Here is a 117,109-nt window from a genome sequence, read left to right as displayed (position 1 = left end):
GAATATGACGTAATTATACCTTCACTCCAACTGCAGGGAGAGTATAGCTACGCTGGCTATCGTAATCATTCCATCATCACTATACCTTAACACCTATTGCTGGGTAAAAAAACTTATATAATACATTCCTGCAGTAATTCGTCAGCTATTCGTGACGTTTTCGTTTGTGTTTTTGTTTCGAAAAAATATATAGCCTATATATTAATAATATCTTCGCATTTTAACAGCAACATTAACCACAGTATATGGCATATGAATAGCTGCAAAGCGAAATACACCGTCCTTAATATCATTCAGTGAAAACACAAGCAGCACCGCACAGGGCATCGCATAGCCTCAGCTATTTCGACGCGAGAAGCAAGTCTCCTGTGTGAGATGTGTTGTGGAGAATTATTTACTCGTCTGTGTAGATTACGGACGTGTGAATGGCGTTCGTTTGCAGTTGTGCACAGGATGTGCGAAAAAATCGGATGCCGTAGCAGTGGTAGTGGTGAACAAAGGATCTCATCAACACACAAGATAGAAGAGTGTTTCATTGGGAAATGTATTATTTATTTGTTACTTTATGAAGCTCTTTGAAGCCACAGCGCAAAACAGAAAAAGCTCACCTTGCATTTTTCGTCTGCATTATGCGTGTATTGTTCATTATGAGCACTCATTATTTTTGCCGTGATTTCCTGACCGACTCAAAATGTTACTGTGTCAACGTTTGCGATTACAATTGCCTGAAAAATGCACACATCACGTAAAAGACATGGATTTATCAATTATCTATGCTTTTTTAATGGCCGTTTCGTACTGATCTTTTTTCTCCCTGGTAACAACTAGTGACCGGCCAATAGTTTTCTTACAGTCCAAAAAGCAATACGTTGTTGGTGTCTACTCCAAGACTATGTTTTTTTCCAACACTAGTGAAGCTATGCGCAGCATCAATAAAACAGCACTGAGATGATGCTCCTCCGCTGTATTGAAAAAGTGTTCCAGAAGAGTGAGATTATCATCCTCTGTCTCCACAAGGCCGTGGTTCTTTGCTATCAGAGCTCTGATTCTGAATTTTTTTATTGTATTTTCTTATCATTATCTGCCCGTCGAAGCCATCGTTTAATGTAACAGAAAATCAATATCGTCCTTCTCATGCTGAGGATATTTTTTTCCATATACGCTTTTTTCTCTGACAACCAAAAACATTCGTTTGCATCTTTCTCTAAAATGTATATATGTTTATTCAATATTTCTGCGGTAGAATAAACAGTCTTCCGTGCAAATAAAACGGTTATGTTTTCTTTTAAGCTGCCATGTTTGCCTCTACAAGTTTGGCAACGTTCCACAGTAAGGGACCGTCTTTGAAGTGTCAAAGTGAATACATGTGCAAATTCCTTGTGAGAATGACGTGCGGGGTTTATCCTGACGAAAAACGTAATATTACGAAACATACGCGTAACTAAAACTCGTTCTGTTTAAGTTGTGTTTTGCAGAAATCGGCCGTAATGATAAATAAAGAATAAAGAAAATGAAAAGCAATTAAGCGGACCATTTTATTGAGTGGCTAATTGGAGTCGGGAACTTGAAGCAGGGGAGATCAAACTAACAGACTTGACAGAAGGGATCAGTCGCGCAATTATGTGCCATTGGCAAGGTGCTGTGTTGCAACGGCTTAGGGAAGTAATTAACTGAAGTTTACAATACAAAATGCTGAGGCCCATACTAAGCGAAATAATTGGCTCACTTAAATCAACTGGAAGCCTTTTCCCAAATGGCACGAAATGTTACATCATAACAACAGCATTCCTTGGATTTAGAGAAGGTGTTTGTTGAGTGACAGTGGATGCCCCATTCTTCAGGTGGTGTCTGGAAGATGTGGCTTCAAAGCATCAAGATGTTTAGTGGCAGATTAAATTATTCCATTCAGTGTTTATTGATTTATTTTATTTCATTTTAATTTTTTGGGAGAGGGGTCCAGTTTCAGTTACAATATAAATTTATGATACAGTTTTAACCACCACCACTACCTGCACACATGCAGAAAAATACACCAAACACAATCACCATGTTCATCTTCCAGAATGGCTGGCCCATTGCTCTAACTGTGCTTCTACAACGTCAAACGGTGGCTTCTTCACCTCCAGCTTCAGCCCCACCATGTCCATAGGCCCCCCTGTGGTAGCACTCTCGCTGCTTATCATTCATTTCCTTGCCTGTGTTATATTTTTCTCAGGATGCAGCTGCAGTTTCTCAGTATTAATTAGTGCTTCACTGCAGCCACTCATGTTCCTCCTTAAGACATGCAGTGCTTTCTGTTCTTTGACTCCCAAGAGGCAAAGGTCAGGGTAGGAAGAGCCTATTCAGGTGCTCAATGAAAGAGCTCTCAGTAAACACACAGAGCACTGTGTGTGTCGATGTGTGTGTATAAATTTATACATACATTTATGTTTTACTGACGTAGGTCCTCAATAACCCCTGTGATTTTCTCTCTGCAGTTAGCTAAAAAGCAATGGGAGATGACTCACTCCAGAAAAGTGCATGTCGCTAAGTTGACAGCAGAACTTTGTCATGGCATTTGATCTGTTGAGACGACAGATCAATTCTGTTGCCAGCCCTATTTATATGTTACCCTTTCAACATATCTGTATGAGCAGTATTGATATGCAGACAATGGCCTTCATAGTCAATCAATGCAACCTGACCTGATCAATGCACAGTTTATGGAACTCTATGGGAGGCAACAAAACGTGAGCAGTCACTGGCATTTTGACCATGGGTCAATGACAAATGTAAATGCAACAATATTCCATTTGAAGCTTTAACTCCTTCAGGATATAATTTTAATATATTTTAAATCATACCAGGGAGGCTGGGCTAATTCCAAGCAAACCCACATGATTAATATGTTGTTGCAAGATTATGTTTGTATGTTCATATGTTTGTTCTTCCTCAAAATTTTAATTTAGAGATATATAAGTCTTTTTAGTTTGTCTATTTAAAGGCAAATACAAAGAAACAAGCAACACAAGTGAAAGAAAGCAGAAACAACATATTCAGTAAATCTAGATGTAAAAAAGTATGCCACATTTGTGGTTCATAAGAGGGCACTTTCAACATGGAGTAAATATGAGGTGGAAGAGGTACAGTAGCCAGACCATGTGTTGACTGTGAGTGCTGTGCTTTTTTCAACAACGGAGAAGTGTCATTGATATAAAAACAGACAGAACATACAGCTATGATTCCCTAAGAGAAAGAAACTAATACCTGTCAACTGTAGCTATGGAGTCACAGCTGCATAATATGTGATAGTAGCTTTGCATAATGTTGAAATATGGAAATAGGATGTTGAAGCCAAGTAAAGGAACAGCAAGTCACAAAACATTCTGCATTTCGAATACTCAGATTTAAACAATGGTTCATGACGTGTAATCATTGTGGTTTCCATGGTGCGCCCATGTTTCTTGCCAAAAAACAAATCGATCGGCTGGCCAACGAATCAAGCAAGTACAGGTGCCCCAATGAGCTTCAACATCAAAGAAACAATTGTGTCACATTAGAAACAACACTTGAATGATTTTTTTAAAAATCAAAACGAATCTACATTAGGGCAGCGCTTGTTGTCTGGTTCAGAAAAGCACTCCACCTGACATTAACATAATGAGCCTACCCCGAGCCGCTCTAAATCCTGGCCACAGCTCTCCATTTTCCAGCTGACTACACAAGCTTTAATTGAAGTTTAAGTTGGAGGAAATCAGTTCAGTCAGGGGAAAGAGTCAATCAACCTGTCAAACAGCATGCAGATGAAGCATTGTACTGTACAGTGCAAACTGCTAATTATGGTGACCCAGCCACTGTAGGCATATAAGGGATCACCAGATCACCAGTTCTTTCCTTGGCTCAGTTTCACGTGGTTTGCCACCTCAGTTACCCTGGGGTTTATGCCAGGGTGTAACACTACTGTGGGATTCAAAGGTTATAATGTCTATGTACTTGAATGGTCACATTTATTTTTTGTAGCAGCCATCAGGTTGTATCAGCCGTCAGCCATAAATACTCATGGCTTGGATGAGGAGACCTTGAAAGAAAGTTGCTGAAAGATGACTCTCACCTAGCAAGAGACTCTCTAATGAGCTCCTCTTTTTCAAATAATAAATTGACAACCGAACCTTCACTAATTACATCCCATGACAAAATAAATGAAGTCCAGCACCTCATATTTTTAATATAGTCAAATCCAATATTGATCCAGTGTTGTCACAATGTCAATTTAGAGGATGTTTCAGTGCTGTATACAAGTCAAATCATATTGTAGAGTCCAACGCAATAGGGAGCACAGATGTTGACTTGTCTGGGGTAGCTAAACTGAGATTACTGACAGCCAGCTCCTAGGAAATGAAGATCTTTGTGCTACAGAACAGAATAGCAACGAGGATGCGGAATGTCAAGGTAAGTCTGGACAAGATTTTTATGCGATGTAACAGGTATATAAATGGATCTGTTCACATACAATCTAATGACTATTTGTTTCATTGGAATGCTATTTTGACTTCTTTCCTGCACAGAACCTTGAAAAGGTATAAACTACAGCCTGCAATTACTGTCCACCTGACCATTTCTTTGTGCCAAACTGTCAGTCTGGATCCTTCTAATAACATAACTGAAACCTGTCATATGGGAAACTATAGAATATAGAGAAAATAAGTGCAACTTATAACTTTCTGAGATATTGACTAATGTATAATACAAATACCTTCACAATGCATGCTTCTCAACAGGAGCAGTTCCACTAAGAAGTCAAAGAAGGCAAGATGATATCTGCTGGCTAGCCACCGTAATAAGGAACAGGAGCATTTTGGAGCTATCTGAGTTTAGTATGTCATTGATCTTTATAATAGCTGCATTATTCAAGATCACATGAATCAAACACTAAGAGGCACCATAAAGCCTGAAGAGGGTCTCCTTTGAATGATGTAGAATCTAGACAACAGGCTGTATGCACAGGAGGTTGATGTTGAAAACTGTCCTTTTTGATGCTGAAGCACACAAGTTGAAAAGGTTACGCTGATAATACATGACTATTGTACTGTGACAGTATGTGCTTTCCGATCCCCTGTACAGCTTATTCCAGCTCAAAAATGTCACCTTTTGTTTTTGTCTCCTTGTCCTTCTCTGACTCTCAGTGACATCCTCAAAATCTGATAAAATCTAGCACATAACAGATAACTATAATCTAGGATAATTTGGTTGGGGGGGGTAGTTAAAGTATAAATACATCAACAAATGAGTTAACAAATGAAGCCTGACCACTTATTTTACACACACACACACACACACACACACACACACACACACACACACACACACACACACACAACAGATAAGGACTTTAACACTGCTGGAGTAAAAACTTCAAACAACAATAGTTTTAGGCCTTACTGTCATTGACAACCCTGCGCCAAACTAAAATAGATGTATCATCCCACTATATATTATGTTTCACAGCAAAATGACAGGCTATAAAATGTGTTTTGTACGTGATGGCGGAGTTGTACTTACTGCTAATGCTGCTGTAACTTTGTTATTCTGTTACTGCCCAACTTCAGGGAGGGTCTGCTGGAGTCCCTTACACATTAAGGAATTCAGGGGGCATCCGAGTTTTAAAGCCATATGTCATGCCCCAGATGTTCATTTGTTTTCACACATCTGAACGGAAAGTGCATTGATCATCAGTGACACCAACAGAGGCCCGGTAATGAGATTTTCGAGCCGAGTAAACCAAGCGCACTCGCAAACTGCGGATCCGTAGCAGCTTGTTGGAAAATAAGACCCGCTCTCCTATAATGGCCTTCCCAAGGCAGCCATTAGTCTGATTGCAATTAAAATGAACCATTATGAGAGGGTCATGCAGATGAAAATTTCCCCTCCTTTTGTCATACGGTAAGTCATTGAATTGTCCTCTGGCTTCTCAGCACAGTCATTGTGAAGCAGATATGGTATGATTCACCACCTTGGGGAGGTTGTTTCTCAGTTCAGTAATAGTCCATTGTAGACTGGCTGTTGTTGTCAAACACCGAGGCGCATGCATGAAGGGAAAGTGACACCACGGCCGTAATGCTTCTAATCGAATTAATGGAGGAAAAAGAATTGCAAGTGAGTTGAACATTCATTTTTTCATCATTTACCAAAAAATGGGTTCGAACAATGGTGAGTTTCAATAAAGCATGAGACATACTGAACATGCTCAACTTTAAGCCAATGGATGTGCTATGTGACCTAAATTGTCTTCAAGAAGAAAGCAGCAAGCCAAGCCATAGATTCTGGCACAAATGTTTTCAAGTCAGTTTGCACATTTGAGATGTACGGAGACTGTTGATAAATGACAGCCAGCAGACCACCAGCATATGCCACCGTTTGAAAATATGTCATTTACTGAGAGGTTGAGAGGAAGGGAGTGTTAAATGAATGGGAATGAAGGATGACAAGATGAGCCATCTTTTTCCCCCAGTCTTTCCACTGTTCAATATTATCTGATCCGGAACAAATTAAAATGTGATTTCGGCTTTTGTGCATTTACAGAATTGAATTTGATTAGAGCTTATTATGTTGCCACCAAAGCAGGGAAGCACACAGGAGACATATCTGAGTATCCCATCCAATCAGTGCTGTTTCAACAATCAACCGTGCCACTTGTTTAATGATCAAACTTACAGAAGCTGTCAAGTGGCTTTAGTTTTTTTAACTAAGCCAGCATGTTGTGGAGGCAACGACAATAATTGTTTCTGTGCTGAAACTTTTTTTTGTGTGTAAAGTGATTCTGTATACAGTTAAAGTATAGCCTAGGAAATCCTAGAGTGGAGTGACAAAATATACTATGAATCTATGAATCATAATATGAATGCAGCTTCCACTGTTGCACTGCTGTTATGCCCTTTAGCATAGCACCATATATATAAATATATATTTGTGTGTGTCTATATATATATATATATATATATATATATATCTAATGTACACACACATCTGAAATATACTGCCCTGTTTGAGACTGGAATAACCCAGATAAAGTATATGAATAAAATATTTGACTGTAATCAGTCATTTTCCTCCTCTACAGCTGAATGGATTGTTCTCCTCATTAAGGCCTGATGGGGACTTTTAGAGGGTATATTGGTTGCATCAATTATACCCCAGTGCTGTGAGTCTTACCGCTAGCACTTACATCTTGGGGGGAGGGAGGGACACTCTGAGGTGTTTAATCCTGATCTCCGGTCGACTCGCACTCTCACAAACCAAATTCACCTTACAGCCTGCGCTTTCCCAGAGGATAAGATGAGTTCATGAGAACCGAGGAAATAAAATATGCGCCAATATTTTTTAAAATTCATGGCACTGTAATGCGCAGATCTATCATTTCATTCCCATGAATTATAGATACCATGGTGACGGGGTGCCCCGTTTCCGTCTACCGCCTCCCGCGCGGCGCGTGAGGTCTTGTTCGCGGTCTTCACGCGGGTGACTAATCACAATGGCGCCTGCTGAAATAATGTCCACAAATCTCGCACATCGCTCGAGGTTAATTGGCAGCTCAACTATAAAGACGAACGGGCCATTTCTCATCAGGATTGAATATTAGAGATTCTGAAAACACTCTAAAGCCCTTCAAGATGAAAGGGCTTGATCAAGTTGTTTCCAGGCTCAGGCCTCCAAGATTGAATTGCGGAAAGGGTCTTTGTTCTCATGTTGAACAATGTTGTATAACCGTGGTCTGAGCAGATCATAACACCTCACTCGAACCATTCAAGCACCTTAATAAAAAAAACATGAGACAGGAAAATAATATGGAGAATGTTCAAATTCAGCACTCAGTAAGGACATTTTCTCAGTTCTGTTAAGGAAAGAAAATGTAGATAGGAATTATCTCATAAACATTAATACCCTAATTATATTTTTGCTATATATTTTGTAATATCTGCAATTTAAAAATACCTGCATATAATCACACATGGGAACATGATGAGGAACTGATTTATTTTCTATGATATGTAGCATTGGTATATGCTGTAAAGAGAAGGGCGCGTTGCTCACATTTTTGACTTTACAGTTTCACATTGATTAAGATAGTTACACGGCCTAGTTATGCTGTCCAGGTGTACCTCCACCCTATGTTTATTGGTCAGCGCTTCACCTTTATGGAAGTGTATGACATTCTTATCTCATACAGGGGGCAGAGAGCCCTGTTGTGATTATGCTGGGCATGGAGAGGCGACCCCGCTGGAGCTCTGGAGTGGCCACGATGCCCTCAGACCTTATTAACGTTCCCAGGGGGGCCCTGGAAGCCGGGGCCAACTGCGGTCACTCATCTCTCCTAGCACAGAAAAGGCTTTTTTTGGCACTGCGCAGCGATGTGGGTGCATGGTAAAAACCAGAGAGCACTGAAGCCTCAAGCCTCAGTTATTTTCCATCCCGGATAATGAGACCCCAGGGAAATGTTCTTGGACTGGTTATAAAGAAATACACAGGTAAAAGTATGAAGTACAGAAAAAAGAAGAGCTAAAATAATTCATACATATACAATTAAATTGTAGAGGAAATTTCAGACAGCTGCATTTAAATATATGGCTGATGGAGCTCATTACTCTGACGTACGTGTTCTCCATAAATGTGGCTACATTTAAATAATAACATGTATTAGATGATGGAATTGAAAACGCACAGCGCTCGGCTCCTGTCTGTTCAAACGTGGGCTGCTTGTAAAGGTCACACAGTTTGAAGACGGGGACACTTTCCCCATTATATTGAACTGTTTCCATTAAATGCTACTTACTTAAATAGACAACTTGTGCCTCCTGTAACATTAAGTGCTGAGAAACCGATTCAGACTGCTTGGCAGCACCATTCACTTGTTTTTCCAAGAATCTGACATCGTCCTAAAAGGAAAGCTTTATTGTAATCTTTTCATCAAATCTTAATTTAATGTAGATGCGCAGAAATCGGGATCAAATCATTATGAAAAATGAGGTAAATATGGTAAAACTGATAAAAATCTGTGATAATTACATTGGGAACAAGGAAATTACATTAATGACATTAGTTGTTTATAGGCCCGAATGTTCCCTCCTGTACTATAACAAACCCATTCTACTATATAAACGGATAAACAGATTTAAACTATACAGGCTGGCTCCAACAGCTCACATGTATTTTCCATGTGTAGAGCTGGATGGGATTCTGTGCATTTGAGTTTAGGTGCTTGGCTCAGAGCAACAACAACTCACCCGGGAATGGAAACAGCAACTTTCAAGCTATAACCTCAGGTCCTTAACAGCTACACCACATTACAGTGCTGTTGCCTGGTCTGTATGGATGTATACCCCCGGTGATACCTATCTACAGAACCAACTAAACTGGGTCCCACACTGACAGCAGGGGCGTCCTCTCCAGTGATCCCTGTAGTACTCAGTCAGTCGTCACTCTGCTTGACAGGACATGACATCACCAGGTAAACGCTCTTGGGCCCAGGGGAGCGAGGGGTGAAGCAGCTGGGGCTGCTGTGGAAAGCAGGTTATCATCGCTGATCGACACCCCCACCCTTACTAGAGAATACTGTGCAGACACTAAATCTTCTATGAGACCACCAGCTACTGCAGTTTTGGTGATAGCGATCACGATCATACAGTTATGTTCAAAGAACACTCTGACATTTTCATAAAAAGATAGCCTGACAAAGTAAATATGCTATCAGGAATGTAGTATTAACTTACAAATGGATTGAAATGTGATGGTTGTTTGTGTAACTGCGGTTTTATGCATTGTTCTCATCTCTGTTGTTAATCACACACTCTGTTTTTTTCACGACTGATTGAAACAGAAATTTGGTTCATGGCTGCCATCTCCTGTGTGGGAGGTCGGTCCGAAAGGAGATCATGACAGTTGGTGGGAAATCGTTTGAAAGAGCTCCTCTCCAAGGTAGCTGTTTCTTTTACCTCTAAGCATTTTCCTCGAGGGATTATTTGTGAGCTGTTTCCAAGCCACTTCAGACTGGAACATCCCATAAAATCAGGGGTGTGTCAGCTCTGTCTCCCAAAGTGAGGGCTTGAGGGATCAGAGGATAACTTTGGCACCCAGCCCAGTGTTGTGGAAGGTGCAAGTCTGTGGAGGCAGGGTCAAATATTGCCTTGTCACTTTATTTATCCAGGGCTGTTACTTCAGCCCGTGGCTGGTTCTTATCCAGGTAAGTCCAGAAATTTAATTACCTCTATACTTCATACGTGTCATCTGGACAAATGTGACTCACACAAAGATATGCTTAAAGATTTTAATGTATTTTGTCTGACATTGTATAATCTTCATCAATCATCGGCCTTGCAAAGTAACAAAGGGAAGGGAAGCCGCACTACCACAGTTCCGGTCAGCTTCAGCTGGGCACCAGCCAGACGCTGTGAAATTCATTTAGTGCCTAAGTTGTCCTGTCTGATCTGAATTCTAATAATGTGTCAGAGAGGTACGTCTTTTGAATATATGGGCCCCGGCCAGTCCCGATTGCTTTTCATGCTGCATTAGCTTATTAGAGCCTCTTAACAAAAAGGGGGAGAGGGAAGAAAATGGAGCAGGAAATTCGGCTGAAGGACGGCGAACCGAGCAAAGAGCACAAGGTGAAGAGAGACGGTTTAAGCGGCGGTTTATGCGGTGTGGATTTGTGCTCCTTTATCGCCACCGCCGCGGAGATGATGGAGCTGATCTCTGGGAGCGCCGAGTGAGCCTCATCTGGCGCTGTCCAGAAAGTTAGCACGAGTTATAACCCAATTTCTCCAGCCAGGTTGCTGTAATTATCCCTCTACTTCTCCCCAGAGTAGCGCTACTCGAGGCTCAGGCCACCGGACCGCAGCTCGCAATTGCATTAGTTAAAGTGGGGTCATAACATTAAACCTTTTTTAACACCGGCCCGTAAACCAGTCAATGAATCAACAGCGTCATTCTTTACTGTGTCTTAACCCCGCGTGTAAACGGCGGAATACTGTCAGCGCCGATGGAAATGGAATTTGTTTGTGTGAGAAAAAGGTCTCACCAGTGTGTAACTAAGTGGCGGAGCTTTCCTGTTGGAATCGATCGCAGTAAAATGTTGTTTTTGCTTGGTTTACAGTGCTGTGGGTTTAAACATGCACAATATGGTCTATAGAGAGGGAGATGATCATTTCAAAGACTCAGACCGGCGCAGGCTTCCTGCTTCCTGCTGTGACCGCTGAGGCCCATGGTGGGAAGTGTAATCTACTTTCTCTGACTCACATGCGACACGCAGCGAGGAGGTGCGGCTAACACATTTCCTCATTTCAATTTCATTTCTGTTGTTCTCGGCTTTTGCATTCTCGCAGCAGGGACACAGGCTTTGGAGAGCAGAGACAGCCACTCAGCCACTGTCCATGGCAAATGCAGCAGGTTTTCATTCTCTGGGTGTTAACAATCCCATCCTTCCACAGTCCGTCCCTCTCACAGAAGCCCGGAATGGCACGATTGCCAGTCAGATATATCCCCCCTGTACTTCCAGCTTCCCCATCTCTGCTGGTTAGTCCATGGCTCCTGATAGCTGTAGGACAGCTCTTTATCGTGAAATGTCTTGTCTCTCAACGTGTGGACATGAGAGACTCAAACTCTGGTTAATTAAAATTAATTAATTTAAAAAGCATTCTACCTTAGCCTTTCTGATGATTTGAAATTCTTTCTCCCAGTTGTGGGCACCTTTTTTACCCGCATCTACTGCACACTCCTTTAGACTAGCTAGCAAATGAAGATCCCTCATGTCACTGTGGTGTGGTCTGAATTATGGTACTTTAAAGCTATCACACCCATACTATCAATCATTTACTCCAGAGTGGCCTGCAGGCTCCATTTTCTTATCTCTGTTCTTCTTTTCACAGGTCTCTTTCTGCTGGATGCTGCCAAGACCCAGCATCCACTTCAGCGTTGCTTTCCTCCCAGATCCAGGTAAGGCTCCCTGCTCAGCACGGAGGCTGTGGGCTTGCCTGGATTATGCGCTCACTTTTCTCCACCTGGGCTTCTAACACCTGATATGACTGTGTTCATCTCCTGCAGCTCAGTTTCTCTTGTTAGTTCAGTTCAATTACCGACCACACAGAAAGCCAATTTTTTCATTTTATCAGGATTGACATGAAATGTTTGACTTTTTTCCTCACTAATATTTGAGGATTTTCTTGTATAAAGCATTCCTTTATCAAGTGTGTTGCATCAAATCTGATTTTGTCAATAAATACATTTTGAGTGATTGATATTGTAGGTTATCATACTGCGCATGGTTTGCACATGGCTGTCAAAGCTCTCTCTCACCACCTGTACAGCACTGAGCAGCAGTATCACAGAGCAGATCTTCTCAGAGAGAGAGAAAAATTACAGCTCAGATGGAGGTGGGTGAAAAGAGATTGATGATGACTTGTGCCATAGCAATGAAATCATTTGACACTTCACAGAGCAGGTCACCATTAAAGACATCTTTAAGTGTGTTTTTGGAAAACAGACAAGCCCAGGGGAAGAACCTAGCAAACAAGCCAAAAAGCATATCAATCTGTAACGTCTTGTAAGTAACGTCTTCTTGGCTTCTTGGTTTTTGTTAGGTGCATCCAACCAAACAGTTACTCTGGGTTCAATTTGGAAGACTTTTTAGACAACACTTCAAAATCATTTCAAGCTCTAATTGGAAAGATAAGATGAGGCATTAAAATGAGGGAAAATAATGTTTTTTTTATAATGAAACACACTCAGGAGCCCGCTAATCTCCACTGACTGGCAGAGACGAGTTGATTTTTGGGCCACGTGACAGTGACATTATTACCTGATGAGCAGGGAGGGGAGGGGGGCCATGGAGCACCAGTGTGGCTGAGTGACAGCTCCTTTTGGGGACAGGTGGTGAACGCCGCAGGCCCGGCGGCAGCACCACACGCTGTCCTCGGTGCCAGGCTCCGCCATGTGTCATCTCAGACACAGCGCTGTCAGAGCCCAGGGTCCTCCGACAGAGCACGATGCCAATGCCCATGGCAGAGGGGCATCCACGGGCCCCCCTCCTCCCCGAATTTTCACCCCAGGCATTGAGCTGTGAAAAGCCGGAGCAACTTCTCAGCCCAGCACTGTAAGCCCTATTAACATTTCCTAATGCGATTCTAAATCAAGACCATCATGAAATGCTTCTCATGCACTTAATACATTCCAGTCAAATGAATAATTTATTGGTTTAGGAAATGCCCTTATCAAGGGTAGCTTTCAATTTACATGTTTCCCATTTTAAGCACCCCGCAGAAGGGTACAATAGCAGCTTCACCCAGGACTCAAACTGGCAACCTTCTGGTTACAAGACAAAACCCCCAACACCTATTGCCATACTGCTGCTTATAACACCCCAACCTCCCAAACTCAAAGCAGTCGCACTGTTGTCCTCTTCTTCAGTTTCAGATGGTTTGTATATTTTTTCAAGGATATGTAAAGGCAGAATCGCATTTAGATTCCGTGGAGGGATATGTTTCTTTTCAATAGGATGAGGGCATGAGATTACTGCGGTAACACTTTTTGAAGTGACTGGGAGAATGATTGAAACACACAGCGGCCACATTCGCGAGGACACGGTAGAGAGCCTCGAGCCCACTAGCGATCATCGGCAGACAAGGCCCGTGGGACGGAACAGGTAACTCGTCCGCACATCCTTCACAGGTGACGGCCCTGGGGAACGGACAGAGAGAGCACCGCGCACCAGATAACGGGCGCACTGAAGAGAATCTTAAAGAGGTCTCGCCTTCCCCAGGAGCGTCTGAAACCCAGCTTATTGACTGCATCGACTCGCGCAGACACGAGATAAAGCGTGATCAATTATTTACACAACTGCCAGACGGCTTGTGTGTACAGCGCGCACGTGACGCACCACTGAGCGGTTTTCAGCAGAACGTTATGACAGCGATTGCATGTAGCGTCGGCGGCGAGGGGCGGCTTTTACACGGTACCATAAAGCGTCGGCGCTCTCCGGAGCCGCAGAGATTGATGGCTGACATTATAGAGTCTCGCATTAAGGATCACCCAGACCTGGTTTGTTCAGAGCAGGGCAACACACGGTGCAGATTGCGAGAGCGTACTGCCGAATCACCCTGGGGGATTCTTGCCGCACCTGCCCATGCGCCGCGATCTGCTGAGCGGCTTTAATGGTGTTTTTCAGCTCTGCTGATGGGCCATATTAATAAACCCCACAGGCCCTTTCCTGGCCGCCAGGCTCCGCGTCATCAAATGAATTAAAGTGAGCAATATCCCCCCCCATAGAGAGAGGCTGCGTGTGTGTCACTGTATTCAAGAGCCCTGAAAATGAACAGTACATTTCCCACACTGCTGTGATTCAGACACTCACAGCCACAAGCACAATCGTTTCGATATGCACTCATCTGAATTGCTAAACGTACAGTGCAGGCAAAGCACACAGTAGTGTCATACTGCATGCAGGTGGTGAGAGGGTAGTAGGTTGGTTAAAGATCCACAGGTGCAACCAGGGGATTGCGGGTTTGAATCCTGCAATAAGCGAGTGACACCTTGGCCTGCATAAGTGAGCACCTTGCTTTAAATAAATGGACAAAGTGCAAAATGTGATCTGCCAGATGAAGTTGTGTGACTGTTTGTGCCCACCAATGGCTGTCTAATACAGGTTCAATGAGAAGCGGATGTTGCTTCGTGTGTGCTGAAATTCAACATAGGGTGATGTATCTAAAATTCAGCTACAGGACATTGAGTTGATGGCTTTCACAGAGGCTGTAAAAAATCTTTAAGACTTAACGACCTCCCTGCATATTCATGCAAAGTGCAGGAAGGACCATTTGGAAATGCATTGCCGTGGTACTGACACCATTAAGAAGCAATATTGTCCCACTTGCCATTACCTAATACATTAAAAGTGAATGGATCTCATAAAATTGTGAATAGATGCCGCAGCCTTTCACCACCTGGTAATTATGTTTAAGGTGATGTCAGAACATGCTTCAGCATCTTAGGGCCTGTTCCCATCTTAGGGCCTGTTCTCTGTCAGTCAACCCACCTCTTACAAATGACCGTCTTTGCTCCAAAATAAGACGGCTCACTTCTGATCAACATGAGACCAGATCAGACAGATTTGTTTCTAACCTGGGAGGGAAAGAAGAAGTTATTATTTCTTTAGTTACTTAGTTGATACTTTGCACATTACATAAGTATAATGCATAAAAATCTATGTCAATTCACACCGGAACTTCAGCACTCATGATTCATTCCAAGAATCAATCTTTACTTGCATGACTTCAAAGTAACGTAAGTCACATCAAAGTCCACGTAACTAGACATCCATCGCATCCAAGTTCGTCCTCCCCTAAGAGTATTCACACATAAACACACAGATCCTGTAACCTCAGTTATACCCGCTGTCTTTCTTGTGATTAACACGCTCTGTTTTCACAGACACCTCATTGCTAGTGACAAGCTGGAACAATGTCCTACTTTTGTCTCTGTGTGTAATCTGTCTTCTTTTCTTTTTTTTTCTTTTTTTTTTTGCTGTTGTTGTTGTCGTTGCCGTTCTTTTGTCCCTTTGTCATGCCGAACATGAATTAGGCTGTGTTTGGATTGGGATTAGCTGTTCCTGGAGCAGGTTCAACCCACAGGCCTCACCGCAGAGAGAACCCTAATCAACCGGCTATGGCTGCAGCCTCTGCACAAACAGGCCTTTTTTTCATTTTTATGTTGAGGCTTGTTTTCCCCCTAGATAGCCCCCTGCCTTCGACCTGGGGCCCCCTGGACGCGCCTGAGTCTCAGAGAATCATCCTTCGCCTTGACACGTCTCTGATAAGCCAAGACAAGCGAGGCGCTCTGGTGCCGCCTGATACACCCTCCGAAGGCGCCAAATCCTTTAAGATGGCTGGGTATTAGCCATTGAAGGATGGCTCCTTTTGTCGAAGACGAATCCACCGGGGCGAGAGGTGGGCTGTTCATTCGAGCCAGGTAGTGTCTCAGCTTGGGGAGGGAAATGACAGGCTGCTGTCACCCGGGCCATCGCCCACTTATCGAGCGAATACTGAACACTGGCCTGTCAGGCAGCTTGGTGGCTGGAGCTGCTGGCATTCAAAGGCCTCCCCACACATCCATAATCAGAGGCAAATTAAAACAGCACATCGGATAATTCAGTGATGTCTGCTGGTCAAGGAACATACTATTTATTTAACATTCCTTGTGTTATGTTATAAAGATGAAGTGGTGTGTTTAAAATAGGTCATTCTGCTTATTGGAAGCGATTTTAAGAAGTGGCATCAACTGCATATACAAATTTTGCACATGTAGAAAGTGTACTTGTGTAATCCATTATAAACATAAAATGTATTTGGATGATGATCTGAAATGTTTGAAGAATAGCAATTAAAACATACAATTTAGCAGGGCTACCGGTTTAAAAGGCAGACAAACTCTTATACATCTTATTAGCTGCAGAGGTACAGCTGAGGTTATGGCAACACAAAGCATAAAATGCATTACCGCTCAAACATCAGATATTGAAGTCTCATCTTCTTCAGAGGGGAGGAGAGTCTACAAGCCATTGATAACATTAGCGATTACACCCAGAAATGTCAGCGCTGCCACTGGAACTAATAAGCCTCATAAATCAGGAGGAACCATGCAACCACTCCATAAATTCTGTTTTACTTTGAAAACACACTGATTAAAATTCAAAGTACGCAGCACAAAAAGACTGCATAGCTGGTAATGGAAATGTGCAGAGACAAATTAAACCTGTCTAAACACCAGTGTAGCTTTTCAAACATTATTACCTGCGTTCGGAAAAACAAGACATTTTCAGGTGTGCAACTGATCCGAAATCACCCTGTGATACTGAAACAAATGTAAAAGATTTCGGGCGTTGTTACGACATTATATCGGTTCCTCTTGAGTCGTGTTGCAATTAGCTGGGCCTCATCTTGAGGTAGCAGCAGTTCGAATTTTACTTTGCAAGGATTCTCCCCAAGCATTCCGCTCAGCTGACAGCTCCTCAAATCTCTGTGCAGTTGAACAAGGAGACACTCAGCAGAATCCCTGCCCAAAGTGTTGATTTATCACTGCTGAAACACACACGTTTGTTGGCTCCATTTATATGCGCCAGAGATGTTGTCCTTGTGAACTCAAAGGCCACCCAGAGTAATTCTCTAGAACAGGAAGTTAATCTTACTGGTATCATCTAACTTTCATATCTGCTTATAGAGTGAAATTAGATTTTTTTTTTCCTCTCTGGGAAAAGTCAATATGTTTTTGGGAAAAAAAAAATGTTTAGTCAATGAACACACCTAGAAAATACTGAGTAAATGATCTTTAAATGCTTAGTACAACCATAGTTTTTATTTTTAAGGGTAGGTACATGGAAAGTGTGGTAATTTCTGTGTTCAGATATTGACCGTTATGCTCTGTCCCAATACCCTTCTATGGAAAAATTACTGTAAGCACCTTACTTGACCACAGAATGAAATCTGTTCTTACTGTGAATAAACCATGCCTTTGGGGGTAGGTCAAGGATCCACATGATGAGGTGTTGGTCACACAGCACAGAAGAAGCACTGAGCCTGAAGAATTTGGCTGAAAAACTGAACACATAAATGGCCAAAGGGTGACATAATCATGGGTTGCTAGTGCTTTGCTTTTCTTCTGTCGTTAGCAGTATCATTAAGTACATATGGCAGTAAAAAAAGTGTTGAATAGCACATATTCAGCCTCTGTCATCACGCTGTGCAAATCACTGTTGATGGGGCATCTATTCTTGGAGACATTCGTGCTTTGCTGTTGTTGGTGGTTCCAGAGAAAATATAACAATCTGAAGGACATTACTCAGCTGCATTTTAACGATGCTGTGCTTTATGTATTACTAAAACGTATATGGGGTGAGTATGTTTGCGTTTTTCAGGTAACCATACCTCAGAGCAGGTTTTGAACCATATACCAGAAACTAGAAGCTGCATCATTCATGATGACCACTAGATGGCGGAGGTATGGGTTTGATTGGTCGGGACAAATCACACTCGTTGGAATCCAGGTGTACTCGCGTACGGAAAACCAACAATGAACAGTGCGTTGCTTGTGACTTTAGTGTTACTGTCAAATTGCATCAAGCTGCAACAGCGCGGCTGAACAATGAGAGTAAGGGCCAGTTTTGAAATATTTCTAATAGATTTATGTTATTTTTCTTGAACAAGCGTATACGCCAAGTATTTCATATTGGAGGACAGTGTACCATACAAAGCAAAAAATGAATACTACAGTATAAGGCCTCTTTTTCCACTCAAGCGATTCAACCATCATTCTAACAAGGGGTATTCATATTACTTAGAAAGTGAGCTCGTCAGGTTTTCCAATTCCTTCGTGGGAGCACACTTTCTGGCTAATGAGCGTGCACCTCATATCTCTACTTAATCGCGACTATCATTTATCATCTGGAGGGAGAGATCGCTTTGATTGCGTCCAATAGTTTTTTAAGTGCTATTGGGAATGCATGATTAATCATTTTGCACGTACGGCTGTCATGACGGACGGCGCGTTACATTTCAATTTAGCGTAATTTGGAAAACAGACAAACAAACCGTTAACCTCTCCGCCTTCTCGTCAGATGTGTTTCCGAAACGGCGCCAGTCCCCAGAGAGCAGGTTTACATTATTCAGTGACAGCTGATGAGGAGACCAAGAGTTAATTAGATGGGAAAAGGAACACTGTAATAGTCTATTGCACTGGCACGTTCATTCAGTGCTTGGTCTCTCAGCTACACTCACGATTAATCAGACTGTCAATTGCTTTTCTTTTTTTTTTGGGGGGGGGGGGGGGGGTGATCATAACTAAGTCATGCAGCTCATAACGAAATGATTTACACTTCTTGTTTCCCCTCAAGAAGCCGTGAAGAATCCATACAGGAAGTATTACAGACATTTGTGACAAAAGTGTTTAAACATGTAAACACATTCATATTTCAAATGCCCCTAGCCCTGTAATTAGGTCCATTGGAAAGCTCTTGCGGATGTCTCTCCACGAGTTCTGGGCGAGGCAGCAGGGTCGCTAGGGGCCATCTTGGGTGTGAAGCACAGAATGACAAGTGTGGGGTGTTTGAATCAACAACAAACAGGAAATAACAACCATTTCTCCAGAACCGTTGGAGTCTGGGGCAGAATGGCAATGAGACGCAAACAGGATGTTGGGCCATTTCTTTCACACAGTTCATTTAGAGATTAAAGACCATTACACGAGAAGATTAGACAAAGGAGAAAGAGACTGCTTTTAACCTGGCACCTTCGGTTAATTGCCCAACAGTTCAGTTCTCCCTCAGTTAATTTAGGAACAGTTCTTTCCGCAAAACGTCTCAGTCACGTTAAGAGATACCTGCACTGTATTGCACTACTTGTTAGCTTTGCTGACCCCCTTTATCTGGAGGGATTTGCAGAGTGTACATTTAACAGTAATGCTGCAGGATATTTACTCAACCAATTCAGACTGTGCACCCTGCTCAAGGGGAAAACAACAGTGCTCCTACCAGTTCCCTAACCAGTACACCCCCTCCTGCCCACACATGCCTATATTACATCATTATACTTTCCTAGAAAACAGGAACGATAAGAAGAAATAATACAGGACAGCATTACACATCATACATCAGCTGATCCTGGTTTGATGTCACAACAGTCAACAAAACAATACTGTCAACTCAGTTTCTCATTTTTAATGTCAACATTGGTAATGTACATTTTCTCAGAAATAAATGGTCTATCTTACAAGTTATTAACATGTAGGCTTACATCTAATTGGAGCTTGAAATTATTTTTATGTTTTTGTGGAAAATGTCAGCTCTCTAAATTAATTTCTTTTCTGCTGCTGTTACATGCTTTCTATTACCTGATCCATATGTAATGACATGATGTTCTCTGGCTAATGAGATCAAGGGGAATAATATAACAGAGTACTTTATTTTTCCATTAAACATCACATAAAATAGAAATAGATCACAGAGTCCTATAAATACATAAAACTGCTACATTTTCATTTCTTTTAATCTAAAAAATATGTAGCCTACTTCCAGTTACTATTTGAAAATTTCTGGAAAAAGCCTGTTTACTTTAATTGATTTCTGTTTATTGTCAGACACATTTAAGCAGTTTATTTAACTTGGCAGACATGGAATTTGACAGACTCAACAAAGATATGATTAGCAGGCTCTCTGGTATAGTTAAGCCAATAGCACTGATTACACTTGACCCTCCAAATACGGCTTTGACCTCATTTGACACCCCCCCCCCACCACCACCACCAACCCCCAGTACTAAGGAGAGGGACAGATGCAGAGAAAAGATGACCACAAGATGGCTTTTTTAAGATAGAAAAGTAAATAGACAGAGCAAGGGATTGTCGGAAAACTCATTTCCCAAACCCTTCTTTGTATGACCAAACATGCCTCCCAAACTCACTGCCAGGTTAGGAGCTCTTTTCAAAGCAACAATCGTGTGAGCACAACACAAAACCCCGGCGCAGTAGAACATGGAGTGAATTGAGGCGTCATGAAATATTGACTTCGACTTTTGACCTACCATTCAAAATTAATAACTTCCTCCATCTTCCAGCCTGATAACACTGACAAGGTCATTAGAATGTGCTACATATATATTTTCATAGCAGCACGCGCTGAAAATAAATTCAAGCTGCAACAAATTATACTGTGCCATTACTTCGGAATGTTTGAATCTTACGGCCAGGAAATCGCTAATTTAATTCGGGGGGCTATCTATTATTTGAGTGACACCTTCGGAGAAATGCAATAGAACTCCAGGCACATCACATTAAGCCTCCCACGCTGAATGTTTAGACGGTCACAGCTCAGCGATTTTCCATCTTAAACCACGGGCCAGAATTGGAACGCTGTAATTATTGGGTTTGTGATTGGTGAAATTAAATTTGCCAGGTGGCAATCTGCGAGCGTGCCCAGGTGGCCCTGCCCTCTTGTTTTTGCCCCCCCGGCTCAGAAACAAAGCCTTCTGCTCCACTCATCCCCAGAGTGGGGATGTGTTAATCGCTGTAAAGAGAAACAATGACACAATGCTTGCAGACCTGCCCGGTCATAACTGTGTGCTAAGTGAGCAGACAGATACTAATGGGAGGGCCAATGGGGGGTCCACCAGTGGACTGGCCTGCGAGGTTATAGAAGGTCGATCTGCAGAAAATAAGCGGTTGTCTGTTTAACTGCACGGGCGTCTGTCCTTGACAAGGGCATACGCCAAACTGTTGAAAAATTGTGCTGCAGTCAGCATTGGTCCTGTAAAACAGAGCAGAACAATTAAAAGTACTGCCTGCTGACATTATTTTATAAATGCTTATGACCTGCCAATCTGTAATGTTTTTCCCACAACCTATAACGCCCAGAGAATGTGTTCACCATCTTATCAACCCTTGAGTTTGTTCAGTTTGTGCAGCTAAGACAGGCCCTTTAGACAGAAGGTCTTCTGCAGAACACATTTTCCTCCATGCAGGCAGAAATAAAGTCCATTGGTCCATATGAGGTGCAATTCATGATCCAGTCTTTTTCCAGGAGGAGTGAGCCTGGTAAACCGGGAGTTTGCGTCAAACCCCGTCCCCCCACCCCATAATGTGTTTTCCAGACTGACAGGACCCTCTGCCTTTAAGCTCCCCCTGTGCTGACCGAAATGCCATGCAAACCCCCAGGTCCCTCACCTTCCAACACAACCAAAGATTGAGGGCTGGTGACAGCTTTAGGGAGCAGAGATGGGAGTTTGCGTGTGTGTATATGTGTGTTTGTGTGTGTGTGTGTGTGTGTGTGTGTATGTGTGTGTGTGTGTATATGTGTGTTTGTGTGTGTGTGTGTTAATTTGTAAGGGCTATCAGTTACCACATCTTGTCTGGAGAGTCCCACTCATGTCTGCTCTCTGAGTGGAACAAGAACAAACACCATATGAGATAATGACCAAGGGTTGATGCAGAATCTAATCTGAGAGGAAGTATTGAGATGTCTTTGGAGCAGAGGTGCGTCTGAGTAGGTGAGAGATGGCGCATCCATCCAGCGCTGCTCCCGCTACCAGACAGACTGGCCGGCGAGCACATACAGTCCCTCCCGTTCACTGCTGTGTCTAGGAGTTGACCCAGCGAGTCACAGTCCTTTCGGAGTGATGACGACAACGGCACTTCACAGCGCCGGCAGGCTCCTGCCGTGATACGACTGGAGGGGTCTGCCGACGCGGCAGCAACAAAAGGGCTGGATCAAAGAGCTTAGCTATCTGAGGAATTTCTTATCAGTCCCCGCGCACCATCTGGGGATGTACAACTTTCTGCCTGTTTAATCAGGTGCCATTGATACAGTCGCAGACAAGTCTTAGGGCTTTCACACTTGTCATTTGCTCTGTATTTTGAAAGCGGGGTTGCGCAAATGCAAGGACGCCTAATACAGTTTCCCTTTATTGTAATGACCTCCCATGATGCAAATCTGCCATAAACATGGTGAGATTTATTGACATCATACTGTATAAGCCTTCTTTTAACACCCCATTATGCAGCGGCGAACATTATTTAAAAAAAATGCAATTTAATAACAAGCAATCGCTATTCCAGCGCTGCATTCAGAGGCAGTGTAATGCGTACATACTTGTTTATGAGATTTATAGCTGCTGGCTCTGTATTAAGCCTATGCTAAAACTAACTGTTGTGCATCAGGACCGCAGATATTGTTACCCAGATGGCCATTTTACAGAGCAGCCAAGTAAAGGATGATCAGTACTATTCAAAACAATACTTGCCTTCAACGAAATGGTACAGTAAGTCAGTAAGTTCAGAAATAATTGTTGTTTAGAGTCCAATCATTTTATTAGACACTAAGGCATTTTTGAAGGGATGGCTGTATTTGAGAAGAGGCAGATACTTACATCTCTACTTACAGCCAGAAGGCTTCCTAAATATGGAGCTAAACAGTATCATTGTAACAGAGCGGCAATAAGGAAGCACTGCATGTGACACGCAATGCCTACTTTCTAAAATAAATCCCAGCTTCCCCTCGACCTTGAGCCTGCAGACACAAAGTTAACAGGACTTCCAGTTGCTTGGTACTTACAGACAAGCAGACGCTTGGCAAGATCACTGTGCTCCTTTGCTGAAAGGTCCATCATGCTAATGCCCCGGCTGCCCAATGGTCATACTGATGTAAGATCAGTTCTACCACTGGTGCCCATTGCATTTTCTTCCGGTGGAGAAAGCTGTTCCTAATCAGAGGCCATTGCCTCTCTGGTTATCTGGGAGATAACTCCCCCGCCCCACCCCCCCGCCCTGAAACCACCCCTGTATGTGGGAGCTGGAAAGCTTCATCACTTGCCCTTTCAGATCCTGTCATTGCTGAAGATTACTGGTTCTGACTCCAGATTGATCTGAAGATTACACCCAGGGAGCAGGGGGTATGCGCCGTTGAATCAATCTGGAAAACTTCTACTGACATGGCCGCACAGATGAATGTAGGAATGGGTAAGGATAGAGCATGAGGTATGGAGAGCCTGAAAGAAGCTTCCCTCAGTGTTACACCGAATCTTCTGTTAATTACCCACGCAATACGCAACACACCCGTGAGTGGTTCTCTACTTAATCTTCTGCCTGATTGCCTGGCTGAGGAGGCACTTGTGCATCGCTGTGCTCACCAAACCTGTCAGCATGTCTGCTTTTTCACCATTTATTGGGCATAATCATAATATTTACTTACATTTAACAATATAAACTATTCACTCATCATGTGTCACACCAATTTGACTTGTTGTTCATGAAACTGAGAACTGTACCACATTACTTTCACCATGTAGTCCAAGAAAACAAATAATACACCTTGCTGAAGGCAGTTGTTTTGCTAGACTCTTGGTCCCTTGTCTGAATAAATGTAAACTGGAGTGAAACAGAAAGCATGCAACTTTCCTCATTTTTCTTTATTATGACTTAACTGGCCAGTCAGCACCTCATTAACACTGGGTGTGTTTCATCCCTTTCTTTCATTTAACACGTCCACATGAAAAAGGAATCAGAGGTTTTCAGCTGCCATATTCACACAGCCAGAGTATCCCTCTCCCTGCAGGCAGGACCTCACTTACCCAGACACTCGGAGCCAGAGGCAGAAATGGGCAAATATGCTCTGGACCTGTCAAGAGAGACACAAGGCACCCCTGCAAGGACCCCCTTCCCAGCATCCCCCAGCTGTACCTGTCACCCTTCCATAATGAACAGCCTGACCTCTAGGTCATGGAGATCTGAGCTTGCTGCCCTGTGCTGTGCCAGCAGTCTGAGCTGGCTCTGAGCTTGCCTCTCCTCCCTGTGTGACACATTGTCCTGGGATCAAGTTTTTCAGATACTGCAGCTACACCCCTTTAACACACACAAACTGAGAAACAGCCTTGCATGTCTGAAGTCTTGTCTTTTCTCACTTGGGGTCTGAAGAACTACGATTAACTGCACTGGCCTACTTAGTGGCAGAGGTGAACCATGGAACGTGGTTAGTTTTTGCCTTGGTTTCATGGCTCCATGTCCGTGGCTGCAATTCCTTACCCATTCCCAGTATAGACACTTAGAGGCTCCTGGAATCCGCTCCAGTGTCTCCATTCTGCTGAACGGAGCCGGTGCAATCCGCAGCGGGTCGGGTCATCAGCGGTGGCCTTCAGCCCAGTGTCACGCCTCAGGTGCCCCCCTGGAGAACATTAATCTTTCAGCTGTGGCAGGGGTCACTTCCTCCGTGCCCTTTTGGGTACATCGGCTTCCTCTTGGCTGCTGTCCTGTCGCTCCCTGTGGTGTAGTCAGCGAAGATCTCGGCAGGAGGAAGTCACTACGAATGAGGTGAAAGAGAACAGATATTGAGTGCTAGAGAAAGTCTTCGTTTTAACATAGCAGTTCGAAGGCAGCTACTGTACGAAGGTAAAAATGTAAACATGCTGGGTGGGTTCTCTTTGTGTGTCCTTAGTGTGTGTGTGTGTATGCATGTACGTGTGTGTGTGTGTGTGTGTGTATGCATGTACGTGTGTGTGTGTGTGTGTGTGTATACATATTAAGAACTGAGGGAGAAACAGGAAAGAGTGAGAGATGAGGAGAAAGAGAGAGAAGATGAGACAAAGAAGATGATGCAGCAAAAAGAGAAGGAGTTCTTCAGTACCAGACTGGACACAGCGGGAGGAGTTGCTGGAGATTAGGGGGAGCATTAATAAAGAGACAAAGCAGAACAGCTGGGGTCCTCCATGATGGGGAGGCTAATTGAGGCAGACAGTCATTTCCAGGGTGCTAAGCACAACTGAGTTCCTGTTGTCACTGAATGTCCCAAGCTGAGCAGAGCCGTGCAGATAAGGAACATGACAGGACCAGCTAGTGTTCCCCACCCACCTCTGGCCCATTCATTTTCCTTTAATCAACTGAGACTCAGAAATACACAGTCAATAATCCTTGCAGCACTCCCTTAAGCACCCACAATACCCTCCTGTCACCTGAGGACAACACTACAGGCCAACTATGTACAGTATATTGGTGCTATATTGACAGTTATTCATTGGGTCAATACAATCATATCTCTGGCTAAGCAGAAGGGTGGTGTGGTGTAAAGAGTAGGGCTTGTAGTTCAATTGTCAGGTGTGGCACTGTTCTTGTACCATCAAGTACGGAACTGAATTGCTTTAATGGTTATAGATGTATAATTGGATGATATGTAAATTGCTCTGGAAAGGACACTGTTGACGTAAATTTATAATTTTGCTCTTTGGAAAGAGTGTTTACTAAATGTCTAACCTATTATTAGTGGTGAAGAAATAAACGTGACCAACATATAAATGATTTTAATCACGAAGCAGTAAACACACGTATGTTCTGAGTTCTGAAAGTGTGTTTAGAGAAAAAGCAACGCGTCCGTCGCCACATAAACCGCAGCCGTGCGCAGCACCTGTTTCATTCAACAGGGACTGGAATACTCGGACCCCGTTCCACCTGTTTGTTTTCCTCCACTCTGGCTAATTGTATGTGGCTCCGGGGGCCTGGTTTTGAGAACGCTTTACTGCCAGCTGTCTCCTTGCAGTCTCTGATTGACTGACCGCGCGAAAAGTGACGGGCAAATGCGGTGTTTATCCACATACTTGCCAAAACCCACAAGCCGCAGTCGGGTCTGTGTATGTAATCGTAATTAACCGCCGCCAAATGTGAGCCAGATTATTAAGTGGGGTTGGACTCTCCGCTTACACACATGGTCAGAGTTTGGACGCCAGACCCCCATCACCCAGCACTTCGCTTTCTTCATTTTTTTCTGCCTCTGCCCAACATTTGTATTTCCCAGAAAAAAAAACTAAAACACACCATGGCGATATTTTCATAAGGGGCCATGGTCGACATCTTGGTAAATGGGTTGTATGAGTAATCACCTGAAAGTCTGACAGTGATATAAGACATGCCCAACAATAACTTCAGGATCATGTGGCAAATTACATAACAGGCCCCGTTCCTCTTGATCACCGCTCTGGGTATGAACCTCTGCAATTTCACATACTATTTCAATTAAGGTTACGTATGGACTCGTTTTTTCCTCAACGCCCGCTGAAAACCGCAGAAGATTAACTAGTATATTACCTCATTTGTCAGAAAAAGCGAAGTAACGGCAGGAGCCGATTCAAAAGACCATGGATCTTATTAAGCGTCACCTCCTTATCCGGAATGCACTGACAGAGCTTTTTTTTTAATTTTGGGAATATCGTGTTCTAAATTCAGCCGATGATTACTTTTAGCCCAGGATATATTTCACCAGACAGCTTGACTAACGTTAGTATGCACCAGAAAAAAAATGAAGCAAATCTCCTCGAAAAATAATAACGTGATAAAAGAATACCGACTGAAATGCTGCATGTGAAAAAAATGAGTTTAATCAGTTCGTTGGGTATGTTTGATTTGGAAATAATGGCGTTACGTAACAGGAGTTAGTCACATCAGACTGCTTAACAGAATGTAACTGCAAATGGGAAGTCACTAGTGCAGCTGTCCAGCCTGAAATAGCGCAGCAATCGCTCCGAAATCCATCAAGCGCCGAATGATGTATGAAGCCCAGGGAAGTAATGAAAATACTTGTGCTATAGTGCATGAAATGTAAATTGTTCATTGTCATAAGATTTTGAGATAGTTCCCACAGTTCTGAGCGGCAGTAGCTATATTGTAATGTGAGTTCCCGATATCATCTCGTGTGCTTATTGAACTTTGAAAACGGTCTCATACGAAAGGCTCAGACCGATGTTTTAAACTTTCGACATTCTCTAATAAAACACTTCAGAATTGGCAACAGCACACAAAACCAAAAGTAACAGGTTACCCCTTAGCATGGCGTCATGGTCATTGAACATTTACTAACACAGAGGTACGGCTCTGTATGTTGTTGTGACAGACTGTTTATGATCCGCAGCCTTCCGAAATTTAAAGCTCTCAACCGAGAACAACATCACAGTACAGCGGCAAACGCACTGCTGACTGCCTGCCTGAGCCTGAATTACCGCTGCTGCAGCACGTGGGAGCCCTCGCAGGATTCAAAGGTTCAAAAGTAAAAACAGACAAGTCCTTTAAGGCAGAAATGAAACAGATCCATCCTACTGAGAGAAAGAGCGAGACAGACAGAGAGAAGGACCCTTTTGAAGATGATGTCTAAAATGTCTTTCTGAAAAATCAGGTCAGCTACTTTTCACAAAGGCAATCCATACTCTGAAAACATCTGACAGGTTTTTGAAGAGAGAGAAAGGCGCTGTGAGGTTTGGTGTGCAGTGTGGATGCAATGTGAAAGGTAAAGCAATCACAGTACACCCAGTCGCACCTTTTCTCTTACCCAACTTCACTTTATCACTGTTACTTAATCACTTATTGTCCCCTTATCCAGGGCACCTTATATAGCCCTCATTGCATTGGGCTATAATAGCAGACTGTGAAGGAGGAGCCTCCACCTGTCCCTGCAAAACTGAGATGTTAAGCAATATGTGGTAACTGTGGTAATTTAAATGTTTGTGAATGTTTACATGGGATGCCTTGTCTAAATTATTCATTCCAATGTATCAACAGTAGATCTGTATACCATCAATTGCATTTCAAATCAGGTTAATTGTGATTGCCATAGTCTGAGTAATTGTGTGCCTAATTGTCTAATTGTTTTAAACCATTGATTAATAAGCTTCACCTGCCCAATCAAAGGCTTATTAAATACAGGTGTGTGTAGCTGCCTAGAGGGATATCATTTGAGTTGTTTGGCTGTGGCAGTACTTTGGCTGCTTTTGTTCTGTCTTGAGTTCTGGTCTGAAGAACTTTTTGTTGTAAAATTTTACTCCCTCTGGTTTTATGAGGGAAGCATTGGTCAGATTTGTTACATGGATGTTTGATGAAGCAATGCTTTGCACCTTGCTGACAGCAGTATGTGAGTGTTGCCTTGAATGTGCTGCACACCCTTAAGAGTTCCAAGCCTCCTTCCCCTGCCGCTTCATATTTTAAATCTCTTACCCTCTCCTCTACAGAGCCATCGGTTCTGCCCTTTTTCCCAGCCCTGTTCTGGCCACCTTCCAGTGGCTTCCACACCTCTCAGGAACATCTTGTTCCCAGAGTCCAGTCGGCTCTGCGTGAGACTTGATGGCTGAAGCTGATCTTTAGAAGCTGGCTGACTCTGGGCTTGGTCTGAAACTTGCTCCCTCAGTTCCCATTTCCTGCCTAGAGTTTGTGAAAATGAAATTGTTCAATAACCTGTGAAATGTGGGCACACGGTGAGCTCAGCAACAGCTGACTGGAACAATATTTATGGTGTGCCACTCAATAGAAAATTTGAGACTGTGGTTCATATCAAACTGTACAACAATGTGGTAAATGACTTTTTAAGCCACACAAGTACTGGGAGCTTGTACAGGACACAAATAGAAACCTGGGGGAAAGTTTGACACGTCACAACACAAGTCTTTGTTTGAAAGCCTGAATTCTATTCCTTGTTATTCATCCCCTGTTTGGATGGGTACAAATTGTGCTTAGTACATGGCATTCATTAAAGTGTGGGTATTATTAATTAGATAGCAATCCATTAAATGTGTCAAGCTCTTTGTGGACAAATTAAACTAAATGAGCATAGAAATAATTGTACAGTGACTTTCTTGTTCCAAATGTCAGTCTTCTCATTTCAATGCTGTTTGCTTACAGAATGACTTACTATTATGATTATTTGGAACAATATGTCCTCTGTGATTTATATTGCTTGTATGGCCTTTGTTGGAAAATGGAGATCTGGGATGTAAATTAGCCTTGATAATAATTCATTTCAAGATGTCCCCCACAGCCTATTCACAGCTGTTCCTCTAACAAAACACCTACCCAAAGGTCTCATGGCTTATCAGAAGTCGTTTCGCCAGGCAGGAGACTCTGCTAACAGGAACTGTATATGAAGATCACCTTCAGCTAAATGGGAAGAAAAGCTCATTACTACATTTACCTTGGATGACATCAACAAATGCATTCTAGACCAGACAGTGTTGATGCAACAGCCGTCGGAGGAGTGGAGCAGCTTCAACCAGAAGGTGTCTCTGTGTTCTTTGGTAATGAGGCCCATTCAACTCTGCTTGTATCGACCACCCTGCAAGTGGTCATCCTTTACAGCTGCAAGAGGATGCTTTTGTTCCAGTACGGGGAGCAGCAATTATAAACAGGAGATGGCTCAGCTGTGAAGTGGAGCTACTCATTAACTAACCTGAACTGTTTGAGAGAGACATACCTTTGTGCTGTGAACAGTCCACATGTTTAATAGTATGTACCAACAGGAAAAGAGATTATCTGATAAAATGTAAAATTTAGGGAATGTTTTTCACATCACAATTTACTGTTTATGTTACAAAATCTATAGAATGACACTTTCTCATCTCATGGTAGGCAATTTTGCAAAGTATATTGAGATTACAAAATATATGCAACATGTAACAACTGTAAATATGAAAGTGGAGGTTAAAGTCATAACTTACATAGAGTGCTATATTACATGTGCTATATAGCTTGACATGTCTAACAATGCACTCAAACTGTTTTGTATTTAATTTTTTTTGGCATATTTTCACCTGGGATTATTATATATTGGTTCCGTTACGGCACTATCACATTTTGGAGAAATATGTTTCCCATTCACAGTTGGAGACAATTCCTTAAACCACTGAAAGACAAAATCGCTTTTCCTTCCAGACATTTGTGGCCACCTCAGCCGACCGCAAAGAATGATGAACCCTGACAGGCTGAAATTCATCATGAGAGATTTCCCCACACGGCTCATCAAAAAAAAAAAATGCGTTAGCTAAAGCGCGTCAGGGCACTCGGCGCGGCCGGACGTCTCTCCCGTCGGAGGACGCGGTCACGGCGTGACGGGCTGCCGAGGAGCGCGGTGACCTTTACACCTGTCCTCGCACATCACCTTGGAGCCGGTACACGGGGAACAGGAGTTTTTCTAGCGCAGACAGCCGGCCCAGATGGCGATTCGTCATCCCTCAGTCTGTGATCCACTCTACATATTTGAATTTATTCATGACAAAGCGCTAAAGGTACTATGTAAATGAGCTGGCAGTGGGTAACGCGTCTGAGCATTCTTTGTTTTAATCTTAATGGAGCTATGACACGATTTTCAACATCAAATCCATCTTTTTTAATGATACCCGTAAAAAAGCTGCTGCTTTTTTATGTGGAGGTTGAAGCTATTCAAGCAATCCATTTTACAAGCACAATTTTTCAGTTTTTAAATTCCCTCCTTGTGTGCTTCCATTCTTCCATTTACTCTGCAACTCCACTGTAACGTCACTCACTGTGTTATACCTTGCCAGGTTGAGCAGGGACTGGGTGAAGTCAACAGTGGTCAGCTTAGTTACAACGGATCAAAGTCTTGAGCCTGGATCAAAGTCTACACCTTGACCAGAAAATTAATGAAGGGGCGCAGAGTGCAGACATGTGAAAGGGATTTCACAGGGTAACATTTTACTTACCTTATCCAGGTGAAAAATCGAAAGGCCTGTGTCGTTTTGCCTGTCCCATCCTCATTTTGATGCCACTCCTTGTGCCACAGAACATATTGCTTCAATGAATCCCAAAATACACCAATGAACAAATTCTTCCCATGTATAAAATGGTAACAAGGTACATTAAATGTGCTTCTCCAAAAAGAGACCCACAACACAGGAACTGTCAAATCCATATCCAGAAAGATGGGTAATTTCTACCATGTAAAATATTCACTTACATTTATTTCATATTGTCAAAAAATAAAAAAAGAATCAAGTTACAGTAGACTTGAAAACATATATTTTTTCCTATGAACAAAAATCGTATTCATATGTTCTTTGTTTTCTTTTACCTATCTGGGACTATGAGTATTAAATTGTACAGACAGTACTAATCTATAAGTCAATTGCAATCTGAAATAAAATAAACAAAAAAATACTTACACAGTATTCTGAGGACTGAAACAATTAAAACTAACATAATGGTTATATCCCTGTATAACAACACACATTTCATTTATTTTTAGCTGTAATGTTTTGAAAACTACCTTATGTTTAATCAAAGAAGCACCATAAAATACATAGTGGCAGTTTTTTGTACCAAATCTGTGCAACTAAAGACTTACAGTACAGGATTATTAAAGAATATTGGCATTACATCAGTAAAATGAAGCAAATGGCAACAATTACTCATAAAGGAGGCTACATTTCAGTATTAAATAATCATTATATCGATGGAACAACCATGATAAGAACCATAGTACAACAGACAGAAAGAACAGTAACATAAACACTAACATAGACCGAGACAGCTGTATTCCACAGTAGTGAATTTTGTCTAGCACCAATCCAGCTCCAGGACACCTGGCCGGGGCTCCTCTATGCATGCAGAAAACGATGGTCTCGCGACGCATTAATACGCAATCCCGCTACATTCGAAGTTCACATTTTCCTATGGTGTTTTTTTTTTTTCTGAGCTGTCGTTCCAGCGCTAAAGGGCACCTGACGCGGGCCCTCGTTCACGTGCTTGCCCGTGGGGACCCTGCTGCTGGAGAATCTGAATCCCTCACGTCCTGTCGAATGGCGGGGAGGAGACACATCGGCCCGTTTTCTTCAGCGGGGGCCAGCGCACAACTGACTCACTCTTAGCTGACACCAGGCAACACAACAGTAAATATAGGCACGGTGGGTTCAATCAGATTGGCTGATCCTGGCTCCTTCTGAATCCGAGCTGTGTGTGCATTCCTGCCTTTCTGTTCACCCTACTGACTGTGGGCTCTGTAATTGGCCGCTAACGCCTTTGAAGACTGCTTTCCTTCCCTCTAAGGACCAGAGAATTACTTTGTTGCAGGATACTGTATAGTGCAATAAAGTTGACATGTTTCATTGCAGTACTGGGAACAGGCAAGTTGGCTGATCATGCACAGCTTTAAGCAGTTATCGGAACACAAGATTCTCCAGCAGCATGGATTCTGGTAATTACTCACTCTTCTTAAATAATGAATGGAAAAAATGGCAATTATTCGCTTTAGCCCCTTTTGGGAACTCAGCTCTTAAGATCACATCCTTAGGCATTATCATTCAATACCAACGAAATATCTGATTGCACTTTCCTTTTCTCCTCAGGGCAAAGGCGTAACAATATGGTTAAAATGCAGTAACATTATTAATGTTTACTTGCAGTTACCTGAACATTTATGTTGATCCTTAGAATGAATAGGAAAGTCGCACTTACAGTTAAAGATGTTTCAGCTCTGGAAAGTAGAGCACTGCCAACATGTTGGCTAGCACAGGTTGTGTCAGACTGGAAACTTGTGTGATTCCCTCATATGCACAGATTGCTTAAGTACCTAGGCAGCCTTGAGGATATACTCAAGGCAGACGTTCAACAACGATAACACCACTACCAATACTACAGCTATTACTACAACCATTATTACTATAACAAATGGTTCCTACAAAGTTAACTTTAGACACTTAAGGGCTTTTTTCGGGTTGGAAGCCCTGTCATTTTTTACTGCATGTAAACGTTAAATGTTAAAACTGTGATAATCACTGATGCTCGCTGACATCGTATAAGGAACAGCTTAAAAGTGAATGGCTTTGGTTTGAACAGGGTCTTGCCCTGAAGACTGCAATGTGGAGTGCACTACATCTGGTTGCTGGAAGTGGAAGGAGATACCGTTCACGATAAGGGGTAAGAGATGTCAATGCTGGTGATTCGACAGCTCCTGTAATAACTGGCTCCTGTGTGACCTGGTTACAGCCATATAATGTGTCACACCTCTTTACTCTCTGCCCAGTTACCTTTTAGCCTGTGACTAAGCTGATGCTTTCTCTGACTGTTTGTTAGAGGGTTATCAATTGTCCGGGTGTCCCGAGAGACTGCAGAATTATCCAACAATGGCTCTTTGCATGTTTAAATAATAAACAACAATTACAACAGCTATAACAATAATAATATAAACTGTTGACCAGGGGACTGGAAGGAAATCCTTCCCTGTCATCCCATTTTGAGTTACTGGCCAGCCAGTGGCTTGTGAAACACAGGGCCTGCTGAATGAAATGATGCAATTAAACAACCTCCTCCCTGACAAGGGGCTCCTTGAGATGACCTTTTCAAGGCAAGGAAGTGACTCGCTTTGGTTTTACAGCAAAAACAAATCAAAACTAAATTCAAGTCATTACAAAAAAAAAAAAATGGTTAGCTTTGGAGTCAACTTGCACTTTTGTGTCTAGTGTTTCAGATCTTCTCAAAAATTTTCTTAGTTTTCTTCTATTTAATTTAAATCGCTTTGCTTTATGACATAATACTTTTATAATAATATTAATAATAAAATAATATTAATAATAAAAACAACAGAAAACAAACAATAACAAAAAACAGGTGGCAAATCACAAGAGTCATTAACTCTTTCGTGGCATTTTGCTTGCATAAAAGTCTCTGCACGTCTGGCAGCAGGGCTGGTACCATCTCATGTCCTGGCATAGGTTCTTCTCCCTGATGACCCGGCAGTACACGGTCCACTTGTCCCCCGTGCACTTGTATGTCAGAGCAGCTGGGGAGGTGCAAAAAACGCACATCAGCGCCCGCGAAATGCAGCGTTACACCAATGTCACACGTCATTCACCTCTCAGGGCAAATGAAATGAGCGCAGCCCGTCATTCTCTTTACAATGAAACGCACAGTCAGCACAGACGACTTGCGCTGTAAGTATGTTATGTAATTAGCACTGCGTTATGCTGTTTGGTCGTTATGTAATGGAAAGGAATCAAAGTGCACATCAGGTTTCCATTAAAACATTCAGCAACGAATTTAAAGCGTGGTTAGTGTTACTTGTAATTTTAGTTTCTCTGTGAGCATTTTGCCATGCATGTAATCTAGAGGGAAATCTACTTTGCAGCTTTGATTCAATAGCTACCCTCAAAACAAAATGGGAGGTTCGCATCCAAACTCCACAAAAAAAGTAGACTTTGAGGGGAAGGTAACACAATGCATTCATAGATGTCTGCTGAATTCTTACCAAGTCTGGGAGATGTGATGGTGTTGACGTTGACTTTTTCATTGCACGCCCCCTGGTGGCACTGTCTGTAGGCTGGAGGTTTTAACACCACTGGGCAATCATTGCCATGGCGCCCCGTCACTCTGTGCATGCACTGGACTACCCTGGACTGCAGACCCCTCCCACAGGACGACGAGCACTGAAACAATTCAACAGGCAATATGTCAACGCCTTTACCAATATGTTGCTAACGGCCACCACAAGACAATCAGGAAATTAGGCTCTGATGGGCTTTGATATAATTCTGATATATTACCCTCAATAATTTCTGTTTTAATGAGCAATTACTGTCACAACAACGTCTTTATAACACTGTGGTCTTCTTTTCCCCCGTGGGCATTAATGTCTGTATGATCCTGTGGTGAAACCTGGCTCAGATGGAATGAGAGTTACACTGAGACTGCAGTGAGGCGAGGGACACCAAATGAGCTAAAATGCTTAAATAAGGGAAAAATGCTTACAGGCAAACTGTACATATATTGACTCAGAATCGACCTTTCTACAGAGCAAGGTAAGCTGTTTAGGTATTAGAGCCCACACACAGCAATTAACTATCTAATCTCCTAAACAAAATCTAAATCTCTTCACAGAGAGTACTCGAAAGTGCTAATTGCTTAGCAACCATGACTATGAAAATTTGTTTTACTACTAGCGTTCCAGGGTGCATTCTATACATTAGAGACCATACCTTTAGCAATTTTGAAGGTATGGAGCACAATAGCAAATGAGATCTGTCTGGTAATGTAAATGTATACAAATCAAGCATGTACCTTGTTTAATTTCTTTGATAAATGATAAACCTGTCAAATTTTTCATCACTATGGTACACGACAGCTTACATTTTGTTTCCATATTATTCAACACTAGATTGACTCCCTCTAATTACTGGTGTCTCCATAGTCAACACATTCCCATCACAATCATGCATCGTACTGAGAAGATTAATCAATATGGGCAAAAAATATGGAATTATTGCAACCTCCATGTTTCAGTATAAATTATTTAGATGGGTCTTTATGATCAAATGAGAGGGAGCACTTTCCCATGCTGTTTGCCAAAATATGTCCTTATCGGTCTTCCTTTTCTTTGTAGTCCTGGCCACTTTTACCCTGTTGCTCCTTGTAGTTTTCCATTGTGTGTCATGTTTCTGTGATGTATGGACCCGGCTGCATTCAACAGCTCACGCTTGTTTTCCCCACTCTGAAGGCCTGCTTAAATGTGAAAAACTATAAAGTGATTAGTGGCTGTGTCGGCACCACTTTTTCTTTGGTCTGCTGTTTTACTGTCATCTTAAGAGAAGGTCAGCATCAATCACTCGTGAAATCGATGAGGGCCCCGCCCGAGCGTGAATCGCCGGCCGCCATTTAGAAGCATAGGAAATGCATTTCATGAATGCTGCAGGAGACGCGCTTTACACACACACTCGTCCTGTTTTGCACAACACGACCCGGGCCTCCATGTCTATCTATCACGCCCATCGAGGCTGCCCGCATGATCCATGGCAGTCCAACTTCCCCTTGTAAATCTCACTTCATCAGCAAAAGCAACTGGAGGAAGAGATGTGCATCGGTCTGCCACTTGTAAGGGCACACAGAGGGAAGGAAAAAAAACATATTTGCAAAGCCGCTGATGAATCTCTTCCTTTGTGCACGTCCATACCCATAAATCTGGGCGAGAGTGCTGCTTGTTAATGCTGTTTTTTGTCAGATGTTGATTATTCCTGACAACCGGCAGCTCCTTTAGATCCCATTGCTTCACAACTATTAAAGCCTGCAGCCATCCATCATTGTGTCCATGGGCTCCATAAAAAAGGTACCTGAACATAGTGGATGAAAGCTAGCTTCCAGCTGAAGAAGGCTATGTCACTTCCCTGAACAAATCTGGTTCTCTTAACAAAAGGTTAAGTCTACATTAATCCTTAAAAAATATTATGCTTAGCAGATGCCCTTACCCAGGGCAACTTGATTAGTGTTGCTTTTTATGTTATATATGTTATAAATATGTTATGCATAATTATTACATATGTTATATGTTACCCATTTGTACAGCTGGTCATGTGATGAAGCAACATGCACAAACTTTGCTCAAGGGAGCAACAGCAGACACGCCACATGGGATTTCAACCTGCAACCTTTGGGGGGTACAAGTCCAGCTCATTAACCGCTACGCCACAGTGCTGTCATCTGATTGCCACAAGCAGGCCAGTGCAAACAATGCTATGAGTATTCAAAACAGTCTGGGAGAGGATCCCACTGAAAACATGCCCTCGAGCCTCAATGGCTTCCTTAATGCCGTGAGATGTAATAATACAATGCACTGTCGCTGATGAATGTAGTTTCCGTATCTAATTGTTGCCCTCTGTGTTTATGGATTATTTACAATGCCCAACGTGAGCAAGCATTTACTTGAATCAATTTCCATTTTTAGTCCGAGGGGGCTATAATCTCACTCCTGGTCTCTTCACTTGACATTTCTTTGAGTTTTTACTGCCCAACTGTTTTGGGTGACTCAGCCAGGGAAGAGGTGGCTTTGTCTCATTATTATCATTCACAGATCGCAAAGTAATTAAATGACTGAGGCACAAGCTACTCCTCCATATATTAATGAGCATGGTGGTCGTGGGGAGGAGATCGAGAAGATCCAGCAGGCACAATCAGACACTCACTATCCTGGTGACTATGGCTGGTGACACTCACGAATCGCGTGAATGCAGACATAAAAATGACGACGACAAAAAAAAAAAAAGCCTTGAATAATGCATTTCATTATTTTACCATCTGCGAGACAAGCTGATGGTAAAAATGTCATAGGAATACAATTAAGATTCATCTGTTAAAGGTATAATCCCCCCGTCTGAGGCGGCAGTTGTCTGCCAGTTGGAAGCTTATGAATATTTCTTTAATGGCCACCACAATAATTTGAAGTGAATCTGCTTATCGGGATGATGTTTTAATAGATTCTAATAAACTCATAAGTTGATATTGTGGGCACAGATTCAATAAGAGTGTCATCTTGCCTCAGTGGTGTAGTTACCAAGACTGTGGAAGTGAAATGAGAGGACCTTAATAATGTTAAAAATAAATTAACAAATATTCCCTGACCTTAGATGGAGGGCAATAAATGGCTTGTACCAGAAATGAAAATATACCAAACAATGCAACTGGAACAGACAGCTGGGGCTTCCTGGCATTTATAGGTGTCATTGCTGAGGTTCCCTAGAAGGAATGGACACAGTAAATCTCTCTGAGTCCTAATAAGTACAGAAAGACCTGGTTTTCAACGCTGTGAAGCTTGACTTACAACAGGCCGCAAAGGTGCAACAAGAGGCGAACACTGAAACTTCACTGACCCCTCTGGCAGATCCCGGCGCACACGGTCAGAGGCGAGGAGCATTAATTTTTCAGAACAAATAAAAAGTTCTGCGGAGAGGCCGAGGCTCCACACTCCTGCTGAGGCACATGCATTATTAAAGCCTCATGACAACAGGCGCTGGGCGCTCCGGCTAGCATGGAAAAGCTTTCTTTGAGAATATCCGATCAAAGCTTTTATTCCCCCCACTCCGTCGACGTAATAATGGGAAAAGATCACCTGGAAAGGTCAGCCATGGCGGTGTATGACTGAATAGGCCTTTAAGTCTCTTTTAGATGTTCACATCAAGAACTGCGGTGCTTGGACATGATTGTGTACTCTGTAGGTAACTCTAGGTACATGAAAGCTGTCTGACCAAATGCAATCAAACTGAAGCTTCCTCTGAGGCTTGGAATGGACAACATGAAACAGGCCTATAACAATTCATGGCATGCTGGCTTATCCATGTGTGTCCCTCAAACTGCAGACTGTGACACTCTGACTCTGGAACTGTAGGCTCAGGCCTTACAGGACATTCGAGCTAGTGTCCCTGCCTTTACATCATTGATTGGCTCAGAGGTTGAATTACACAGCAGCCATTTACACATCTGGACACTTGCTGAAGCAATCTGAGTTAAGTGTCTGGCTCAAGGGACAACAGCATTGCCTCCCTAGAAACTGAATTGCAAACCTTTAGGCAACCAACCTGTTCCTTACCACTGTGCTGCACTGCTGCCTTTATTGATACCCAAGTTTCTTTTACTTCCAGTCTCATTCCAATAAATGTATGCCAGTTTAGATCTTTCAAACAAGTGGACAATGATGGCATTCAGAAGCAGCCCACATTCAAAGGTTGGCTGCAGAAATGACTCAGTGAGATCCGTTTCACAGTTTAATTGCCGACAACACTGCTCAGCGTCAATGGCGGAACAACGGCCTCCCTGCCATTGAGTTTCTTTCTGCCATAGTGGCTATCTGCAGTTTGCAGGCCGGGCGTGCGAGGCGGCGCCATTCTCACCAGCTAATCTAGTTAAAAGACGAGTCCCAGAGCGGTAATCTCCTATAATCCCTTCATCAGAGCGTGCTGCAGAGAATCATTAGCGCGGTTTCGGCCACTGCAGGAAGCGGGCCATCAGACGGCACGCTTTTATATCGCCCAGTTTCGGATTCAGACGCAGGTCCCACCGAGGGGGCACCGTCTAAAGACAGTGACAGAAAGAATCCTTCAGTCCTCTCGAGAAATACAGCAGAAGTGCTTGATAACTCTTGGTGACGTACACGATATGGGACATCCAACACTGCTCTAGGAAATGAACATGGCAGACCTGGCTGCAATAAAAAGAAAGCAGACTCTAAAGCTTCCTCAGCTTCCTCTTACTGGTGACAGTGGCTTTTGGAGACTATGCTGTCCTGGGGAGATGGCTGTTAAAATTATTCTGGGAGAGGGGAATCATCTGGCTAGCACAATAACACCCGGTCAGATAACACTTTACGGCGTTGTAGGGCCATGGCCCTTCAGCTTTAAGGCCTTAAAACTCTGCCGCCCGGTCATTACTGAGCGCAATGTTCAAAAGTTTGCCCGCCTTCATAAATGACAAAACCAGATGCGGTCACGAGGCCTACTCGCCCCCCTCCTCCCCCCCACCTCCCCGAAATGTGAAGACCCCACCTTCAGAGCTACTGAGGGAGACATAAACCCCATCTTTATGGCTCCGAATCGTGAAAAGGGTTTCATGGTTCCCATTCAACCCCCGGCTGCAGTGACCTTGAGATTTGTGTTTGACGTTTGTTCCTAGAGAATAATCCATAAAAGCCTAATATCGAATTGCGGCACACAAAAACAGAACATGACACTCACAGCTGGGCCAAACAATATTTGTGTCGAGCGCGGTGTGATTCAATTTTATTGCTGAGAAAGGAAATTGTGATACAGTCTGTCAGGTCTCCAACTCAATCTTTTCAAAAAAATTTCAAATCATTTAAGCGTACAGTGCTATTTTACACCGCAGTAAATTTCTCCTTAAAATCACCTGCGGCTTCCCAAGACAAGATTTTGACATACAAGTTCTTTAGTGGAAAGCAAAGATAATTTACAGAAACCTTAACAGAAAGCTTACTTTATGGACATGAGTAACTTTTTCTAGGCTGTTCTTGACTGATTTGACGCAGATTTTTCTCTATAATAAACAATACTCTATAGTGCTAATGCAATCAGGGTCTTTGTTCCCCTCTTTCAAATGCAAATTGCATAATAATCCAACCATTCAGTGATCTATGGTCACTGATTTTATAAACCCCTGAGGGAGGGAGAATGCTGGCCAGCTCCCAGTATGGAGCCGCTAATCTCTACATGACTGATTGTGGCTCATTGGGCCCCCAGAATCTGAAGTGATTGGCCCTTCATACATTGCTGAGGACTGAAACGGACGCAGCTCAGGAGACGTTACATACTCTTGGCAAACGACGAAAGAACATGTGACAATTACAGCAGTCTTAATTCTCGACTGTTGTCACCTCTGGGTGCGGCGGCACCACGATGTTGACAGAGAACAGTGGGGCGAAGCCCGGGGGCCAGAACCGAGCAGATTTCACCACCATCTTCATTTCTCCATTATTTGAAAGCAAGGACCAGGATTTTTACTCCACCAAAGATTTTGTCATCTAGTCACACATCTAGGTGGTTTAACCACCTAATTAAAAGCTGGAATGTAATGAAGCCCAGATACCCTTCAGTGCACCCTGTTTCAGAATCCTACTGTGATTGGACAAGGATTTGAACATGTGGTAGGGCAGACAGCTGGGTCAGTCCTCACTGGGTCTAGTGGCTACAAGGCCTTACAGGTGGGGGTGCACTTTAAAAGAGCACTTACTCTGACTCAGTCACCAGGGGTACTTTGTGAATCTACCGAACGGAACTGCATTTGCTACAGTCTGCACTGACCTGTGACCTGAGGACACCTTCCCTCATTCGGTCAGTGATAAAAAGCTTCACAGAGTTGGGCTGCCGAAAATCAAACGCGCACCTGCAGCGCTGACAGGAAGGCGAGGACTCGAGGACGGCGCGAGAGCATGAGACACCCACCCCACAGGCAGATACAAACAGCTATCTCAGTTAAGTTGGCAAAAAAAAAGTTCTGCTAATCATCAGTCTGTCCATTTTAAAGCCCAGACAGCGCAGCGTTAGAATAAATAAGACCTTGGGACAGGTGGGACTAGGAGCCAGCTGTGGGAGGCGCGAGATAGTTTCTTGCTAGAGGAGCTGGCACACTCAGTTATCCTATCAGACAGGTGCCGCGGAGCTATTTGTCAATACGCTGACATCAGAAACGGCTCCATCTTGGCACCCTCAGCAGCAGAGGATTGTGGGAGAATAAATCACGCAGAAAGAAACATCTGGGTAGGTGGATTTTTTTTCTTTACATAACCCTGGGTGTTGTTCCTAAAAAAAACCAAGATTAATGAAAGAAAGGAAAAAAAAATATTCTATAACACTTTCACAATGACAACTGATGTGATAAGAAAACTGCTTGCGGGAGTCACGCCAAGACAGTAACAGCTCTGCTTTTGCAATAACCGGGCCTCTTCAAGACTGTTATATCATCTGAACACTTTTACATTGCAGTTAAAGTGCCAGCGTCAGTTATGGTGAAACATGTAGCTCAGCCCCATCACTCCTTCCTTGGCCAGGCTGTGACACAACCTGCCTGTCAAAACACAATGACTGCAGATTTTGCCTTCGGTCGGGTCATCCAAAGGGAATTAGCAGGTGAAACGCTAATGTTAATAAATCTCTTGCTCTCGAATTTGGCTAATTGGACTGGAAGCCATGCCGTAATTTAGACACTCCTAATGTTTAACTGTCTGTCACTTGGTGTACAGTGCAGTGTAGTGCATTATGGTGCATTTGTTTTTGTGTGTTGATGTATATTGCTGTGTGTCTATATGGTCCATAACATTAGTGTGTTTGTGTGTATGTGTGTATGTATGTGTGTGTATGCCTGGGTTGATGTATTGGGATGCGTGGGTGTATGTGTGCATGTGGGGTGAAATATGTGCTGGGGTGTGTGTGTGTGTGTGTGTGTGTGTGTGTATTAGTGTGTGTGCGTTTGTGGGGCACTGGAGTATGTGTGTATGTGTTTAGACCAGTGTATTAGGTGTATTGGAGTGTGTGTATGTGTGTAGTGCAGTGTACTGCTGTGTTGGAGTGTACGTGTATATGTACAGCATAGTGAATTTATGTACTGGAGTGAGTATGCATGTGTGCAGCCCGGTGATTTCACGCATTGGAGCGCTTGTTGTGTACTGCACCTTTGACCAGTCCCCCGTCTTCCACTCATAGCATTTGGAGTGATCCTCACAGGCCTCCTCCTCACTGGGGCGGGAGGCGGGGTCACACTGGCCCTGGGGGTTGGTGCAGGTGACGGAGCGTCTCCGGGTGCCCCGCCCACAGTCCGATGAGCACTGAGGGCAGAGAGAGGAGAGCGTTACTCATTAAAGCAGCCCCCTGCAGGGACAGCTTAACACGGAGCTCACCTCTCCAGCAGGATTTCTCCTAAACAGAATGGATTAAACAAGAGATGAGAGATGGAAAGATAGAGGGATGGAGACGGAGAGGCGGAGAGAGAGGGTGAGCGAAAGAAAGAAAGCTTCAGTATCTCAATTAAGACACTGCCACACTGCCCTCCACAGGGAGAGAGATGACACTACCTTTAACACATGCCATATGCTTGCTTCTATACATATTATAATTTTTCACATAAAACTGATGTACTGAATGAAATGACAGCCCAGTAGTAGAGCCTCTTAATAGCAAACCTAGATAATGTTAAATGCCTGAATGTTGTACAAAATGTACAAAAAATGAGGTAAGTTTTTACTATCAGGCTGAACTCACACTTGGCCATAGCCAGAGTAGGTCATTGCCAATGTGACTAGAGATCTGATCAGATCCACAGTTGCAGTTAACCCAGACAGTGCGATGGGTGTGTCTGTGATGCGGGGAGGCGGGGCAGACCTTGGACCACTCCGAGGCCTCCCAGACGGTGAGGCAGCCGCGCCCCTCGCAGCCCTGGATGGGGGCGGGCTTGGGCCCCAGGCAGTAGAGGTCCCGGGTGTTGATGTAGGAGCCGTTCTGCAGCTGGTACACGCACGTCACCTCCCGCATCTGCAGGCCTTTCCCGCAGGTGACCGAGCAGGGTCCCCACTCGCCTGTCACCCACCTGACAGCACAAGACAGCCCTCGGTAAACCCACAGCGGACCGACATCACCGGGTCGACAGGGAGGCATGACTCGGGATTCAATATGTTTACCAAAGCCAAAATTCCCTTGTATCCTCAATCACCAAGATTACTGCTAATTCTTTTCTATGAGCTTATATAAAGCATACATACAGTACCAGTCAAAAGTTTGGACACATCTGGCTAAGATAATGGGAAACATGCATTCAAAGATATTTTTATCTAAAGAATCTAAATAGAATCTAAAATATAAGATATTTGAAGAATCTAAAATATAAGATAGTTTTAATTTCTTTAACACTTTTTGGTCACTGCATATTTCCATTGGTGTTTTTCATCATGTATTCAATAAACTTCAGTCTTATGGAGTGCGAATGAGACAGTAATACAGAGTCAAATTTTCTTGTCTGCAGAATTTCAGCATCCCAACGACCTATCTGAACATCAGCATGTTATAAATAATGTGTGGTTCCCTGCAAAAATAATACACAAATGACTCCAACAGAAACCATTTTAGTCATAACGGAATATACAATCACTGCATCTGTACTCTGTACTTCTCTGGAATATCCTCTTAAATAATGCCAACAAGTTCATCAGTAAAACATCTGCGTCTGTTGGGCTGTTATAAAGTTCTCATAAACCCCAATCAGTTCAACACCCAAAGACTGTGAATACCAAGTCTCACTTGAAGTCAGAGAGTCGCTTTTAAGTCTGACACAAAAAAAGTTTCGGAGCCACATTTCTGGTTTGCAGTCGCTGCTTCCTCTGTGTTACTTCTCTTCATTAAAAATCGCTTCAAAGCGCCTTCGAAGGAACTCCGCAAATCTAAAACACAGCAGTGACTCCTCAGAGCAGACCATGAAAGCGTCAGCCTCTCTGTGAAAGGCAACATAAATGAAAGCAAGACAGGAAGTCCTATACGGGCTCCTTATTAGGCCCGCCTCCATCTCTGCCTATAGAGGGCAGCAGAGAGGCCAGCACCCATTGTAGATGTATGAGATGCACACAACCAAAAATCAAGACATGACAGCATGAATCACTCAATCTTGCCCTACAGCTCCTACAAGTGTTACCTGTTATATCTGTGCTCCCTGCAGCAAAATGATGTGCTGTACTACACACACGCGCGAAGAAAAGCTGACGGATGAGAGGATGATGAATACTCTGGACAAGCTGACTCCCTCCGTTTCTATCCAAACCTCAAAGCGACTGCTGCAACGCATTAAAGCTTCAGATAAGCCTTTTATACTTCCTCTTCCTCCGCTCCCAAAGCCAGGAAGACGTCCCATCTCACACAGCTGGAGTGAGCCCGCGCACTGCGAACAACCAAGAATTAAAGCCCTGAAATAACATAGGACCCTGTAAGTGAAAACATGAGGTGGGGGACTTGACATGCAGTGATGAACTGCAGATGAACACCCGAAACAATTAGAAAGAAATTAATTGGGGTTTGGAGGGAGGGCTGGTGGCGGAGTGGAGGGGGAGCGGCGGCATGGGGTTTTTGCCAAAAAGCGTAAATCGTGTTGAACTAGCAGTTGGGCGAATGACAATGTCAGGACTTTGCTCTTTACCCAAGGCCGAGCCCCTCATCTTAAATTGAACCCATCTTAGAGCTAGCCCCCAGTCTCTTTGAAATAGAAGTACGTGAGATCACTCTCCTGCTTTAATTACATGAAAAGGAAAGCACTGGGATGGTGCTGGGCGCATGTTCCTCTAATGTAAAATGCATGGCAGACATCAGAGCATGCTTCCAGGGTTTGGTGGAGGGGTCATGGATGAGGGCACTGAGTAATAACCCTCCCAATGTTCGTTCTCAAGATGAGTGTATGTTCTTAAAAAAACACCAATGAAAAACACTGCCCGTGATAACAGACAAGCTAAGAATCCTTTCTAATCTCCTCCAGTGCTTACAATGGCATTTTCCCAGCTTACAAGATAATTGGACTTATGAATGATTTTTCAGCATTGCTTTTGTTACACGAGGTTGATCGATACAACGCCGAGGTGTGCCCTTTCGTTCTGTCCTCGCGCGTCGGCAGAGGTGTGTAATTTGGAACAGCAATACTCTTCCACGCGGACGCACGCACCCCGTGGTTCATTGATCACGGTGCACGTTCGCCGTGTCACCCGCACTTACAGAGACTGATAACAGAGAACAGGGAGGCCGCCGGTGCTCCGTTAGTGTCCGAACGCCGCCTTCTCCCGAGGGCTCTTACCGTGATTGGCATGGGTGGGAGTTGCAGCGCCTGACTTGCGGCGCGGGCCGATTCTCCGCATGGCAGTGGCTGTCGTTCACCAGGGTCATGGTCTTGTTGACGATCTTCATACAGGAAACGATGGTCCTTCTCTCCCCTAAAAAAATAAGCAAGCGCACACAAACGCTGCCAGTTACGCTGGTTCAATGTGTTTGTATGTTTTTCCTCCTTCAGCTTCTCCATAAACACCACTGAGCCGAGACGCTTATGAAATCTGACCATCTCGCCATTAAAATTCTCCACAGCAGAGAGGGCAAGGGACCTCGAGCCAAGTGACATCATCAATGAGGATTATTTCAGGCTGCCCCACTATGCTACACAAAGCTTTGCTCAACTCCCCCCGTTACGATATTCACCTCAGGGCAGATGCACCAAGTCTCAACAGCTTGAAATTGCATTGAGCAGTTTCTCACCCCTCAGCATTTCAAATTTGCCATTAATTAAGTGGCCCTAAAGCTCTTTCCTGAGATTACAAAGCAATCCCCCAAGTAGCAACAAAGGTACAGCACGCACACAGTCACCCAAGAGCACACTGAGCCGAAAATAGCCCGCCAGCCCTGACAGACTGCTGTCTAGCATCACCTCCTACTAAAACGCATCACAGCCATCTGTAATTGGCAGGCAATTACCAAATGAAACACAGTTAATGAGCAATAATGACTTCAAAGGCATCAATTATTTTTAGTCGCTAGCTGGACTCTACCGAATTAACTGGGGGCTAAGCACTGACCCTTGGGCGTGACATTAAACAAGCTTGGAAACAGGACTTAAATTTACCTTAGCTGACAAATCCGTGCCAGTGTATGAGCCCGGAAGGTTTCTTCGGGCTGCACAATTGCTATTATGACCATTTTATGAGCCGATTTATAAGCGTTTGAAATAAGATTCCAATGACGTTATAACACACAGAGAGAAAGCAGATAGGCCATCTCATACTGTATGAGAGGAAATATATATGACAACCTCTTGCAATTTTTCACATGTTTCTCTTTAACACTGAGAACTGAGCCTGAGGCCAGTCTGAACAATACTTACTGTTCTACCTGCTCACAATGAACCCTTGCCTTTCCTCAGTTTATTTGCTTGCTTCCTTCTTAACATAACACGGCACATAAACAGACATGTTATTGACTAATACGGTCTTGGAAACAAAAACTGCAAGTCAGTGGAGGTTTGGTTTTTGTTTGCCTCCAGACAGACATTCCCAGATAGGTTCTGAGATGGGATTTTGGCGGGCTGGGCGCCCCCAAAGGATAGTGTCAACACCACACCAACCTTCAGGGTCCAAGATCAATACAAGTACTTTTTGTACTTGACTTTCCTTGTTGAAAAAATATTGAGAAATATGCCATTTATTATGTAGTTATATTGGCCCACAAAGGCTGTTTTGAAGAAAGATCAAAACCAGCTTTTGGTCGTCACAGGTTTTTACATCACGTAGCTGATGAATAATGGTTATCCTGATTTCAGCGCTGTAGCTGTGGGTGGGGGCGGTGTAGGGGGGAGAGGCCACTCTTGCTTTACTGTAACACTATAGGCCGTGGAAAAGGGGAAGCAGGCCTGCCGAAAAAAAAAGGAGGATTACCCGAAGCGCTTGGAGGAAACGCATGGAACAGGGCCTTAGAAACATGAGCCCCATCTCCTCCACCCACTCCCCCTGTGCCCCGTGCAGGTGGACGCAATTCATTTAAGCGAAAAGAAAGAGGACCGCTCCGTGCGGTTTTAGCCTGTAAGTCAGCACACAGGCGTGGAGGGGCTGTGAATTACAGTAACCAAGGAGACGCGGAGAGGCTTGCGCCAGAGCTGTAGCGAAACACCTGCCTCTTTTCAGGGGCTCGGCTGTTCTGTACATTTTGTCCTTATTTTGGAGGCTGGGCCCGTCTACATAAACCCAACGCCAGCCCATGCTTTCTTCCTCTTTCTTTGGCTTTACATAAACTCAAGGGGTTTTGCACTTGGTTCCCGCACCCCATGGCTCACGCTGCCTCAGAACAATGCCTCAGCTGTCTTCGGAAATATTATCGATACCATACCTTTCAGTTATTCAGCATCTTTTTCTAATTGGAGGTTGAGGTGAATATGTTTTCTGGCAACTCCAGGTTTTTGAAAATGAACAAGAGAGTGTTTCTGTGGACGTGTGCCAAGCGCACATCAATTTAATGGCCTTCACAAAGCTGGTGCGTTCAGCCAAAGCCTGTATTTTTTTTTTTCAAAGAACCACCTTAGGTGCCTTTTAAGACGCAAAACATCTGACACAACTAGCCTTTTATCGCGTGTTCATCTCAGACACCACCCCGGCTGCTTGGGAGAAACTTCCACAGCAACAGTGGAAAAGAGCAGCTTTTCTTCAGGGCCTGCCACGTCGCAGTATAGCTAGGCACCAGCCGGCTGATTGTGTTGACCACAAAAACCCTTTTCGACAAATTAGCCAGCTGCGTAACAAGCAGGCACTGCTGTTAGCTAACCTCGGCCGATTCCGAATTTTCCAGATGACAAATGCAGCCGGGCACCAGGCGAGGCTGCTTGCCTTCAACACAGACTTACTTAACACAGCTCAAATCATTTCCCAAACTCGCAGAGCGCACAGACAGACAGACATGTTCCAGACCCGCAAACAGAACCGCTAAAAGCAGTGACATTTATGTATGATATCCACGCAGACAGGGCGAAACATAATTAATAATAAGTAGTCTAATGAGGGAATGAGAATAATCTGATGATGTACCGGTGCTGCTGGGTTTGAATGCTCAGACAGAGTTCCTTGTATTAAAAGTATATTTTTGCATAGTTTAGCATTTAGTCAAAGAGCACCTCTGCCTCTTTATGTTCCTGCCAAAAAGTGACATATTGTTGCTAACAAAATTACAGCTGAAAACAAAGTTTTGCTAAAAGTTTACTCTAGGCAGTTGTACTCAGTGGTACATGCAAAAGTTAACCTGGGGCAGCAGGCTAATATCAATGAAGCATTCATAAGAGAATGCTAAAGTGGCGCAACGTTTCAAAGGCCGTGTTGTTGGGCTGCTGCGCGGCCTGCCGGGGCCTCAGTGACATGTGAGCAGGAATGGAGGGGAGCTGGCCCTGGCGGTGGCAGTCGGTTCACCTGGCCCCTCTGGTTTCAGGAAGGTTTAACGGGCGGCGTTGGAGCTGATATTGCCCTGGTCCGCCGCCAGCCCCGGATTAGCGGAGCTGCATGTGGCACGGTCGAGATTAGAGCCCTGCTTCAAACGCGCAGCGCTGGAGGAGGGCGGAGGCCCGAACGCGACCCCGCGAACCACCCCCCAGCTCCCCACTCACTACCTACCCAAACCATGCCCCCCCAATGCACCCCCCCCCTTTCGTTTAAAGATCTGAAAATTATGTTCTGGGACAGCCTGGCATCCACATCAATATCAGTCCAAAGAAGCAAGGTATGATAAAAAAAGTAACAGCTTAAACAGAAGATTTGGCGGCAAAATCATCTTGATTTCCCTGCCACAGCGTGCAAGCATGGGACCCCAAATCTGACCTCCAGTGATGCGCACAGAGGCCAGCTGAACGTCATTCCCATCTCACTGTGTTGTGAATGAACTGCCTGTGAGAACCAGTGAGCAGAGGTTAGTTACAGTGGGAAAGCTGTTTTCACCCACTTAGAAAATCACACAACAGTGCAATGACATCATAGCCCATATTACTACCAAGCAATAAACAGTTTGGTACCACAACAGTACCCTCCAGAAATGCAGATGACACCATAGTCCTCACACTGAGCTAATTGCCTTTTTGGTGCTTGGCTCTCATAAACTGCTGCTATAATAGTGTTCTTAGGTTATTTCATAATTACTTAGCCCGGATCACCATAAAATATTAATCTCTGAATGAATAAATGAGTAAAGCTGGCCTGTTTTGAAGTCTACCCACTGGAAAAATGAGAGCTCACACAACCTCCAGAGAATTAAAGCCATTTAAAGAGTCTATGTGCCGTTTAATCAGTTAAAAGTTTCCTCTAGATATGAAGATAATTTCACAGGAATCCTCTGCTGTTTTAGACTGATATCATTCATTTAATATAATCCATTCTTAATCTTTCACAGACTATAGCCCCATCAAACAATTACTCCCCATGTCTGAGAAATGCACTTTGAAGGCGCTGTCCTCACATTAAACTTGAAGAACGAGCTGTGAGCCAAGTCACACCCCTGGAACCTCTTAGACAAAAACCCAACATCCTGCCAAAGCTCCATCCGCAGACATCAAATCCTACTTCAAATCAACAGCAGCCTGATTCAATTAGACTGTAACGAGACTTCAGGAAAAAAAAAAAGAACAGGCAAACCTCTGTTTTTCAGATCAACTTTTCATTAGCCATCTCGCTGCACTAAGACTGAAGGAGAAAACGAAGCCGGTGCATCAAGGACATCTGTTCAGGACCAGTACGGATGCCAAAAGCAGCCAGCAGCTTGCGCGGACCAATTCCTGGCCTTGCCATTATCGTCCATCTAAGAGAGCTTGACTGTGGTCTCCGGGTTTCCTAAAAAGCTACTCTGGCCTGACACAGCAATCCACACCAACAGTAAAGGAGGAGATGGTCATACCACAAAACACGCTGAAGAGAAAACTACCCACAATCGACATGGGGGCAGCAGTGTCGCATAGCGGTTAAGCAGCAGGACTCGTAACCGAAAGGTTGCCAGTTTGAGTCACCACGGCGGAACTGCTGCTGTACCCTTGGCCAAGGTACTTAACCCACAATTGCCTTAGTGAATATCCAGCTGTATAAATGGATAACATTGTAAAAACCTGTAATTGATGTAAGTCGCTCTGGATAAGAGCATCTGCTAAATGCCAATAAGGTAATGTAATAATGACATAGATGCATGCTTCACAGCTGACCCACCTCCTCCACACTGGACACTGCACTCCCCCCAGCTGCTGTGGGTCCAGATGTAGAGGTGCGGTGGCTCCTTCTGCGGGTCGCTCTCATTCTCCAGCGACCGGTTGAGGGAGATGGTGTATTCATAATGGATGCCGTAGGTCTGGTCATGGAACAGCAGCACCTGGGTGGGAGACGGAGAAGGGGGACACAGACATAAACAGTGGGACATTATTTCGCGACTCAAATTCACGACATACTACAGCAGGGGAGAATCCGTCCAGGCCACGTTAGAGGTCGCGACTCTTTAACTGGGCTTTTTAAGAGCGGCCTTTAAAGGCGACCTTTTGAGGTCAGAAAGGAATCTGCCGTGACACTTGGGTCACTGATGTACAGACTCGTTTTTTGACGTCAGAGCACAAAAACAAGCACTGCAACTCTATACACCTGAGAGGAATACACAGAGGTCACGCAGCCCGGAATGCCCCTGCAGGACACTGAAAGTGTTGAAAGAATCACGCTAGTAAACAGGACGGACATGGATGATGGAGAACCACCCTGCCGAATCGGCACGGAGGTTCGCCAGCTTTAACCGAGCCATGGGAAAAAAAAAAATCCTATTGGTTGGTGGAAAAAAATATTCTCTGTTTAATCTTGTTCAGTCTTTGTTTAATCCTTTGACAGGTCACATGGGGGACAGGAACGTCTGCGGCCACTGAGATCGTGGATTTTGGATTACTGAGATAGATGTTCAGAGTAATAGGTTCTTACAGTCAACACTTCCAAACTCTGGGTCAGGAGCATTTTTTGTGGGAACAAATAAACAAACCCTTCAGTACATGCAAACAATCAATCAACCGCACTATACACAAGCACCATCCATTTCCCAAGAAAAATACAACAAACTAACACAAACATATGACAAGCACAACCTGCTATGCACAGCTTGGTAAGCTTTTTGGCATGGGAAGCAGTTACATTTCAGGGTGTCTCACATTAACATGAAAGCAGACAGCTCATTCATCGGTAGCACTTTACTTCACAGCTCTGAAAGCACTTACCACTGTTACCAGTGTAATTGTTACTTAGCTCTTTGCTTCTCTGTAATAGCCCACACACTCTAGAGGAAATTCAGGTTATCACAAGTAAACACTGCAGTCTAACCACATATTTGCAACATCACAACCCCTCTCTTTGCACCGTAAAGTGCAACCCATTCATTCACAGGGACAAGTTCCAGTGAACTGACTGGATAATGCCCTTAAAAGCACTAATAACTCAACCTCCATTTCCTAGAACTGAAACATTTTCGAGACCTGTTTCTGTAGTGATGGGAGAGAGAGGCTTCATGAACCCCATAATGGATGGAGCTACCACATACTGTCAATCACTGACTTGTTTGAACCAATCAAGACTTCTATCCTATCCACAGTGAAAAACTATGATTGCTTTGACTAAGTGAAAATAATACACAGATAACACACGTCACATGATCCACCCACTCCAGAGTGGTCTACCCTCTGGGATCACATTGTTTCACTATCCAATAAGACAGGTGGCCATTTTTTTCCTCATACCACCCAATTCATAACCTTGCCACACAATGTGTCCTGTTATTCTGAAGATGTTTCAATCAAAGGACACAAGCTCAGATTCGCAGTCATGGTCATCAATGCAATACAAGACCAGTCTGAGTATAACAGTGACAGGATTTTGTTGCAAAGATATGAGAATTAACCTAGAGCATTCATTCAAGGTCAGGAGCGAACGTCACGCATTCTGCGGGTGCCTACGGGCTTGTGGGTAATTTAGTCTGATGTTACGGAAGGATGAAAACACTTCAGCTGTTTGAAGTCAAGTGACTTTTATCCAAAGAGTTTGCCGGAGTCTAACGGAGAGCTCCATTCAATCCGTAATTAGGTTAATTGTGTTCCCTTTCAATAGCCTGAATCTAATCTGGGTTTAATGCACATTTTATTCAGCAATCTTCCAAGCTGCGGGGGGCTCTGCTGATTGAATCTTGCGTGCCTCACAAAGTCCAGCAACAAACAAGCGCGCATTGTCTTTCAGTCACAACAAGGAGGCCCTCCTTTCACCTCTGTGCCTTAGCAACACTCAGGTTCCTGAAGTTGCTTTCGATCACAACCCACACATGCACAACAAGTACACGCATGCAAATGCAATGTCACAGACTACACATTTACAGTGAAAAAACAAGATGAGAAAGTTTTTTTTTTTTATTTTACAAAATTAGGAGCCTCGATTTGTACCAGAGACCATTTCAAACACCAATGAGGTTGGTCAAATAAAAGCCATATTCCGGGTAGCCTATGAATTATTGGTGTGAACGTTTAAATATAATAACAGATTGTGAAGTATTCATTTTCACTTAACTGGATCAGAAGTAGCCCGTTCCGAGTCAAGTTCCAAGACTGAACTGAACTCGTAAAACTTAAACTATCCAATTTAGAAATTAATTACAGAACCTTCGCCGTGAAGTAATAGATTCCTTGAGATTACCATTGCACGGTATGGCAAATGAATCTGTAAAACTTTTAAGTATCAAATGCTGCATGTTCTACGCGGTCCCTTTCAAATCGTACAACCTTACGCGAAACCGCATACGTGTTAAGGTGTGTTTGTTAAATGTTCTTGCTGTTTTAATGGCACGCTTTAAAGGCCTCCAGAGTTCACGACACTGTAAGGGAAATAAACTTGTTAAGGTCTAGCTCTGGTTTGAAAGAAAGCCTTCCCGTGGGACAGACGCCAAGGGTAATGTCTTTACCATCAGGTGCAAGGGTGTTTTAGTGGGTCCCTTGGCGGACATTTTTTCCCAGAGTCCCCTCCTAACGTAGCGGACCGTGGTGCCAGCCAGCTGGAATTCCCCGGGAAGTTCGATCTTCCAGTCGTTGTTGATGGATCTTTTGCTGGAGTCTTTCAGAGCTGAAACACGGGGTCGAAAACAGGAAGCGTGACAGCAAATCAAAAACCAAGCATTAATGGGTGTCTAATAGCACCCATTTATTTCTGTGTACCTTATTTTTCATTTTAAAAGACTTTAGTAATGACAAGAAGTATTCATAATAATGAATAATATGTGAGTATTAACGATAATGTAAAAAGGTCAGCATCCCCTGTCTTTCTGAGTCTGCACTGCATTTTTCTGCTTATTATCATAGGCCTCTTTGGGGAGAGAACAGTAAGATGAAAGAGGTTTCTGCAAACAAAATGATATCCAAACAAGACCTTTCATCTGAATGGCTGGGAACAAATGAACAAATAAGAGATGCGGGTGAGGACTCAAAACCGATGGATTAAAGCAAGCTGGATTTCAAGGCATGAAATGGGACAGTTGCTTCATTACACCTCTGCAAACAGTGGAAGGTATACAGGGTCGAACGGAGAATGATGTCTTGGTGGAAATGCTGAGGGTATCAGATGTGTGAGCACTACAACAGGCTGTTTTTCAGAGCACGTCACCACAGGACACTGCTTACAGGACCACAGGAAATGCATGCGATGTAATGCGGGCCCTTGCCACCTGCAGCTCTGCCGACCACATATGCGACTTTACATGATTAATGGTTTGTGTAGAGTTTCACGTACTGCGGTCTCCCCTGACTCAATTATCCATGATTCAACATGCATTTAATCGCAATGTGTACAATGTGTGCAATCTGTGCAGTTCTGTACTTTCAAATTGTGTTGTCTTCAAAGTTTCTATATCATTCAATTATGCATGTTTTTGGATGTTTAGTATTGCTATTTTTAACCTTGACAAGTATATTATAGGAATTTAAGGTTGCCTATCAAAGATCACTCCCTAAATGCATATCCAGTGCTTAACAGGTTTACAGACATTGTACCCAAAGGACACAATGGAATGGCACATTTCTCTCACTAACACCCTGAAAAATGCAGTACCAGTTTGTGCAACACTGGCGGAAGTTCTCTCTGTGTTGACCAAACGGAAGCATCACAGAGATTTTCTTCATTGCCCAAGACTCCTGAACATTTTGTAACACAGCCAGAAATAGACTTCACCAAATGTACACTGTTAACCCACTTCTCCTAGATCCTTCCTTTGTCTGACTGGGCGTGCAGCCCAAACACACTAAAGCCCCGATGTCTGTGAATTTTTTGCAGGTTTTTCAGGTCTAATGCCTGTTGCAGGCTACAGAGGACACTAAGGAAGTGCAATGCTGCTGTAAGCACCAGTAGGATGTGAGATGTCATGTTATGTAAGGGCTTAAAAGCCAAGCAACTTTTAATATGTTTATGTTTTTGCTCGGATCTTCTAGAAAATTTTGGTTTGGGTCACAAACAACCATTTTTTGTTAAGCAGATGTGCAAAAAACATAATTGCGTGAGCCTAGAGTTATCATCACAGCATTTAAAGACATTCCCAACACTATGTATGCTGTAGCTCAGATTCGTATCTCTGGAAACATAGGAGCAGTAGTCACAGAGACAAGACTGACCTTGAATGAAGCCTTCAAAAGCTCCAGCATGTCTTTCATACACTGCATTATAAACCTACAGGCATGTGGTAAGCCCCGTATATGTGTATCTGCAAATGTTACAAAAGAGGTGTGAAAAGGTACTGAAAATAAATGGAATAACGGCAATATACATAACATGTATGCATGAAGGTTAGGCCCCCTGTATACTACCATCTCCTTTAAAAACACAAAGATGGTTTCACTCTGGGAAACAGAAACTGGATTTTGATGCCATTAAACAACCAAAGTAGCAACCTAGTTTCAGCAACTACTTACATCAACTAGTAGTTAGTTAATAAAGATAACTGACCAAGATCTCTAAAAACAAGAACAAAAAACAATTTCTTACAAAACATTACAATTTTTCCAGTTAAAATGAATGAAGAATGCTATGTAATTAAGCTAAATAGTTACTTAAGTTTTCTACTGTGCTATTGGTAAGACAAAATTGCTGTTAGAATGAGCTAAAAATACTGAAATCTAACTATATCAAAAAATACACCCAAATGCACATCTAGCGCGCTACAGAATGGAGACAGTTTAGTTCATTATCTATGAAATCTGATCAATGCATGTTTTTAAATTCCAGATAATATAATTCATTTTAACTTCTTAGTGACATTAATAAGGGCACTTATGTCACTTAAAAGATTCAGCTATTGTATTCACTAATAAATGGTTTCAAAATATTATAAGTAGTGTATTACATCACACAATTACACTCTCTGCAAATTCAGTATGAGTATATATAAAGTATGAACACCGCTAATGTCCAAAATTCTCATATAAACTCACATTAATCTACACATAACAGTTTAGCCTTCATCAACAGTAGGAAAATCCTGCCAGAATCAATGTTTTTGATATAGCCATAATGGTTTGTTTACCTAACTGCCTGTTCTTCTGCCTGTTCTTCTGTGTTAATCAGATGAATGACAATGTTTTCTATTGTAAATGAGTTCTTGATCTGGGCTTTTGACAGTGAAGGGCAAGGAGTCCAATTCTCTGTTGTTTTGTGTTTTTTCTCTTCCTTTTAAAGCCTATTGTTTAGAAAGAATATCATTTGGTTGGTTACTATCAATGTAAAATGGAGAAAAATTTGAGGCAATGTACAGTACAAAAGGAAGCAGTGTTTTTGTCCACTTTGAAGAACAGATGTTCTCATCTCAAAGGAGGGGGTTTGCTTTTATGTTCTTTCCAACAGCTATGTGGATTCCAAGTTCTGTTAGTCCTTTCATTACCGGGCTACAACTGGAATGAGCCAGAGACATGTTTACACATTAGAGTACATTAAAGTGCTTTGTGTGCCTTGCTCCTCCTTAGGCAGCTATCTTTGTTAACCATCTCTGTAAATGATCATCCGAGAACATCTCTGCAACACGATGACAAATGCGCAAAATGCTAATGAAGCTACCGTGTTTACACTTTCGGAAATGATTTAACACCCAAAATGACCATAATAATAGAGTGAACTCAGTGAACTCAGTGAATAGAGTGAATTCATTCATAAAAAAGCCTTTTTCATTCATTTTTTTTCATTTGTTATTGTTCCCTCTAACTTGCTGGACTATTCACAAGGAGACCTTTTTGTTTGTTCTGAAGTTACATATAATAATCTTTGTGTAAAACCACATATTCCATTGCAACCAAAATAATTAGGGTATATTTACAAAGCATTAAGTGCATAACAGTGCATTATGAATATATTCTCTAACAGTGGCTTGGAGCCTGTCAATAAAGCTGACTCAGGACCCAGCCTTAATACGCAGGGATATGAATTCCCCAAGCCGTGAAATTGGTACCTATGAAATTGAACAATTACACATAAATGAATGAGGGTAAAGCCATGTAAAGCCATTTTTCTCTCTTGAAAATGTGACATTCCAGCAACTTTGTATCAAATTTGCACTTCAGTAATACAAAGTAATTGACAATGTTATGACAGTGACACAACATTAAACTCGGTAAAGGAAAGGTCTTTTTTCAACCCCATGGCAAGCTGCTCTTGAACATTCACATTATATTGTGATTTCACAGTGCAGCCAACTTTAAAGAACTAAAATATTAAGGTTAAATAATCTCTGTCTAGTTAAATGTAAGTACTTAACCCGTTAAGTAATGTTATGCAAGATATCTGCTGTCTCTTCTTCACCGCATTTGTAATGGTGCTCTCAAATATTCTTCATCATTAACTGTCTATTACACAGTGGAGCAGTTCAAAGCTCAACAGCACTGCTGAGACACCTGGAAACAGCTTTGAAGGTTCCTTGGCAGAGTACCTGCAATCCCTAATAAGCCCGTAAATGTGCTGCCAGGAGCCAAGCAGATATTAAGGATCACAAACCAGCGCCCCTGGCCTTCCGATTTGCTGTGGACAGCCTGTTCTTGCGTGGTGACGGCTGGCTGAATATGACATCTGAGGAGGGACCGGCTTGTTTATCGGAGTGTAATATGAGAGAGCCCCATCGGGCTCAGCGCCGGTACACATCTGACTTATCTCCTCTGGCAGGGCCTCGACTCACCGACGGCCGCAGCGAGGGACGCTGAAGAGGAACGAGTGAGGAATTACCCAGAAAGCTGTGCGACGGCTTGTCCTCCACCACCTTGATTCTCCGCGCGCCGGCCGGGATGACGGCGGCCTCGATGTAACCTGCGTCAACAGAGAACCACACTTGTGAAGGGTGGGGGTGTGTGTGTGTGTGTTACGATGACTCATCGGGGGTCTTTGCTGAGATGGGCTAAGGGCGGGACGGGTTGGGGTGGGAAGGAGACAGGGGTGACCAGAGCTGCTCTCCTGCACTTTGAACTCCATTTTTTTTTCTACATTATTGCTGCTAACTTGGATAGGACTCTGTTGAGAGTGCCTATCTGGACTTGGAGTCTTTTCCCAGGGCCAGGTCCATCATTCATTTCTTGGCAGTCATCATCGGCAGAAACTGGCCTCTGTAAGCGGCTGCCAAGAAGGGGAAAATGAAAACATTCTACTGGTTGCTGGAGGTGATGATTCGCCTCCGCGTCGTTCCCGGTTCAGGCTGCGTGCACGGCGTCCATGTCACACCGGTGTTCTGCCATTTTTTGCGTCCTTATCAGATTTTGCTATCGGCCGCAGGAATTTATAGCGTACTCTATAAACTATTGCTACCTTGTCAAAAATGCTACCGGAAGGCAGCAACTTTCAGATTATTTTGACATATTATAGAAACAGTAATGTTAGCGATAGGAAGCACATTTTGATAAGTCACACGTTAGTAAAGTCAGTGTAAGATAACTAAATTGTGGAAAAGTAATTGTATTTGCCCATTTGCAAATCCCACACTAAAAAAGAGAAGGCTTGGTAACGATCGGTAGGAGTATTTCATAACTTTGATCTGATTTTTTGTCCTACCTTGTTGAAATGTCCTATCTGCAGCCATCGATCTTTGCTACCCTAACTTGAAATACTACCGCAGGTAGCCTACCCTAGGTTGCCTACCATTTTTAGACAACAAATGGATCCTGTCAGAAAATGCTACCAACATGATATTTTAAATATGATAAGTATAATATCTAAAATGACAAAAATAGTCTAAAATGACCTTAGAAGAAAATTATACCATCATAAAACGACTGGTAGCATATTTAGAGAGTGTAGACACTCATCAGAAAATGCAACCAGTGTTTTAGCTATAATGAACTGTGACATATAGCGCTGAAAACATTATGCATAACTTGATGACCTCATTCGCTTTGATCTAGCATTGCAGTAACATAGGAAATATTAAATCAAACAAATTACCTCTAGCTAACAGCCTGATACCATGATAAAACAGACATTTCTAAAGACCTTCTCTACCGTCAGAAGAAGCAAAAAATTATGGGCGGGCATTTGGTACTGTCAGCTGTACCGTATTTCCATGCCTACGCATGCGCACTACCTGCTGGTTGCACATTCTGAAGGGTAGCAAAAAATGACAGGACACCGGTTCATTCACTGGTTTTATTATTCTGCGCTTACTTTTCGTGATCTGTGATTTCAGTTGGCGTGTTGGCTGTGACATCCCAATGCCCAGTTCTACTGTACAGCTGTTAGTATTCCCTTCATAATTAACAAGCTGTACCAGAATGGAGGTTTACCTGGACCAATCGTGTGAGATGTAAAAGTTTAGACTGGAGTCATTGAGAGATATAAGCTCTGATAAGGCACAGGACACCCCCAAAGACCCCCACTGACCCCCAACCCCCGGGCCCATGCCAGTCTCAGACACAGCACCACCTAGTGGCTCAAGCAATAATGATGTAACAAAGCAGCTCTGCCATTCACCATGCTCTCAAACAGCCATGGCCGCACATTTAACTCCATGCCTTTGTCCTCCAAATCATAGTTTACGAGAAGATGATGATTCACAGTGGAACTGCTTTCATTTCTATACTCCATCACTTTTATAGTATTTCCTCATTGTGCATCCATGTTACTCCTTAAATAACTGGGAACATTCTCCCCCATGAAGACAAAGAGATTTTGATGGTATCACATTTTGCACTATTATATACCTGAAGTGCTCAGAGAGTAATCATTATCTACAAGTAGTCTGTGCCATGAAATTAGGTGTTCTTTTACCACTGTATTAAGGTATTTAGACAACTGAGCACCCTTAAACACTGGGAATTTACTAGATTTCCCAGCAGGCACCATTTCAGTGCCAGACTTGTAAAGTTCCCCTCTACATGTTTGAACAGTTTATACGTCTGCCGCTCAAAGAGACCTCAAAATGAAAGGGTGGGAGAGAAAGAGAGGGAGAATGGATGTGTTCTGGTTCAGAGAAATTTACCACTTAAATAAAAGGTCAGAGAGTATGAACGGCAAAACTCGCAAACAAAAAAAATCTGAGCAAAGTGACTCATGAAAGGGCATATGTATACAATATTTTCCATCTCAAAATGATGAGTGCATTACAATCACAAGAACAAACAAAACAAGGTTTGATATTTGTATCTATCCAAGAGCTGCTTTGTTTCTCTTTATTGCCCAGCACTACAAACACTCTCTACTTTGTTCTCACTTTGTACGCTTCAGTCCTAACAACTACCATGCTGTTACCAATGAAAAAAAAAAAAAACAAATGAGACCACATCAAAACCCATGGTTAAGAAGCACCCGTCACCATTACTACCAGGCTAGTTATGTCTCCCCCTACATCGTTAGTATGCCCCGGGCCCCTCTAATGAAAGAGATGGGATCCACTCAGAAGAATCTCTTCAGGTGAACTGGACCAGTCAGGTGGAGAAGCTGTGTAATTTCATGTTGAGCTTTGAGAGAAGCAAAGGCGAAGTCTGGTCACTGCCATAATGTCATCAGCATATACTCCCACTAACAATAAGCAACTTTCAAACAGTAAGCATTGCCAACATTGAGGCAGTGAGCAGAGCTTCTGCAATCAAAGATTTTTTTTTCTTGTGCTGAAGATAGTGCAAGTTTCTTAAGTCATCCCTTTTGAGCTGATGTGTAATGCACTCGCCCCAAGGTAGCCTCCGAGTTGCTGAGTCTGTAAGACTGGGGAGACACAAAACCCTCTCGCCTCTGCTGGGTTCTCCTGGGGGAATCAGAGGATCAGAGTTCGCCACATCTACAGATGCCAATTTATGCTGATTTATGCCTTGAATGTCTGGTGCAATAATTTACAAAATGCTGAGCACCACCCAATTAAAAATCAAGCTTATTCAAATGATAATTTCAGCAAGCCAGGGAAGCCTGGCAGACATTCAGAACTGTTAATCAAGATGGACTGCAGGTCAGCCAGCTGTTCTGATTCGCTGTACAGCTGGGACCTTGATTTCCTGACAATGTGCTAATTGCAGAAACGCTCTATGGTAGTGGTGGGAAAGCAAGGCTTTGTGAATCCCATAATGGGCGGAGCTACTGTGTGCTGTCAATCACTGACTAGTATCTACCAGTCAAAAGACTATGCTGTCTGTATCACAATGCAGCAATTGGTTTGAGCCAGTGACTCACTGACAGTACATGGCAGCTTCGCTCTCTTTGGGGTTGATGAAGTCTCTCTCTCCCACTGCTGCTCCATGGTGTTGTCTTTTAGGGCAGTGCTCCCAGGAAAACCCAGACAGGACTAGGATACTCAACTAATGGCACTGAAGTCTCCGCAAAGGGCTGGAGGCACACGTTCACAAGCGGGACGTCTTACACGAAAAACACTTGGGAACAGCCCTGGGTTTTGACATCACACACGTAGAAACCTTCTTACAATGGCTACTGGTGACTGGAGGACAGAAAATGGGTGTGAGTTGCTCATTCAGGTTAATGCAGCCACAGCTTCTGCAGTCCTGGTAACTCAAGCACACGCATCCAGACACACACACACACACACACATACTGCTGATGTATGCGCTAGCACACAAACACGTGTACACACACGCACACACAAACACACACCAGTGGGTGAAGCCGATGCGCAGAAGAGCATATCACACTGAAATTGAAGCATTTGGACGGATCTGGTCTTCGTAATCTTTTTACTCATTACAGAAATGGCTGCTTGTAAGGGAAAAACAGGCTTTTCTTTGTAGATAATTAATTTCCACTGAATGAAGCAGATTACAGGGCACCGAGACAGGTCCTGTCAGTGAATGATATTACAATCAGATCTACATTTCATGTGTGAGGCTTTGTTTGTTCTATGAATGTGGAGAAAAAAAGACTCATTATGGGGTTCAGGAAAGCCATTAAAAAGGCATAAAAGGAACTTATCTTGTGATTAATACCCAGCAGGTTGCACTTCTGGCGCCCGCACTGTTAAAATGCCAAACGTGCTTTGGACGGGAGCTTGCACTTTGCCTCGAGGGATAAAATATCGACTTAAATCCTGATGGTTTTAGGTCCGTAATGCTGCATTTAAAACTACCCGGCACAGGCTGACCCCACAGTGTTCTTAAAGATCACAGCAGCTTTCTGCTCTCTTTCTGGGTTTACTCGTGAGGGGTCACGGTAGGTCAGCTGCTCTGAGAGAGAAATGTCATTTCGCCGGACTGTAATTGCAGGGGCTTGTATTCCCAATGCGGACCTTTGCACCCTCCTCCGCCCTTCCACCTCTTTTAATCTGTCTTTTTTTTTTTGCAGGGCTGACCGTTTATTCCTCAGAGTCCCTCCATGTGGTTCATCTCTACATTTAAACCATTGCAGCCCTGTCTGGTTATTTCATTCCTGTTTATGTGCAAGTTGCTCTTATTTAGTTCTGCACTGAGCTCCGGGAGCAGCTGGCGCGGGTGACAAAAACAGCATCTGAGGCCGCCACGGTCTCGGCCACATTTATTTTTGACGGAAAACAATTAGACAGTAAATTATCGCCCCCCCACCCCACCCCCCCACACCGCTCCCAATCCGCTACACCCCTCCCCTGTTATTAGACCGCCCTTCTCTGCAGGCAAGTCAGCCAGTCTGACTGCTAAAGTGAGCAGGGGGGAGTGGGGGGGGGTGTAGAGTGACCGGCTCCACGCTCCTGTGGCATTGTGCTAGTGCCGGCGTCACGCTGTTTCCGTGGAGCTTTCTATGGCCACAGGGAAAGGCTCCCTGGGTTTCTGAGGACCTTTAAAGGGGACTCGGCGTGAGGGGACCTAAATCGGGACTGGAGCCTGCTCGTTTGGAACCCCCCCCCACCACCTCTTTTTGACGTGAGCGTGACTCACCCATTCCTTTGGTGTGATTGAAGTCTCCCTTAACTATCTTGCAGGACTTGCCATCGCCGTTGCACACGCCGCAGCGATCCTCTTTGGCCGACGAGCCGATGATGCCATCACAGCCAATTTTCTGCCACAGCGAGCAAACAGACAAACGAAGAGGAGAGTTGATAACCTCAGTATTTTCACAACGAACCAACCTCAGTTTTCATGGCCGGCTTTCTGCCTCAGCTACAGACACGCTCCAAAGCTCAGGAGCGTATAGGGTAAGTATTTACAAATGTCACACACACACACTTCGCGTCTGGCTAAGACACAATCCACAATCCATAAACACACGGGGTTGAATTTTTTGGCTAATCACGGCTACTGGCATGGCGCTCAAATTGATTTGCTGCGGCTCAAGTTATTCGCACCTCTTTAAAAAGATCAAATTCAAACCGTCGTTTGTTATATGAATGAGCAGTTTTTCAGGAATGTGGAAACTGTGCGCATGAAAACCAGGGGGGCAGTGTCTGGAGACATTATCACACATAAACTGCTGAAATAATTCTGAGCGAGCTCTCCTTAAACTGAGGTTTGTGCTAATCAGCGGTATTCAATTTCACATCCTAGGTTCATAGGGGGGTTTGAACAGCTGTGGCTATGATATTAATTCTATTTAATAATACCCTTTGAATCTTCATAGACCAACACTCATCAACATCAAACACTGTCTCTGAGTCTTTTATGCTATCCCCTGCCTCCCCCAAAAGACCTCTAGGTGCCCAGCCAGGTGTGCTCAGAAACAATGGAAATGATGAGAAACTATTTACATGCTTCACATGCACTTCTGTTCTCTGATATCATCTTCAACTCCCAGAAAGCAACACCAGCATAAGCCAGACTGTAATTATGTATGAATAAGGTTTCCTACATACATACACACACACACACACACACACACACACGCACACACACACACACACACATACACAGAGTGGTAGTGAGACACATATTGTGATGTTCTCCATCACTACACCTAAACCACCTGACAGTTGCCTAGCAGTCTGACCAGATAACAAGATGAGTCTTGAAGATAAAACAGATAAATAATAGCCTAATAATAACAACCAAGCCTATTGTTCCAAGAGATGCTTTGTGGGCTAAAGGTAAACTGGCTGCATACTCATTGCAATTTTCCTTATTATGCAGCAGTATCACACAAATCAGGGCGGGGAGGACAATAAAAAATATTTGAGGGTTATGACACAGCAAATAGGCATGAAGAAATCGCTTTGGTACTTCTATTTGTCCTTAGGTGACACTAATTTGATTTAACTAGAGAAAGCAGAACTAATCTGTCTGTCAGAGTGAGCGGCAGGGTCACCCTGCTGGGCCGGACAGGCGGCGCTCCGATCAAATGCTCGCGCCCGCTCTCTGACAGCAAGGACGCAAAGCAGGAGGACATTTCTGGGCTCACTGCGTGGCTGAATTTGAAGGTGGACAGGCACTGCACCGGTCCCCATTATTTTGGTGACACCGGCTCAGCCCAACTCCTTCCCCACAACGTCCCTACCTCCTTCCAAATCCCAGGTTCAGCCGCATGATCATATGGTTTGGATCCTGCCCCGCCCTTCCAAACAAAACGACCAATCCCCACATGACTCCACGCCCCTGATGTAATGAACAGTAAGAAGGAGAGGCTTGTCATTCCTGACAAGTCTCTGCTACTCTGAAACCACTGGTCCAGCGTTATTCTCTCTTTGGCCTTACAGATGGGCTCCGGCCATGAGAGGTGAGGACACAGACTTACTGTGTGGGTTTGGACAGGCTGGACCACACAGCGGTCGGCTCCGGACTCGGCAGCGGAGCCATGGTAACAGTCTCCAAGGTGTCAAGCTTCGTGCTGGGCAGGGCGCTTGACAGGGCCAGTTCTCACACAGCAAAGCCCCTCTGATCCCAGCACGCCCCACACGCAAACCCCACACGGGGCTGCCAGAGTCCGCGACCCGGGCGGAGAGCTGGTGAAGGTGGAACAGCAGCCTGAGAGACCCTGCTCTTTAGCGAGCGAATGACCTTTCGAAGGGCGCTTTGCATGTGATAATGTGCCAAAAACGAGGCTGATCAGACGGAGGGGGGAGGCAGCCCTTCCACCTGTGGGCGTCTGGAAGTGATTTCATCCACTGTGTTGAGCTGCAGTCCCACTGCTCTCTCTCTCACACACACACATACGCAGAGGACGCACACACACATGCACCACAAACACACACATATACATGCAGTGTATACAGACATACATACACATCACACACATAGGCACACACACACACACACACACACACACACACAGAGCACACACAAACACCACACATATACATAGCGCATACATATATACATACACATCATACATAGAAACACACACACATTCATCACAAACAAAACATACATACATACACATACACATCACACAGACACACACATCTGTACACACACCCCATGAACACCCACATATACATACAGTACATACATATGTACATCCCTATGCATACACACACACATACACATCACACACAGACACACTCATACACAGACCCTCCCTCTGTGATTACAGTGTTCACCTGTACACAAACACAAACACACACATACAGTCAGACAGGGTGAATGTGTACACATTCAGCATACACAAAAAACACATACACAAGGAACACACACAAACACACAGGGAATGCACACGCACACACTTTTGGGACACACACACACACCCGCTCTCTCACAGTGCTGTGCTTTATATTCCCTCAGCAGCCCGTCCCAGAGAATGGAACCTTTCTCTGAAATCACAGCACATTCTGCCAATTCCGCTTCCAAAAAACTTCTATCTGTTTCTCTCACAAAACATCTCACTCCCTCAGTCTGGCCGATGATCCCACGGATCAAATTCTGACAGCCCCCATCCCACCTCTTTTCCTCAGAAGAAACACCCACTGAAAACATTGTCTCACAACGAACAAACAGTGCACAGAAATATTTTTCCAAACTTCATACAGTTTACTTTAGTGTGAGGGGATTCTTAAAGCACTATTCACACCGTCCAAAAGCTGTACTGTGGAACTTACTGACCCCAAAAATAATTCGTTTGATTTGAAGATAATCTGCGCATACTGTTTCTTTGGATTCCATTGATATGTGATGTGAAGAGACTAGAGAAAGAAAGACTATTCCTCAGGAAAGGGAGCAGGTTTACTCTGCAAGTATGTCTCCTGCGTCCCTCTTGGAATCAAGATTCCACTTTGATTTACACACGATAGACAAGGTGTCCGTCTCTGTCTCGTGACTGCCAAGGCCCGGGGAACATCATTTTGTTTGCCCGCAGGGCCTCGCGTGATTTGCTGCTCACGGGGGCCCTCGATCAATACAAGACAGATACGCCCTATATATCACTTCTCTGGACCCACAAGGACGGATCGCTTCTCGTGAGGTAATTCGTCCCACTTGCAGAAGCCCGGCCACAGCCAGCGAGGATTCACCGCTGGCGCTCGCAGCACAAAGACACATACGCAAGGAACACACACAAATACAAAGGGAACATACACACACACATACACACTGTGGGGACAGACACACACTCCCTCACAGCAGCACATTCTGCCAGTTCTGGGTTACAGATAGCCCTAGCCGAAACCTTTACTGCAAACCCTAATTCTAATCCTAGCTGTAACCTTAACCTTGGCCCTAACTCTAACCGCAACCCTAATCCTAGCCCTAACCATAACCCTAACCCTAGCCCTAGCCATAACCCTACCCCTAACCCTAGCCCTAAACCTAACCGTAGCCATAATCCTACTCCTAACCATAGCCCTAACCCTAACTCTAACCCCAGCCATAACCCTAACCCTAAACCGAACGCTAGCCCTTTTGTTTTTAGGTGCTCGTGTTACACCCTGGCTGACGGCGGACTCCCTCCTCCTGTGGCCCACCCTTTAAATGCCTCTCTCTGCTGGCCAGCTCTCTGCACCGTAAATTCTCCCCTGCTCATCACCGTCTGTACTGCACTGTATGCAGAACAGATGAGATTAGGTCAGCCCCTGGATGCGGGGATGACTGTTAAATTGGAAGCAAATGAGCATGTCTCCTTCTCTGCTTGTGTAACCCAGCCGGGCACACCACATCATTACAGCCTTCAATTAAGTTAAACAAATTCACTCCCTGAAAACCTGATACTTTTCACCTGAGATGACAGAAGGAGGGAGAAAAAAAGAGGGAGGCGAAAAAGGACGGAGTGAGAGAGACCTAAATATTATGGTAACCCTCCTATATGGGGACTCAGAAACGCAGTGAAAATACAGGTTGGCTGGTGAGAACTCATTAACATGAGCAGGAGTAGGCCTCGTAGACCACCGCTGTACTGAATCAAAGTTCTCCTGCCATTTATGTATATGCTCCTTGGTAAGAGGGCCACTCATGAAGAGGCAGAGGGGCTCTAAAATGTCTGAATACGTGCAACAGTACAGAAGTATTCATAAGGGGTTTCAAACTATAACTCAGCACCAAGCAGACAGGAATATGTATGTATGGGGCAGTGTGTGTGTGTGTGTGTGTGTGTGTGTGTGTGTGTGTGTGTGTGTGTGTGCAGACTGCCCCTGTGAAAAGTAATCTCTGTCAGAGCTGTCCCTCTGGCAGTTTTTAATGTCCACCCCCAGCGATGTCCAACCCCCCTAAAGCAAGCTGGCGTCATTAGCGCCCTGCTGGCTAGCGGTGAGACTGCGCATCTGATGGCCTGAAACCGTCCAGCACACAAATCTCAGCCAGTCCCTGCAAAACGGATAAGCTGAGAAGCCCCCCGAAGAGCTTAAAAAAAATAATAACATTGCGAGTCCTATCTGTACATCTAATGTGTCCCACAGGGAACAGCAAAGAGCCGCTATAAATAAATCTGACGGAAAGGAGCAGGAAGCTTGACCCTGCCCTCCCTCTCTGACCCAGGCTACCTCCTGGGCCAATTAATTCTCAGCAGACACCCCCCCCTACCCGCCTGCCAAAGTCACCAGGCCTGTTTAGACCTGGGCCCTGAGACTGGAACACACACAGAGGCGTAGAAATGAAAATACAGCCTAAAGCACTGCAGAGGGTCAGCCATCTGCGCTCGGGCTGGCAGTGAAGTGGGGAGACCGGACCTCATGGGGTGGGGCGGACACCATTACCTGGCACTTCCCGTTCACACAGAGGTCCGTTTCGTAGGGGCCGCACGGGGTGCCGTCCAGGACACGTTCGGCCACTAAGACGGGAACCTCGCGGCCCACGGGGGTGCAAAACAAGGCGCATGGCTTTTCTGGACAGGAAAAAAAAAGAAACAAAAAGCACATAAATCCACAATCACCGTCATTCACTCATTATCCGTGCCATTTTGCAGCAATCTCGATAATTTCACTCTGTATTTCCCTTACGCAGATCCTCTGCATCCGGCAGGATAACAGAATGTTTATAACAGACCTTCCTCCCCTACTCGAAGGAGCTGCTGCTGTTGAGAAGGCTATTGAAAAAACACCACGGGCGTCCCCTTTTGAGTGACATCCTTGATCGGTCGCCATGATGATCTTTAAATGCCGAGGACTGTTCAATCTGCCGCGGATGACAAAAAAGCCTTCCCCGCGAATTACAGAGGAAAAGATCAAAGATGAGCGGAGCCGCGGCGGCTCCTGATCCCATTTGGGCGAAATTGCACACGCGCGGCACTTCTGGCGGGTTTTGATTTACGTTTGAGGGGAAACAAAGGAAAAGGAGCCTTTAACATTATGAAATGATGGCCATTTTACGGGATGCGAGCGGCGAGTTCAGGTGGAGAGGTTTATCGGGAAGATTCCAATCAGGGCCCGCATTCGTGCAAAAGTAAGCGATTACAGGGCCTGCGTCCCTTCCCTCTTAGCGCGGCTCCTCACCCCAGCTGCCCTCTGAAACATCGCAGCCACGCTACTCTGATGCCTGGGAAACACAGAGAGGGCTGGGAATGGAACTGTGAGGGGAAAAAAAAAACAATCAAAAACTGACTTGTTTGAAGCGACTAACAAACCCACAGTCAGTCCAAAGAAATGTATTTCTAATTTTCTGTGACGGAGGCAAGCGTGCTGTGTGTGTGTGGGACGAATATTGAGCAAATATCAATATCAAGAAGTGTTCTTAATCAGAGACTCCCAAATATTATTTTTTTCGATTACTTACCACTGTCCAAATGTTCCGCTTTCCTGCTGCTGTGCTGTCTCATAAAATCAACACTAGAACCTAATTACCTTGACTGGGGCGAGCAGTTGGCTGCAGCTCCATTATGTGGTGATTGCATGCAAATGATTTAAATTAAAGCGCACGGTTTTTTCTTCTGTTGCTCACACATTTGAAATGAAATCAGCCACGTTTCTTCTCCTTCTGGTTTTCACATGGCAGAAAGAGCAGCTCTGAAACTTTGAACACAGCGTGAGACCAAAATAAGCAAACGCTACACCTGTATTGATGGAAAATTAACGCGTTTGACAAAAAACAAGCCTTTATCAGGTTACTCCATAGTGCCCCCACTTGGGAGAGCCTTTCCTCAGTAATCTTCAGAGAAAGCACTGCATGAATGGACAATAGTTTCCCGCACAATGCAAATTTAGCTCCGATCTATTTACCCGAAATGGGAGTGAATCTCAAATGCAGAGCCAGTGTGTTTGTAAACGTGCAATGTCTGGATAAAGTTGGATGTACTGCCCTGTGGATGGATTTGAATTTTGCTGACTTCTAGTCCATTAGAGGTCAACCGCTAGCGCGCTCGCTACAATAAGTCTTTTGGTAGGCAGAGAAAGAGAGGGTGTGCTGCATTTCACCGGCCTCAGATAAACACACATCCACATCCTGTTATGAAAAGTTAAAAAAGCATACATTTGGCCAGCAGCTGTAATAATTTCACCCAATGACAACGAATTAAATGGGACACTGATTAAAGGTTCTCCGTATTTATAAAAAGCACTGGACCACACGTTCTAGGAAATTATTATTTTCGCTCCACTTTCGTAAACATAATGCTCTCGTTAGTTTCTCTGCGGATCTGTCAAAATCGATGTCGTATCTGGCGAAAGCGGCCCTCTGAGGAAATAAAAATAATACACATATTTGGACGGACTTCAGCTTTGTGCAGCCACCGAAGTATCTGTGATGTTAAAAAGAAAGGACAAAAAGCTTCTCCACCCCGATGTCTTTGACCATTTAAATGCCAGGGTATGAAGCTTGCTTGGCCATGTTTGTAGGAGTCAGCCCTGAGGAAAATTCTCAGGTCTGCGGAAAGTCTGGACTGAGACAGAGCAGCAGACAGCCACAAACCCATCCCGCTTTCATTTTCAGCTTTTGAAGAGCACCAGCCAACATCCCGTCCCCCAGAAAAGGGGAAAACAGCAAGGGGAAGGCAGTCAGTGCCCCCCAGAGAGCGATGAGCCCCGCGAACTCGCAGAGGGGGACCCGTGACAGACACGCGACTCAGCCACCTGACAGCCAGCGAGCGCTGTTCAAGCCGCGCGATAAAGCCGCAGGTGTTGCTCTGCCCGAGAGAAATCTCTGAGAATCCTCCCTGGCACAGGCAGGCCACAGATGTTAGCAGTGTCGCACAGATATGAAATTATACAACGCAAAAAAAAAGAAAGAAAGAGGAAAACAAATCAAGGGGTCGGCGCAACAGCGACAAAAAGCACACATACACGCATTCGTAATGTTGGAGGGGTTGTCGGGGTTGCTCACCGTCGTTGACGACGGCCGTCCACATGTTGCTCTTCTTCTTGCCGGCCTGTCGGTCGTGCGACTGGCACTGCTGGTCCCTGAAGGTGGGCAGGCCCTTGGCACACGGCGGGCCCTCGCAGGCCTTGTGCTCCACGCTGGCCTTCTGACACTGCTTCCCTCCGGGCCCCGGGCTGCAGACAGAGGGGAGGGGGGAGAGAGACTCAGCTTAAAAACCCATAAATTACCGACTCGCACCGCTCAAGGCCCGGCCATCTGCCGGGACTACTTTCCAGCTCCAGATGGAGCCCGTGCTTTCGCAAGAGGAGCGGACTGGATGCAGCCTCTCCCCTTCACTCTGGCTGGGACACAACTGGACAAAGAGACAGACAGACAGATAGACAGACAGACAGGCAGGCAGACAGACAGGCAGGCAAGCAGGCAGGCAGCAGCATTAACACTCTGGCTCGTTTGTGTCAGCTGCAAACTGGCCTCAGTGAGATTTACTCTGTGAGCTAGTCCCAGGGTGCAGGAGAGCGTGGCGCTAACAACGCCACATTCATGCTGCAGTGCCACTAAAAATGTCTTCATCTCTACTCTGAGGTATAAAAAGTTACTCAGACTTCTTGGACCACCTTTGTTACGTCTCCCCTCCTGTGCTGGCATGGAGAAATACCCGATTTCTGTTCATCTTGAAATTATTACCCTGCGCCTCCTGCCAACAGCGCTCGCTCTCCCTCCGTCTCTCTCTCTCTCTCTTTCTCTCTCTCTTTCTCCCTCTGCCTGGCAAGTTGATCATTTTTACATTCAAAGGAAACCGTGCTTGCAGCTTTGTGACCATCACTGTAGTGTAAAGGCAGGTTTCGGCTGCCCAAGCACAAATAAAAACAGTATGTTCCTACTGATGGATTTCCAGGTTGGAGTGAATCACATGGTTGCAATCCACAAGCTAACATCCACAGATTTGATCACTTTAAGAAAGCCAATGTGGCAAGCATTATTCAGTAATGTAAGACACGGTCACCACGAACGTATTGCGACATACTTAGATATCTGATATAACTAATTTAATGATTGAGTGGATTATGTTCTCATTTACTGGGTGAAAGAAAAAGCACAAAAGGTTTAATGATGTCTGCTGATGATGAAGATGAAGATGATGATGAGAGGAGGAAGTATAGGATGAAGACAACGATGCTGAGGGGAGGAGCGAGAGGATGAAGATGATGATGATGATGATGGTGATGAGGAGACGGAGGAGGAGGAAGGTGGGCTCAGACTTACGGGGGGTTGTCGCACTTCCTCTGCCTGAACCTGGCCCCTGTCCCACAGGTGCGGCTGCACATGCTCCACTGGCTCCACTGGCTCCAGTCCCCGTCCACGTGCTGGGGGATGGGCGTCTTACTGACACAGTCTCCCGCCCTGCACCACTGAGACACACACACAGCTGCTCAGACACACACACAGACACACACACACACACGTACACGCATACACACATATGCACACACACATAGAGGTGCTGAGACCCATACATACATACATACACACACACACAGGCACTGAGATCGATATACACACACACACTGCCCCATACACACACATTCACAAACACAGAGTGTCAGTAAGACCCACACACACACAGGTGCTGACACACGCACACACAGGCCTGACCTCAGGCATGCATGCCCAGCCGTGGTTTACAGTGTCAGGAATGTGGATATGCATTTCGAATAATGTGATATTTGAATATTCTATGGCTCCCAAGACAAAATATTGGAATGATTAATCCCTCCACTGGAATATGAAACTCCACTCCTTTCTGTGTAAATATTGACTGACAGCGAAGACATCTGCGTTCACTCATATTTCTGGGCCAGAAAATTAATAATACCAATGATTCTCTGATATTCCATGCAGAGTTATTACTCTCTTCTTCATGAAAGTTGATGAGAAAGAATAAACTCTTCGATTTTTCTTCATTATTTGTTAATTAAGAAGCATTACGTGATTAATCAGTAATCTCATGCTACAAAATTATGATGATTGAAAATTCTCAGCCCTTTTGAGAAATGCGGCATATTCAGCCAACAGAAATATTCAAGTGAGAATTATACAGACACATGGCATTCACAGATAAAGTATACTAAAGTCAAACATATCTTGAAGCTACCCTGAGTCTCTCACCCTCATACAGGTGACCATGGTACAAAAGTGGATGTCTACTTTGAGAAATGAGTTAAGATCATGGTGCTGTGATCAATCTGGTGTGGGCCCACTGGGATTCCCTGTTGCAAAAAAAAAAAAAGGGGCTTTACCTTATCAGCACCACATTCTGTCCCGTCCAGGGGAGGGTCCAGTTTGGTTTTGCAAGAAGAGTCTCCCTCCACCAGACACCACAGCCCGGCGCACATCAGGTGCTGAAAGACAATAGCACCCGTCACGCACCTATTGGAACTAAATGGAACTAACGATCCAAACACATCAGTTATTTTGGCTGTGACCGCTCTGGCACCAACAGTGCCTCCATTGGTTCTGCCATCAAATGTGTAACCGATGACGAGCAGTTAATATTTTCAAAGACAAGCCGAGTTACAGGAGAGGACAGGGCACTGCTGTGCCAAAAGGTTCTCCAAGTAAGCCCGAAATGGCGCCGTTTATTTTTGTGACAGACTGCTGACTAAACTTGGGACATTGGGGACACCGGCTTTGTCTCCAGTGTCCTTTGGTGGGCTGCCATTTGGCACCTTTTTGAGAAGCTTAATCGGTGACTTAAATTTGGTGAGGGGGTAAAGCACCCAGTGGAAATTGCCTGTTACAAGACTGAGAAAGAGCGCTCAACCCTGTCTCTGCTCCACATACTAATGACCACTGGGCCAGCCAGCTGAACTCGCGCTTTATGGGGGCGGGGTGGTAATCTCTCGATAATCATACCACGTTTATTGGCCAAACAGGACATATGGTACTTTTACAGCACGAGGAACTGCATTCACAGATGGCTGAGAAAGTAGCACTCAATGGGACCTGCCTCCCTGACCACGTCTTTATCCAACGCCATAAAGCTGTCAGCGATACAAGCCTTCAAGATTTACCTGTTACTCTCCTAGTCGCGGTTCAGGAGGAAGAACAACCACAAAACCTCAAACGCTTTGCCGAATATGAGAGTGAGTCACTCAGGAGCTTGCATATATGCGCAAAAAATAGCTTTATGGACACATTCGTTTTTTCACTCTAGTTTTACAGCCGAGTTTTCAAAGTTTCGTTGAGTATGAGGATAACTTCAGAATAAATTTTCCTTGAGCAGTCTATCACGATATACAAAATATGATGATATGATTTAATATGGGTGTTCTTAAGTAGAACATTTCTTTAGGAGATGCAGTTTAATTACTACCATTGTATGCACTTTATAATCCCTATGGTCATGATGGCTTACATGATTGAGTGAAAAGAAAAGGCGTAAGAGAGTGTGACTTGAACGCTATGATTTTGAACACTAGACCTGACAACTTTCCCTCACTGGTAATTCAGAAGCCTGGTTCCCTCCACAGAGACATTAATGTACCCTGCCATGTTGCTGAGATGACGAGTGGAAATGTTATCTCCAAAGGGCAAGCAGGCAAACGGGAGAGAAGCTTTTCAGTTCACACTCATTTACCAATAATAGCCCCCCGCCTGTCTCTGGGGCCCTGTCTCTGTCATCAGCGTCTTGAGGAAAGATGGCGCTTCCATCTTCGTATCTGCAGGCGACTGCACAACTCACCGCTCTGTGACTGACAGCTCACGACACGGCCGTTTCTCAGACAGACTCGTAAACCAAATACGCCAAATTCCTCGTACACAAATCATGTCAAGCTGTTTTTTAAGGGGGGAGGGGGTCCTGTTGCAGCTAATTTGGCCTGATCTGATGGTGGTGACACTGGAATTTGACTGGCATTACCTTGTGCTGGAGTTAAATTCACCGATTACATCTGTGTTATCGTATCAATTTCATGAGTCCACAAACTGCACAGGCTAATGATAAGGGGTAGTGTCATTATAAAGCTGCTGATCTACAGATTAGCAGGATTATTGCTTGTAACAAAAGCAGGACTTGACTTTATCTTCACCTGGGTGGACAATTCAGTTTTGTCTTGTAGATGCTCAATAACGTTTTGTAATCTTACAGTCGACCATCCCCTGGGCAGCAACATGGCCATTAAAGCATCATAGTCTGACTGCTTTATGTCCCCATTCCTTTGACCTCTGTTGATGGACAATCCATCTCTGTCAGGCCTGTTTTATGAGAAAGCCATGGCTTCCTTTGGGTCTGGGCCTTCAGGTTGTCTAGACAATGCTTGGTTGTACATTTCGAATAATATAATACGCTCATCCATTCTAGTTGGGTGCTAAGTAGGGAGGATATACAGTTGTAAGGAGCTGACAAAAATCTGGCAGGATCATGGAGAAGAATTATCTTGTGCCTGAGTACCCCTTCCAACAGATAATGCTCAGGCCTTGGCCAGCTACTTTGGCAGCTCTACGCCTTACAGAGGTGCGTACTGGACATACTGGTACAGCCTGGAGTGTCAGCGCAGTGAGCATTAGGACATAACCTGATGTGTTCATTACCAAACCTCCGAGTGTCAGCCAAAGTCATTTTCAATGGTATTTCTTTTTGGCAGGTCACCATGGAAACTTCGAAAAACACAAGGGCAATTTAAGAATACACAGCACACATGCAGTAACGGTCATATTTCAAAGGAAAACACAAAGAGAAAACAAAAACTGACCATTCAAATATCTCCACTCTCAGTGGACGTTTTGCACCTTCAGCCAAAAGGCCACGTCCAACCAGAGCATCTGAGAGATAATGGACAGTGTGAAACTATACCGGCTGTTAACAATATCAGGGGCTGCTGGAGCCCTCAATAAAGTCACTAATGTGCTGTCCAAATATACAAGTAGCATCTGTCACAGGCCTGGAGCAGCAGCGTCAGCTCAAGGCCTAATATCAGACTAATCCTAAGAAAGCAGTGTGGGGAAGAGAGGCGAGGCCAACCCTACCTCCATGTTATTGCAGAACGTCGCGTTGGTGCCAAACAAAATCTGACACTGCTCGTCGGCGCTGTAGTGCATGCCGGGTAGCTTGGGGGGCAGGCGGACCGCGTGGCGGCTGCGGGGATCCGTCTGCAGCAGGCAGCCGCTGGCTTTCGACCTGTCCGCCACAGGAGGCATGCAAGCGTTAGGGCTCCAGTCAGCCGATCCGCGCGGGGAAAACAAGGAAAACAAAGCAGACCCAGCCGCACACAGGCCCTTTTTCCCACAGGAAAGAAAGCCGCCGCAACCTAGCCTGAACCCTCGGCTAAAGCTAGAGCAACAGCCTCTGTTTGTTTCACTACGGAGACCTCGACTCAACAGTGAGTTACACTGTTGAAAATATTTCTCACAGGAAAGGACCAGTGAGGCCCTGTAATAACGTCCATAAATTCACCAATAACTGATGGGAGGCACTTCTGTTGGTTGAGAGATTTGTGGCTTGTCTTGGTATTTTTTATTTCTTAATCATTACTGTCTGGTGAATGAGGCCAGATTGGACCATGGACTTCCACTGCAGCAAAAAGCTACTGAAAAGCTCAACAGAGTCTAGCTTCTTCATTGGCCATGTCTCCCATTTAGAAACACCAGTCCCTGAAATAGACTTCACGCTATGCTGAACACCTTCCCCTCACACCCTGGGTGTCAGGTACTGAAGATTTCAAACAAACCACAGCACATGTAGGTTTTAGGAGGGGCACAGATCAAATTTAATGAGCTGCCTCTGTGGGAGAGAAAAATACAGTTCTTTTTGAGACATATGGTGGAAGTCAATCATGCATACCAACTGATGCCTGGAAATCGACTACTGTAATAGTTAACAAGAAGGAGCCCAGAGCTACCGCGTAGCACATTATAAATAAATTGTGTTTAAAAAGCTATTCAGCGGCACAGTTTAATTAAATTCAGTCAGGGCAATAATCACTTTTTTGTTTGCGAGGGGAAAGACAGCGTATCAACACGCTATCAATTATGGGGCCTTTGTCATTTTCCAGCTCTTTAATTTTCTGGCCACAAGTTCAGGACAGCAATGAAGTTTTCTTATGCCTAATTCATCAGCAAGCATTTCCTTATCAAAGAGCCATAATTAAAACCACTGGTGAAGAAGACATCAGAAAAAAAAAGATCCTACAAATTAGTGCCATGCCTGCACTTAGACCCTGATATATATAAAGCAGCAGTAGGCAGTTTCTCAATGTGGATTCTGACCACTCTGTCCCGGTGTGTGCCCTTTGCTACGCCCGCGTCTCTGCACAGCTGCTCTGACACGTTTCGCCCTCCTGTCCAAGCGGACAGAGTTTCCCTGCACCACATCTCCGAGAGGAGACTGTCTCTCCAATCAGCGCTTTCTGATCCATTAATGAGGACATAAACAGCAGAAATCACAGTCATATGTTCCCCCAGCATTCTGAGAGAGAAAGAAAGAGGGAGAGAGAGACAGAGAGCGCTTAACGGGGAGAGGCATTGCATCAGTGTCTGGAGTGGTGGCGAGGCCCACGCTGGAACCATGTGTGCGCTCTGTCTCACTTTCCTTACGTTATTTTTCCTGTCTGCTCAGGACTGAATGAATTAAGCCCAATCCAAAATAATGTCCCACTTTTGGGGCCCCGGGACATGCGCTAGGTGCAGAGCCCAGACCTCCCTGCCTCAGGCGCGGAGAAGAGAGAGAAGGGGGAGAGAGAGAGAGAGAGAGAGAGAGAGAGAGAGAGAGACTGGACACTCGACTGACCTGAGGAAGTTCTCCAGGTCATCCCGGCTGCAGGAGGACCAGGAGAGGTCGCTGGGGTTGCGGCCCTTCACCCACTCGCCAGACATGATGTGGGAGTGGCCGGTGCAGGCGGAATGGTCGTCGTCGTGGCTCATGCCCATGCTGTGGGGGAGAAGCAGACATGAGGCCCCCTTTTTTTTCCGTCCGCGCGTATGCCCCGTCCAAAAACTGCCGTGCGCCCGTCCAGATGGGGCAGGGAAGTGAAGGGCCTCGCTGGACGCCTCGGCGCAGTCTGGGCAGCACGTGGAAAACTGCTTAAATGCTACCGCAAGGAAGCACGTCTGCGCTGCAAGAGAAAGGGATTTCGCCGAGGACGATTATTGTGCGTTTCTTCTAAAGCCATGACCTACATTTGCAAATTAAAAACAACAACCTAGTTTGAACTTGGAGCAGCAACTCAGGAAGTAATAAAAAAAAACACACACACACACAATAGTATGCAGAGTCCCAGCTTCAAGCTTTAGCTCAGTTTCAATGCAAGGGATGTAAAATTAAACTGCGAGAGACCCTCTCTCTGCAGAACACACGAGTAAGACATGAGATACCAAGCGGATCACTGAGCTCTATAACTCAAAGCCTTTAACATTTATTTCAGGAAAAGAGAGCCCGGCTCTCAAAAAAAATCCTTGCTCCCTTCACCATGCAGTAAATAAGCGAGCGGTTGGGTCTTGAGCCTAAGTAAGAAAGAGGACGATGATGCATTCCTGTGTCACCTAAGCAGTCCCTGCCGGGTGGGCTGGGTGACTGGCCCCGACGTTTTAACAACTCTGAATTACTGCCGGGTCAAAGCCACGCGCCAAGGGGCAGCGGCACGCTGGTCCGCCACGCTGGGCCCAGAGACGGCGCGAGACACCTGATGCCGCAAGTGTCCTAAAACTCGGGAGGCCGCAGTGAAGCTGCCAGGAAAGAGGACGGTCTGTTCAGCATTAAAGTGCGTCTGTCTGAGCTCCACCAAACACTGTCTTCTAACTGGGTCACTTTGTATTGCGCTGGTCTGGGAGCAGCGAATATCCTCTCATTGTGTGCAGCCGCACTGCTGTAATAGTGGTGGTGCAGGTGGGTGTATACTAATCAATTCAACAAAGAAAAATCCCGTCTTGCGCTAAATTGGTTTATAACCATTGAAAGCATTATTGGGAGAGTGAGTGGTATATTTAGGGTTGGCTGAGTGAGTTATAACTGGATTTCAGATGTTAGTGAGGTTGTAATGAGTTAGAGGTAAGGGTTAGCTTTGCTAGAGCAAACTAAAAATAAAGTGATCCCTTCCAAAAGACAAAGACTGTGAGGCCTTTTCAATCTGCTAACTCTATATGGGAAAAGACTGAGCATTCCATTGCATTTAATACGAGGAGAACTGGAAATTTGTCAACTTGATTACCAGCGTTCTTCAAGCTAATTGTGTTTGATCACCGATGTTTGCTTTAATTTATTGTGTTACCTTTCTGCTACATCCACAGGGTTTGATAAATGCTCTCTTGTAAGACAAACCCTGCAGATTTAGTTGTATATGAGAATTTTCTCTTCCTCAATCAAATCCATTGGAAAGGGTGGTCTTATGGCAAACTTTCACACGCATTGTACTCATCACTGAACCTGGTGGTCCATAGATTTATCTCTGCAGCCTGAATAATGTGTAAAATTAAAATGATGTCCTGGGTGGGAGAGGCCCCTTAACGGGAATGAAAGGAATTACTATAATAAGACAGTAGATATATAATTGGACATAAAGATTCCAATGAGTTTCGACAGTTCGGAAGGCAAATGCATAAATCTCCGTGGCATCCAGCCAAAGCCATTATTGCCTGTGACTTTCAAAATGAGCGATACAGAAATTCCTCAGCTTTACCACAAAGTCGGCTGTATGCCATTATGGAAACAAATAAAGATCAGTCTGTTTCATCCAATGTCCCTGACCATGTGAGTGACAAAGTCGACTATAAATGGCATTCACCAGTAACAATGGTCGGCAAATAACTCTGAAGTGAAAAGCAGCTCTCTGTGCTTCATGGTACACTGCAGTAGGAAGGCAAGCCGTTATCTTAAAAGTGGCAACATGGCTGACTTAAGAGGCTAACCATTCTCTTGTAGCACAGTAGACCACCTTTCTGGCAACATTCCATAACACAAAAGCAATCAAAGGCAGACCAGCCTGGATCAACAAAAGTTAGCTCAAAGTAAACATCAGGAGAAATCTCTTCACTTAGTCAATTTATTCAACAAAGAATGGATGTGCTTGGCCAATAAGTTTAAGGCCAAACCTATTTTATTTCTGGCAAAAGCTAACTGTGAAGATAATGCTTCAAACCTTGTAGATATGATCCTACGGTACATGACCAAAGGCCAACAGCTATTGCTAAATAATGAGGCCATTTTTGGTATTTAATCCAATAAATGAATACTTAAAGTAGAATTAACAGCAAAACTTTACACAGTATGCTTCTTTTCACAAGGCAAATAAAAGGTTTGTGCTGTGTTCTTCAAAACCAAAAAACAATACACCTTTCAAACAGAAACTTTCAACTAAATTGACATGCTGTATTGACTGGCCATGAACTTTCACAAGGCTAAAGAAGACTTGCTTTTAGGAAACACGACATGCTCTTCCATTCAATTAAATGCTCTGCAGTTCAAGAAACGATCAGAGCGACGAAAAAATCAATACACCCTGCCTTTGTTCTGACAAGTCTCTCCATGCACACTTTGGAAATTGTGTAATTAAAAGTGACTGGGCGACAGGACATAGCTGCCATCAAAGCCTATCATATATTTTACTTGTTCCATGAATAATCCAGATGAACTTGGAATGGCACTAATATCATCTTTTTTCCCCTTTACACTTTCCTTTGAAATGTCATCACCACAAATATTCCCTTTGTAACTGGTGTCCAAGTCAACTTTTTAGTTCTATACTTCTGAAGCTGTACATGCAGGACAGTTCTTCAGAACTACTGCTCAAAATCTAAAAATGCAACACAGACAATGAAGCCAGGTGCTGTAAACACCTTAGATTGTGAGCTTGTTTAGAGGGTGACGGACAAACCTCACAGTCTGCACAGGGACATGGCTGTGAATTCTGTGACTGCACAGACGTGATGACAAATCAGATCTTAACAATCCCCAAAATGGGCGTAGCTATCACATGTTACCAGTGGCTCATGAAGGGAATGCTAGTGGTGACCAAAGCCTTGACTGGTCCATACAAGCCTGTGATTCACAGGTCACGTTAGCTCATCCCATTATTGGGTTCATGAAGCTACACCCTATAATCTCTAAGACAGGTGGCTGGGGACACATCCCTCTAATGGAGGCACCACTGGTCAAGCCTGCGTGCCCTCCTCCGTGCAGAACAAAAAAAACACGAGTACAGTAAAAGTATCTGACGTGCGAGATTACATCTTTAAAATTAACTGCAAGAAGGAGCACCTGAACATAATATTCCCCGTTTAATAAAGTGTTTTACAGAGTCTGTACAATGAGGGCTTTTACAGTACTGTATGTAATTTGTGTGGCACCGGGTTTATAATGACACCCCCCAGTAAAGGCAGCGGTCGGGCAAGCCGTGTGCCAGCTCATTACACCTTGTCATTAAACCTGGTCCTGCCTGGCCATTAAACTTTCTGCTGGACGCTGATGCTGGACCGATAGTGGATAGAGTCTATGATAACTCTAGAGAACACTGGCAAGGCCTCAAACACCCTGGCAATGCTGATATGTATTTTTAACAATATTTCCAAGTTCGTTTTTTTTTTTTTTTTGTGGTGCAGGCTTTCCATTATCCTACACTCAATGAAGGCTTTATGCGAGCTTTAAAACATGGCTCCTGCTATAATTAGACACCCATTTCAAATTACCTTAACACACAGAGGTCTGTTTAAAAGTGTTCAGATATGTAGATTGAATAAAACGGGCTTGAAGACCATTCAAAATGCATGTGGGGAGTTTGTTCAGCTTTGCTAGAACGTTAACCTTCGTTAAGACATGGAAACAAACTCTCGAGTGATAAAACGACTCCTATGACGCACATGTGATTATTCAATTACACACAGCTTTTTCTGTATGAGGGAATACATGCATTGCTAAAAGGCATGTTGGATGTGCTTGAAACAGAATGTGTCATTACTGTACAACGTACAGTATCTAAACAATTAATCTTACAACAGCACGCCTACTGTACTTCTGTTAGCAAGGACACCAACCATAAGTAATGGCAGAGAAAGAACCCACTACAAGACAGAGAGTGTGAGAAGAAAAGGTGTTGGCTGTAGTGTTAACAACACTGATGCACACCCCTGCATTTTTGGGAAGAGCTAAAAACACGGTCATGAACTGTCTTTCCTGTGAAGAGGGTGTGTCGCTTCCCCAGCAACGGACAATGTTTTGTGGTGTTTAATTCCAAAAACACCCAAACAAATCAAAGAGACATTTCATTTTCCATGCGACTTTAAGGGTTTCAGTTTAACAAGACTCCATGTAGCCGGACAGGACAGACATCTGAATATATGTGAAAGCAGTTCTCTGGGGACATGTACAGTCAACAGTTAATCTGGGAAATTACCTCCATAAAGGATGGTTCACACTTGGGTTCACACCCAAAAAAAAATTTGGGACACAGCACAACCATTGTAAACCTGGAGCCACAATTATTGTGTGTAAACGATATATGCCCAAGCACATCACGCCCTCAACTCACGCTACACACGGTATAAAAAGCCACACGTGCATGTGCTACTTTGCTCCCAGTGAGCTGTCCCATCTCTGATGCCCCGCCCCCCCATCCCAGGAGCACCTCCCCCATTGGTGCATAGCTGTGTGGGCTGGGCGAGGCTGCGGCCACTGGGTTTCCCCTACGCTTTCTGCACACGCTCTTCCTTGGCTCTCTTCACCCCCCTTTTATTTACAGAAGGAAGGGATCGGGATTAGATGGGAAATCATTTATAGAATCCTGAAACGCGAACCGCCGGTGGAGTTTGGCAAGGAGAGAACTGGGGGAAGGCGTGGGCGGGGGATAACCCCCCCTCTGCCACACACGGTGTCCCTAACATCTGTCACCCGGTGGCTGCAGCTCGAGGCTCGCATCCAAACCTTCACGTAGAGAGAGAGAGAGAGAGAGAGAGACTCATCACAAATCGAGGGGGGCTGCCAAATGGACACGCTTTACGGGTGCCTCGCATCTCCTGCACTGTGAGAGTCACGGCTCATAGCAGCATAGAGACAATGACAAACGCTTCACGCTTTGCTCAACAGACATATGAAAACCCATAGAAATCCCATAACAAAGCCTGCTCTGGATGCTAGCGTGGAAAGAGGAAAACAGACATCGAGTATTAGTCCTGATGTACACCGTTGTTTGGGTCCAAACAGTGCGTCTGTGCACTCCTGCAATTTTTTTAAAACTTTGTTTATTTAGAGATTAGAAGGCTTCATTTTTTAACAAGCCACACAGATGTCCCCTGCTAAGATGTTAACAGTACAAGCAGTGTACTCGCAGTCTTAAAGAAGAAAAGAAATCACTACTTTTCCGAAGATAAGCCACAGGAGGAGCACTTCTGGTGAACAAATAGAATCCACCACGATTATCAGCTGTATGTATGAAACATTTGGTAAAAATAGGCAGAAAATGGTTGAATGGCCCAGCAGAGAATAAGAAACAGCACAAAGTGGGTGTGTGTACTCTGTAATGCATGTTTGTGTAATGACGGTGGGTGTGTCTGTGCACTTACTTGTGGCCGAGCTCGTGCGCGATGGTGAAGGCCAGGTTGAGCCCATTGTCCTCTGCCAGCACGCACTTCCTCTTGGAGCTGCAGGTCCCTCCCAGATAGGCGATGCCTGCAGGGGGAAACCAGGCGATCGCGGGTGAGAGGCCCTCTGCCACTGCCAGTCCACAGAGCTGATGCTTCTGCGGCTTCTCCACAGGCTTGGAATTTATCATAGTCAACCACAGAGCTCTTCTCTCTATCACTTTTTCTTTCCACCCAATGTTTTTCCCAATCTGCTTTCATTCTAAAAAAATGGATGCAGGTTACCCATGCATGCACTGCAGTGAAGTCTTTCTAAGACCTTTCTACTGTCTACACATCACATTACATTACATTAATATTCATTTACCAGACGCTGTTATCCAGAGCGACTTCCAACACAAAAGAACACAAATGTACACACCATTAACTCAAAATAGTATTAGAGCTTAACATATAGCTTTTAATCAGCTTTGTTCTGTTTCGGGTCCTTGACACTTGAATATTTGTTAATCTTACCCGTTTTACCATCGCTAGTTCCTGTTTTTCATTAAAATCAAAAACTTTGACAGTGGATGACACGTCATGCCTCCTTTGTTGAACCTGAAATTGCACTTGATTTATTTATCCATCACTGAATAGAGATAATCAGTCTCTTCACATTTCCCAAAGAGCATATTTCTCACACTGTCTGTTCTGAGAGATTTCTATTTATAATCAAAATCTGCCTTCAGCAAGTATTATAAAATGGAATGCAAGATGATGGAACACACTTGGACCACAATCTGAGGGTAACATCATTTGAGAGTTGGCCAAAACAGCTAAACTAGCCTTTGTGAGCTCCACTGTCAGCTCAGCAGCCCTAGGAAGAGCTCTTTGATGCTGACAGATCATTACAGCTGGAGTAATTGATGATTGGTCTTAATAGCTGATAACACTGTTCTGCACCTGTTCTAGCCTGGCTTCCTCTCATGTCAGCTCAATTACATTACCTAATAAAATAGTTAGAGTAGATTTGCTCTTTCGGCTTATCTTTGGTTGCCTCGAGCGGGCCGAGGGGAATTTTTCCTTGTGAGAATTTTTTCAGTCATTCTAAGAAAATCATTGACACTACTTTTAACTATATGTAAGAGCAAGGCTTCCAATTAGGGCATCTCTCTGTATCAAATCAAGCACAGCTTGATTGCATCTCACTGACTCTATTACCGCCAGTCTAAGTAATTTATTTTCTGCTGCTACAGCATCCTAGCAACGTCTTTTAATAATAACCACTACATCGTTACATTATTGGCATTTAGCAGACGCTCTTATCCAGAGAGACTTACAATTTTGTTACCTATGTAACCCAACAATGTTACCCATTCATACAGCTGGGTATTTACTGATGCAATTCTGGGTTAGGTGCCTTGCCCAAGGGTACAGCAGCAGTGCCCCACCGGGGAATCAAACCGGCAACTTTTTTGGTTACGAGTCCTGCTCCTTCCCACTATGCCACACTGCCACCCACTAAGAATGCTGTGAATGTGTGTATGTGTAATGTGCAATGCTTTTATAAGAAATGTGGTCCATGTACTGCTATGAAACAATTCTTTCACAAAGTACACCATATGAAAAACTGGACTGACAGGCTGACTGATTGATTATTTGATTCAGTTATTCATTCATTACCATTGTCCTTTGCCATTTAACAGCAGCTACACAGATTGCACTGTTTCCTGGTCCTCTTCACACATATGCTAGCCAGACTACAGGGTACAGTTCGACAACAAAGTCTCTTCTCTGTTTCATGGAGGTCTAGTTTAACGTCCATGAGGAAGTATGTTGCAGCCACAGGAGGGGATTGTGGGAGGAGTGAACCCACTCCGGGCAAAACCCGGAGGAGGAAAGGATGGAGAGATCTGGTGAAAATATGCGACCACAATGATAACTGAACGCACGAACAGAGATTGTGTTTCTTGTCTTAAGTATGTTTTGTCCAGCACGTTCCAAGTCTAGAATATATAAAGGATTACACTACCCTAAACTACTGGCTACAAAAGTAGCTTTAACTGTATACCGATGCCAAACAAATGGCTTTATTCAGAGATGTGGTATTGAGACTGCAACCACTTAAACACATGCACCTAGATATCATCAGCTCCAATGGGCATGTGCAATGACAATCCTACAGTTTACGAGGCCACGTCCTAATGAAATTCTCAGAATCTCAACATTATTGTTACAATAAACCGGGGCAGTTGGCATGTTCCAGTGAATCATGTGGATGACATATTCTTCCCCCAGCTGTAGAGTCAAAATACTGTTGGTCTGTGCAATTACAAAGGAAAGCCTACTCCCTTGTGCTCCATCCACACTTTGTGAACAAGGTTACACACTCGTGATGTAGCCGAGTCTTTCAAAAGCTTTCAAGGGTTATTTTAACGTGGGACTGAGGACTTTCAGGGCCAGAAATAAGTGCCTTTGTATTTTGAAAAAGTAATCAATCCTGGAAAAGTCACCCAGCTGAAATGACATCACCAGAGAAGTTGCCTTGCTGTGTATTACCTTTCAAGCATGACCCTTCAAACACCTGCTTTTCGTCCGACACTGGACGATATCCAGTGGTCCCGGGGAAATGAGGTTTGGAGTCCTGCTTGGATTCTGACAAGAATAAATTAAATCATTGACAAGACAATGAAATTGGACTCAGATGGAATCCAAGAAAGCACAGAATTGTGTTTGGGACGAAATAAAGATGATGTGCAACGCAACGCATTCCATCGAATTAACAAATGGGCTAGTTATGCATTCAATGGTTTGTTGATAAAATCCAGCTGAGATACTGAAAAACAGCAGAATAACTATGAAAGCACAACAGAAAAGCGAGGGCTGGGAGAATATTACACAGTGCTTTCTGTGGCTGGACCGGGTCCAGACAGAGTCCAGGAATCTTAGAGGTGACTTGATTAATGTCTGAGCAGCGTACAAACCGCCCAGCCTGTGAAGTGACCGCTGATACACTGTTCTAGTTCCACAGGAACATTTAAAAACAGCTTTGCCTGATAAAACACGGAAGGACGTGAATAAATCCTTTAAAAGCTATTTTCTCTAGTGGACCCTCGGTCCAGATTTGATAACACTATCTGATGATCACTGATGTCTGAGTCCTGAAAAGTACAGAGAACATACTGCAATGATGTGCGCTCTCTTGAAGAAACACACATATGTACACCCTCACACTCACACACGTACACACACACACACACACACACACACAAACATATGCACACAAACATGCAAGAACACATCTGTACACTCTCACACACCCTCACAGGAACACACATACACAAACAAACACACACATACAAACAATAGAAAACACATATGTGCACATGCATACACACACGCACACACACACATACACATACACACTCACACGCACACAATTTTACCGGATGGAAGTTAATAACCACTGCGAAATTTACAGCGTGTGTACATTTAAATCGCCCAGCTGGTGCCCACTTCGCTATGGTGCACTGAGGGACTTTCAGTGTGGAAAATAGCCATTGTTTGCTTTGGAGGACTGCATTCTTCTTGCTCCAGCACTTATTGTTGTCACATTGAGACAAGCCTAAAGTGCAGCTGGCGGTTCAAAAAAAGTGTTGCATAAGGAGGAAGACGCATTAAAAGTAATAAAAACAAAAATAACTCTCATAAGAGCAGACAGGAATGGCTGCCATCCTGCAGGTTCTCCAGCCCTCTTCCAGACGCTGACACTCCCAGGGAAGTTATGCCGCTTCAATCACGGCAGCGGTTATCTGGATCTGATGGTGAAATGCTTGGCTGGAAAGACAGATGCTGTGCAGACAGGAGGTCAGCCAGGACTGTGGTTAGGTATCGCAGCTCTGTCTGTTGTCTTAGACCACGCAATTGTTTGACACATACACACACACTCTCTAAAGTTTGTGAAAAGTATGTGAAGTATTTTGCACTGGCTATTACCTCACGCGGCACCTTGTCACACCCTGCTCCCCAGTCAGATCTCTCTGGTTCACATGGTGGCATGTGACGCAGGGAATTGTGGGATGGAGGGAGGCTGCCGTGCAACACTCAGACATTTCTCAAGGTGTTACATATTTGGCTCAAACGTGGGAAAATTAACAGGGTACCGGAAGTGCAATAGGAAAAATATTCTGGACGCCTTTAAACAGCTCTTCAAACTATGCAGCAGACCCTCAGACTGATTCTCACACTTTTATAAAACTTAATTCACAGAGAAACCTCAACTGTCATGGGTCTAAATAGGCGAGCTACGGAGTCGAATCGGTATGCATGAGTGACGTTCTTCCCCGGCGATAAAGGTTTCAGTGCAATTCTTGGCCGCATCTACGCAAAGCAGTCATTCACGACTTTAACGACAATATTCATAAGGCGACAATAATGAAGGCATGCGACCAAAAAAACAAAAACAACGACCGCCCTATTCCCGCCCTGACGCGCGAGTAATCACGGCTGAATTTATAGCGCTGTTATTGTAACTGTATCCTTCAAAAAGAAAAACAGGAAAAAGATTTAAAGGTTGCCATTTCCACTGTTGCATAACTTGGCTTTCTCGCGTGCGCCGAGCAAAGCTGCTCCCTCCTACTGTAGTGCCGCGAAGTGGTACTTGGTACATTTATATTTATTTGAAAATGATTCATTGAACCAAGTTTACAGATGTTAGCCCTAATTACTGCCTAATGAAGCATTGAATTATAAAAGGAAGAGAGGGCCCTGCAGGAGAGTGGGCTGGCTTTCATTTGCTCAGCACAGTCCCCCTCTCTCTAGCGCTGTGTGCAGGGAACCCGCCCAAGCCAGCGATTCCAAATTGAAAAACAGACCAGACAACCGTATCTGGAACAGCGCGCTGCAAATAGGAAAAAGTACGAATCGTGACCCCGACTGGATGTGTTCATTATGAGATATTAGCTGGCCGATAGATCAACCACTTCACAGCGCTCGCTTCACCGCGAATGTGACGAGGTAACGAGGGCCTGTATGCGGCGCTGGGATGCTGGACGTACTTGATGACTGTCAGGTGCAGCAGGTCACTGCCTGGCGGTGTAGGGAGAGCAAGCGTTTATGTACTCCAAAGGGGGTGTGGCTATGAAGTGTCATGCGCTCGCTGGACGAGGTTTTGACTGGTTCATCAGAGTGAGTGACTGACAACATGTGGGAGCTCCACCCATTAAGGCGGTTTGTGAAGCTCCAGTCTCTAACCGCATGCTTGAATCTTGCACCAGTCTCTCCCACTTCCCTGACCTCAGGATTACACCCTGGGGTGGGCCAGTGGCTTGTCTGTCAGATGAAGAAAAGCACTCCTCCTGCTCCAGAATGCAATACAACCCTTACTATTTTCAGCGTCAATAACTTCAGCCTTCAGACTGTTACGGTGATTCAGATACAGCAAACTGGCAACAGGATTTGAGACAGAGATTAGCGTAGCCTTGTGGATGTTTTTAAGGTAACTGGCCCATTATCCTTATCAACATGATCAAATACTGTATCTAATGAATATTTTCATTATACTCTCCAACTCATTTAGACTGTGCAAAATCCTTTACCAGTGGAACAAGACAGGCTCTTCTTCCCTTTCACAAATAAAAGCAAGGCAGAGACAACGGAGAAGGTTCTGATTTATTCAAACATTTACCCACAAGCCGCACTGAACGGGTTTAAGTTTCAACACATACGCAAAAGAACTCCCTGTTTATTTTTATGGACCAATGCCCATATTGTATATACAAAATAATGTATACAACACTGTGAATATAATCTGTGCATACATGATACAAAAGTTATATAACACACTCCAAATATCTCCATTAGACAATAAAAGTGGGACTGTTTTACAAGATGTTTATTTTCAAATGAAGACTGAATATATCAAATGGCTACCTTTCCAGTGCCCCACGAAATGACATCAACTAGTTTTCTCAATGTCACAAACATTGTCTAACCCAAAAAAAAGTACCTGGGCTGAGTTGGTGTTGGTGCTAAGGCAGTCCAGGGATGGTGTTTCCAAAATGTCACATGTGCAAAGGTTTGCCTTATTTTTAGTGCATTGTTTTGTATGTTGACTGCAGTGCATTCACTCCGGTGTAGTGAATGCACGTGAAATACTCAAAGGCCCCGTTCACCAGCTATTACCACTAAATGCGCATTGGAGCATCATGTTCTTTAAGTACGAAATGCTACTAATAAAAAATCGCTGCACCCTAGGACTGAGCTTCTGTTTAACTGTGTACTGATGCACTTTGGCTCACCCTTTAGGTTGCCCCACTTCCGTCATGATAGGTGCCACTCATTCAAGCCAGTTGAAGACTTTTGACATCAACTCAAACGTTTGCTCGACATACTGCCTTTCGCTCATACTTTTGAACGGAGTTTGAATATTGCTCTTTTCCCCCACAAGTGGAGCTATGACTAGCAGGACAATTAAACAGCGTGCTTTCACCATCTCTCAGCCCACTTTTAATTGACAGCAGGGAAAAAAAAAAATTCCATCCAGTCACAGCTGAAGAGACGGTGCTGGCAGTGAAGAAAACAGATGTTGCCCTGCATTTTACCACGAGGATTTCCCCCAGCTTTTCAGTTCTTTTTACTCTCTTTTTTTTTTTTACAACCACGCATACCTACTCAAAAGCAGCAATTACTCATATAAAAATGGCTATCAATCATCGTCTTCAAATCGGCGCAGCTCTCCGTGATTTACGGCCCGTTCGGAAAAAGGAGTGGAGGGGGGGGGGGGGGTTGGTCCGGCGCGTCCGCACCGGTGCCACAGCGCTGGCGAGCCGCTCATCCGTGCGGCACGACGGCTCTTTCGCTGACAGACCTATTAATATCAGGAAGCGTGCCGCGGACGCGGTCACAGAAATTACACAGCGCTCCCATGAGGTCATGCATCGCAGGGATATCTGCGGCTTCGGGGGCGCTTTGAAGCCGGAGCTTCTGACGCCTAAGCCCTGGGGACAAAGGAACAAATTCATCGCAGCGTGTTATCTGCGCTCAGATTTGACTCAGCGTTTGTTGGGGGCTTGGCGGCCAAAGCCTCGCGCGGGCTTCGGAGCGCCGGCTGAGCAGCCACCCAGACAAAAAGTCAAAAGACGGAAAATCTCCGTCAGAGATCTGAACACACAGCGCTCCCCCGAAACCGGGGGCGATATTTTTCTAATTATTTATTTCGGGTTAATTAGCCGTTACGACATGAAGGGGCTTCCATTCACTGGCGGAATCCTCTCGTGCAGAGGGTCCTGAACCTAACAGCTCAGCACAACACAAACAGGGTGGCTCGGCAGATTTGGCACGACCTCATTGTTCCTCCCTGACCTCTGGACCTGGGACCTAGGGCTGACCCCGCTCGGGACTGTATAGCATGAATCAGCTGATTCCCAAACTGTCACCACCCCGTCCCACCCCAGCATGCAGACCCTATTGATGACCATCCCGCAAAGGCAGCCAGCCAATCCAGAGCTGGGAGGGTCACCTCTGCCTCCTCTTCCTTTCTTTTGTGATGCCCCCACCAGCATACTCCTTCAGCTTCAGTCGCCCCCCCCTCCCCAAAAATGCAGCCAGTATACACAGTCAAGAGTGGGGCCCTCCTGCTTTGATAAGAAGCAATAAGAAAATAAACACAGAAATAAACTAAACAAAAGCCACAGCAGTTAGGGCAGGCTCATTTTCTTTCATGAGGCCCATAAAGTTCAGGGCCGAACAAGAAAAAAAAAAAACCCAGCGCACATTAAAATACACCGCTCCTCTCCGTAAACTGCTGACACGAACGTACATGAAAGAGAACAGGGCGGATTTAACAATGGAACATCTGACTTTCTGTACACAAATCATAATTACAGCGGGCTCAAAGTGGGCCACGCTTCGTCTCAAACGCGTTCCGGTGGGGGGCGAGGAACTCGCGCGGGCGCTGCGGTGCGCTCGGGCGCTGCGGTGCGCTCGAGCGCAGCGCCCGACGTGGCGGGGACGGCCGGGTCCTCGCCGGAGGGCAGCGGTCGTCAAAATTCCCATTACATCACAGGCATGCGGGCGCTGATGCACGCGCCAGGCGCGGGAGCTGAAGGGAGAACGTCTGAACTGAGGTGCTGCTGATAAAAGCAGGCGTCCACTTCGACGACGAAGCGTCTGCCCCGTGTGCTGACCCTCTCCGTCCGACCGTCCAGCCCCCCCCCCCCCCACCACCCCACCACCCCAGGTCAGTTCCTCGCCTGGCAGAATGCCTCACGTTCCCGAGCAAAGCTGGGGGGATTACGGGGGCGCGTGAGCCTCCAGCGGAAAAGTGCTGAACGAGGGGCTTCGCTCCCGGCAGCCACGCCCGCTCTCCTCGTCAGGTGTCTGACTGAGCGCGTGCGGGGAGAGGCTGGGCCGGCACGCACCCCAGCACAGAGCTCCAATGGCCCCACGCGCGCAACGCCCCAGAACCCAGACCTCCGCACCTCTCCTAGCAGGCCTCACAGGGAACCACACACTGGCACCACAGAGACAGACAAAACTCCCTGAGGCAGCAAACACAATGCAGCCTGTGAAACCATGACAACGGACAACCAGGACTAAATCCACCACCAAGAGTCTCATAATTAACACCCTGGGGGGGGGGGGGCATTTCAAGCATTCTAGAAAAAAAGTGAGTATCAGATTTTGTGCAAAGAAAATGCTGGCACAACTATCACGGGGTACCACTCCAGACGGTAACAGTATAATGCCAAATGTTCACTCCCAGACAGTCTCCAAGTAGCCGTCATAGACACAGAGGTATTATTCTGGGGTTCTACACATTGCTTTCAGGGCTGGGGAAAAACGACCCGGTTTCAAAATCTCATTAATGTGTCATCGGCGCTCCGTAAGCTGGCACCGTTCGGAGGGGAACGCTACACCAATGAGCCGCCGAGCCAAACCTCCCCACCACAAAGAGAAGACACAAAGGCAGACACAAAAAAGGATGTGAGGATACACACATCACGGCGGCATGGAAACCGCCCAGGCAACCGGATCAGAGAGGACACACACATATCACCGGGGCTCTGACGGGAGCCTCTTTATTCCTGCGATCTCGCAGCCTCCGCGATGTCTGATGTTCCTCCGCGTGACGGATGGAGCGTGACAGCCGCTCGGCAAGGCGTTCAGCGGCCGAGGCGATTATTATTCACCCAGCGCCTCGGGACCCGCCTATTTCATCGAACTGACAATCGACCGAAGCAAAAGAAAAAAAAGACAGGAGGGAGAGTTGAAAAGATGACCAAAAAAAAGAGAAGCCGGAGAAAGAAATGACAGAAAGCCGCTAGCTGTGACTTAACACCTCAGATCCATGTCAGGACACTCCGCCGCTGACACCCACTCCTGGGGGATGCCGGTGACAACATCCCGCGCTCGAGAGGTCAGGAGCCAAATGCGAAACACACTGTGCGTGCAAAAACGTAGCCTGCGGATGCTGAGGGCCAGATTCCGTCCCACAGCAGGGAAACACCGCCCTTAGCTTTGAGTAACAGATATAAGCAAGACTTTCAATTGAGCTCTCAGTACATAAAGAGCAACATAACAAGACTGTGATGAGAAGAACAGGGCAGCTGGTCATTTTGCGTCTGTCTGCAATAATGACAAATATCATTTGCTTGTAATTTTTACTGTGTTTCTCATGAAGTGAAACAGATTTAAACTATAAAAACAATTTAAAAAATCAGATGACTGTACATCTAGAGTGAAAACTAGCATCGGATTCCGTCTGGTGTTAAATGACCGGAATGGTCTCAGATTCCACTGCAAACCCTGGCAGTCACTGGCTCTTGGATCTGACACATCATCACCAGTCACTGAAACTCATGAAAAATAAAACAAATCATCATTTGTTTTAATTTTTTTTTTTAAAAGAGCGTAACTCACTGCTCGATGTTAATGACCAAGTGCCATATCTGGGCCCCCACTGTTTGTTATGGCAAAGGCAGGGAGAGAGTCGGCCCTCACCCGAGCCACTGACTACACGTCTAGCTTCTTAAGCTCTTATCATGCTTAGATCAGACGTGTAGTATAAACGATCGCTGCAGGGCCAGGCATACATCGCCACAGAAAGAATGAGAGGACTTCAAACGACAGGAAGCCAGATTCCTCGCCGCCTGACACAAATACCCCTAAGGTGCACTTATCACTTTGCAATCAAACCCTTTTTCAATGGCTCCCCCATAAATTATATGAAATGTGAAGAAAGCCTGCAGTACTTTCGGCCTGGGCCTGAAGATATGTTTGCCTGATCTGTTCCTGGACCACTGAAGACTCCCTCCTGTCCTTTTTGATGTGGAAACTGCTCTCAGGTTATTATTGGGTGTTTTTAAGTGAATGGGTTCAAAGAGGTTATGTGAGACCTTTGTAGCTCTCACACACACAACATTCAGCTTCTGCTCAAAGGGTTAATACAGCCACAGGCTAGAATATTTACTTTAGCATATTTTACTGTTTTTGTCTTTGGAAAGCAATTTCTTTTGCTTTAAAATCTTGACAGAAAAATATGCCATTTTTGCAGCTAGTTTATAGAACTAAACGGTTCCCAAAAAAAAGAAGATAAATATGTTTTGGCTTTCAGAAAAAAATGAAGCCAATTCTTTGGCTTCCAAATCCATAAATCAAGGTTAGGAATGGCCGCAATTCAACATTACATAATATAAAATGGAAAGGATTCTAAAGAATCAGCCCCATTCATAGACTAAAAACTATCTAAGAATATAAATCCTTCTACTGAAGACACACGCAAATAAAAGTGGAGAAGAATTCCTTAGCCGTGTCCAGTTGAATTCTAACCTAAAACCACCTGATCTACTGGACTAATAAGCCAAGGAAAAAAAGAACTTCACCTTAAACCACACAAGAAGGTACGTCTTATCTGTATTGTGAAAGCTTATACGTTTTTAAGTGGTGGTGAACGTAAGGTTATATTTTACTGCAGAAGATCAGTGGGGCCAGCCCAAGGTCAGGGTCACGGAGGGGGGGACACCTCTGACCAGCCACTCTCACACGATAGGCTCACACGCCCCGCTAAAGCCCCGTCCGTTTTCTCACACCTCTTTCTGCTCTAGCGTCAGCGCTGCAAACCGCCTGGCCATCCCCAGTCATGTAAATCGGGGGGGGGGGAACAGCGTCGCTCCAGCGAGTAATTATACGAGAGCGGGTGAGCGTTTTCGAAAGGGGTGAGATCACGGCACTGGCGCGGACGCCGGTGTCAAACCGCTCCAGTCCTTATTGTTGTCACTGGGACGGGGGGTCTGCCAAAGAGGGATGTGAGTCACGGTGCTATTCCTGGCCCGTTCAATGGGACGATGGCGCAATAAAGCACCACGTACAGTACAGTCAGTACAGTCACATGCAGTGTGATCACTGCATTGTCAAATTGAGCAGTGATTTAGCTGCAGAGTGGAGAAGACTGGTGCGCTTTTTTAAATATGTCACAATGGGGATGAAGGCTGGTGCTCCAAAACAAAAAAAGGTTCCAGTGACCCTACCAGCACTGACGTGACAGGGGAAAATAATTTGCGAGCACAGGCCACCCAGAAGTTTAGGCCAAAACGCAGGCAAACCACTCATTCTTGGAATACCATTCACATAGTCTACGGGGAGATGCATTTTTGTACATGATAACTCCCACTGCGGCCAAATAATTCCCATCAGCAGTGTGGTATTGTGGGTAAGAAATGGGACTTTTGAACCACACTGCTGAGGATTCAGAGCTCAGGATGGGGCTGCTGCAGAACAGTATCTTTGAGAAAACTACTTAATCCGACCTGTTCTCTTAAATAAAAAGCAGTATAAAGCAAAACCACGCAAAAAATGTATACGCTGCCTGGTATAACGGTGTCTGCTATGAAAACACCCACTGAAGACTAATTACACTGAACACGTGGTTTCAGGGCCTTAACAAAACGTCTGTACTCTGCTTCCCTCCATCTTGATGCCCAGCAGCAGCCCCCCCCCCCCAACCCTCAACAGGAGAATGACATGTCACCTGCCTCTTCACTCCAGGCACAGGTCACTCTTTCATTCCACCCACCCCCTGCCCTCAAACCAGGGACACATTAACCAGTGAAGAATGACACGCTGTGGGTCTCAGGGCCCCATAGCTGAAGATGTAGCCTTTTTGTGATCACAGCGGACACATGGTTTGAGGGGGATTTAAGACCGGAACAGACAGAAAGATTCATGTGTAGATGCTGTCTTCAAAGCTGCTAGCGCCTCTGCACACCATTTTGCCATATATTTGGAGCGGTTCTCATTCGGCTGTCAAAGAACAATGCTCTGAGCGTATGCAAATAGTTTGCAGTAATGTTTTTCAGAGGGGCAAAACGCATAAGCTTCACTGCCAAAGGTACCACGGCAGTCCGAAACAAACACATTTATCATTTCAAGCTTTACCTCCAGAAAGCTCTTTGACAATATAATCATAGTTATTCTGGCTTTCTTTTTTTTCTTGGTTTACAACTGCTGTCACGGTGATTAAAGGTCCTTTGTGAGTCCTAATTTTTTTACAGAAAAACATGAATCTTGCCGTATTCATGGAAATACTGAGCAAAATCTGCTTGTCAGAGGAGCACAACTGTAATTTTGATCATCACTCACCTACTGTATCACACGGCTCATCTTTATGGACACAGAAATCCGTCCTGCAAAGGAAAAGACATGCAGATGTTATGAATGCAAAAATAATCACATTTGTTATGGATATAAGGAAAAAAATGTCGCTGAGCAATATTATGCCATATGCGTGCATTTGATTGACAGTATCCACTGTTCCATTCATCATGCATACTTTGTTAAGGACAGAAGGCATTACTGCAAAAAAAACTTAAGTTTCTCAAAGAGTTGCTATAAGTTAAAGACAAAATAACCACAAGGGCAGCCTTGATGCAGAGCAAAATGGCCAATGGAGTGCTTGGGTTTCTCCTGTTTTTTTAGGGAATGAGGCATTGGGACTGACCCCAGAAGGGATGAAAGAGGACCCTCATCCCCTCGGCCCTGAATGACCCCTGGGAGTGGCTCACCGTGCATCAAAGCACTAAAAACCCCCTCAGTTTGTATTTTTGTTTGCTGAATGTCCCAGGTGGCCTTGATCTGTTCCTAATACACAAGAGACTTAACTACAATTGTCATAAACACCCCTGCTGAAGGCACTATAGGCAGATGCCTTGATCTGTTCCTAATACACAGAAGCTTAACTCCAACTGTCATGAAGTCCACTGCTAAAGGCACTAGAGGCAGAAGCCTTGATCTGTTCCTAATATACAAAGGCTTAACTCCAACTGTCATAAAGTCCACTGCTAAAGGCAGTAGAGGCACAGGCCTTTCTCTGTTCCTAATACAAAGAAGCTTAACTCCAATTGTCAAAAACTCCACTGACAAACGAACTAGAGGCAGAACTGTAGCTCCAGCTGGTTACCACAGCGTTCGACTAACTCAGGAAACGCAAAACCAATAGGTGTTGCCACCCAGCTGGCCCTCAGAGTACAACAAAGGGAGCAGGCCTTTGCTCCCCATGGAGTGTGAGACAGCAACAGTTGAAACATGCCATGCCATTTCTTAATGAGCAGCTAGCTTACTGCATCCCAGCATCAGGGTATTAAGTGAAACCATGCAGCAGCAAAGTACAGCACCAAAAGCAAAAGACCACTTCTGGGATTTTGAGCAGAAAATGCTGCCGGTTCCATTCCCCAGTAGGGTATGACTTTTATGTCCGGTCACGGTATTTCAGCAAAATTGCTTGAGTAAATATCCAGTTGTATAAATGGGTATCGTAAAATCTGGCATATATGAGTCACTACGATGAGGCATATGTGTCAAGTAAATACACAATAATCTATAATAACACTAGTATCTGACCTGTCGAGGATCTATCTACTCCTGCATTTAATTTTAACTTGTGTTATGACACTTGCCCACAATTGTACCCTTGGTGGGTGCTGAGGCTACTAGAAAATGAGTATGTGTCAAAAAATTAAGACTAGCACAGAGACATCAGTTTACATTACAGTCTAAAAGGAAAGCAGAAAGACTGAATAGCTCCCTGGAAATGAAAAGGCAAAACAGCTGAGTCATGGACCCCGTTTGTTTTTGCAGATTGTGGTAGTTATCTTTTCTTCCATCATGTTCAAATATCAGCTACGAATCCTGCCCCAAGGAAAATGAAACGCTACAGTGTGTACCAAAGAAAACCTGTATCTTCATCATTTGCACAACACTCATTTACAGGGGGAGAGCACCCTTGTCTAGGCACACACTTTCATTAAGTCCTGGGCTTCCTACACTCCCTGTGTTTGTACAGGGTGTTTAGACTATGGCCACCCAAAGGAACAATTTCAACTTTGAAGAAAGCTATCTTACACAAAGCGCTGTTTGCTTTCTCAGAGGGATGAGAATTTTTACCAGGACACACAAGGACGCATTTTTAGGCCTCCAGACCTCTTTTAGATCCCCTGTTCCCTTTTACTGCCCGGGGTTGCCAAAACATTGCTAATTACCCGTCCCGAAGGTCAACAAGGTTTCACGCAGGAACCTCCTTTGAACTCACAATTAGCGAGACCAAGCCAACACACAGTGGCTGGGGCAAATGAAAAAAGACACTCCGGCCTGGATGGCCAAGGCCACTTTATGTGTCCGCTGCCGAAAACCGTGCCGGGCTAATTCTGTCTACCCAGCTTCCCCTTGTAATTCCAACTGGCAAGGGACAGGACCTTCAGAGGCGGTCACAAGCCCTGTAATTTAACCGTAGCCAATCCCTAGTTAAAGACTTTCGAATCGCTACCAGGTGAAGACATCCAACCTCACATGATGTGAGCAGTGCATGGTGCAGCCCTTACATTTCGGCATTCTGTTGCAGACAGGGTCCTGCGCAATGCTAATGCTAAGGCTAACGAGACTACTCTTCAGTCTGATCACGGATGATAACGGAATACACAGAAGCAGCGTGGAGGCCTTTGGACCTGAGAGTGAAAGGGTAAAACCCCCTTTTGTGCTGTACACACTGTCTCAACAGCAAATCCTAGCTGTACATATGAACTGCAGAACATGTAAGACTTCATCCTGTAAGCAGGGCACTGACCTCCAAGATAAGGGTGCTTTCTAGGAAACATCTGGACTGTGAAGGGAGTACGGTGAAGCCAATCTGCTACAGTGCAGTACAGATGAGTACGAATCCCTTAGTTTGTTTTTAAACCCAGAGCAATTTCATTTCCTCACCCAATTAGGCGCATTAGTCACGTTACCACGTGCGCCATGCATTCCAGCGCCCGTGCGTAAGAGTTAAACCCTTCTGCAGAACTCCCTCCCTCCCTCCCCGCTGCCACATCTCAGGCCTCCGCAAATGGCTCCTGATGTGCATTTCTGATTTGCTGGAACCGCACCGGGGGACAAAGTGGATTTGACACACAGCTGGGTGGCAGAGAGGGAACTCGGAAAGCGCCGTGTTCTGACTGCCACGAGGACCTGGGGGGGGTTGGTGGTGGGTGGGGGGACGGCGGGGGGGGGGCCGTGGGCGTTGACTCTCGTTAGCGCTGACGTCTCGCAACAGATGCGACGAGGCCTGTACGATCTACCCCCCTGCTGTCACAAGGCGGCATCCATTTCAGGCCTCGAGAGTAAGACTGACAGCGCACAACCAGACGGACCCCTCCCATTCCAACCACTGTGATATCATCACATCGATTTTAGACACAGGGGTGACCTTACATGCACCCCACCCCCCCAATTAAGACAAGGGACAGCTGTCATACTGCACTTAACATCTGAAACCACACTAATAACTGTAATAACACTAAAATGCTCATAATGCAATTCGTTTCACGACAATAATGTGATAATGCTTAAGACGCTAATGATACATTGATGTTGTCTGCGGAGCCTCAATAATACAGAAAGCGCAAAATGGCCGCCTATCATCCAGCCTCCACTTGCAGTAAATGAAAACCATCTAATGACCTGTAATCTCGTCAGAAGCTGTTAACAGGTTGGAGGTTCGGCGGAGAGGCACTTTAATTCATGTGACACGAAGATTATCTTTCCAGGAGACGCGGTGCAGCCGACTCGCAGAGGGACGGCTCAGACAGACGAGAGAGAGACGGCGGTGCGCCTCGCCGCGATTTAATTCGTACATGATACACTCTTGTCGTTGTGAATGATCTCGGCATTAACGTTTTCAGACAGATGTTAATGTTTCAGACAGAACGTGTACCTCGTTTTCATAGCGGGGGCCTTATAAGCAGAGGGGGGATCGTATTTACCAAACTAACATCCGAACAAAAGCCCCCTCTGTCTCTCCCTGCTCCTCACCCCCGGGAAGGCGGATAGCATCTGACGGGCTACATGAGAATTCATTTAAACAAAAGGATTCCTTTTTCCCCCCCCCTAGAAAATTGTATCGGGTAATAATACCTAATCCAAAATTAGGAATGCCACATGTTATGCCAGCGATAATCCTCCAGAGAGATGGGAGCAAATTGGATACAAACCTCCCTCACTGACAGAACAAAAAAATGGGCGGCTAATGAGGGCCCATCAATCCCAAACCCAGATGAGGTCCGATTTATTCAACATCTCTGCGAATTAAGAAATTAGGCGTAATTTACCAGGGGCCCTGTGGCGATCAGGCAAAAGAGGGGTAATTGGGGGGGGGCACAGGAGAGACGTGGGGAGCAGGAAGCAGGCACCTGGTGACGAGCACGGCCACGTCCACGGGCGGCTGGTCGTCCCTTCCTCCCGGGACATGGTTGTTTCCCAGGTAGCGCGCGCCCCCGTACTCCTCGTGCTGCCAGTGGCAGAAGCTCTCCAGAGACCGCTCCCCATGGTGGCCCACCTTCAGCTTATCCTGGGGGAGGGGAGGGGAAGGGAGGGGAGGGGGGACAAAGACGAAACGAGACGCTGCTTTTCAACCAGTGGTCAGATGGGGCCTCGGACTGAAAAGCGTCTACATGTCCTGTCACAATAAAACTACGTCTGGGGAAGTTTGAAAAAAAATCGACAGAGACGATAACGCCCCTGTTTCGGAGACGGGCTCCGAACTGCATTCATTAATACTTCCACAAAGCAGCATTTTTAAAGCCGTGTTTCGTGAGATAAGGGCTGACATGCCCTTTCAGCTGCACTGTTCTCAGACACACTATTAGGCTTATCAGCAGAACTCTATCAGAGAAGAAAGGAAAGCTACACTGCAATTTAGACCAGATCTCAAGGGCCCTGCATGAGTTTAGGTGCAAGCATTAAAGGAGGAAGTTTCTCTAAAAAGTATCCAGAAAGTACGGCTACAGGGCACCAAAGCAAAGTAGGGTGATGCATATGGCTACACATAAAGTGTAACATTTTCATAAGGGACTCTGATGTGGACAGTGCTTGGTAGTTCCATTTTTAAGGAAAACATGGAAATAATTTCAAATCCCAATTATAAATACGCATTTAACAACACACAGAAGGTGTTAAAAGGTGTTAAGTGTCTTTTGGTTCATAAAAAACATTCAAAGGAGTAAGAAAAACTGACCAGCAATTAGCTGGGATTTCACTGTTGTCTATTTCTGAACGGCTCAGCTGTGTAGAGGCTGCAAAGGTTAAGGGGAGAGAGAGGGAGGGTCGAAGGTCGCACTCACCGGCCGGCTGTGGAGCAGGACCAGCTTGGTCACGCGGATGTTGAGTCTGACGCCCAGGCTCTTGTGGTGAAACATGTTGTACACCTGTCGGAGGGGAGAGAGATGGTGACAGGGCCTCGCTGTGGAGCCGGGTGTGATCCAGACCTGCAGAGAGGCCATGACGGGCCACACTGCCTCTCACGAGATGGGAAAAACGTGTGAAAGCATGTGAAAACTGGGGAAAGTGAGGGAAACTACATGAGCCGCTACACACAGTTTTCAACAGGTCAGTGACAGAGGAGGGTGAGCTTTGCAGAGTATCGGGGAACGCGTCCAAGCATTTTCACGTATCTTAATAATAATAAGCTCTTTCAGGGACCGAAGGGATTTACATGTCTTATGAGAGGTGATTTAAACGTGGAAAACCGTGCATTGAGGAAACGACTTCTCCCGAGTACAAGGCAAGAGGACACAAATCATTTCACCGCAGAATTCAAAAAAGCCCACAGACGTCACGATCCACTCTCGGAGCGCTGTGTTCCAAACTCCACTGCAGCTACATGTGTTAGCGAAGCAAACAACTGCGGGGTGTTTGTATCAGTCATAGTAAATGTACTTGTATCCCGAAACGCCCCCCCCCCCCCAGTTTTCCTCTGTGTCGCATAAAAGAGGTAATCTGGTGTTGAAATGCAGCTAAGACCTGAGCTGTTATGGAGGGAACATGCATGATAAATAGCACTGCTAGCTGTGGGCTCTGTGTTAGCTCTAACAAACCACCATCTACAACAGCAATGCGAGCATCAAAAAAAGCTTAAGGGCAAAGGCATCCATGACTTAAAATCAGAGGAACGTCTCTAAAGAGGAAAGGTCAGACGAACTACTGGCACGCCATTTCTGCCACCCACAAAGACACCACTTACGCACATTTCGGAAGATTTGAGCTTCCTTTCACCCCTGACCCCTTTTATGAAGAAACAAAAGCCAGGCTGGGCTGGAGGGCGGCGCGGCAGCCCTCTGCTGCAGCTGGTTCCGTCAGAGCACAGCCGTGCGCATTTCTTGCCAACACAAACCTGCCAGCCTCTCCCTCCCGCACGCCAGCCCCGGCCCTCCTCCGGCTTTTGTTGGACTCCGCGGTGCTGCCGTTCAGTTTTCGAAACTTTTCATTTTTTAACAGCTCTGGCTCCGAGGGCTTTTAATCAGTTGGCAGGTTTGGAGGGCGGTAATGAGGAACTGCAGGGCGTGAAGGAAAAAAAACAGCAGCGGTGTCGTTTCGCTGCCTCTACAGCCCCCCCGAGGTGGCGCGGCCCGGGCCAAGAGCAACACGGGATTCCTGTCCAACGGAGTGCGAGTTAACATGACCTGTGACCTTTCGCACAAAGCGGTTAGCATTTCACACTTCGTCTGTAATGCCGAGCCTCCCTGCCGCCCCCCCCCCCCCCCCCCCCCCCCCAGCGGACGCACCGGGAAGCCCTGCCCTGGCCTCAGACCCGGCCCAGGACCGGCACGTAAACGTCCAGGGGAGGCTCTGGAACGTTGGCAGCGCCTGCAGAGCCCGGCGAGCACAAAACCCTGCAGCGTCCCGCGCCCCTGGGTGCAGTTTCCTGGCCCCCGGGGGTGCGCCTCACGGTCAGGCCCCGGAGCTGGAGCCTCCTGCAGCAGCCGCTTCTGAAACCCAACACCCTCCCTGGGCCGGAATGAACACAGCTTCTGCCCACGCCGGGAGGCAGAACCTTTCAGCAGCGGCAGCCTTCAGCTCCTGGGAGAGGCCTACTGAGCCTCACCTTCTGGGTGTTCTGAGGAGGGACGGTTCCGCACAGCGTGGGCCCTGTCAGAGAGCCTGGAATCCGCACCTACCCTCCACAGGTCCATTTCAGCAGCGGAGGATACATTATGTCCACAGGCAAAGACAGGCGACGGGGAGCCTTTTAACTCGCAAGGGAAAGTCTGGCAAGCATTCCCGTGCATTCCCATCCCCTAGACCAAGTCTTTAGCCAATTAACTTTTCAAAAAGCTTAAACTCTATGAATTACATCGTAATGTATAGGGAATTGAAAGCATACATACGCATCCTAATTCTGTTTATGTCTCTCGTCTCCTCAACTGGGATAAACAAACACACGCGTGACTCTGGAAGGGAAATCATCCATGCAGGTAGTCCGACCTGAACCAAACTGAGTGTGGCTTTACTGTGACTACAACACTGAAAGAGCACGGTGACATAGATCTCACCATGTTGGTTACAGTGAAGGACTTTGTTGAGAGGGGTGTTGAGTACGAAATCACCACGTTTATCACAGAGAAGGGGTTGTGTGAAGGGGAAATCAAGTGTTCGTTAGAGTGAAGGACTTATGTGAATGGGATAATCACGGTGTCCTTGTAGAGGAGTTGAGTAAAGGGGGCAACCATCACCTAATACAGTAGAGGAGCTATACGAAGGGGAAACCACCACATCTGCCACGGTAAAGGAACAACATGAAGCTGCATGCTTACGGCAGCGGAGAGGCTGTGTGAAGGGCGTCTCACCATGTTCATGACAGTGAGGATGAACCTCTGGGCCGCCTCCGCGCCGTGGTACTGCACCATGTCCGAGTCGGCCACCACCACCGTCTCCACCGTGTACTCCCCGCTCAGCCTGATGGCGTTCCTCCTGCCCCTCCCGTCCTCCGCTGATTTGGTCCTCTTCTCCTTCTTCTTTCCTGCAACATGTCACACGGGGGATGGGCAGAGAGACGGACAGGTTAATATACAGACAAGGTGTCACAGGTATTGCCCTTAGAGACCTCAGTCTCTAAGCCTCTAAGAGAAGAGCCAGCTAAATGTTTACAGCAGACTGCTTTTCAGTCACTTATTTTACCTTCAGTCGTTGTTTACATTAGGACACTTGGGGACATGGGATTTGGGTTCTTGCAAATGTCAGTCTTCTCCTAATGTGATACAGTAACTCCGATCAACGTTATGAGTTCGTAGCAGGAGCCTGTCTTCACTATCCCTAACCCATCCTAGACCAACTATATGAGGGCCTCTTTAATGTCTTCGGTTTGAAGGAAGAGAAAAAAAAATTTGCCAAAATCAGCAACCAAAATTAGCGGCTGTTGCATCTCTTCGGTTCATATCAGTGTCACAAGACACAAGTCGAAATCATACAACACAATGCAGTGCTTTTATGTTCCTGTAACCTCAGGCTGAAAACGTCTTGGAGTTTTCGGTTTGAAATGATTTTCAGATTACTAGCGTGCCCGAAAACAGCTTCAAAATACAAGGCATTCTCGGCAGAGGCTTCACAAAGGGACACAAGTACAATTTTTGCAGACTGAGTCAGCAGTGTAATGACTGCGCCCAGCACAACCACTCATCACAGCCGTCACGCACAGCATGAAGCACCGTGTGAACATAAGGTCCTATCAGCTTAACTGATGCTGCTTTTGGAAACCAGCCTCTAACAATACCTTAAAGCCTGGCAATCTGCATTTTAGATCTAGATCTATTTTTTGCCTTAAAATATTTAAATATCCTTGGAAAAATTAGGACCCTTGGCTTACGTTCTGGGGTACTTGGGACAGTAATATCCAACGTAGAGCTGCTGTGTGCAGTTCACTAGAATGGGGAGGTTTTTTTTCTTAAGTGGCTCACTTGCTTCAAAGGATTCGGCCATCTCAGCAGAGCGCAGGGGGCTAGGAGGTCCTGCAGCATGTGGAATTCAGGTTTCAGTTTGTTTGCTGGCGTGTGTACACAGCACTGATGGACCGCTTTGTTCTCGGGGGGAACCCCCCCCCCCACACACACAAACGCACACACACACACACAATTCCCATAGTGAGCTACCGATGTCACAGTGCCACAGTCCAGAGGAGCAAGCCCGCTCCGCCGCAGTGCCATGCCGCAGTCCCAGCGTCGTGGGGGCCCCGACCTCCGCGCTTCCGGGAGTCACACTTCCGCGCCAAAACCAATTACCGCTCACTTCAAAGAGGACGTTGCGTTCTCCACAGGGAAGAGGGGGGGATGAAAAACGGTCCTTTCAGTGCAACTGTTGCTTTCAAACGAAACTGAGTTTGTTCAAAAACCCTCCCCAACAAAAACGGCATCCTTGTGGCTTACAGGCAACGGTTAAGAAGCCTTTGTTTGTAATGGCAGAGTCAGAAAGGAAAAGATTAAAAGCCTTACGCGCAAGCAACACAAAGGGTTTACCACCCACCATGTGGAGAGGCTGTAAAAAGCCTAACCAGGCCATCTCCCTACAACACAAACTGCTACAGTCATAAACAAAAATGAACTTCACTCTTAAACTGGCTGGCAGAGTTATACTTGAAGAGAAAAAAACAGAAAACAGCAATATTGACAAAGAATTGTAAACCTTGATACATACTGACACATTTTGCGCTCATGGGCATACATCCTATCAGTTCTTAAATAAGGAATATCTGACAATTTTCCTCAATATCCACTCCAAAATTCATTGGAATTCATTTTTTTCCTCCAGAAATGTTGTGTTCTTTCCCTTCTCCAAGGAAAATAAAGGGAACAGATCTTCGCACTTAGCAATAGTGCTATGGGATTCAATGGGCGTTGTGGAATGTGGAAATGTTGGTCTTACACTGGCTGTAAAACAGCTCATCAAAAGAAAACATGTAGAGGGGAAATCTGTTTGTGGGAGAACGCATTTAAGAGAAACCACCTGACTAATTTGTCTCAACTTAATGACTGGGAGTCTAAGGAGTAAGCCTCTCTTCATTTCCTTATGAGTACCACTTTTAAAGATTTTTGGTTTGTGTTATAGGACGCCATACTGCGTGGAATCTCTGACCTATCAGTCATCTGGATCGGTCTTCCCGTTAACTGTGCCACTGTGCCAGCCCATTCGCATTCCATCGAGGTCAGTGGGTCTGCACGGGCTATGGACAGCATGGCTCTCAAGAACACAACCCCCCCCAGTCTCTCCTGACATGTCACATCTGTGTAAAAACAGATGCCAAGTCATGAGTGGGAAGCAGCTGAGAGCGGCGGGCCCGCCTTGGACGACCTCTCTCCCTCTAGGGCGGTGTTGCGTGATGCCGAACATGCTCTCCCGTCAGCTCTGCAGGGGGCCGGGCGGCTACGTGCTCCCGGCGCATCTGATATTCAACACGCCGTAAGCCTGAGCAAACAGCGTTAACACACTACTGGAGACATTGGGCTCAGATCAGGGCGAAGGCGTTTGAAGTCTCAGAGACACCCCCCCGTGTGGCCTCTGAGTAAAGAACTCCCGAGTCTGTAAACAAACAGCAAAACATTTCTTCGCCCGAATCCCCCCTCCCCCTCCATCTCCCCTTGCCTCCCCTTCACCCAATTCCTCGCTTCTGGAAAAAGACCCCTCTCTGCAGGAGAGACATATGGTTTGCAAACAGCTCACTGTATCATAAAGAGTGTTTGTACTGCGGTGCACATGGTGGTCTGTGTAAGCGGTACCTAAGCAGATGATGCACCCAGCCCTGCTGTAACTGGCCCGTGCTTTTTTGGAGGAGGAAAACAGCGCTCCGCGGCCTTATTGTGCCAATATTGCACTACTCTGAGCTTTAAAATTAATGCGCCGGTATCACGGGGTACCATTACTTGATATCTCAGCAGTTTTTTGGTTAGCACGTTGCTTCACACAATAAGCTGCGCTGTTTTATTGAGAGTTTAAACTGGTCCCACTCTGAAGTAATTGCTCCCCATTAGGGGGGCTACGCATAATGACTCTGGGAAGCCGATTCCACCCTGGCGGTGGGAAGGAGTGTTTATAGATCCCCCGCATTAGGGCCCGAGGACTCTTCCAGCTCATTAACATCCACTGGAAACACATGACCCTCTCCGTTCCAAAAGCCACAGGCCCGGGTGCAGACCGGCCCTCTGAGGGCTGGGCGGGGCAAAGCGCACTGTACCGTGCGATGAAATCTGCGCTCTCAGCGCCAGCTCGCTCCCTTTTCGACCTGGACCGTGGACACAGAGTGTTACTGACTGTAATCATCACCTTATTTGTAGACATAATAAGGCTAACTGGGGAGGCACCCATCCATGTTCTTCAAGAATACAGTGCTAGTCAAAAAATTTGGACACACCTGATTAAGATAATGGGAAACATCCATTCAAAGATGTTTTTGATCTAAAGAGTTATGCTTAAATGCTTGAAATTTGTTTCTTAAATATAAACAGTGACATTGATGCCTATGTATGAATTTCTTTTCAAAAGTCTTTTTAAAAATATTTTTGGCTGCTTTGAAGATTCTAAGATATAAGATAGGTTTGATTATGCTGAATTATCCTGGAGAGCCTTTCAGAAGTTAACTCGCCATGTGCTGCACATTCAAGAGTGCTTCAGCGCTGTTGCACTGCATCACTGATTTCCATGCACTGTCACAGTGGAATTTTTCACAGCCTCTCTGATTCTAATGACTAGCTACAGCTCAAATGGAACAGAATAATTCAAAATAAATAAGGCCTCATTTGAAATGCATTTGAGCTCTGGGCCCTCATCAAATCCCTCAAAGCAGATGTAATTAGTTTCAATCACATACATGTAAATTATTAAAATCAATGCTGAAGTAAGGGGCTGAGAATTAGAAACTGTGCTGTATTAGCTGCACAGACCTTTCTCACCGAGTTGATGTTTCCATGCCAGAGGTTTTCTTGCCATTTTCATCAGAAAGTGAGGTAGATATATTTAGTAAAACTCATGAAAGGACAGCTTTGTATCAGTTGGAATGTTGGAAGTATTTGTATTTTTTATGGAGTTTTCGTAAAATGACTCCTTCTGTGATTACAGTGTTCAGTTGTACAGACACACACACACACACACATTCACACACACACACACACACACATACACACACACACACACACACACACACACACAGACAGACACACACTCAGACACACATAAAATGTCTATCAGTTCACTGGTGAAGAGTGTCTCTGGAGGAAAGCGTACAGAAGCTTGCAAGATCCTGTGCAAATAATATTTTTGCCTTTAAAGAAATATACATCCATACCACTGAGGACCCCACCTTCCTCTGGCCCTGACAGTGAAAGGGCGGTTTGTGCGCCAAGAGCAAAAATGCAAAAGGTATAAGAAAAATGCGGAGAGTCTGCACAGTAGGACCCTGTGAAACAAATGAACAGTCAGAAACTGGAAGCAGTTTTGTTATAGTTAAGAGGGTTCCAACATTTTTCAAATTCCCTCTCATTTTGAAGCAGACTGCTGCTAAGCCCAGTTTTAATCAGAGCGTCTGGCTTAAAGAGAAACCCTCCATTCCATACAAGCGCAGGACTAATTATTAGCAACGTATGAAAATAGGCCTAGGTTACAGCCTGGCTAGACAAACACACAAACCCCGTGTCTGTCCTACCCCCCACCCCCACCCCTCCCCAAGCCCAGCTGTCCCTCCCCAGCCCCACAGGGATCTGCTGAACTAATTTCACACCCATTCCATATGTTTTGAGATCCAGTTTTTCTGCACTCCATAACTCCTCCATGACCCTTGGGCACCGGCACAACTTAGACAGCAAATCACCCTTCGGCCATCAGGGTAGCTTCTGTTCCAACGTGAAAAAATTACTTTTGCCTTTCCACTAATATTGACATTGATATTACATCCTATGTATTTTTCATGACCAATTGAGTGCATGTGTGCATCTTCAATGTGCTTAGGCCATAATGTCTAATCTGGGCACACATGCCCTCACTCACATCTGACGTCTTCTAAAAGACACTCAGTGAGCTTTTCTGTAATGCTCTACACGTAGCATCCTGAAATAATTTTTCAGTTAGAGGATGCTGCACTTAGCACACAACGATTCTGCTCATGTGCATCTTATTGTTTGACTGCTTTTCAACACTCCCCTGCCCCCCCCCCCCCCCAAATTTCATAAAATGATACAATTTTATACATCCAGACTGTGCAGCTGTACAAAGAGCTCTTGGAGCCGAAAGGGAGGGGGGACGGTGAACTCTGTGAAGTATTCAGGACGTGGAGTTTAATGGATATAAAGTCTGTCTCAGTCAGTATCACGCTCCTCTGGGGACGGCGCGGTTTTGGGGAAGCGGGGGTCGGGGGTGGGGGGGGGGGGGGGGGGGGGGGGGGGGGCGTCAAACGCCCTCTCCTCTTACTGAGGCTTTTCGGCAGCCCGCCGGGGGGAAAAAGGGGGTTCTGGCTGGGCCCACTCCGCTCCCCGAGCAGACGTGAGTGCAGGGGAAAGAATTTCCAAATCTGGCACCTCGCGCCGGCCCGGTCGTCCTCGTGCTCCGAGACGCCAGGTGCCGGGGAGAGCTGAATGGCTTTAGCACCTGGAGCTCCTCCGCCGCACGAGGCCGGCGCGGCGAGAATGGCGAGGGAGTGGTGGAGTACTCTGACCGGCCGCCCCACAAACACACCCGCGGTCAGACCCCGTTCCTAAAAAAGGGGTCTTTCAAGATACGTTCCGTTACCCACTCCGATTCCCGAAGAGGGGGGAGGGAGGTTTCAATTACTCCTCAGGTCCACGCTAGGTCCCAGATATGAACATATGGAAAGAATTTATTTATAGAGGTTGTCAAAAGTACTGGTGGTCTTTCCTTCAAAGGAGTTATGTAATATTGAATTGTGCACATATTCTAGATTAGCCTATACCTCACCAGCCTCTGCACGGGACATAAATGAGATTAAAAGCAGTAAACAGTTTTAACTCAATCCAAACTTTGGGGATTGCTCTGGGTACAAGTGCAGCAAAGTGGACCCGTTTTAATTCCAAAGATGAGTAATTGCCAAAACTTCGGTCTTTGTTCTCCAATCTTTGGGTCATACGGGATGGGGATGTAGAGAGTGATGGGGGGAGCGCTATGCAGACTATCAAAACAGTTGTGAATTCTGTAACTCAAGACCAGTTATCAACATGTCAATGTAACATAATTTATTGAATACTTGCATTAACAGATTCACAGACTGCTAACATTAAATGCAGTTTTCTACCTTTTCAGAGTCAAGTGTTTCAAATTTTGCACTGAAGCACAACAAACTGAAATATTTCTGCTTTGAACATGCTGAGCAAAAAAGGCAAAAGGAGTGTGCCTTATGCATAAGGTTAATTCTCCTAACTGAGTACTAATTTAGTAATCCAAAAGACATAAATAAAAATGGGCAGTCCTAACTTAAGTCAATCAATTTAAAAACTGGGTCAGCCTCCAGACTCTGTCTGGGACATCAAGTAAACAAAATCATTGGCAATCAAGCAGGAAGGCCATAGAGCTACACCTTGCCACTGATTGGTCTGAGGTCCTGTCATTCATATACAGTCGTTCATATGCAAGGAAGGAGATACATCTTAGGTTTTAGTTAAAGTTATTTTATGGTCATGAATTGAATTACATGACATAATAAAGAAAGATTACTCAAGTGTCACTAGGTGACATTGTTTTCTGTCTGTTCCTTTTTGCACGTGGGGATCCTAGATAGACTGGCTGTCTAATTTACAGAGAGCTTTCATCAATTTCTGTTGCTCCATCACATACTTTTACTGTTTAACCTGATCACCTACACGGTGCACACATTCTTGCTGGCAGGTGCACTCAGACAATGCAGCTGTCACAGCATTTAAGCTTGATTAAGAAAATTGCATCTTTACCACAGTTTCACCATCATTTCGTCAGGGAGCACCATTTTGACAGTGAGGGAAGAATGACAACAGAATCTGACTTTCACCAAAAAATCTTCACTTGACCCCCCCTGGAACATTTTTATTCTTTTGGAAGACAAATACATTTGCCAGCAGGTTTGCCAGTGTAAACACCTTGTATTTTAATAGCTTAATATGTCAAAATTGTCATTTTAATGGCAGCTAATCAATTGAAGAACATATTTTAGATGCACTTCTTGCTTGCCACACTCTCTTCCAGATTTCAGTATCAGTGTAGAAGTACTCACAGGAATATTACCTCACTGAGACCAGACACAACTATGAGCATGAGTAATGTTTACTTCCTACACTCCTAATTTCAACCAAATCTTTGCTAGTAATTATTTCCAGATATTACTGTAAGCCATTAAAGATGTGGCAAAACTACAAATCCCACAATGCGCTTGTGCTCCATGGCACTTCCCTTCCCAAATCAGAGCCCTCACTCAGCCAAAACCCTTGGCCTCCTCTCAAATGATGGGAGGCCAACCCTGAAAATATGAATTCCTCTTGGTTAAAAAATCTGGAAACTTGGCGCCCCAGGGTGAGAAAATTCACAAAATGTTATTAATGCAAGACAGAAGGAGAGGGGTGCATTTTTTTCTGTCCATTCAGCATTCATACTGAGAAGTAGCAGGTTCCAACAAGAGCTCATTGACTGAGATGCACGTTAAAGAAAAAAGGAAAAAAGGAGAGACAGCTGCACCTCTTCACCACCTCTTTGAGCAGGCTCAAACAGTCAAAACATCAAAGGTTGCTATGATACCGGCGATTTATTAAGTCAGTGATCCTTAGTGTCAAACAGCCATTGGGAGGAATGAAATAGTAGCAAACAGCGATTGAGGATTACCCAAGCACAAGCCAATAAGCATTTACGACAAATCCTGAAGTGACTTCAAAGACAGACACTGTGGGCATCTTACACTCTTTCACCTCGAATAAAATGTATCGCTTACAACACTCAAGTTAGAAACAGTGGGCTAAGTCAGGTAAAAGAGTGATGAGTGAACAGGAATAACAGAACCGGCTCTTTCTCACGCTTTCTCACCTTGTATGATTTCGCAGTGCTTGTTGTGGAGTTCAGATGCAGGGGAGCTGGGGTCGGGGGATCGTTTCTGCCTGATGACCTTGTGCTCCGCGCCGGAGAAGGACTTCTCAGCGCCGTTCACTGGCTCGATGAACATGCTATCGTCTCCCGTCTGCACCAGACCAGTCTGCACACAGACACAAAGGCAGTACATCAGTACTCATGTTCACAAAACAAAATTTGCTGCTTTCTTTGCTAGACATTAGCAGGAAGATTATTGGCCTGTTCATTATCAATAGTGTTTGATACTCTGATAATAAGGACTATTAGGCCTGTCTAAATTACAAACCCCATGCCCTTTATGAATAAGTAACTTTCATGTCCACAGCATTGTCATATAAATTGTGTTTGGCTGATGATTCTGTTAAGTGTCCATCAATCGACTGACTTGAGACAAATATAATTCTATGGATATGGATTCTCAGCCAAATGACGCCACACAAGAACATCTTAACTTTTCCAGAAGCCACGTGGGCTGTCTGAAAACAGCCACTCTTCACTGTCTACTACAAGCAGCCCTGATTCCATTTACTGACATCTCTCAGAGGAGTCATAAAATAAGATGTGTCTTTGTCAATATCTGTAACAGAGGAGTCCTCATTAAAACAAAGTTCTTTGCAGGTTTCAATGGTGGAAAGCACTTAACCTTGCGGGGGTGGGGGAAGGCAATTCACCTTGGGACAAGGAATGCCCGCCGGCCCCCACACCCCCGGCATCAGCAGCAACACAAAGACTGAGCCTCTATCACCACTGCTGGCTGGCCCCGCCAGCCCTCGGCCCCACCCGCCCGACGGGGGCCGGGAAGGTAAGAGCATTCAGAAACCAGACGCAGGGAGGAGACGGGAGCCCCCTGTTTACGTTTCAGCACTTCGCCCCTGGGGGCAGGAGAGGGAGGAAGCGCGGGCAAGGCGCGCTGACAGAATCCGCAGAGCCGGAGCTGTAAACCCGCTCCCCCCCCCCCTCTTTTTTCATCCGAACGCGTACAGGCACAGCGGAATCCGCTCAGCGCGGAGCGGGCGCCGTTACGGTCACAGCTGGTTCCTTTCACATACCCGCGCCGCTCCGTGCGATTATACTGTAAAAGATCGGATTTTAACAGAGCAGTAAAAGAACACTGACACAAGACGCTGCTGCGTTCGCTTCTCGCCCGGTGAAGTGCTTTTTTCCTCCATGTCTACAGCATTCCACTTCGAATTTACAGCCCCAGCCATCCCCATCTGCCTCTACCAGAGCAATTGCCACCTGTCTGTCGAAAGGTGATGTTTAAGCCTGAAAAAAAGATGCAAGCCTTCCATTAAACTTACACTTGATTTTATGACCTTTGTGACAATAATTATATACAGCTACAGCAACCTGCACAATACCGATACTGTCATTATATCTTCCAGTAGGTCACCTTTATTGGAGGAATGCAACCCTCTTTCCACCTAATTTCAGCTACTAAAGCTAAAAAGACCTTGAGAGTGGCTTTACTGACAATTGAGCTATACGCTCGCAACACTACTGAGACGGGACACAGAGCTATCTCTGTAAAGAGGCTTAACTGAATAACATGTGGAATGCCCGCGGCGGATAGAACCCTGTCAGTTAAGACTGTTACTACGCGGCCACAGGCGCCCAGCTCAGAGCTGAGCCTTGAGCCAAAGCCCACAGATACAACATACATTCAATTCATGACACGTAAAATCTATTTATACAGCTCGGCTGATAATTCTGTGCCTTATCACAGTGTGGCAATCGCCACGTCGGGCAGGGGGGCTCCACCGGACCCTCAGATCGACTTCGCAAAAGTTGTGGAGGGAATCTAAGAAGGAGCGCCCCGTGATTTTAGCGGTAAACGGCTCAGCGAAACGGGCAGCGCCGTCGCGGATCAGCTGAGATCATCCGCTCCCCCCAAAACCTTCAAAGGGAAGACGAGGGGGGCCAAACAGACTTCACAGAGGAGAGATATCAAAGGGGGAGATAAGAGAAACCAGGGAACGTTGGAGGGCACAGATGGAGAGATCAGGACACCCTGGCAGAAAGGATTAGGAAAGGAGCACAGAGCACTTCCACAGAGCGTCGAAAGAGAACGTCAAATCATTTTCCGGCTCTCCCCCGCAATTGACAGTTTTTGAATCAATCTGTCTCAGCATGAGCAGAGTTTAAGACACATAGGGTAGGCAGAAACAAGGCAATGTAACCCGCAGTATCTGGAACAACGCAGCTCAGCATACAGCAGCTTGCCTACCGAAGAGAAGCACACAGTCGCATGCTGGGGCAGCTGGTCCTGAAGCCTTGACAGAATTCATCCCGAAACAGGGGTGACCTCACAGAGCCTGTTACATTTTGCGACACGGCTCGACTTTCCACCATCACCCCACGAGCAAGTCCACTGCTGACCACAGCGACGGAGAGCCGATCTCTCAGCTGCCACTCAACTCCGCACCCGATGTCCCGGCACAGCTAGAACGCCCAGCGAATGAGGCAATTAGAGCCAATCTGTCGCCTACCCTCTCCTCACAAACTCTCCACTGACACAGATGGAGTGAGACCGTTCGCCTCCACTAGGCGGAGTTTCTGCCGTTTTGTTTTCACTGAACTCCAGCCAAGAACAACTGAGAGATTTAACAACACAAATAAAAACGTCTCCAAGTGGCACTGTGTGACCACCCCCCCGGGGTCAACACTTAGGCTTCTGCCACCATGCATTTGACCCAAGAGCTTTTTTTTCCACCTGGGCCGATGCCCCTACAGAACAGATGAATTAACTGTACAGACAAGGTCACTTGTCTACACCGCTTCTGATAACTGCTTGTGTTACGCTTAACTATGACACAAGCTAATCAAAATAGTCTGCAGGTCTTCAGCCACTGCAGAACGGCTTTGTTCATAATAGTCTGCTTTTGTAGTGCTGCAATAGGTGGCAACCAGCCTGAACCAGTTAGCCTCCATAAATGGATATAACTTGACTCTTACAACCACAGCCTCATATTCTCCAGAAAATGACACCCCACATTGACTGCGAAAAGAAGCTATGAGTTAGTACTTAGCGGGGTGACAGAAATCACAGATAACATGATTACTTGCAATTACCGAAACTTTGATTCACACAAGAAGCATGCGTGGCAGTAATCGCACAGCTGTGACACTGAATAAAGATGTCATCCAATGAAAGGGGTAGCTAGAACACCAAGAACTGGCGACAAACAGTTCTGTACAGTTGAGATGCTTGACTGACTGGACCCAAACGTGCAGGCAAGAGGACAGAGTGCCAAGCTCACCATTCTTGTTACACACAAGCAAGGAGAGTGGGAGGGGTGTCTGGGGGGGGAGGGGCTAGCCTATGGTCCAGCCAATCATCTGCAAGACTGTCTGTCACAATAGTGCTACTCATCCCTTTCAGCCAGTTGACTGATTGCTGGGTAGCACCCCCCCCCACCCCCCCCCCACCCCCGCCCACAGTGCACTGCAAAGCCCCCTCCCATCAGCGTACACAAGAGCAAGTGGCCATGGTGAATGGAGACATTCAGACACCCGCATAGGCCTCAAGCCATACCAAAAAAAAAGCTCCCCAGCCATATCCATATCAGACAGGCACAGAACTGCTAAGCTACCTTCTTAGTTACTAAACTGAGCTGTTCATCTCTGTATCCATAACTGAGGTTTGCACATCGTATGTGCGTGTTTGTGTGTGCATCTGTATCTAGTCAAGACAAAGCATCTGCCAACTTTTATCCAACTGGACGAACTAGACAGTGCTGAATAAATAAAAATAAAAGTTTTACCAGACCACCGCAAGTACTCAGTGCCGCGTAAGAGTTGCTGTGATTGAGAACCCGTCCGGTGTAAAAGCACAGCTGGCTATGGGGAATATGTGTCAGCGCGGTCTCTTTATCGTTCTTCTCTTCGATGACGAAACCTTCAGAAATAAATCCCGCGTCCCTTTTGAGCTGTAAATACAGCTCTCTGCCGAAGGCAGGCAATACAAGAAACAGGTTATCCTCATCCTTCTCCAGGTGGTAGCTTTCTTGCTGCGCCAAGGAGCGCTGCCCCCGTCTGCGCCCGCTCCGCCCAAGTACTTCTTGCAACAGGTGGACTTCGTCCCCGGTTAACTCGAATGGGACCACCAGATCCGTCTCATCATCAGCGTTCACTATTAAAAGGAAAAGTGCAAACAAAGTTCAAATATAACATGGATTTTGCTGAATTTATTCTGGTGTCATTGTAGTTAGTTAGAGCTGGATAGTTAACCCTCACATTTCTTGCTAAAGACACTATGTACCTTGGGTCGTAACCACCTAGCTAAATGGTGCAGCGTTTGCCAAAGCAGAGTCTAGCGGATGATGTGCATGAAATCGCAAAAACCTGAGCGCTTACGTCTACAAGCAAAAAATAATACCACAGGTTTTAACCGTGTTATTCGGATGGGTTCCCATTAATTCCATGGACATAGTCGTCTATTCTGAAATGAATGGAAACTTCAATCTACTCGGTTACTTTTGACATTCCGGATATATTTTTGAATTCTTTTTCCTATTGAATTTGACTGCCATTTACCTAATATAATTACTTTACCAAATAGTTACCCTCAGCGAAATTTACTAATGGTACCTACAGCTAGCCAGCTACCTTAGCTGGATAACAAAAGCCATACATTCCTTTCCATCAAAACTTAGACTAACTTACATAAAGTCGTGATCAGGCTCTGGTTTTCAATCAGACAGTTAGCTGACTGGCTAATTTTGGTTTTAAGTATTTTTTAAAAGTATTTTTAAAACAACCACTGTACTGCGCAGTGGTCTTCAGACTTTAAATTACAAAAATGCCGAGTTGCTAGCGACTTTTCATCTACACAATTTATCAGGCTAATTCAGGAAGCTACCCGAAAATATTACAGTTCTCAAAACGTCCTCACCCAAGTGCAGAACCTACGACTTAAACGTAGCCGGTTAATTTGTGCACTGCCAGCTAACAGATCTGACTAGTTACTAACTAGTAGCCTAATGTACATCGTTCAAAATCAATTCAAGGATAAGCGAATCTTACGTTAGCTGGGTATGTGGCAAATCAGAGTGTTGAGCAGACATCTAACTACAGTGGCTACTGTACCAGCAAGCTATAAACTTTTAATATATTTGATTACCGTGAGCAATAACAGTGATCGTCTTCCTACAGGTTCTTACCTGACATCGCATTCAGACCGATACTCAGGAGCAGTGAACACATTAAAAAATGGAGAGCACAGCTGTCATGCATGATGAAGACTCGGCGCCTTAACTTTCAGCAGCGGACAGGACGGGAGCGCTTGCAGAGGAAACTCAGGCTGAAGTGAAGTTCTTCAAAGTTTATGAAATTAGACTCAACCGCTGGCAAACTGAAGTTGAAACAACAGACACGCCTGCTCCGGCTCAGGACTGCCTCTCCTCCGAGGAGATTGGGTTTGCCAAGTTAGGAAAGGGGATCTGTAAAATGGTATTCGACCGTTTTGCCATCACTCTCCTCGGTGGGTTGCAACCGTACACGTGGTTTCGGTGCAGTACGAGGAACAGAAGCTGGGTGGCGCAAAGATATTTATATTTCTCGCCGCCTCTTTTCCAAATAGCTAGATGCCTAGTTAGCAGTCCAGCCTTCAGGGTTTTAACAGCAGCGGTCCAGCCTTAGGGTATTAACAACTACTCTCTGGTAATCAATTGGCCATTTTTAAAATTTTGATAAGGGCAAGCGCAGATCCTGAAATTCTGATAGAAAATAATAATTAAAATGGATATACTTCAGTTGTCACTGATAAATAGTCTGTCATGTCACACTTAATAGCAAAGTGAATCACTAAACGAGTCAATATAGTGATTCATACCTCTATTCTTGGACATGACTGACTGCATGAAAAGGAACCCTTGTGGCCTTTTAGAATGGCAATATTGCACATGTGCAGGTCTTAAATGCTTATTTCATTTTCCACCTTGATATGTCATTCAGATTAATTTGACAAATGCAAGCCCACTAACTTTCCCTAACAGTA

The 117,109-nt window shown here is 45.0% G+C and overlaps 1 protein-coding gene across 1 annotated transcript; it reads right to left on the bottom strand.

The window, feature by feature from the left end:
• Positions 1 to 33,926: 33,926 nt before the first annotated feature.
• Positions 33,927 to 116,470, bottom strand: adamts17 (ADAM metallopeptidase with thrombospondin type 1 motif, 17). The gene is made up of 22 exons (XM_036544366.1): positions 116,274 to 116,470; positions 114,876 to 115,243; positions 111,070 to 111,235; positions 102,882 to 103,054; positions 100,380 to 100,463; positions 99,450 to 99,607; positions 95,371 to 95,414; positions 82,732 to 82,837; positions 76,973 to 77,113; positions 75,214 to 75,364; positions 72,486 to 72,587; positions 71,452 to 71,597; positions 70,192 to 70,361; positions 67,635 to 67,762; positions 62,464 to 62,584; positions 53,073 to 53,230; positions 50,312 to 50,471; positions 45,400 to 45,535; positions 42,957 to 43,161; positions 42,251 to 42,403; positions 34,556 to 34,733; positions 33,927 to 34,090 (listed from the first exon to the last, which is right to left on the bottom strand). Exons 1-22 carry the CDS (start codon positions 116,344 to 116,346, stop codon positions 33,939 to 33,941), a joined length of 3,273 nt encoding a protein of 1,090 aa, XP_036400259.1. The 5' UTR covers positions 116,347 to 116,470; the 3' UTR covers positions 33,927 to 33,938.
• Positions 116,471 to 117,109: the final 639 nt, after the last annotated feature.

Source organism: Megalops cyprinoides, chromosome 13 (assembly GCF_013368585.1).
Source record: "Megalops cyprinoides isolate fMegCyp1 chromosome 13, fMegCyp1.pri, whole genome shotgun sequence".
Classification (NCBI taxonomy): Eukaryota; Metazoa; Chordata; class Actinopteri; order Elopiformes; family Megalopidae; genus Megalops; species Megalops cyprinoides.
This window is presented reverse-complemented; position numbering and strand designations above follow the sequence as displayed.

Coding starts and splice junctions, on each gene's coding strand:
- adamts17 (XM_036544366.1), bottom strand. CDS start 116,346: ATGCATGACAGCTGTGCTCTCCATTTTTTAATGTGTTCACTGCTCCTG. Junction 95,415..99,449: donor GTGGCCGTGCTCGTCACCAG/GTGCCTGCTTCC, acceptor TTTCCTTTGCAG/GACGGATTTCTGTGTCCATA. Junction 70,362..71,451: donor AGGAAGTGCGACAACCCCCC/GTAAGTCTGAGC, acceptor CTCTGTCTGCAG/CCCGGGGCCCGGAGGGAAGC.